The sequence below is a fragment of the Brassica napus genome, chromosome A7 (genome assembly GCF_020379485.1).
Source record: "Brassica napus cultivar Da-Ae chromosome A7, Da-Ae, whole genome shotgun sequence".
Taxonomy (NCBI): domain Eukaryota; kingdom Viridiplantae; phylum Streptophyta; class Magnoliopsida; order Brassicales; family Brassicaceae; genus Brassica; species Brassica napus.
In genome coordinates this window covers 26,840,715-26,977,390 of record NC_063440.1, presented here as the reverse complement: position 1 = coordinate 26,977,390, position 136,676 = coordinate 26,840,715, and the positions used below count along the sequence as shown (strand labels likewise).

Below are 136,676 nucleotides of genomic sequence, written 5' to 3'. Positions count from 1 at the left end.
TTATGCATTTTGGAAAATAGGTAAGAAAATAAGAGGGACGAGTTTTTCTTAGAGAAGACAAAATCAAAAGATGAATACAAAGTTGTTAAAGAAAGACGTATACAAGCCGCCTGGCCCCCGCGACGCATCGAAGTCCACGAACCCTTTGCAATGCTTTCACACCAAAATAAATAGAATTATTTTGTAAGATATTCCAATGTACAAAAGAAATAATCTTCTCAATAACTTGATAAAGAAAAGTCTGAATGAATTGACAAAACAAACAAGGTTCGAAATGGTTAAAGACGTTCAGTATCTAATGGTTTATTTATCTGAAACTGATTAATTACTACCATGCATCAGCTGTCCAGATGAATATCACTACAAAACAAACCTTTTAAAACAAAATTTGCTCAGGTAAGTATTTCCGCAATGGGGGGGGGGGGGTAGCCTTTACACTAGCTTTAACGATTCTTGTTCATTTTTTATATGAAAAAATCAATCAGGGGGAATGCTCTTTACTAACTTTTGCATGGGATTTTGTTTTAAAAGTCAATGATTTGTTTGGTAGGTTATTGAAAATCATGAGCGTAAAGTAGAAAGCAAACAAAGCGACTTGTTGAACGTACAGTACTTCTACCAAAAGATAAATGTAACTTCATAATTGTTAAGTTTAATTCTATTCTGCTAAGCAAAAAAAAGAGAGTTTAATGCTATTATGGATCCAAATTTAGTAACAAAAAAAAAATTTACCAACAAAAAGTTCAGTAAAAACCCGATTTCACAAAGGGAAAATCGTTTGCAGTTGCTGCAGTTCACAAATTTCCGATATACTTCCATTAACGTTAGTTATAGAACTCATGTGCTTTTCTTTTGAACCAAGTTGTTTTGAAGTAGACACAAGTGAGTACCGTGTTTCAATAACAATGCATAGCCTGTTTAAACCAAATTATCAATGACGGCGATTATATTAAGTTTGTTTGCTGTCAGTTTCTTTAGCATCAAAATTGTCAAAATTAGTTATATACTATAACTTTTGATGTTACAAAAAAAAAACTAACCAATAATCCTGAAATAGTCAGGTTTTTGAGAAAAAAAAAACTATATAGAATGTTTAGTTGTGGATTTGTCTAAATCCTAATCCAGCTGGTTACTTACCCATTTGATAAAAACCATTTACATTATATTATCCAAAAATGTGTTATTTTCTAGCGTTGACCAAGCTTTGGTATTAACTTATTTCCAAGTAGAAAACTGGCTATAAATTGAATTATCTTCCACCTTTTATATTTATTTATAAAATGCATGAACATTATATATAAGTTAGGATATAGTGTACTGTATATACTTTATATATATATCTTTCTCGTTGAGTTGTTTACATCATTTCAAAAGTACGAATATATCTTTCTCGAATGCAGTTAAAATTTTTAGCAGAACATTATAATTAATATATTTTGTCTTAATCTCAAACGTAATTAGAATACAAACTAATCTGAGCAATTACAAGAAACGCGTTATAAAAACGTGTGAAGCAAAAACCTAACCCTAAAACAAAACAGAAAAATAATCAAAGATTGACACCGGCACAAGAGAATGACGGACCACCTTCTCCTTCAATGTTCCTTCTTCATTCAACTCGGCCGCCTAACTTTAATCTTCAAGACTTTTACGCGGCTTCTAATTTTCTATATCCAGTAAAACATATGCAAATATTCCAACTAAAATATAGTGGATTTTGCATATCTTTCATATGACATGGCTTCAATACTCTAAAAGTTTACTGTTTTGAAGAAGTTTAAGTGTCATAATAGTTTGTGTGAGTATTATTTATGCGTTGGTACTCAGATTCAAACTTGTATAATCCATCCTTTTGGAAGATAGCATTTTAATAATAAATAAAAATAAAATAAGGTATTTTCATTTCCTGGTAAATAAACTCATACATAGTTACATTTACCACTCAGAATGTGTTATTCTTTACTTTCCATCTTTTTCTTACCAATGTCTAGCATAATGTCGGTCATTTTTTTTTGTGTGGCTCCTTTTATATTTCATGGAAAATTCTGTTAGCTTTAGATTCAATTTTCTCTATATTAATCATATATGATATGTTCAGAACATGCATGAACAAATCGATCAACGACGACTAAAATAATATAAGGTAAAAAAAAATCAATAATAAAGTTTGAGAGACCAACCTCATGATTTCTTTTCTTTGTATTACATAGTCAATTATTGTTGTTGTATTGCATATGACAAAAATGCATTTACCATCAGGGATTAAAAAAGTGAAATTGAAAAGCTATATAAAGGGTGATTAGGGGGAGAGAGTAAGAGCATCAAACACAAAGAAAAACACATAACAATATGGGGTCACCAATGGCCTCTTTGGCAGCAACTTTGCTTGTCTTAGCACTTTCTCTTGGTTTTGTATCTGAAACCACCGCAAATTACTACTACTCTTCTCCTCCTCCACCGGTCAAACACTACACTCCTCCAGTGTACAAGTCTCCTCCACCACCGGTAAAGCACTACTCTCCTCCGGTTTACAAATCCCCACCTCCACCAAAGAAGGACTACGAGTACAAATCACCTCCACCACCGGTTAAGCATTACTCTCCTCCTCCAGTTTACAAGTCTCCACCTCCTCCCAAGAAACATTACGAGTACAAATCACCTCCTCCACCGGTTTACAAATCTCCTCCTCCTCCGGTTTACCACTCTCCTCCACCACCTAAAAAACACTACGAGTACAAATCACCTCCTCCACCGGTTTACAAGTCTCCTCCCCCTCCGGTCTACCACTCTCCTCCACCACCTAAGAAACACTACGAGTACAAATCTCCTCCTCCACCGGTTTACAAGTCTCCTCCTCCTCCAGTCTACCACTCTCCTCCACCACCTAAGAAACACTACGAGTACAAATCTCCTCCTCCACCGGTTTACAAGTCTCCTCCTCCTCCAGTTTACCACTCTCCTCCGCCACCTAAGAAACACTACGAGTACAAATCTCCTCCTCCACCAGTTTACAAGTCTCCTCCTCCTCCGGTTTACCATTCTCCCCCACCACCTAAGAAACACTACGAGTACAAATCACCTCCTCCACCGGTTTACAAGTCTCCTCCTCCTCCAGTCTACCACTCTCCTCCACCACCTAAGAAACACTACGAGTACAAATCTCCTCCTCCACCGGTTTACAAGTCTCCTCCTCCTCCGGTTTACCACTCTCCTCCACCACCTAAGAAGCATTACGAGTACAAATCTCCTCCTCCTCCGGTTTACCAGTCTCCTCCCCCTCCGGTTTACCACTCTCCCCCACCACCAAAGAAACACTACGAATACAAATCGCCGCCACCTCCCGTCTATTCTCCTCCTCCACCGGTTCACTACTCACCTCCTCACCACCCCTACCTTTACAAATCTCCACCTCCTCCGTACCACTACTAGATAAACTGATCGTCAGACTCATGGTAATTATCACTTCTCATACTTACCAGTTACCAACAGCATGGTGCACCTCAGTTATAGTTTCTTATTTCATAGGTTTACATTTATTCTTGCAGGAGTTGACGACACTACACAAGAAAACAAATAACCTTTTGGTGATATAATAAAAGATACAAGATCATTAAGAGATAATATCGAAACGGATATATTTTCTAAGAGAAGTTTCCCATTTAATGTGTTTTTTTCTCCCATAAAATAAGTTGTTGTAATAAACTTCAAACATGTTTGATGAGTTGTCCCTTCATGCATGCAAATTGGTCATATGTTTGTAAGTTCAAGTCGTGTTTTCTAAATTCTTCAGTTTCAAAGTTTGATTGTTTACTTAAATAAAAGTATAAGTTCCTTTTCATTTCCCTTGCTCCACTAAGTATTATTCCTAGTTTTAGTTGGCTGCTATATCTTCTCAAATAAACCATTATACAAAATCCCCTAATGATTAATTAATATACTAAAATTTTCCTAATATACATGAAATGGCATATATATCAGACTATCTATTGGAACTGGTCAACAACACCTAACGTTCGTCTTATTTCTGAGCAATAAGCTCAAATGCAGCATTAACCGCCAGTAAATAAATATTACAGGATTGCCGTTAGCTTATACACGTCACATGCCTTTCTATTGCTTCTGATGAGAACTAAGGAAATGTCATTTTTGTTTGGTTCCACCAACCCTTCAGTCTTCAGATTAACCAACACCAAATACATTAATTATAAAATTACGCAAGTAAATGGATGCAGTGATTAAGTATATATTTTTCTTTAAAATGTTTATTTTCTGTAATTTGGTATATGGATTCAACATGTTTTTGCATTTAGATCCTTGTGTGCTTGGAAGATTTTTATATCAATTGTACATTTAACTCATAGAAATGCATAAACAGAGCCGGCCCATGGTATAAGGCTACAAGTAGGATAAGCGGTCGCTTTGAGCCCAACATGTTATGGGTCTTCGTTAACTATTAAAAAATATCTGATTTATTCTTTTCGTTTTAAGTTCAAATACTGAAACGGTTCCTTAGTTTTTATTTGTAATTTTGTACCGTTAAGGGTTTTCACAATTTGCTAAATCAATGTCGTCAGTGAAGATATCTGGATTTATTCCGTGATTAAGGTCTCGTCGTATATATTATAATCGATCAGGTCAACTATTTGTTCTTTGTTTTCTTTGTCGTTGTTCTTGATACGTAAATCCATCAGGTTTCACATCCGCTCCTCTATATTCCTTTCTACCGTTCACAACGAGATGCACGTTAACGTTACATACACAGACTTAAAGAACTTTATGTAGATATAAAAAATAATATGTAGAAAAAACATATATTGGCTTGATCACTACGAGAAAGTTCTTAACCTTGATAGATTATAATCTCTGAAGGCAAAATTTAAGAAGAGTTCATTTGAAGATTTAGGTTATATTTGTATTTTTTTCCTAAGTATGGCCTATATATGTTGGAATTATTAATTTATAATGGGATTTTAATGAAACAAACCCTTAACTTTGGGCCCATCCAGTTTTTAACCCTTAAGTATTTTGATAATGAAATAACTCCTTAACTTAAGTCTGTTAGAAAAAGTAACTCTCCGTCGTTAACAACGTTTAAACCCAAAAAGTTTTGTCTTTTATGTCCTATTAAATGAAGAAAACAACAAGACATATCACAGAAACGGTAAACTTTTTATGAATGCTTGGTTTGCATTAAACCACAATAAAACACATTGGTTTGGAGATCAAGAAAAATCTGATTTCATAAACCCTAAAATCTCAAAAGGTTCAACGACAAGTATGATAGAGATCTCAAAATTAGTGTGGTGGCTATAGAGGCAGAGTTTGTTAGTGCAATTTCATAAACGATTGCTCGTTACTCATCATTCTCCGTAGGCAAAAAAGGATTTTGGAAATCTCTACTTCATCTTGCTCCAAGATGATAAGGTAAATCAAATTCAGTTGCTGGTTTTTGTATTTCCACTTTTGTTTTGACAAATAGAGAATTAAAAAGGGAGAGAAAACAAAAATAATTGCAAACGTTATTTTGAGTTTGATTCCCACCGTCTTTTATTTGCACATTACGACCAACAAGGAGTTTAAAAGTATTAACTTTTGTCCTCTTTCATTTGACAAACTGAAACATGCTTGATGCTTTGTGTCTTTGTTTTTATACATGCATTGACGAATCAGTACGACACACACACTTATCCAAAAATTATTCTTGTTGATCTGATATTGATTTGTTCCTTTGTTCATTTTGATGTGTATATGCAGAACGAGTTTTTTTCGATTATATGTGGGTGGATATTGGACCTCCGATGGTTCGTATATTGGTGGTGATATAAGGCGGTGTAGGGTAGAGTTTGAAAATCCAAGTATATCAATGTTAGTAGATATGGTTCAGAATGAAGGTTTTGCAGATAATATGAGGAAGTTTTCATATTTCCCATCCAAAGAAGACTATAATCGGAAGGAATTGTCTACGGACATTGACGTTGCAGAAATGATTAATTGCATTCAGGAGTTGGAAAGTATGAATCTATATGTTGTTAGGGATGATGATCCATATTTGGAAGATGTGCTTGTTGGAGAAGAGGAAGAGGAAGATGAAGAAGAACCTGAAGATGAACCTATTGACTTTTATCGTGATGATTATGCTGAGACTGACGATTCAGATGATGATGGCCACCAAGTTTCTTTTTTTGTTGGTCAAGCGTTTCTCTCCAAAGAAAGTTGCAAGAAGGCTATTGAGAAGTATGCTATTAAAGAGAAGGTCAATATTCGTTTTCAAAAATCTGAAAGTAAGAAAGTAGCTGCAGTATGTGTACAAGATTGTTGTAGTTGGAGGATATATGCCTCAGTAAACAGCCGGCCTGCTAATATGGTTGTGCGGTCGTACAATTGCACTCACACTTGTTATCCAACTGGTGTAGTGAAATTATATAGTGCACCGAAGATAGCAGCTGATTTTTTGAATGAGTTTAGGACAAATCAAAATTTGAGTGCAGATCAGATGATGCAAAGGTTGCTAATCCAAGGTCTTCGTCCTGTGAATGGAATGGAGCTGTGGAAAACTCACACTAATGTTGTAGTTATGCCTCCTCCGGACAGAATCATGCCAGGGAGACCAAAGAACAATGATAGAATTCATGAGCCAACTGAAGCTCTGCCATCCCAAGTTCTTTCTGCACGTGAAAAAGTTCAAATGGTATTATCATTTACTATGTATTACATTGGGTAGTATCACTTGTCTTTTTATCATATCTTACTTTACTTTATTTGCATTTACAGACCTGCAGTAATTGTCAACAAGTCGGACATAATATACGGTCATGTAAGCGTGAAGCTGTGCCTAAACCACCTAAGAAACCTCAAGGAAGACCGAGAAAAAAACAGAAAATAATGACGGAAGAAGAGGTTACCAATCAACCAGCACAATCTCCTTAGTTTCTTAGAGGATGATACTCAATTTCTTTTATTAAGTTGTACTGTTTGGTGCTTTTTTGTTTTGGTGAAACTATGTTTCACTTTACGATGCTCTGTTTTTTCTCGTATACGGTGCTCTGTTTTATTTTTTTGGTATACTCTGTTTTTGTGGTAAAATCATGTTAGTCTGATATATTGTTGGCGAGACAAAGATAATGGTTCAAGATGTTTTTTTTAAATCAAAATTATTTAGTTTTAAAACTCATTTTCAGTGTATTCAGATTTTGAACTGTTATTTACTTTTAAAATTTCAAACTTTTATTCGTAGGAACCAGTGAACAACAATTATAATGCTTGTTCATGATGATGGTGATTGTCGCACAATTCCAATTGGTTTATGAAAGCGTCTTGTTTTTTTACGTATAGAATTTTGACAACATGCTTTGTCACAAAAAAAAAAAAAACAACAACACTTTCTTATGTTTTTAACAGTCAGTTCTTAAAGCTTCAGGGGTTAGACGTTCTTAAACAGTCAAGCCTAACTATACTAACAGACTTAAGTTAAGGAGTTATTTCATTATCAAAATACTTGAGGGTTAAAAAATGGATGGGCAGAGAATTAAGGGTTTGTTTCATTAAAATCCCATTTATAATCGATCATAGTTGCTAACTCAGTAGAAAATAAATCTTTTCATCGACTTTATATCGACGTGTTAGCAAACAAACATAATGATGGTTCATGACATATGCCCCCATACTGAACCTTGCGGTGCAATATTTTATGATCATCATAATGGTTAATTTTAATTATTAGTAGTTAATGTTTGGTTAGTTTATAAAATTATAGATAAAACAAGGGATTTTGACTAAATTTTGATGGAGTGTGTATTTCATATCTCTTTGGGTCTTAAATATTCGTACCGATCCAGATCCTCTACCTTCTTAAAAACTACATGTATTTTAATTTTATACCCGAAACAAACGATCTGGATCTAAAAAACTCTGAACTGAAACTGAAATTTTTTTATTACATAATTAGGTTCAAATGTATAAGATGCGAGAGATCCGAAGACCTGAAAAGAATTGACATGAAAATCTGAGTGCCCATGTGTCTAACTCATTACATGAGATATAAATCGATAGTTTACTTTTAATAAAAGGGTGCATATAGAATCAAACTTTTAGGAGAGCAACTTGCACTTTGTATGTGCGGCATTCAATTAATTGTTATTTACAGACAGAGAGCATACATGTACATAACTTGACCCCTTTTTTCTTGCATCGTACAGGACTTGACTTGTTGTCAGATTTAGTTTTCTCTTGAGACTGGCATGTTATATCATAGCTATCACGCAACAACATGTTCTTTTTTAGTCTCACCTCTATATATGCTTGATTGGAAACTTTCGAAGGCTTTGATGCATGCTCTCTTCAAAGTAGCGTTTTATTTAACTATTTAGGTATGTGGTTAAAGCATATCTCGAATCTAAATGGATACGCTGATCACATGTTGGTGACTAATACAACTGATATAGCTGCCACATCTGGAACGGCCTTTTGTGAGCTTAATGATCTCGTGTAGATTCACCATGTCATACTTGCAAATATGCAATTAATCAACAAACTTGGGATTTAAATAATATATAACGAACAAAAACTTAGGCTTTTAATAGGGTTGAACCGGTTACCGGATCAATTTTCTTATAAGTAGGATGCAACCAAAGTTTAAGAAGAAAACATATTTCGTGGGTTAAATATGCCTAAAACTTAGTGAAGTATCCATTATGTTTTGTATCTTAGTTTATGCACCCGAGTGACGCCCACGGTTCAACACTCGTGGATTCGTACATTCAATGTGATCTACCATCTTAGTCTTTTTCTTTTTTTTTTGAAACACTTCTACCATCTTAGTTAGTTAGATATATTTAAGCATTAAGGTTGTTGCATTAATAATCCAATGATACGAGTGATAAGAACGGTAGTGCTTGCTGACATCTATATGAAGTATATACTTTACATGTAATAGTCGAGGAAAGAAAATAAGAGACTTACACGTATAATACTGTCTGATGCGACATTTGATGTCATTCGAAATGAATACATATAATGATATAAATAATAAAGTAACCTACATCACATTATTTTCATTCGCTGTATTTTCAGTGGACCATATCCCAATAATTTACTTCCAGAAAAGAGGGCATATAAAATGACCTCATATACTTCTACTAATGGTGGGGGAGGGGGGGGGGACATTTTTACAGAGAAAATTATGGGAAAATAGATATTTTTAAAGGGAATAAAGATATTTTTAAAAAGGGAAAATAGATATTTTTAAAAAGGGAAATATATATTTTTCAAAGGGAAAATAGATAGTTTTTAAAAGGGAAAATAGATTAGTATATCCAAGCTATGCACATTGCATAAAAGACATAACATTTTTACAGAGAAAATGATGGGACAATAGATATTTTAAAGGGAAAATAGATATTTTTTAGGGAAAATAGAACAGTATATCCAAGCTATATGCACATTGCATAAAAGACATAAAGCCACTTCTTTAACCAACATAATTACTAGTTTTTCCATGAGCTAATGACATTAACAAACTATGAATATTTTCTTGAGCTGAAATTTGATAGAGACACCATAGATTTTCAAAGCAGGTTTGTTTACTTGCAAATGTCGAAACAAACTTAGCATTATTTTTATATAAGTCAAGTATTCAAGGGAAAAATCAATATATTTTGGTTTAAGTAATCAAATCAAGTAAGGGCTTCATACATCCCAATATATTTTCTAAAAAAATTATCTTGTTATGTAAAGAACTTTTAAAATGAATCGAACATAATTTAGAGAAGCACAAATCCAAAAGGAACAATAGGGAGAACTCCTACATGAGGTCTCACACGGTGTGCCATGTGATCAGCATCCCCAACTTTAACGTAAGTGCTTAAAACTGAAGGCATCAGAAATGAAAGGATGTGTGACATCACAAGAATGTATATGTAGACAACCGGCTATCTTAATCTTTTTCCTTTGCTAATATTTTTCTTTTCAAAACATGAGAATGAAAACGTTAAAAAGCCATACTTGGCCCAGTAAAAATGGTACTAAGCCATAGAAACCTGTCATTATTATTATTTTTTTTAAATTAAATTTATTCGCTTCGAAAACCTTTTTACAAACCTAATGCCATTTTGTGTAGAAAGATATAAACCTATATAGCAACATGTCATTTACCCCATTTACTAAACTTGATTTGTTACACTCATAGCCGTGCCTATTTGGTTAAAAAATAAACAATGGCTTACGGCATCAATTGATTTCAAATAAAATTTAGAGGCATGTTTACATATACATTTTTCATATGGTGTACGTAAATCAATGTTTCTTCTTACAAAATAAATCTTTCTTTCTCAATATTTATTCAGACACTTGTTTATATATAACTTCCACTACATTAGGTTATGCTTTAATTAAATTTCTACTTAATAGTTAATTTTTATTCCATCTGTTACTTTCTTATAATTTTATACTACATAAAATTTTATATGAATTACCACATTTGTATCATAAGTTTTGTTTTGCTGTATATTTCTAAACAGTTTTTTTACTCCAACAAACTGTTTATTAATTTTCTTTCAATTTTGTAGTTTCCTTATTATATATATTTAAAAACTTGGCTAATTTTTTTTATTTTGCATAGGGCATCAAAAACTCTTTGCACGGGTCACTTACACTAAAAATAAAATAAAATGAACTGACAAGCACCAAACAAAAATCAAATGAAGCAAATGAAAAAATTCAGTAAACAGGAAAAATGTAAATAAATGTTGTAGATAAAAATCAAATAAGTTTTGCATTTTTATTCTAGTTCCTAAAAGAATTTCCTAGTTTTAATATGACATGAACAAACTAATCAACCAAACTGAAACGAAGCTTTGAATTCCTAGACCTAGTTTAACGTGAGAGATATCAAAGTTGATGAAGGGCATATTAAGATTCTTTTTAAGTTTCGCGCTCATATATTCGATGAACAATCAACTTGCTAATGAATTAGTAATATGTCATATTGGAGTTGGAGAAATAATTATCATATACTTATATAGGATTAATCTAATTATTGTCTATTAATTGTCCAGGGACCAGGGAACAAAGTTATGTCGAGTGCAAAACTAAACGTTTCGTCTCTAATCGATGACATTTTTGAGCGATATAGTTTACTGATGCTATTATTGGGCTTCTTAGAAATAGATAAACAGAAGACGTGGAAGAGATTAGGGAAAGTTTGGTTCCCTCAGATACACATTACCTATACATAGTAGTACGTGCCTTCTTCAGCAACTACAAGAAAAAAAATGCACAATGCATATAGCATGGTTGACTGATGTATTTTAATCCCAAAAAGAAGTAAACAGAACCAAATATTATTGGCTAGCGAGTAGCAAGTTGGTGACATATTATTGGGAACATTGTAGCTTTTAATTTGAGTGGTGGATTTGGGATACAAGTATACAACATCACAACCAAGAGAAAAAAGGAAAAAATGAATAGGAAGACGATAACTCAAGAAGTGATGTACGTACGTCGAACCAGTTTTAGATTCTTGAAGATGACGAGACACGAACTGCAGTAATGATATTTTTCAGCGACTCGAATATGTTAACGCCATTCCCAAAACATTATAAATATAGAAATAGGAACATAGGGTTTACACGAAGAAAACAAAAACCAACATTTTGTTGAGATTTGAAATCAAAGATCATGTCATTAAGTCCGAGAGACCCTCTTATCGTAGGAAGAGTTGTAGGAGATGTTGTTGATCCTTTCATGAGACTGATTTCTCTTAATGTTACTTATGGCCAAAGACAGATAACTAATGGAATGGATCTAAGGTCTTCTCAAGTTCTGAACAAACCAACGGTTGAGATTGGAGGAGATGACCTCAGAAATTTCTACACTTTGGTTCGCTATTTGTCTTTTAATTTCGTTAACTAGATTTTGACCCGCGCAGGCGCGCGGGTGTACATTTTAAAAAATATGTTGATATTTGTTTTTCATGTAATTATTAAGGTTTTACAAAATGAATCCAAAGAACAGAACCGATACCGATCCGAAAATATAGTACCAAACCCGAACATAAATTGATTAAATATTCGAATTATTCAAAATTTTATTATTTAGAGAACCAAATCTGATCCGAACCGAAGTATTCGGGTACTCGAATTTATCTAAAAATAGATTTATATACTTATATATATATTAATTATTTTTAGATTTAACGTATATAAAACATTAAGAATGATACTTTTAAATTGGTTTAAATACTTGAAAATATATATATAGATAGTCAAAAGTAAATATCTGCAATAGTTAAAGTATACTCAAATCACCAAAAATACTTAAAATAATTATTGATTCCGTATCCAAAATTTTAAATCAAACCAATTGATATGTTAAGCTTAGGTATTCTGACATATGTTATTCAAATTTATAGGTAATATATTATTTTATTTATAGATTTTGAGAAATTTAAAATAGATAATGATTTAAAACTTTAAAAATAATTTAAATGGGTTATCCAAACGCGAACCAAACCCGCAAAGATCCGAATCAAACTCAAACCAAAATTTAGAAACATCCTAACATGGCTTAAATCTTTGACTCCGAAAACCCGAAACACAAACCGATCAGAACCAAACCCGTATGGGTGCCCGAAATCTCATCCCTATTCATTATTATATATCGTATACTGTCATCATATAATTAATTGTATTTTATATTTACCATCATATAAGTAATCATATAATTAATAGTATTTTATACGTACCATCATATAAATAATTATATATATTATATTTATAAAACTTAATAGGAAATATAAAAACGATAATTTGAGTTGGTATTTCAAATTGGGCTTTGTATTGTATTTTTATTATATATATTGACAACATTTTTGTATAATGGTTATTGAAAAATAGTTTAGTAAAAATCCATTTTTGAATATATGTATTAGTTTTTAATCAATTTTTGATATAAATCAACTTTAAATTATTATTTTGATTTGAAATATGTGTATAAAGTTTAAATTTTGTTTTATGGTTAGTTTAGAAAAGAAAAAGTTTTAGGCGATTAGATTGACCCGTTTTCGTATATTTTAAATCTCGCCCAGATAGATAGTTTTTTATAATATGATGGACTTTTAATTTTTCTTAAAAACATAAGCCCATTACTTTTTTTTCTTAATACTATTATCCTTGTTTCCAAACAAAATTAATTTTTTTTAAAAGACTACAATTTATGTTTCCAAACACTCTAAATTTTTTTAATAGTCCTATTCAAGTCTCCAAACACTCCAATTTTGTACTTGAGTTTTAATAAGATAGATTATTTACTTATTTATCTACGTGAAGCTTTTCATGCAATATTTTCATGCATAATTATTTGAATTTTTCGATTAAGAAAAAAATACTTTTGAATTTTTAGTAATTTTTGGGGAATTTCGGCGCCTCTGGTTAGTTAATTTTTTTCAACATTAATAAACTTTTTTTTTTGGGTAAAATACTAAGTTACAATAAACTTTCTATAAATAAAATAAAATTACTTTTAGTATGTAAAGATAGTAATCGTACACATGTATCTCTAAAAATGCATAGATAAATATCAAGCAATTGATACAGGTTCAATTCGGGTATGGGAATTGAATACATAGTTTGATATCTATGAATTAAAAACATAATTTGATATATGAATTGAATACATATTTGGACATCAGGACATGCAACTACTATATTTTTTATAACGTAATTTAACCCTTCAATATATTTATTTGAAATAGTTTCACCTTGTAATTATTTCCTGTGTTTTATATCATCGATCTGCATGTCAGATTCTAGAGAGAAACAAATACTCGTGTTATCTTGATCGCTTTTGATAATTCATCATCATCTTCTTACTCGGTTACTTTTAAAGGTTATGGTGGATCCAGATGTGCCAAGCCCAAGCAACCCGTACCTCCGAGAATACCTCCATTGGTTTGTATTTATTATTCTATATTATGCATAGGAGACATCGAAGTTAGACCTACACGAGACACCCAAAATTATGATAGTATTTCAATCTGTGTCCACTCCTATAGAACTAAAAGAGGATATAGAGAATAAACTTTTGAGAGAGCTACTTGTCATTAGATGAATTACAGAGAGATTCTGTTTAAGTACATGACAAGACTTGTAGTTAGGTTTAGTTTCCACTTATTAGTAGCATCAACATATGTTTTTTCAGGTATATGCAAATGATTGGAAACTTTGAAAGACGTTGATGCATATGCTTTGTTGACAAGTAGCTTTTATTTAATTATGCGGCTAAACAATAATCTAAATGGATACAGTCTCATTACAGGTTGGTGACAGATATACCTGCCACAACTGGAACAACTTTTGGTGAGTTTATTTTTATTTTATTTTTTTGCCAAACGGTGAGTTTATTTAATTAACTATATAGATTCACTAATAAGTACATATATATTCCTAGACAAAAGCCATATATGCAAATATGCAATTAATCAACTGTTTGCCATGAAGTGAACATTAGCCTGCATCATATGCAATATGTTTTATATGTCCGTTTCAACCATTCCAAGCGTTAATCGAATATATGTTTGATGACTTTTTGTCAAGGCAATGAGTTGGTGTACTACGAGAATCCATGTCCCACATCAGGAATTCACCGAGTCGCATTGATATTGTTCCGACAACTCGGAAGACAAACGGTTTATGCACCCCAGTGGCGCCAAAGGTTCAACACTCGTGAGTTCGCTGAGAACTACAATCTTGGTCTCCCCGTGGCTGCTGTTTACTTCAACTGTCAGAGAGAGAATGGCTGCGGAGGAAGAAGGACCTCGTAGATATATATGCCTCCATCTCAAGTAACCTAATTACATGATTATCTAGAGGTTCTTGTAATAAATATATTAAGAATCTGATGATATAAACAAAACGCAGGTGATGCATCATGCATGTTGACATCTATATAAAGTACTTTTATATGTAATAATTGAGAGGGAGGAATAAAAATGAAAGTGTTCTTACGTGTATGGCATGTGATGCGACATTTTACTTCATTGTAAATATTCTAAGCAACATTACATATGTTTTCATTGGCTCTTGGATCAATTCTTAATACTTGTCTTTCAGAAGAGAGTGAATAGTGAAGCTTGTTATGGCATTTGGAATTTACTATATTTTTGTAAACTAATCTACGTTTTACTTCATATATACGAAAGGGAAAAGACAAATACTTTTTTTTACTGAAGACAAATACTTTCATATATATAGAAAATGTTGAAAGAAAATCACTATCAGTTTGAAGTTAAGATATTAATTAGATCATATCAAGTACAAATATCTAAAATGTCTTCAAAAAGTTTAAAACTCTTGAAAATGTAAGATATTTTGAAAGACTTTTGCACAAATATGATATTATTATTTTAATATTTGACAAAGATTCCATCTATTTGTATAGTAGGTTCAGTCACTTCCTCACATAATATAGTTTTAAAATTACAAAGCCTGATATCTTATCTAGTGATTTGAGTTAGTGTTACAATCCTAATTCAAATTATTATTATGCATAAGTAAATTATTAATAGCATTTTTGAAAAAAAGGAAAATGAAACTTTTGGAAGAAAAAAAGTTCAAACATATCATAAAAGAAATCACAAACACAGACCAACAACAAAAAAACTCCTGGATGAGGGTCTCACTTCGTTGACTTAGTGCTTGCCATTGAAGACGAATAGTGAGTGTTTCAAAAAAAAAGATTAGGGATAACGCTATATGATATCAGTAGTTATTCTCGTTTTGCTTTTGACAATTATATGCAATACACCAAACTACAGATTTAAAAATTAAATTTAGACAAACTATCTTTTGATGCATTGATAAACAACATAAGCAGACCATAATATATAATCAAATAAAGATTCTTTGAAACAAATCTAACACTAAAGATTCTCAGGTGAAAATAAAAACACCACATGATGAGAATCTCCCTGAATCATACAAACCACATGTGATATATATATTACATACAAAGCTCTCTCTCTTTTCTAATTCATTCGCATGCGAGTTTGGTATCGAAACTGCTCAAACATATAGCAAATGCCTGAAACGCAGACAGCGGATACCTGAAGTCCATCGTGAACATGTCTTTCCCTACTTTCCCAAACTGCAACAAGATCTTGTCCGGACCATCACTCTGAGTCTGAGGCTGGTTTGCTGCTATAAGCTGAAAGTTCTTAACCGACGCAACCGTCACACGTCCCCTGAAGTTCAAACACCAGCACTGAAGCTGCTCGTGCCACCTCGGCGGCTTGTTCTTCAGCACAAGAGGCGGCGAGGAAACACGCTCTTTCCCTTCTTCCTCCTCCTCCTCTCCTAACGGACCAAGAATGTCTGAAAACCTAGCGCTGTTAAACTCGGCCGAGTAATCGCTAATAAACTTCCTCGAGGAGGAGGAGGATGTGATGGTGCGGAAAGACTCGTCGAGGATAGACCGGGGGACAATGATCTCAGGCTGTCCAGGCACGGTTCCACCTTCCGCAAGAGAAGAAGCGGGGATAGAGTCCATAGCGCAGTGCATTCTCCTCGGACCTCGAGTGCCAAGAACGTTTAGCTCGTAAGACACTTGAGCTATCTTGTAGCTACCGGTAGGGACTTTGGGAGAGACTCTCTTTGAGTAAAACCTGCGGCTAAGTCCTAAAGGTTGAACCGCTTGAGAGGGTTTGTTGTTGTTGTTGTATGGAGGTTGTGTGTCGTATATAATGAACTTTGTCCCTAGAAAGTTAGACCTGAGGGGAGAGAGGATCAACGATTAAGCCGAGGTTTAAACAATGTTTTATAAATAATTAAGAAAACTGTTTTTGGTTTTGTTACCTGATCTTGCCAATGTAGGTGTTGCTTGATCTTGAAATGGTGTCTGCGTGCATGGAGATGACGTACTCTGTGTAAGTGGTTCTTCTTATGCGTTTCGCCGAGAGAAGAAACTTTCCATTCTCGACCAACAAAGCTGAAAATGAGACAAAATGATGCAGGGCAAATTCAAGATATATTAAAATTATTATATTTATTAAGTAATTATCTTAGTTATTTTATATTAACATAATAATTTTTTAGATATGTTTTATCTGATTTTTAAGTATATCTCTTATTATTTGGTGTTTATCTAATCGTAGAATTCTTATTATTTTACCTTTAACTAATACATTTTTATTTGATTATGTTAACTAATGAGCTATAAGAATATAGGTAAAATTGAAAAACTAACAAATAAATGCATTGAAAACAAAAAACTGACACTTAAAATAAAACATATTTTAAACTCTAAAAACAAGTAATATGAAAGGTGGGTTCTAAGTTTCTAACAAGTGATTTCTATAAGAATATGGGTATAGAAGTATGGGTATTATTCGGTTGTTGATTAATAAAAAATGATTTCTAAAAATCTTTTAATAAAAAGCCAAGAAGAGAACAGTATTCTCAAACTCTATAAACTTACCCTACATCACAAAACATAACACAAACATTGAAAACTAAGAACAGAGGAAATGAAGCTGTACCAGGACTGAGACAAAGGTACAAATGGTAAGTCAAGTTAGACTTATCCCTCTTGATAAAGCATTGCATTGTTGCATCTCTTGGTCCAGGCTATATAATACATAACCAAACAAAAAACAAAATCATGATACTAACCAAAACAAACATTACTTAGGAAAAAAAAGAGAATCAAAGATCCTTTTTTACCTGTTTAAGCGAAACAGGAAACGTGATCTTCCCAGAAACCTCAGGCCTTTGAACAATCTCTTTGCACATATCTCTCCACGACCTGCAAACAGAAGCACAAGCCACCACGTGCTTCCTCGCAGGCCACGCGCTCTCGCTCTCTTCCAGCCTTTTGATCACATCCCTCAACAGCTCGGGAGGCAGATTCGCCCAAGGGGCTTCTTGAACCAGCAGTGCTAAAGGCTGTTGTTGTTGTTGTTGTTGTTCCTCGTGACAGTCTTGAACCGAACCGCGAGACTTACCACCTCCTTCTTTGTGAAGGCTGCTTAGCTTGAAGTCGAAGCTACGGCGAGATAGGTTGCCTATACTGTCTCTCACATCGCGTACTATGCTACGGAACGACATTGTTTTGGTGTGTTCTCTCTCAAACGTTCTGAAACAGAGAAAAGTTATTAGAGAGTTTGAGTTCAAATTATGAATTGAGACTTAATAAGAAAGCAAAGAGAAAAGAAGAGGAGAAAGTAAGGAACAATAGAAATAAAGACAGAACAATGTTAAAAAAAAAAAAAAAAGACAGAACATTGTTTAAAGCAGGAAACACCACAGGCTTTTGTAATAAAAAGAGAAGATAAACAAAAACTTCAAACTGAAAGAAAAGATGTTTTGGGGATGAAAACCTCGTTCAAAATGAAAGAATCTTCTGAATAAGTAATAAAGCAAAAGTGAACAAAGCAACAACAGTCTCTGTGCTTCTCCCAAGAACATAGTCTGATTATTAGTAACGGTCCCAAATAGTAGAGATCTGATTCAAAGTAGTATAACCCATCTGAAGGATTCAACTGAGAGGAAAAAAAAGATAAAGTCTTTACTACTTCAAGGATAAAAGAGGAAACTTTGGAGAGTTATTACAGATATATAGCAAGTTGGAAACAAAGACTATTGATTCAAGGATGTTTTATAATCACAGTTTTGGGTTTTCTTACCTAACAAACTAATTGTCTAAAGCTGAAACTTTTGCTTAAATTGGTTTATAAGAAAGTAAGATCCATGAATTTTCATAATCACTGTTTAAAGAAATTTAGCAGAGTGACATAGAGCAATAGATCTGTAACCATTAGCTGAAATAAATCTTGAATTTTTTTTTGTAAAGATTCCAATAATTTCAAAGGAAAGAAACTTACAGAGAACTAGAATCTCTTGTCTTCCTTCCTTGTTCTGTTTTACTCGCCTTCTCTGTTTCAACTGCTTGGGGTTTGCTTTCTCTCTCTATGTAGAAGTTATATGTCTCGTCCACCTCCTCGAGCACGCGGAAACAAACTACGTTATCTCCGCTACACGAACAACGAACACACCTCTTTTTTTTTCATTTGTTTTATAATAAAATATTTCAGGAAACTGTTTTTTACTCTCTCTGAGTAGATTACTCTCTGCTTGTGCTATAAATTAATTTTTTAATAAACATTTACTTTATAATAAAGCCAAAGAAATTGTCATGTAAAACAAATAGTATGTACAACTAAAATACGTCCACTGACCAGCAGAAATATATATATTCAGCAAGTTGATTTTTTAGCCGTTGACCTTATCTCTGCTTCTCATTTCTTGAAAAAAATATCAAGGAAATAATTTTTTTATAAAGATTATCACTGTAATTGTAAAATTAGTTTCTTACCTTACGGCCCACTTTAATGTTGTTATCATCTTGTATAATTTTCGAAAATAATTTCTTTGTATTTCTATATAAGTTAATATCTCAGAAATTATTATTTTTGAAATGCAAAAGAAAAACACTAATATATTAATGGGTGTCGCTAATTAAACCTTTTATCAATCGCTACTTACAAAATTTAGATGGTTCAGAAAAAAAAATCATTTTAGTGTTTATCTGCCCAAATATAAAGAGAGTATTCCATTGATGAATTTATTTCTAACACTTTTATTACAACCAAACTCTTATTACTGCAACTCAAGAGTGTTCTTGTTTGGCTGCGATCAATCAATTCAATTGGTGCAGATCAATGCTGAAACGACAAGTCTCATACTAAAAAAAAAGAAGAATTTTTAATCCTTTTGTAGCAAAAAGGATAATGATATCCCTTTGATTAGACTTCACTGTATTATTGAAATTCCACTATCATTGGTTATGGTCAATTTCTTCAACCTTCTCATTATTTGTCAACAATTTCCATTACCATAAAGAAAGTGCTAGTTTATATTCTCGATATAAAAAATAATATGCTAGTAGTATATATTTTTGATTTGAAGTTTGATTACGTGAGAATGAGTGATATGGATAAGGTAAAAAAGTGTTATATTTTGAACGGCTGAGATTGTTCAAGTCGTGATGAGATTAGTTGAGCGACACACTCTCGTCATAATGACAAACTTGTGCATGAAATGACTATTTCTACATATACCTAAACTATCCATGATGATATACTTCTTACTCACCCCTACTTCTGTTGCGGAGTCCTTTTTGCGTAGCAGCCACGGAGAATCTGAGAGATAGATTGCAAACATACGCAATACATTATCTAAATGTGTTGTTTGTCAACACTATTATATATGATTTTATTTGATTATAATCAACCAAGAAACATATACAATAAAAATATCAAGGTGAGATGCATAGGTGGAGAAAGAAATGTGTCCAATTTATTATGTTGTGTTATTAAATACTTATTGTTTGGAATCAATGCTGTGAATGATTTGCAAGCTAGGAACAACTAATTCATAATCGAGTTATAAGAAGACGACAAGAAGAATAAATTTCGTAGATACTGTTTTTATTTTGGAAAGCGATACGTCGTGGCAGGTAAGGCACCTCAAAGAGGTTGTCTTTGACCTCAAAAGCCTCGGCCTGAGATAGAGGCTTAATTTCATAAGAGAATTTAAGGAAAGTCATGGTTCAATCTAAGTATCTACTAAACACTAAAATGAAAACCTAGGAAATTACAATGTTCGACTATTAATTACACTATTACAGAATATCACACTGTTTAAAATGAAAGTTGGCATGAAAAATAAAGAATGTCTGAGAGCCATCACAAAAGCAAAAGTATCCATCTAGCCAATAGTATACAGAACAGGTTGAGTATTGTAATGTGAGTGAGACCTATTGATGAGGCGCTTCAACATGTCACACGCCAAGAGAATATAATAACGTCAATTTGGTACTAATTATTGATCATTTAACTTATTTAAATCTGCATATTCACACGCACAGACCTACACACACACATGACATATATATGTCTGATGTGATTAGAAGATTAGAGCATATAATCAAATGCCGCAAGCATGTTGCTAGTACAAAACATAATTTGGCAAATGTTTTTTTTTTGGTGTAAATGTTAAATTAATTTGGCAAATGTTAATAAACGTTCCCTATCTGCTTTGTCAATCTTATTTTGACAAAGAGAGCTTTTGTCAATTTTCATCTTGGTTTGTTTTTGGTGTAGAGTCTCCGACTCTGTACCTTTTGTGGAATATATAATATGGTGAATTACTAGACTAAATTATATAGTGCGATTTATGTGTATAATAAAAACGATGATTCAATTGTGTTTCTTTTAAAATAGATGTACGATTTCACTTCTGCTCTCTTATTTTCGTTCCTCTTAACAAATCTCTAATGATTATGACTTATGAGCTTGATAACTTGGCCACGATTTAATTATTTTCTTGTTCAAAATTTCCCAAGAAAGAAAAGACATCCATAGACCATGTTGAGTATAAACGTTTTACTTGTTACACTTTGTATTGTGTTATACTTCGCTTTTTGTTTTAGAAAAAAAGTAAAATACTAACTATCTTATATTGTCTTAACTAAAATTGATCCGATCTTCTTTCTTTCTTGCGATCTAAAGTTATATAATTGATTGAGAGGTAGTTGGCTCTTTCTGCCGTCCTATCTAACGCGTTAATGTTTTTTTCACAATTGTCTTTGTCATTTTCTTTCTTTACATTGTTTCAAAGTCGTTTTTGGTATCATTTTATTTGTAGTTGATGTTCTCGAGTCTGCTATTACAAGTGATGATGACATGTATCCACAGTTTCGTTGTTTGCCATTAAAGTATCATTTTTACTATTTGTTTTTTGTTCAATATATGTAAGTTATTCTAAATTATGTGAAAAGGTTACCAAAACCCATAAACAATAACTCGAACAATTCGAGTGGAACTAGCTTCAGTTTGTTTTTTAGCAAAAAAAAAAGAAAAAACTAGCTTCAGTTTGTTTTCGAAAACTCAAAAAAAAAAAAAAAAAAACCATAAAATTTAGGCAAAAAAAAAAAATCAAATCGAATAGCCCATCAGGCATCTATAAGGCCCTCATCTCACAATATTTCTAAAATTATAGGTTTATTTGAAACCATGATAACTGGAACTGGACGTAATGATTTAGGCCTATTCTCGAGGCCTTTTAATATGTGAAGACCCAAAACTTAAAAGCATTTTCCTGGAACAATGTTATACCCAGCAAACGTAGTGGGAAGATATGTACAAGCACAACTACAAGTGCCACGATGTTCAGGATAATTGACCCTAAACAGAGAATGTCATCGTAAATTTAAGTGCTATCTGTAAGAAAACCAATAAAAAATAATAATGGGTCCCTCTAATAAATATCTTTTTCTATTGTAGTTTACGTTTTTTTATTTGGATCAAGCCAAGCAAGGTTACGGTAAGATCAAAATATGTCAATTATTCCAATTATTATAGTTGACAATGATCTGGCCGATAACGATGGATGGTAACGAACTTGGCATGACAAATGAGGCTGACCATATCTTAATATCTTAATATATTTATAGAATTTCTATTTTACAAACTTCATAACTTGAGTACTCATAGTTAAAAAATATTTTCTTAGCAACTTATATATAAATGAAAAATGAAACCAAGTAGTTATTTTCTTTACCAGAATATATATCCAGTATATATGTAATTAATTGTCCACGAACCACGGAATTATTTTCTTGACGTGATATTATTGTCAAATGGAATAAAGTGGTTTCGCTATATTAAGGAATTTTTTTAATTTTTCTTTGTTTTGCTCTCACATGGTTTGTTGGAAAAAAAAAGTAATTTATTTCGGACAGAAGAAAAAGGCTTGAAAATTCCACGTAAGCGGAATAATAATCCTACGTGGTAAAAATCAGCATCGAAGCCGCGAGAAAATGTTACACGTACCGGCAAAATCAACCATTGTACGAGTTAGACAGATTGTACAGTCTCTAATTTGACACGTCACACTATTTTAACGGTTCATGATTTCCCGCGTAAGGTTGGTGTCGCCGCGCAACGTATCGCTTTTGGTTTGATCCTATAAATAAATTATAACATTGGATCTCTTTTAAAAACATTAATGGATCATTATACAAATACTTGGCCGTATAGAAATTAAAAGGTATATACAAAAATATAGCAGAAAATAGCAACATTTAATTTGTTATGTCAAATCGATTGTGCAAAAGGAGAGTACAGGTAGTCTTTATGGAGTGATTAGAACTTCGAACTATTGGTACGTACCATTGTTAGCAAAAAAAAAACTATCGGTACCATCCTCGCAAAATAGGAGGTGATCGGTGATATTTAATGAAAACAATTTTGTCTTATTCATCAGCCATTTCGGTGATATATAATGAATTTTATTAAATATTATACCATGAACGAAAGTTAACCCTAATATAAGCTTCTATTGTTACATGTATCTTTTTTTGTCAACTATTGTATCTTACTTACGTACGGCAAAAAAACGATCACATTATTATTTTTACTTTTTTTTAGAGAGGTCATAACGATCACATTATTCACTACTTGCGTTTGGTTATTTTCCTATTATGCATTGTATATACATGTTTAATGTACTCTCAATTATATATATTTTGTGTATATATAAAGTATAAGCGGCGTATTGTATACATACGTAGAAAGGGATCAAGTTGGGTCACTTTACAGAGCCATACGTAGTGGAAATACATCTGAATCCAGCTCATTGTAACCACTGCTTTTATTTTATTTATCCGCTTGTCGATTTTAAAGGAAATTAATAATTGGAATATAAAATATAATTTTCTGAAATAAAATCATTGTAGTATGAGTAATTAAAATGATTATTAACCAAATACGAAAAAGAGAGGAGAGAAATGCGGAATAAAGAGGGTGAGTTTGGTGTTTCAGACAACAAACAAACTGACAGTAAGATTGTCCATTCTCCTATTAATGTTTTGTTATACTTAAACAAGACATCTCCATAACTATAATGTGATTACTTTCCCAAATGTTTATACAGTTGTCTTTTTCATGGTTATACATAAAATTATACGGCCATAACTAGACAAATGCCAAAACTATGATATCACAATTATAAAGTAGAATTTCAGAAATTCTTTTTAACTATATTTTCTGATCATTAATTTTAAACATAAAGTAGATGGAACTATATATAGAAATAAATCAGATGAACTATCTCGAGCCCGTCAATAACTACAAATAATTAAATTATAGTTTTAGCAAGTTCATCGATTTTTTGCCAAAAATAGATTTAAAATTGCAGAAATAGTTCAAGAAAGAGTTCAAGATATTACGCTTTGTGTAAGTTCGTTGTTGTAAAAGAGTATAGTAGGCTTGATTGTTTTTACCATTTATGTTACCAGTTAAGATATATATATGTGACTACAAGCGGAAAACACGTTGATCTTCACTGATATGACATGAAAAATACAAGAAAAAATGAATTAAAAAGTGAAATTATAATTAGCGGTTGTGGAAGAAACAACAAAATATTTACGTAAAAAGATACATGATCAGTTATTAGGCACCGGAATATTTCAATACCATTAAATAAGGTAGGTCATAAGCTAACTAAATCATGTCTCTGCTTGCTTTTTCTCATAAATGCGTTGATATCCGCCTAATAACCATATACTATAACCTAGACATTTATCTAACTCCACGTCTAATTTAATACCGTAATTTGATGTTACATCAAAGCTTCCACATTTATTAATTACACCTACACCGCTTTTCTACCTCAAATCGTCAATAAAAATCATAAAAATGCAATGCTTCACCATTTCTATTTAAGAAAAATATCATAATAAATATAGACGGTGCACAATGACGTGGGGTTTATTGGTTACATAAACTAGTTGCATGATTAGATTAGAGAGGTCAACATTTGGGGGTAAAAAAGTAAATTACCGTCGGTGACGTGAATAATTTGCGGTTTGATCCAGCGGCGGTGAGAAGCTTATCTGGGTCCACGCGGGCCCACGCTAAACGAATATTATCCCTATCGTCTCTATCTGCAGCTGTTCTTGCTGATTACCTTTGATTATTTTTCCACTTATATATACAATAATTTAAACGGAAAGCATCCATTATGATATCAATCATTTAAAACACTAATGTAATAATATTCTTAGGCTTCTCCACAGCTCACAATCTTATAATATTATTTCAATGCGAATCATCATTTTGATTGTTTATTTAGCTATTTACCATGAATATACTCTACTTGCTTTGTAAGTTGTAACCAAATATAAAAACCTCTCTAAAATATGTGTAACAAAGAAAAAAAAAACTACATAATTCACAGGTCACAAGTGGCTAAGTGGGACAGTAATTTAATGCCGTCCAATTATCCATCAACGTTAAAATACGTTTTATATAATTATAATAAAAATATATGAATCGATAGTGAGAGGAATTGTTCCTAGTAGTATTGGATCATAATTTTGATGTTTGCGAAATTCAGTTTAGCAGTTCATATAATTCACTTCAAACTTTAAATTTTTTTTAACTAGTTTGGTACTAAAATCCATGACGAGAGTTTCTGAAAATTTTATTGTCGAAAAGTCTGACCAAGCAATCATTAATCAAATGTTACAATGAACCATACACCTTTATGAGATAAAATATACAAAATTTTTATTTTATACGAAATTATTTTTTGGTACCAAAATTTTCTAATAAGCAATGAGAAGATTCCCAAATTTAAAAAGACAGAAGGAAAGCGAAACAAGTTCTCTTTTTAAGTCCCACTCCTCTTTGTGTGAAATAGAAGAAAAATATATATACAAAATAAATATCACGTACAAACGATGTATTATATTTATAAAATTAGATAAATGGTCCATCCCACCCAATTAAATACCCCTATAATAAAACCACAATAGAAAAGAAGGAAAAAAAAACAGAAAATTCAACCACAAACTTCGTCTTTCTCTTCAAACTCTCCTAAAATATCCTTGAGGAGATCCAAACTAAAGTTTTAAGTATGTCTGGAAACTCTTCAGGACTGTTAGATAGCTCCGGTGGCGGTGTAGGCGGTTTGGGTGAGGAGGAGAAAGATATGAAGATGGAGGAAACCAACGAAGTAGGCGGTGGAGGAGGAGGAGGAGGAGGAAGCCGGTGGCCAAGACCGGAGACTTTAGCTCTCTTGAAGATACGTTCGGAGATGGATAAATCCTTTCGTGACTCTACTCTTAAAGCTCCTTTATGGGAAGAAATCTCCAGGTTTTTTTATATTTATGTTACATGCATATTTACTATTGAAAAACAAAATTAATTTTATGATCCTGTATATACGTTTTACATATTTATGGATACATATATGTCTATGTTACTATGATATCATATTTTCGGTAATTTAATTTGAATTTCCTATATGCCTAGCTAATTATATTTATATACTAATTACAAATTTACATGTAAATATCTTACAATAAATAAGATATTTTTTTTGTTTCTTACGTGTTTTATTGTTTGATAAATAAATAGGAAAATGATGGAGCTTGGTTACAAGAGAAGTTCAAAGAAGTGCAAGGAGAAGTTCGAGAACGTGTACAAGTACCACAAACGTACCAAAGAAGGTCGTACGGGTAAATCTGAAGGCAAAACTTACCGGTTCTTCGAAGAGTTAGAAGCTTTCGAGTCGCAACCCGCAAAATCTCCTGCAGCGACCACGACCACGACCGCAACCACTTCTTTGATACCCTGGATCAGCTCTAACCATCCATCAACCGAAAAGACTCTTTCACCGTTGAAACATCAACAACATCAGGTTAGTGTGAAACCCATCGCTACAAACCCTACCTTCCTAGCCAAGCAACCGCCTCCAACAACACCTTTCCCCTTTTATAGCAACAACCATGCAACTACACCTGATCATACTAGTTTTAAACCAACTTCGAATGACTTGCTAAACAATGTTTCGTCGCTGAATCTTTTCTCGAGCTCAACTTCTTCATCTACTGCATCTGACGAGGAAGAAGATCAAGAAAAGAGATCGAGAAAGAAGAGGAAATACTGGAAAGGATTGTTCACCAAGTTGACAAAAGAGTTGATGGAGAAACAAGAGAAGATGCAAAAAAAGTTTTTGGAAACTTTGGAGAATCGAGAAAGAGAGAGAATCTCAAGAGAAGAAGCTTGGAAGGTCCAAGAGGTAGCGAGGATCAATAAAGAACACGAAACACTAGTCCATGAAAGGTCTAATGCCGCAGCTAAAGACGCTGCCATCATATCCTTCTTACACAAAATCTCTGGAGGAGGAGGACAACAACAACAACAACAACCACAACAGCAACCGCAGCAGAATCAAAAATTACCTCAAAGGAAACAATATCAAAGTGAACAACATTCAATAACATTTGAGAGTAAAGAGCCAATGCCGGTTCCATTAGATGCAACAATGAAGATGGGGAACCATTCGCTATCTCCTAGCTCTTCAAGATGGCCTAAGACCGAGGTCGAAGCCCTAATAAGGATAAGGAAGAATCTTGAAGCCAACTATCAAGAAAACGGTACAAAGGGGCCATTATGGGAGGAGATATCAGCAGGGATGAGGAGATTGGGATACAATAGAAGCGCAAAACGATGCAAAGAGAAGTGGGAAAACATTAACAAGTACTTCAAGAAAGTCAAAGAGAGCAACAAGAAACGACCCCTTGATTCCAAGACTTGCCCTTATTTCCACCAGCTTGAAGCTTTGTACAATGAGAGGAACAAGAATGGAGCATTGCCAATGTTGCCTCTAATGGTGACCCCACAGAGACAGTTGCTTCTTCCACAAGAAACTCAAACTGAGTTTGAGACTGATGGGAGGGACAAAGTTGGTAACAAAGAAGGTGAGGAGGAAGGAGAGAGTGAAGAAGATGATTATGAAGATGAAGAAGAAGAAGGAGAAGGAGACAATGATACAAGTGAGTTCGAGATTGTGTTGAACAAAACATCTTCACCAATGGACATAAACAATAATCTTTTCACCTAAGTGATTTTTATAATCTTTACCTTTATATATACTTTTCTGTTAAATTTCACAATGGGTTGAAGAAAATAAAACATATACAACAAATGTAAGTAAATGGCTTGATTTTAGTTATATTGTTCCTTTTCGTGGTATTTAATATAATAAGCTTTTATATATACATATATTTCTAAATGTAGATATATATAGATTACCATGTGTATCTATCTTATTATATAGAGCCACAAGATTCAATGGTATCAACTGATGAATTTTGAATACTTATTGGCTCAATTGGTAGGGAGAAGCCAAGGGTAATCATACATCTATATCCATGGCTACCCTACAAAGCTAATAAAATTTTGGACCTACGAATTAAAATTGGGTCGTCGTTTTCATCATTCTACCTTCTTTGGAATATTATCTCGATTTTTACTTCGTATTTTTCTCCCATTATAATTTTCGAGTATGTGAATTACCTTAAATCATCTCAGCAAACGTATATTCCGTGTGCTAGATGGCGTTGGTGCGTTTCTTTCTGTAATATGTGCCTACATACCACGAGGTGGACCCAACAACACATTATATTCGAATTAGTACAGTGATTTTTTCTAAGAAAAGACTACATTATATTTGTAATATTTCGAGTAGAGTTAATAAGACTGTCCAATCAAAATGATAAGTTAAAAGGAAAATTACATAAAAAGTAAAAGACATTTTTTTTGAGAAAAAGAGTAAAAGACATGGAGGTAAATGAAGTGCATAAGTTTTCTGAATGGTATATATATATATTACTCAATAAGTACCTAAAACTTTTATATCTTAGAAAATTTGAAATATAGTATAATTATATTAATTAACAAAAAATTAGAGTATATCAGATGAATCTTTTTATAAGTTAATAATAAGGATATATTGTAAAATAATATTATGCCTTCCTCTTAATCTTATTTTTGTGTGTCAAAATCGATGATAAACAAAATTTTATTGTTTTATGAGATTTATACATTATTTGATTATTTTTCGATATTTTAAAATTGTTAACTGAAAATAAGCAATAAATGTAAATTTTGCAGCTGCGAAAATCTTAGGTTTAGTATGTTCCGTGCCATAATTCAAAGTCTTACACGATAGACTTTGGCTCCTCAACGCCATGAGAAATCATTTGCCTAAAAAGTGAAAAACTTCTTGTTGTCCTCCCACCAAATATTGACGTTTATTATGTCAAAACAAAAGTAAAAGCTAACTTTGATATTATGCTTTGCGCAAACTCATTTTCTCGAAAAACCATTTATAGCAAAAATATTCATTTTCCTTTTCAGATGTCACTTCTTTTAGGTTGATTACAGAAATATTTTTAATAATGTCTTGAATTGAAATTGGATTATAAGATAACTTTTTTTTTTGATCAAGTATTTATAAATTAGGATAAGACCACGTCCTATTGCATTTGAAAGGGTTTGGAAAATATGCTTAACATATCTATTATATATTTTTTCTTTGTTAAAATGTATATATAAATTATATAACATTTTTAACTGCCCTTTTATATATAAATATACATACCATCATTGTATAAGCTCCTCAAGAAAATAGATGCAAATGGAAACTATAAACATTTAGGGAAAAGAAAAAGAAGAAGATTCCGTTCCAAATAAGTAGCCACCATTCTTTTTCACATATCATTTTCTCTTTTACATGTCTACTTTGAATTATTCAAAATTCATTTTTTCGTATTTTTATTTCTTGTTATATAGTTTTTTGACAACTTATATTTTTGCAAACCTTTTTGCGAGTTGTTTCAACCACTGTTAGATGCGGTTCCATCAAAAATGGGTTTTGTCAAAACATCTACTATTAAAAAAAACGGTAAACCATTCCCCGATGAAAAAATGTTAAATCACCGGTGACCACGTGTTAGAAATATCTGAGTATAGTCGGATTCGAATTCAGCTCGCTTAGCGAAAAAATAAATATAAACTTAACATACATGAAATAAAAGAGAAAAGATAAATATAAATAAATGGAATATGTGATTAATATCAGCAAAAACTTCGTTTTTTTGACAAAAACCTGAATTGATAGCTAGAATAAAATCTTGAAAATTAATATAAAATGGTTTACAATTAGACCTTAAATTCATAGCCAAAAAGCAACAATATATTGTATCTACTGTAAAATTAAAATTTTGGGGTTAGATCCTAAAATGACTGCTGCATCAAACTATATATCTAGATTCTTTATTTTATCTTTTTCTAATGTATGAACATATATATTATTTTTATTTTCTAGTGCAAATCATTACTGATTTAATATAATGACTAAATCACATTTGTGGAACTAGAAAGTAAATAATACGGTGACATGAAACAGAAAATGGGGTGGAAAAAATGATTGGAGAACATTATTTTGAGATACAGCGATCAAATGCTGTCCACTTGTTGATTGCTTTTCATGGAGGTACTTACTCGGTGCCACAAATTGTTCGAATTCATTACATATCTATGGTCTAAAATCATCTTAATACGCATTACACAAATTTCCTGGTATATTCTTGCAATAATAATGACTCATCAGAACGAATAATCTTATATATTTGTATAATTGATTATAGAGTCATTATCTTATTGTACTTTACAAAAAAAAGTATCCTACAAATTTTAGTTTTTTTTTGAGAAAGTACAAATTTTAGTTTACGCAATGTATGTGGCTCTATCAGTGTGCTGAAGAAGCTTCCAAAGAAAATGGATCTAAACTAGTTTACATAATTTGGTGGATCTTTATCCAAAGAAACTATGATCAAGACTCAAAACTTCGTGGTATATAAAACTTCTTGGTAAACAAACTTTCTAAAATGTGTAACTCAACAAGGATAATTAATAGATAGGAGTATTACTAAATGCGTTAATACATTCCAATTTCCAAAAACATTTAAACTCCAGTTGTCAAAATGGAACCAAAATATTAAAAACTTCTAAATGGATATTTTGAGTAGCCAAAATAAATAAATACTCTCTCCGTTTTTTTATATAAGTCGTTGTACAGCTATGCACGTAGATTAAAAAAACCATTAATTTCTTATATATCTAAACAAAAACATCATTAATTATTTATCTAACTACAATTCAACCAATAGAAAAATAAAAGATATATTACCATTGGTCATACAATATTAATTATTAATAAATTTTACATAGAAAATCGAAAACGACATATAATTTGGAACAAAAAAGTTTTTCTACAACGACTTATATTAAAAAACGGAGGGAGTATTGAAAAACAAATTCCACTTTTTTTTTCTTTTTCTTATCACGCTTTGTAAATCTGTAACTAATATGTAAATGAAGCGGGACTAAGTCAAAATTACATCAGATCTCATTACAACTCTATGTAGACATTGATAGTGAGTAATAAGGTCGATATAACATCCAATAAACATATAGAAATTTCTGGACGTGCAAATATTTCATACATCAACTTTCAATATTAGTTTTCATTACTACTTCCTATGTTTCATATTATAAAATGTTTTATCCCAATACATAAATACTAATTAGAGAACTACATTTTATCAAAAGTATCAGTAAAATACATTTAAAACTAATTATTTAATTATAAAAAAATCAATTGACAAATTTTTAATAAAGTTTAAGTTATATATTTATGCAAACATTTTTTTATTGTGAAACAACCAAACTTCACAAAATATATGTATATTAAAACGGAAGGAGTACTAATTAGTAATTAAAGACATATATTTTCAACATATCCTTTTGTGTACTTTAAAATCTACTTACTGCATTGTTTAATCATTTTTTGAACTCCGACTTTCGATCTAATTTAATGAGATACTTTTATTTTAACGGTACAATTTAACTGAGACGTGCTTATGCGCTGAGAGAATGAGAAGATACTTTTACAGAAAAAGAAAACGTAGGCATAATAATTTGCATTTGTTATCCAATGTAAATAAACAATAACACATACCAAACAAATGAAAGGGGGCTCACACTAGTCATATAATGTAATGTTAGAGATGAACAATAAATTACAACTACAGTGAAATGGTAGTGTTCCTTTCTTCGAAGGTTGCAGGAGACTGTAGATTCGTGTCAAGGCTGTAAAGTGTCATAGACAAATGTAAGAAAAAAAAGTTGATAGTGTTTCAGTGTAAAGATCAAAATATTTATCCTTTAAAAACAGTTTGTTTTAAAGTAATTGTTGTTTTAGGGTTTTAATATTCAGTTCAATATTAAAAACTATAATTTAAATTTCAACTGATTTATATACAAATTGTCAAATGATTTCTTAAAGATATAATACAATTTTTAATGTATGTGAATTTATTTAAATATGTATAATGTAATAGAGAGAGAGAGTATTTAATAAAAACTAAGAATTAGTTGATTTTTATATGGTCATAAGATAATCTTGATATGTTTAAAATTTATATGAAATTAACCAACTTGTTGACAGATTTCTTCATGTCATTTGCAGGTTGCCTGGTTCGAACCCCTACAATGTAAGTTAAGATAAGGGCTAACTATGTTATCAACTTCTTGACAGATTTTTTAACTTGTTAATGCAAAGATTGGGAAGTTTATATTTTAGTTAATTAGTTATGGTTTGATATCTCTCAGTGCTATCGTAAACATTGCTAATGGCAGTAACGAACATTTTTTTTTTAATTAAAAAAAGTGAAGGTAAAAGTGATTACTGTAAATATGAAAAGTGGTACTATGAATGTGATATTTGTGGCAAAGTAACAAACATTTTACTTATTGAATTCAGTGATTATTCTGAATTAGTGATTAAAATGTGTAGTATAATAGAAAAAAATCAATTCATTTACAGCTAATATATGATATGAACTGGAGTAACCCATCATGATTAGTAGCAGCATCTTAGTTCTGTAATCTACAAGTAAATATACATTTATATTACTTAAACGTACAACCTAAGTAAAGATCTCATTGTTAACATGTGCAAAGTACTTTATAACATGTTGAATGTTCATTTACCGAACTCAACTCGATCATGTTATGAGTAATTAGTCAGATGATGACTCAAAAAAGTTTTAAACACCTATTTAACTCAATCAAAACCATAATGTGTTAATCCCTTAAGACTCCACGAGAGAGTGTTTGTGTACTTTAGTAAAGTATACACCACACATCACGAGTCACGATCATTTGGTAGATACATCAAGTTTTGGTTAATACAGATCTGGAAATGCAACCAAACATGTGTCATAGGACTTAAAAATTAATCATCGTCTCAAATAAGAGTGTGTCGTATAGACATCGTTGGATCTATCACATGTGTTCGAAACTAGAATTTACGAAAGTACCCTTACGGAAAGAGAGTCTTGCGTTTTAGGGCAACGAAGAGAAGAAGACAAGAGAAGGAGATGAAAGATTAATAAGATTCCTTTTTCCACGTGTACCCCAAACCCCACGCTCTCCCTCATTATGTGCATGTGAACTTGGCATCTTCTTTTTTATATATAGTTGTTTCTTTTAAATTATAATATAAAGTATTTTGTATTTATTTCACCAAGGAAACTGTCACTGAAAAAGGATTAGTAATTCTTGTCTCTAAATCCCACCTTATAATTACTCTTTTTCTTACTTATAGAACAAAACAATAACAATAACATGTAAAAAGACAAATACTACACATCATCATCATCTACAACAAGAACCATTCATTTAAAGGTTTTGAAAAAAATATTACAAAAGTCACAGTTATTTATTATTTGCTTATCAAAATCTCACCATGTCCCCATCTTTTAACATTATTTATTTTTCCTCAAAAAAAATAATAATCACATTTATTTATTTTTAAACTCACTCAATTTTTTTTTCTCAGTATAACTTAAAAATCAAAGATAATAAAAAAAGCACCCCCATCCAATATTTAAATTCTCATCTTCTGTATCAAAACTTAAAATAAAGATTACTAAATCTTTCACCACCAATCCTGTTCGAACTCCGAACCATTATCCTCATCACACATTATTCGTCGTCTTGTTATCATTGCTCGGCACTAGCTCAAACTCACCTCCTTCTTCTTCATTCTCCTCGTCCTCTTCCTCATCATCATAGTCTTCTTCATCTGTGCCTTCTTCATCATCAAAGCTCTGATCCAACGGCTGAGCAGGATGATGATCAGGTTGAGACACCGTTGCAGCAGGAGGCCATTGCTGCTCCGGTTGGACCATCAAGGGAACCGAATTATCCGGTTTAGTTGAGGAAGAAGAAGCTACATTGTTGTTGGTGGTGGTGGTTTGGAACTTGTTCCTCTCTCTATATAAAGCATCAAGCTGGTGGAAGTAAGGACAAGTCTTGGAGTCTTGAGGGCGCTTCTTGTTGCTCTCCTTCACTTTCTTGAAGTATTTGTTTATGTTCTCCCACTTCTCTTTGCATCTCTTTGAGTTCCTATTGAATCCTAGCCTCCTCATCCCCGCTGATATCTCTTCCCACAACGGTCCTTTTGGTCCGTTCTCTAGATACTTTGAATCGAGATTCGTCCTCAGCTTTATCAACGCCTCTATCTCCACTTTCGGCCACCGAGACGAGGAAGCAGACGCCGGAGTTGTCATGATCTGATCGCCATTGTCTGTTTTCGCAGTGTCTAAGGTCGGCTGCGGAAGCGGAGGAGGTGGCGGTTGGGGCGTTTGGGACGTTTGCTGATTGTTGTTGTTATTAACCTGCGGTTGCGGTTGCGGCTGCGGCTGACCTTGAGGATTCGGTTTCTCTGAGAACTTCTGGAGAAACGCCATGACTGCGGCGTCTTTCGCCGCGGACATGGAGCGTTCTTGAGCTAAGATCTCCCTTTCGCGGTTGATCCTCGCGATCTCTTGAGCTCTCCAAGACTCTTCTCTAGCCATTCTCTCGCGCTCACGCTTCTCAACAGCTTCCAAGAACTGACGCTGAAGCTCCTCTTGCTTGTCAACAACCTGTTTCATCAGCCTCTCGAAAAACTCCTTCCACTTCCTCTTCCTCTTCTTCTTATTCCTCCCTCCTCCGCCAATGTCCACGTCGGAGGAAGTGGAGTAAGAAGACGAAGAAGATGTCGAATTATCCGACATAAAGTCTCCGGAGATGTTTGGAAACGAAGGTGTAGTAGTCGGGGGGATAATAGTTGTTGTTACCGGAGGAGGAGTGGAGAACATGGAGCTGTTGTTGTTGTGAGGTCGTAGAGGCGGCGGTTGCGTTTGCGGTTGGTGATGAGTCTCGAGAGCTTCTAACTGATCAAAGAAGCGATAAGTTTTGCCTTCGGATTTGCCGGTACGACCTTCTTTGGTTCGTTTGTGGTATTTGTAAACGTTTTCGAATTTCTCTTTGCATTTCTTTGCGTTTCTTATGTAACCAAGTTCCCCCATTTTCCTGAAAATTAAAATAAAATCACAATTAACAATTTGAATTGTTCATGAAAAAGACACGAATTTTGCTTGTCTGAATAATAATAAATTCAGTAAAATGAGGATATATAGTTGAGAGAGTGGATCAATCATATCCGCATGAGTTTGAATTTGTGATAGACTCTTCCTTCTATCAATCTCATGAATAAAACATGACCCAACTTATTTTATCTAAACTAACACTTAAAATTAATTAAAATTAAAGTTTTGAAATTTTGATTAGACACACTTCAAAGAACTGTCGTGTCCGAATCTGAATCTCACATCGATAAATTTCAGAAATCTAATTGGACTATCGAAGAAGAAGAAAAGACTGAACCAAAACCGAATCTGGGGACAATTAAACTCTATAGAAAACCAGATCTTTAAACTCTTAAAAAAGACACAAGCTTTGTGTAATAAAAGAGACAAAATCGCGACTTGGAAACGCACCTTGAAACCTCTTCCCACAAGGGACCTTTAGCGCTAGCGTCTCGAAACGCTATTCCCATGTCAGATCGTATTTTGAGCAGCGCAACCGTTTCCTGCCGCGGCCACCGGTTTCCTCCGAATCCACCACGGTCGTTCATCTCCTCCGACACCTCGAACGCTCCAACCGTTGCTGCAGCTGCCGCAGCTTCTGTGGCGGCGGCCGCATCGTTCGATTGTGGCGGTGGCGGCGCCTCTGCGGGTGCGGATGTGGTTGTAGTAGTACCACCACCAAACTCCATCGTTAAGTTTTTTTAATTTATTCACTTCTTTTGTATTTTCCCCCTCTCTGTCTTTGACGAGAAGTTACAGAAATGAAAAAAATTAAAATTAAAAAAGGGAAAAATTAAAATTCATAGAAGAAAGGGAAAAGAATGGTACAGAGGGAGAGAGAGAGAGAGAGTTTACATGAGGAAGAAGAGTAGTGTAATCTCTAGGCGCAGGGTTTTATGGAGTTTAAGAGTTTTGTAAATACCTAAAGTTAATTTTTATATTTTTATTTTATTTTAATTTTTCTGGTGATGGGATCTGCTTGTAAATCTCAAGGAGCCATTCTATAAATATTTTTATATATTTCTTTCTCTTTTACCTATTTTATTTTATTTTTATCACCTTTTATTGATTCTTTTTCTTTATTTGAGCCAAAATGGAATCTTCAAAATTTCTCTTTCCTTTATATTCCCAGTTTTGGGTAAATTGGTATTTACTTACTACCGAAATAAAAATATTATACTGAAATGTGTGATTAAGATTGATATTTGGGCAATTTTAAACTTAATACTCACCAATAAGCAAATATCATATCATATGATCCTTTGGTATTTCTACAAAGTAATACATTAATGATTAGTATTAAGTTGAACCGTATCAATGTGAAAATATATAATAAATGAGATTTAGTAGCTTCTTTCAAGATCATGTAATAATATATATATATATATACAGAGGTAAATTAGCTGAAATATAGAAAAATATATTGCCAATCTTTTTTAGTTGACCAAAAAATCATCTTTTAATTTTACAGAAAGATTTATATTTAATATAGTTAATTATAATAAATTACTTACATACTTTTAAAAAGTATTATATTATATTTAATAAATATAGTCTGGAAAAGCGTTACGTTAAAACTAATAAATAGTATGGTTATAATTTGTAATATAGCGATTTGTATTATTGTTATCGTGTCATATACTAAATTTGAGTGTAATAAATATAGCATATAAAACTAATTTTAGATTAAATTTTGGATTTTAAAATGAGTAAATAAGGAAAAGAAAGAGAGCAGATGGGGGATGTGAAGTAAAAATCAAGAGTATCAATGTATCATTTTTTGTATGTGTAATGATGAAAAGTAAGCACAAAAAGGCATTTTTCAGTTTCGTAATAGATAATGTTTAAGAAAATATTTCTAATAATTTTTGTTTTAAAATTGATGATGTTTTGTTATATTTATATTATCTTTAATTTCATTGAAAATTATGTAATCAATCAGATTTTACAGTCATTTTTATAATTGGTTAAATAATTTTAAAATTTTAAAATTGTTTTTTAAGTACATCAAACTGAAATATCATGTATTTTGAAATATAATGAGTATATACGAAGGAAACTGGGGGACTACTTCTTAAACCAATTATATTCTTTTTTCTTTGAAGAAAGTTATTTATTACAGATATATATCTATAATAAAAATACAGACATCTATTGACAGCTGCGGATAAAGACGGTGGTGATTATTATTAGTTAGTTTTTGTCCGTCCAGCAAAAACGTATTTTGTTTTAGTTTCGAAGTTGTTTCATTTTATTATTACTCTCAAGTCTCAACGTACATTCATTCGTTGTTTCAGTACCATATAATCATATTAAAGCCATATGTATACAAGATTTGAAATCCAACTCGAACAATAAAACAAAATATTTGAAAGAAAAATATACAGTGTGTCTAAACAAACCTACATGTTTTAGACATCATCACAACTTATATTTAGTTTATGATATTTTTATATATCTTATTAATAATAGAGAGGTAAACCGTAAAAAAGATAGGTGGAGATGGGGATCAACTTTGCTTTTCGGAAGGTTAAATTTACATTATTGACCCTAACGTGGATCCCATTGACCTTTAATCATTGAGTGTTATTTACTTATTGTTTTCTTAGTTCAAACATTAAAATAATTCATTAATAAACTAATCCATCCTGATTACTGATCTGGATTTGTCCCCCTCACATTCACATACAAAGATTATTCTAATCGCCACAAGTATTGATCGCCTACAGTCTTCTATAAACACGGGCTTGATTTCAAATCAATCCGGATATATGATGTTTTTTGATAAAATCATAATAATAACCCAAACGAAAGCAATAAAAAAAATATAAATGACGAGGGATGTTAGAAGGGAAGTGGTTAGATGCAAGTCGCTTTCGGGATTGAAGTAAATGGTCACCATTTCCCGTTGAGGCCATACATAGCTTCCGTTATGGCGTTATATTATTATTTTGAAATATTTTTATTAATTTTTGTATCATATTGAACCGATTTGACGGCCGTCATTTAACTAATTAACTAAATCAATAATTTGATCACTTAAAACATGACGACCAACACAATCAATTTCAATAGTTAAGTTAATACCATGAATATACAACCTTGTGGAACAAATACATACCATGTCTTTTCAGAAAAAAAAAATACATACCATGTGAAACATTTTTGTATGTTTTCTATCTTTTTGTTTATAACAAATTATATTTACATTTTTTTCTATTTTATTACTGAAAAACAAATTGCTTTAGGTCAAGTCTAGTATATTTAAGGGGTCTATGTTTAATGACCCAACATATTAGAGTGTGACAACATATATAGCAAAAGGACATGCATTGCAGATATTTACAAGGAGAAAATATGTATACTGGTTGATTTTGATAGGAGGTGCAATTAGGGTTAACAATCGTGACCCTTTACTAATATGTAAGGGGAAAACGAACAAATCACACGAATAAAGCATCAATTAAAACAAAACTCTCGAACATAATTTTGAGATTAGCGAGGATCAGACTCTTTATCTCCTTTATAGCTTACAAATTACGTAGTAATTATAATCGTAGTATACCATTTTTTGTTGTTTACAGAAAACATTGTTTTTTAAACATTATTATTGTTGGTTTGCAACAACTGATTTTTAATAATAGTTGTTCAATTTATTATTCTTCGAATGGATCAAATACTTTTTCTCCAGACACTTGATTTTTTTTTTTAATTTTCCATAATATTAATTTACTAACACAATTGTAGTTTTGAAGTTAATACTAAAATGTAAATCATCAAAGAGAGCAAGAATTGTATCCAAACTAATTATGGTCGTCAGCCTATCTAGCACAGCGTACATGGTAAACGATTTGGATATTTAATGGATTACATGAATATGTATTGAAATGTTAAACCAGGGACCATCCTTTTGGTAGCTCCTAAAAGCATTGAATATGATTTTCTACGAAATGATATAATAGCCACTCGATTCTCGCATGGCTCTCGACTCTAAGAGCATCTGCATCAGTGAACCCCTCCCATGGGGTTCACAAAGTATTTTTTAATTATTTTTTTCTGTTTAACTTTTATTTAAAAAAAAATAATAATAATAATAATTAATCGGACCAGTCGCGGGCCGGCACGTGTCGTGGGACCCGCGCTACAGTGTTGAACTCGTTGGACAGAGGTTCAGTGGGAAGAACTGAAAAGAGATGGAGTTCAACACTATTCATTATTTTAATATTTTTTTTTTTGGAAATCTGTGTGAATCCCATGAAGGGTTCACTGATGCCCTAACGTTACAATTTTTATCTTATTCTACTTAATAATAAAAAGTATATTTATCTGTCGTGGGTCTTTCTCGTTAGTGCACTTCGGAGTTGAAAACAAACATTATAGGGGATGATTGGTTGGGGCTGTAGATGCTCTGGACAGCCAAAATTTAGTCTACAGCTATATATCTCAACCAATCGAGCTTTGCTTTCCTTAAAAAACTCACAGCAAAAAAATCTCTGCAAAATCAAAATATGGCTGTAGAGAGCTTTATTTCCAGAGCAAAAAATTAGTGCTTTAGAAATCTACAGCAAGGAAAGCTACAGCAAATAAATCTACAGATTAAATTCTACAGCAAAAAATATAAAGCTACAGTACTTACCAATCATCCCCATAATAGTCTCAGAAATAGTATTGGATTGCGTACCATTATATCCGCGTATATATGACTAGTAATTTTCAAAATTGCGAGTTTAAAACACCGTTGGGAATCTAGATTTTCAAATGATAGTTTAAGAACTTGGTAGCAAACTCAATAAATAAATAAAATTAACAGAAATAATGTACAAAGAGAATCTTTTTTTTTTTGTTCAAAGAGAACCAAAAAGCCTCAAAATTGTGTAAATTTAATTAGGAACGGGCCATAGTAAATTTTAAGTGGAAAAGAAAGAAGAAGAAGAAACATGCAAGTGGATTGAGTAAGAAACAATGGACCCATTTTAAAAGAAGAATTTACTACAGTAATTATACCCAATACGAAAGTGAAAAATGTTTGTAATTATATCTCACTTCCATCAATTTTTTACCCCCTATAAGATAATTGAGAAAGACTTTATTCTTTAGTAACTTTATATCCGTATATATGACTAGTAATTTTCAAAATGGCGAGTTTAAAACACTGTTGGGAATCTAGATTTTCAAATGACAGTTTAAGAACTCGGTAGCAAACTCAATAAATAAATAAAATTATTCGTAATTACACAAGAAGAATTTACTACAGTAATTACACCCAATACGAAAGTGAAAAATGTTTGTAATTATATCTCATTCCCATCAACTTTTTACCTCCTATAAGGTAATTGAGAAAGAAAAGAAAACTAGTTTAGTAGTATTAATTTAAAATCTACTCCCTCTGTTTTATTTTAAGTGTCGTTTTGGATCTGTGGACACAAATTAAAGAAATAATTGATTTTGTATATTTTTTTCATAAAAACACAATTACCTATACACTTAATCATATTTTCACCAATAAAAAATTGCTGAATAAAATTAATAACATTTATTTTGTAACGGAAAAATTTCTCTACAACAACATTTAATATAAAATGGTAGTATTAACTTAGATGACAATTATGTTCAGCTTTAGTTACCATGATTACTCGAACGGAAAATCACACGTAAACACACAAATATGCCTGTGCACGGAAAATCACCACAGTATGACTCACACACATGAACCTATGTGTCAGTGTGGTCCGAACTAATTATAATCTACTCACCTGTCTGAATTTCCAACATGGCACCAACATTTGCACATAAAAAATGCTAGCCAATAACGTCAAAGAGTCGTAAACAGTGAAATGTATCTGTAGACTAATAGACTCCCAAGTCCCAACATATATATTGGGTATTTTGATTTTCTTCATGCAAAATATCATATTAAAAACTATCATATGGTTGTAGTAGTATTACAAACTTAAAGTACATATACTCCAGCAGATATTTACATTTTATAGAAAGTCTAAGTTGAACTAGAATCGAATATTTATGCGGCTTACTTAACGAATACTTATACCACTAGCTAAACCTAGATACAATGTGAAAGTGGATGGATGGTTTGATAACTCGATCGTCGGGATGATTAACATGTCTACATCCCTCTATAAAAAGTGTTATTTGATCTACCTACATATATCATAGAGCAAAATGTATATAATAATTTGTACATAGCAGACAAAACTAATTCAGAAATGAAAGCAATATTTAAGGATTCATAAGTCATCCCAGAGAATAAACATATATTTGTATAAGTTAAAGAATAAAATAAATAAATAGATTCTGCTACTAAGAAGATTAACAATTATACGAGTGTAAGGCTAGCAATTAATTAAGGAAAATAGAGTTTGCCTACATATTAATTAAAAGATTTAAAGTTTTCAACAAAGGAGAAAAGGGTTGATGCTAGGTCCACATATAGGATTCATTAAGAAGTTGAAAAGGGTAAATATCTTGGTATTAACTTTTGTATATATATAAAAGCTGGTAGGTCCATTTTTAAATTACGAGCAATGGCACATGTATAAGAGAAACAAAAAACTTTTTAATCACAACCTTCATGAAGCTACTAGGCAAAGTAGAAATTAAATTTGACGATGACCATCCATATTGACCCATATATTGATGCTTCATGATATATGTAAACGTGAATTAGGTAAATAATGTACAGAAATAATAAAATAGGGTAAATAATAATAGTAAAGGCGAGTGGAGGGGGTGTAAGAAAATCGGGGTAAAAGACCAGTGGAGAGGAAAATAAGGGGTAGAAATGGAAATATAGAAAATCACATGGGAAGGGGAAGGCATGTGGATTGTGAGTTATCTACGCCACTTTGATCTTACCATGTAATTATGATGTGGAGTGTATATATCTGTTGAATTTATTTTTAAATCTGTAATTAACTCCAGATTTAATAAATACTAAAAATTTCTATTCGTTTTGTTTGTAAATTATGCTTATCAGAATTTTATTTAGATTAGATTGAAACAGAACAAATATTTTTTCCCAAAACCTAATTTTATAAGAAGCAGAAAAGTAAGATACGGTTCATTATTTATTTATGGACTTATTAAAAATGAATCAGGTTGTGTGTTGGAGTTGAGACATGGAAATTAAAGGGTAGATTAACGTCAAGTAAAAGATTATTTTTTCAAAAGTATAACTTAAGCAAACACTGTGGAAATGCTAATTAACAATCCTACCTTGAATTCATGTATAACATATGAAGGGCAATTATATTGCATGCCTCGTTTGTTAATTAGAACCTTTTTTGTAAATGATAAGATGCCGAAAGGAGATGAAAAGATGAAGAAAGGCAAAACAAATTGGAAGATAAAAGAGAGGAGAGGCTCTTGTGAATAAGGAAAGGGCAAAAGAGGTGAAAGACAGAAAAAACAAAGGCCATTTCACATTCTTCATTTGCCTTTCTTCCATCACATAAATCATACTTTTAACCTTTCTTCTTCCAATTTGTATATATTACTAAAGGCTTTTTGATCAAATTGTCATATGGAATTTGCTTTTTATCATTAATGTGGTGGGTATAGAAATCAGTAAACATATTAATGTCATGGCCTAATTTTGTTTTCTTACTAGCCAAAAAAAAAAAACTTTTTGGGCCAAGCTTGTAATTATTTTTTTGTATTTTCCTAGCACTGATCATAAATTTAGATTTTCCAAAGCCAAACAAGTTGCAAATTTTTTGTGTTGCTTTGTTTTCTTTCCCTAAAACCAAAAGGCAGATTCAAAAAGATACTTCAGTGACCTAAAATCTCATGGCCTCATCCCCTTAAGAGAGAATCAATTCCGCAAGGAAGAAAGCTAATTTAGAGCAGTCATAATCTTTGACAAGTAACTATCTGTTCTTGTCCCTTTCACTGACTCACTGACATAACCTAAGCATATAGAACCACTTTCTATATATGGAAACATATAATCATAAAATTGCAACAGAAATACGGAAACAAACAATACCTCTAGAATAAACAAATGCCTAATGTTATAAGCTAAGCAAACTGTTAAATACACTGATGTATAATTGTTACCACTTAGACTCAATCCACTGCCTCTGTATCGTCTAGCGACATTGGTCGATTCACATCAAGTCGTTGAGCATAAAATGGTCGTCCGGGCTCAAAGAGTTTATTTAACATATGGGCCTTAAATGGGCCTGGGCCCAAGCCTTTATAGGAAATGAAACGTTTAAGCTTCTACTGGGTTTGTAAAAAGCGGCCGTGCGATTCAGAGAGTGTGTTTCCGGCTGCGATTAATCGAAACCCTCGGAGAAGCTTTTTACACAATGTCCGGCGAGGAAGACGCCACCGTGAGGGAGCCACTAGATCTGATTCGCCTGAGTCTCGACGAGAGAATCTATGTCAAGCTCCGCTCTGACCGCGAACTCCGCGGCAAGCTTCACGTACGTTTTCTCTAGGGTTTTGCGCCTTTTTCGAAAGTTTCGATTTTTAGTAAAAGCTTTTCGATTTACGGCGATTAGATGTAATTGAGGGTTCTGGGTTGTAATGTTTTGATGGATTGAGCCTCAAAGTTGGTGACTTTAGGTTTCCCCGCTTATGTCTGATTTTGCTTTGTGTTTGTCGGGGGCAGGCGTTTGATCAGCATTTGAACATGATTCTGGGTGATGTTGAAGAAGTTATCACAACTGTAGAAATCGATGACGAGACCTACGAAGAGATCGTCAGGGTACGCTCTTTGTTAACACAATATGATTTGTGTTTGATGAATATTTGATGGGTTAATATCGCTCATGTTATAGAGAACAAGTGTCTCTTAGCTTTTATTTACACTCATATCTCCTATATATGCAAGTTTCAGCTCAATGAGTTTCTGTTTAGACTGTAGTGCATTTAAAGATGCTCTAGTTGAGACGCTTAGCAAAATTAAAGATTCTGATTAGCTGAATGGAGACAAAAATTGTGTTTCTAGTAGTGAAGTCTCTTTTCTTAGTTGCTCTTGCTCAGACTCTCCTCTAGTTGTGCTAGTTTTTTTGATATGACTAGGATAAGTTGGTTTTGTCTCTCCCCTGTAATATGTTTTGGTGTGTGTGATTGCAGACGATAAAGCGGAATATTCAGTATCTGTTTGTGAGAGGAGATGGAGTGATATTGGTGTCTCCACCTTTGAGGACAACCTGAGCTTAAAAAAAACTCAGATCTGAAGCCTAACATAAGGAAGACTCTTTTAAACAAAAATCTTTTGTGTCCTCTCTATGAAGAAGGCCTTTGTGACTAGTGGTGTGTCTTTTATTCAGTCGTGTGTTGTCTAAAAACTCAAAAAACATCAATGTTGCTTTGATTCCAGAAAAAACTCCTTTGGTTTTTCTACTTGTTATCGTGTGATATACTTACAACTCAAATGATCTGTGTTTATACAAATACAGGCAAGTTCTAAAGAAGTGCTACAAACAAATAAGAATTATGTTCACTTAAATGCAAAATGGAGATAGAAATTGCAATTGAAAATGCTTGTAAACCAATGTTGAAGTAGAAATGTTTAATGAAAAAACAACAATTTCATATAGAAAATACAAAAAAAAATAACGAATTAATATCCAGCTTTCAAGAAAAAAACTAACGAATTAATAATCATTTGCGAATAAAATCTATTAAAAACATCCATAATTCATATGTCTTTAACATCTAACACTTTTTTTTTATTCAAAAATTTATTCTGTAATTTTGTAATATCTTTGTATTTTTATAATTTGATAATAAAATTTTTAGCCGGTAAAAAGTGTTCTCTATATTTTGTTAGAAAATGTTTTTTTTTTGTGCACAATTTAGAAAATATTTCTTACTAACATTCTTGAGTAAAAAAAGAGAAAAACAAAAGTATGTTAGCTCAAAGCGAATTTTTATTTGGCTCAAAACCTAAGGGCATCCTCAAAGGGGGAGCAGTTTGGTGTGTGCTTAGAGTGAAAATAGTAGTATAATATTGTATTTAGGCTAGGAACATGGGACATCCTCAAAGGGAGATCACTTAATTAAGGGTGTGCTTAACCAAATAAAATTAATTAAATAATGTAACAAAAAAACTTATTTTAAAATTGATTCCAAAAAACAAAAAAACACAAAATACAATTGGAAATTTCTATGAAACAAACATATTATTTAATTAAACAAACAAACATTTTATTTAATTAATACAAAGTTTAATATCCAAATTTATTCCATATATTCTCAATCAAATCCTCTTTCAATTGGTGATGTGCTTGTCTATCACGAATTCTTGTGTGACCATCACCAAAACCCTCGAGATTTGAAGCCATACTTACTGAAAACGAACGACCCGGAGTAGTTCCGGTTCCATTTTCTTGTTCCAATTCTTGTTCGAGAGTGTATGAATCTCGTTCATCTTCAACAATCATATTATGGAGTATGAGACATGCTCGCATAATATATGCTATTTTACCTTTCGACCATAAAAGAGATGGATTTTTAATTATCGCGAATCTAGATTGGAGGACTCCGAATGCACGCTCAACATCTTTTCGCACACCTTCTTGATGTTCTGCAAACAAACGATGTTTCGGGTGTTGTGGTCGTGGGATGGATTTAACAAATGTCGCCCATTCGGGGTAAATGCCATCCGTCAGGTAGTAAGCCAAATTATACTCCCTTCCGTTGACATTGTACTTCAGTTCGGGAGCTCGACCGTAAATAATGTCATTAAATACTGGTGATTGGTCAAGTACATTTAAATCGTTACAAGTACCTGGCGCTCCAAAAAATGCGTGCCATATCCATAGATCTTCTGAAGCCACCGCCTCCAAAATATGGTCGAAAATATGGAACTTCTGCAGTGAGACGATTGACAATACGCAAGAACAATGATTTGTTCATTCGAAATCGTCTACGAAAAAACTTCTCCGGGTAAGTCGGATTATCACTAAAATAATCGTTCCATAACCGATTGTGACCTTCTTCCCGCTTTCTATCGATATAGATACGTTTATTCTTTGGGGCCGGCATTTCCTCTGCAGCAGCTTCTAATTCTTTATCAAATTGCTCTTGAAAAATTTGATCTAAACTATCATCATTTGCATCATAATGATAGTGAAATTTGTTGGAAGAAGATGCCATGAAAGCAAAATATTATTAAGATAGAGAAAGGAGTAAGTGAGAGAAGAGAATTGTATGTTCATTAGGAAAGAAGAGACTTGTATTTATAGGTATTATAGAAGCTCAATTATTTGGGACAAGTCGATGTGATTCTGATTCAAAGTGATTCTTCGTTTATAACTACATGCCAACTACATGTGATTCTGAAAATAGTTCCACACAACAATCCAAATGCATGTGATAGTTGCTACTATACTAGGTTCCAAAATACATGTCATTACATGACAATAGATCCGACATACAACACCAGTTCATACTACACGTGATAGTACATGTCGCAAAATACAAGTCACTACATCATCTCCTTACCGACAGTACATGATACACAAAATACAATAGATCATTTCACCTTCTTAAACTAAATACAATAGCGCCACAGCCATTGCTACCACAATGCAGCAAATACAATACGCCCACATCAATGGTTTCTTCTCACCAACAAGCCTCTCCAGGTTGACCAACCTCTGCTCTGAAACCCTCTCCAGGTGCACCACCCTCTGCTCTGCAAGGCTTTGCAGATCCCTGAGCTGCATCAGTTGTGTTTCGTAATCAGGTTCAGCTTGAGCCTCCTCTTCACAGCCAGTGTATCCAACCTCAGCAAGACCAAGTTGCAGAGCATAGTAACTGCTATCAGCCTCGTCTTCAGAACTATAGTCTAATGGGCTGTTTATTCCATAGTCGTAGATAGAGTCAAGTCCCATGTCTTCTTCAACCTGAAACCAAAAAACAGAGTTTGTTATTAGTTTTGAAGTTTACAATTGTGCAAGAATGAAACTAAAACATAATTCATCAAAACAAGAGAAGACAATACTGATTCATTAAAGCATATCCAGAAACCAAACTGGTTCATTACAAGACTCGTTTCCTAAATCATAAAACATATCAAAGACAGAGGCAAACAAACTTGCAACAGACAGTTCAAAGTTCCTTAAATAGTTGACGCATTAGGCTCTTTTTAATGACTTTCTCATCTTCATCAAGAGTGTCATTGCGGGCAATGAGGGTATCAAGAAGTGACATCTTTTGGAGTTCTTTCTTCACGTCCAAATCTATCTGTTTCATCTCCCATATCTGACTAATGTTCGAAGCTGGGGCATCCTTGTCTTTCCCTTTGTTCCTTAACCTTTTCATGGCCTTTATACCTGGAGGCCTGCTCTCATGCTCACCAACAACAGATTCTGTAGAATGTCCAAATCATTCATCCCACTTGCTTTCTCACCCTTTGCATCTGCATAGGTTCCACAGAACCTGCTCACTTCGCGAGAAATCTTTTGCCACCGTTGTCTACAATGCTCATGGTTTCCTGGCTCAACACCATCAAGTACATGAGTACTTGATGCATAATAATCGGCTATACGCTTCCAAAAGCACCCACCCCTTTGGTCATTGCCAACAATGGAATCCTTCGATGTGTTTAACCAGCCACTTATTAGGACTAAGTCATCTTGTGTGGACCATATCCTTCTCTCTCTACGCTCTTCTGGTGTCTCTTCTGCTTGACTAGGAGGTTGACTCGGCTGGGAACTCGGTTGTGAACTAAGAAAAGGGGTTTGGGTTTGAGAAGAGGAGAAGTTTACACTGGGAGAGAATCTATCATAAGGGAAGTTAAGAAGACTAAAGTATGATTGAGACTGACTAGGATTATTGTTTGAATCCATAGGAAACGATTTCATACAAAGAAGAAGATGATGAAGAGAGATTGAGTTCACAATCTCGGGTTTAAATGGTAGTAGTTGTAGTTAATTCTTAGCTAATAACCATTACCTACTTCCATCAACTCAGACACTTATTGCAGACATTAGAGTGTTTTGTTAAAGCTTACAATATCATTTAAGTCTAAGTTTTGTTGGTTAGCTTTCACATCTTCGTTTAGCTTTCATATCACTTTATAGTTTTGTGGGTTAAACCATGAAACTAGTTAACTCAAACCAAACAGATACACGAGAAGAGAAAGACCAAATCAAAAGCTAACTAAACTATTCAACTAACCGCTAACTAAACTATTCAACTCAATTCAAGCATTGGCTATTTGAAAACACATATGACTAACCTTTTACTTTCGATAAAGGCTTGTTTGTTGTTGCTTAGCCGGTTTAACTCTCGGCCTGACTATCCGCAACTTCAATCCTCAGAAACAAAACAAAAGAGAATCTTAAGCTTCCAATTTTCTGAAGAACCTAAACGAAGCCATAAACAAGATCGACTTCCTATTTTCTTAAGAATCTAACCGTAAACAATGTATATGATTGATTAAAACGCTTAACCCATACCAACAAACCTAAACCGATGAGAACGATAAACGAAGGAGACGAGGAGACGAGGAGAGAAAAGATCAGAGACAAAATTTTGTTAAGAATCTAACCGTAAACAATGGATAAGATCGATTAAAACGCTTGACCCATACCTACAAACCTAATCGATGAGAACGCTAAACGAAGGAGACGAGGAGACGAGGAGAGAAAATAGCAGAGACAAAACATCGGTCATACCTTCAAGGGTGATACAGAAGATCGGTGAGGAGGAGATAAAAGATCGATTCACGGTGTGCTTCGGTCGGAAATCGAACGGAACTGGCTTCTCCCCTTCGTCGCCGTTTCTGGATTCGAGAGACAGAGAGATAGATCGCAAACCCTACGAAATGGGGAAAAGAAAAACCCGTGTTCCCTTTCTTTTTTTCGACCAATAGAGACTTGCCACGTCGACCAGCACTTCCATTAAGCACAGCTCTTCGACAAGCCCTCCCAAACTGCTCTTAGCCCACTTTTGGATTAAATCCAAATATATTAAGCCCAAGCACACCCCATGTGCTCCCCCTTTGAAGATGGCCTAAGGAAGGAAGGAAGCTTCCTTTTGTTTACGGCACCAATATACAGTATATATATCTTTTGGGATGTATAAAAGCATGTGGAAACTGGAAAGCATGAATAGAGATAATATACATCAGATTTTATAAATTGTATACGACAACAATTGTAAAGTATCTCTCTTTTCTTACTTTATGAATGTTGTCAAGATCATTGATAAGTTATGATGCTATGAGTGATCGATCGATCTATTGAACTCTGGTCCATTGCTTTACTGTATCTAATATGAACCTTTATACTACTTGTTCTTTTCCAAGGATTTCTGTTTATATATCATCTAAACATTTAACAAATTAAAAAACTTAATGTATATTTTTCTTTAACTGCTCCAAGAAAGAAAAAAACAGCATATGGTATGATCCTACTATTTACCTAAAATTAATGTCTAAAATATATGATATGATCCAATACTATTTCATATCTTGTTAGGAGTGGCCACAACTTATATATGACCAAGAGATTAATACTTTTTATATTTAAACTTGTTAAATCATGTCAACTGTTTCTATTGGCATCTCTTATAGACAAACCACAACTTATTCTTCCATAAAATCACAAATTCACAATCATAGCTATATTATCAGCACAGAGACAAAAAAAAAAAAAGATTATATTATCAGCAAAACGATTATTGTTTCCGATTTAGCGTAAACGTTTGCATTATTACTACAGAAACTTCCTATCAAAGTTGCCGGAAATAAAACGAACCGCGCCATCGTAATAGTTTACAACATCCACTGGTCTCTCAAACACTATGATCATCAAATCTAAGTATTACATCTGTAATAAAACTAAAAACACACTGTCACGTTTCATGATCTCATCAATAGATTATTTACGAACCATTCAAAGTCCATATAACCCAATAAGCTTAGTTAACCCAAAGGTAACAGCCATAGCAAGCCACCCTCCAAACAAAACCCTAGCCGAAGACCTAACCGCTGGTGCCTTCCCTAGCGCCGCTCCTAACCACCCAAACCCCACAAGCGCCACGGTAACCGCAGTCACGACCGCTATGATCCTCACTCTATACTCCTTCACAAACGCAGCCGCCAAAAGCGGCACAATCGCACCCGCGGAAAACGCAAGCGCAGACGCAGCTGCTGCTTGTAGTGGACTAGGAAGCTTCTCCTTCTCCACTTCACCACTCTCTCTCTCCATCTGAGCTAGCTCTATGTCGTACTGAGAGTAAACGGAGACGAACTCTCCTATCGCCATGCTACAAGCTCCGGCCACCATTCCGGCGAAACCCGAGAGAATCATAGCCTTGACGTCATGCTTCACGGCGCCAACGCCCATCATCAACGACGCGGTGGAGACAAGACCGTCGTTGGCTCCCAGCACCGCGGCACGTAGCCATTGAGCGCGTTTGGAGTAGTCAAAGGTTGCTGTTGATTCCTTCTCTATGTCCATGTTACGACCTTGATCCATTTTTTTCAATATTCTTTTGGTGTTTTTTTTTTTTTTGAGCTAGAGAGTCGTGTAAGTGTGGAGAACACACGCCCAGGCTTATTCTATTTATGGAGGTTTTGGAGTATACTTTTTGCCTTGGTGGAGACAATATGTGGAGCATCACCACTAAATGTTTTTTTTTTGTTGTTGGTACTAATTTATGATATTGGAAAGAAAATAATGTACTAAACGGCACTAAGTTAGGGTTAATCAGATATAAAATTACAATCATGTTTATAGAAGAGCAGCAATTATAGACATGTTTTTTTGGGGTTGATGTAGTAATCTGAGACATTGATATTTTCTTCCTCTAATTATATTTCAATTTGATCGTGTATTCGTGTAGATTAGATACAATCATACATGATACATATACTATCGCTTCGTGTCTATATTAGAAAGAAAAAATGACATGATAGTATAATGACATAAACTAAATCAGTTTGCATGGATCTTCTAGTTAACTTTTGACCCTTCCTATGCTATGTATGATATATATATATATATAATATACTACGATAAGCGAAGTTATGAGCCCTAACTATGAACAATACGATAAGCGAATTAGCTGCAGTAGCATACGTTTTGATAATTTATTTAAAAAAAAATTAGACGATGGAATAACAATTTTTAATATAAATTCGCTCGATCGAATTCAAGAAGGTAAGTTGGTCGTCCGCGTACGAACAACAGAGAAAAAAAAAAGATAGCATTATCGTTGAAGAATTAAGTACAAAGGACAAAACATATAACTACAAATAAAATGAAATGGGAAGCCATAAAGAAAGGTGATGTGAAAGCCACATTCATGAATGTTTTCTCACCATTTTGCATAGTTAAGATAGAAATCCTAAGTGAGGCCAAAAGAGGCAGTTACATAAGAAGATGTTGTGTCATCTTCATAAGCAAAGGCATGCATGTCTTCTAGGGAAAAAGAAAAACATACTTAAATAAAGGAAAAAAGGAAATTTCAAGTTGATTATTTGCATTTGCTGTTCGCAATCTTTAACCCATTTATGTTGAGCATATTTATTCATCAACTTTTATCCATTACCTACTGATTTTTAAAAAAAATACTATTATCATATTTTCATATGGTAGTGGATTAGTACATCAACGAGATGAACCCATCAGCTAAGTATATGTTGAGATAATATAGGGATCATGAGAGTGTATGCAAACATATAGTAATTAAAGAGAGTCAACATATACAGATTATAGAATTTTCTCATCTTTATTATCATACTCATCAAATCAGTTTTTGGGGGTTAAAATTCTTTCTTTTTAGATTCTCATCATTTGTTTTTGGTAGTTTTGTATACCTTTTTATAAAGAAAGGAATCAAAAAGGAGAAAATAAGGGAAGATGTATACCTAAGCAGTCACACTGTTTCCATACAGTTTGATTTTAGTAATGTTTGACCAAAAGTTATCAATAATTGTAGATTTTTGTAGTAGTGTTTGACCAAAAGTTATTAAAAATTGAAAGGATTTATCAAAATATTATATATTGGCACAGAAATGGTTTATTCTTGGACTTTTTTATAGAAGTTTCAGAGTTGGAAACTAATGTATTTAAATTCAACCAAAATATACACGAAATACAGTTAATTTACTTTTGTTTTTGTTTTAACAAGTTACAATAGAAGCTTTAAGAAACTAACAAAATGAAAATCAGTATATAATACCACTACATAAACAAAGAAAAAATTGAGAGAATAACACCATTACGTATAGAACTAGCTAGCCCTTACTAGTGAAAATCCATATTAGATCGAACGAGGATATCGAATATAAAACAGTAAAATCCAACTATTAAATAATCAAATACGAATCAGATGTTTATTCACGGTACCAATTCTTAGAGCATCTCCAATGTAAAACTCTATTTTTTCTCTAAAATGGAGTAAAAGTGAATATAGATTAAAAATGTTTCAATCATACTCCATAATGGAGTGATGAATAAATAAAAAAATTAATTAATGGAGTAAATTCTATTGTAGAGTGATATGAAGTTTGAAGCATTCTTTACTTCATATTCACTTTTACTTTATATTAGAGGAAAAAATAGAGTGAGGATAAAAATGCCCTTAGATCCCTGAAGATCAAAATAAGCAATTATATCCGTTTGAAAGTGAAAACCCCTGTTAACAAATAGATAGTGAACATATGTAAGTAGGGTTTCGTTATATATAAAGCAATAAACGGAATGGATTGGTGAATTGGAAAGCATTGCGAAGATTAGAGTGAGATAAAATAGTGGAAAGAGGTTGATCAATAAAGAAAAGAGGAAGAGTGTGGTTTCCACACGAAGAGCACCATCCTTCACCATCATCACCCACGCATCACAACACTTGTACATACACCACCACTCGATTCATCTCATTTTAATGTTGTCTCTAACTAATTTAAAATTATATTATTAATTTAAAATTTTAGATGTACATATATATATATACTATATATATCACGCAATGAACATGTATACGTACTCGCCTACGTACATATAATCACGTTGTCACAACGACTGACATTGCTAAATAACTCGAATGTCGCGTGAAACACCGTAGACATATGAGATCCTACATTGTTTTCATACGAAGCACTTTTGTTTTTGTATATATATAAAAACTTTCTTTTCTATTGAGTAATAACTTGTTGTACACACATTTTACAGAATTGTTTAAGGCAAAAAAATTATGAAAGAACAAAACAGAACATGATAAGTAACAGGAGAACATAGCGATAGCAAACAATCTCAAATAGTCATGACTTATGAGTTCGTATTCGGGTTGACACTGATCCAACAATTTTTTTGTAACATAAGATATAGAATTGTTCGACGAGGGTATACAATCTTCGTTCTTTAAGCTAGCTAGGATTGTGTTTTTTCATCTTACCTATGAAATAGATCTTACTCTACTTTTTTTTTCATTCATGTTTCGTCTTCCCAAAAGTACCTTTACAACAACGCTGAAAATGTAAAAAGAAGAAAATGAAAGATGATACAAGATTTAGTGAAAGAAAAAATTCATGTGAAAATATTATATAGAAATGCATGCTGGTTTATATATATCAAATTGTTACAGTTAAATTATGTATATAAATTGAAAGAATGACGAATTTTGGATTGCTCACAAATAAAGTAGAGTTGTTATTGGTAAAGAAAAACGAGTGAATATCTATAGATATCAGGAAAACAGTTTTACAATGAATTTATAGCGTAGCTTTTAATTAAAAAATATATATCAAAGCGAGTACATATTCTCACATACTTGTGTGTGTGTGTTTTTTTTTTGTTCAACACATACTTGTGTGTTTATAATCATGATTTTATGAAATTATGTTTCCCTAATTATAAATATCAACTATATTTTTCTTTTGCAAATTTATTAAAATTAACTATATTGTTACCGTAATTAACTATATTGCAAATTTCGTTTTAAAAATCAATGTATCCATTCATTTAGTAGCCGTGGAAGCTTTGTATGTGTGTTAGTATACCATCTGATTGAGAAAAAAGTTTTAACTTTATTTTTCTTTCCAAATTATAACCAAATAATAGGAAGAAGAATTCGATATGGAACAAAACCTGTAGTGGAGGTTCAAGATTTGACGGTTCATGCTTTCCATTTCAAGGCTTTATACAATTATACTAATGTACCGAATACGTGTCTCGTTTTGTCTTCCAATATAACGAAAAAAAGAAAAATATTCTCCGTTTGATCAAAAAAAAAAAATTCTCTTATCTTTTGCATATTATTCAAATAAATAAAATAAGAAAAGGAAGAAAAAGCTTAACTAAAAGAAACTATTTATTTATATCTACTTCTGGAGGCCCAACATGATCAGAAGCTTGAAACACAAGAAGTTCAGCACAGCCTCTGATTTCTTGTCGTCTGAGCCAAGACGTTGTGGACTGTTTTTATGGGCCAATAAATCAGATAGAAACTGAATTATAATGGGTTTCAATACATAGGCTCATTTGCTCCAATTGGAAGATGTAAACTACTAGGCTCATTTTCTCCATTTGGAAGATGTAAACTATTCATTTATTCAAGATCGTCTTTATGTTAATTTGATGAGTTGTGTTCAAGTGCCACAATACGTTTTATCTAATTGTGTTGAATCAAAATGTTCTCATTTGGCTAGACACTGACCTAGTAGACCCATAGCTCGTTAGCTCATACATTTAAACACGTACGAAACTCAGGATTTATAGAAATCAGATATCAAAAAGCATTCTTTTTTTTTTTTGGAAACACAAAAACATTCAAAAGATATTTTATATTACCATGCTCTACTATTTAGAATCTTAGATATTTTAACCAAACAGTGAAAAAGAAACACTGGCTTAGATCTAGATCGGTTTATGCAGAAAAGAATTATGTTTGATTGGTGTATGTCTGGAAGGACAAATGTTTCTTTTATTAAGTTAATTTTCTTTTGAAACTATTATTATGTTTAAAGTTATTACACAAGAGTGTTATGTATATACTATGTATATTATATGTAAGATTTAAAAAAAAACGATCAGATAAAAGAAAAATGCCTCCGTATTTAGCTGTATACCAACACAATTTCCAAGATCATAAACAGATATTCAGATCTACATCCATTATAGTAATGTAATTAATTAGTGGATGCAGACTTGGCCCACGTCCATCTAATAGGTACGAATTTATAAGATTATCATCGCTGATTGATTAGCTGCTAACTTGTATTATTACATAATGTAAATATTTCGAAGATGTAAACTGGGGTTGTTCAACCACCCAAATCTTTGTTGTTCATTAACACAAAATTCAAATTTAAATATACGCTTTGGAAAAAATACCATATCAAATCTTTGTTGTACACCAATTAGAATAATGGAATTATTGGAGGCAGACTATAACTATTATAACGTAAATATTTTAAGATGTATTGTAATCTCTCTAAGCACCAGCGAATAGTGATTAGCTTTAATACACTTTACAACTTATGATACACCAGTGTAAGATATAATTATGGGTTTCAAGATTAGTCTAGGTTATGGGTTTGGGGCCTTTGACCTAAGATAAACCGGGTAATCAAAGGAGCTGATAATTACATTCTTACGTTTCTAAATATTTTGGATATAAACCAAAATTATCGTAACAACTAACATGTGTGCATAAATAGTAGAATGGAAAATAGTTTACAAGGCAAATGATCCCTGAACACGATCAAGATCATGACAATCTTGTGAAGAGATTCTAGTTCATAATAATAAAAGATAAATTAGTAGTTCATCAGAAGTCAGTGTCCACTGGATTTGGATCTATGCATGCTCACCTACCATTCTCCATATTTTTCCCCGTTTCCTCACATTTTTCACAATTTAAACCTTTTTAAGCAATTCCACCTAACAAATTTAGTAATTTGTGTAACTTAATAATTTCAGCCTATTCAACCAAATAATAATGCCAATTCAGCTTATTACATTATTTAGAATATCTTTTAAATTCAGCTTATTACATGTTTAACAAAAACTATTCAGCCAAAAGTTATGACCTTTTTTTTTGGTAAAAAACAAGGTTAACGACCATTGATAGCTCCTTGCTTATGTTTCTGCGTGTTTAACGTGGTTGCTTGCTTTGAGGAATATATTTTTTTAATCGACAGTCCCACCGTCACTTGGGGCCTGGTGTTTTGGAACGTCCTCGATCAGGGACGGCTCCAACAATTTACTACATTCATTTTTAAAAAGACCATTTAAATTAAAGGTATTTACATAAAATCTATATTAATTATTGAAGAAAAACAAAAAAATAGTGCGGACCACATGCCACACGTGAACTTCATCTGCGTCCCCCCCCCCCCCCCCCCACCTCAGTGATGTGATTGCCAACTATTTTAGGCTAATATTCAAAATAACTACTCTTCGGCCATCCATAGTGGACCGTCAAGCAAACAAAACAAGATAAATAATGCTTAATTTTTTTATGCATAAGAAGATCACCCCCTTCTCTTTTTTATTTTATGTTAGTTTTACATCAAAATAATTACAATTAAATTATCATAGACATCGATGATGAGGTTTAATCAATTATTCGCCTATAAAAGGAAGCACAAAGAGTCAAAGATGCATCCAGAGAAAACATATACTCTTCTCTTTCTTTTCATCTTAGAACACTAGCTTCACCGAGGAGAAAGCAAAATCAATAATGGGACACCTTTTAGACCCTAAAAGCATGAATGAGATTAATGGAGATGATGAGACCGAGCTTGGTTTGAGGGCAGTGAGGCTAGCCAATTACATTACCTTCCCCATGGTTTTCAAAGCCGCCATTGAGCTCGGTGTCATCGACGCTCTCTACTTAGCTGCTCGTGATGACGTCAATGGATCTGGATCGTTCCTCAAACCGTCCGAGATAGCTACTCGGCTTCCCACACCGCCTAGTAACCCTGAAGCACCAGTTTTGTTGGACCGTATGCTTCGTTTACTCGCCAGTTACTCAATGGTCAAGTGCCAGATAGTAGACGGTGAGAGGGTGTACAAAGCTGAGCCTATTTGTAAGTATTTCTTGAGATACAATATTGAAGAAATGGGGACACTTGCTTCTCAGTTCATCCTTGAACTTGATAGTGTCTTCCTCAACACATGGTAATAATTACTTTCTTGATTTATTTACAGTTTCTGTATATTCTCTTTATTTCATACTATAAGTTGTTGAAGGTTTTTTTTTCTAAATATAAGTTATTTTCACATTTCATGCAGTTTTTTATTTATTGGATATTGTATGACCAACCAAATTATGCTGTTTTTTATTTATTAAAATATATCTAGTCTATATCTTAAATTAAAAATTTAAAGTGTAATATAACTTTATTACATGTAAAATAATTTACGTTATGAAAACATAGGGAGTATAATTTACAAAAATGGTTTATTCTTTTACAGGGCACAGTTGAAAGATGTGGTGCTAGAAGGAGGAGATGCATTTGCTCGTGCCAATGGTGGGTTGAAGCTCTTTGACTACATGGGCACAGATGAAAGACTAAGCAAACTTTTTAACCGGACTGGATTCAGCGTTGGAGTTATGCAGAAGTTTCTTGAAGTTTATAAAGGCTTCGAAGGAATCAATGTGTTGGTTGATGTAGGAGGAGGAGTTGGAAACACACTAGGTTTCGTTACTTCAAAGTATCCAAACATTAAGGGTATTAATTTTGATCTAACTTGTGCTTTGGCACAAGCACCTTCTTATCCTAATGTGGAGCATGTGGCTGGAGATATGTTTGTAGAAATCCCAAGAGGAGATGCTATCATCTTGAAAGTAAGACACAGCCACAAACACTTACTCTTATCTAATATGTTAATACTTCTCAAGTTTTTTTATCCTTTATACTTACTTCATATGTTAATCCTGTCTAGTGTGCTAATACTTCTTAAGGTGTTTTATTATTTATACTTACTTCATATATTACTCTTGTCTAATATGTTAATACTTCTCAGGTGTTTTTTTTTCTTTATTCTTACTTCATATGTTACTCTTGTCTAATATGTTAATACTTCTCAGGTGTTTTATTCTTTGTATTTACTAACTTCATATATTTTACAGCGTATGCTTCATGATTGGAATGATGAAGACTGTGCAAAGATTCTCAAGAACTGCTGGAAGGCATTACCGGAGAATGGGAAAGTGATAATCATGGAGCTAGTTATTCCAGATGAGGCAGAGAGTAAAGATGTGCAGGCCAACATTGCATTTGATATGGATTTGTTGATGCTCACACAACTCTCTGGAGGAAAAGAGAGAACAAAAGCTGAATATGAAGCTATGGCTGCTAATTCAGGTTTTGCAAGTTGCAAATTTGTGTGCCCTGCATATCATTTATGGGTCATTGAGTTCTCTAAATAGGCTTAAAGGTTGTTAAGCTGCTTCCTCTCTTGTGTTCTAAATAGAGGCTGTAATGTCTCATGGTAATAAAATTTTTATGGATCTTGAGTTCACATTTCAATTGAATTTTTGAATAAATGAAAAAGATGATATTGCATGTGTTTTGGTAAGAACTTGTAACATCTATATAAGTGACATAAACAATGTTGATCTTCCTTGTTCCTCACGCTTCTCTTCACCTAAAAAACAAGAAGAACCCTAAACCTAAAGACCCCTAAGGAGTAGTCTCATTTTCTTTTGGATTGAATCAATTGAATAATGAAAACAATGATTGACATAAGCAGAGTAGATCCTGCAACACATGGAAAACACAACTTCTTTCTTTTCTTCCTTTTTGGTTTACTATCTTTCTCTTCGGTTTCTTCTCTATCTTCCTCATGATCCCTTGTTTCTTGTTCCTGCACTATCTCTTCTTCTTCCTCTTCCATCTTTGGCTCTTCTGCTTCTTCCTCAGGTTCTTTCTCCTCTTTGATTTCTTCTTCTAGCTCTGTTTTTTCCTCTGTTTTTTCCTCTGTTTTTTCCTCTGTTTTCTCTGCTTCTTCCACTTCCTCAATCTTCAAACCGGTTATTCCCTTAACTTTCTTGGGAAATGTAACTGTCAAAGTCCCGTCTTCTTCATCAAACCTAGCTTTGATCTTGTCAAGATTGACTATATCTGGAATCCGAAACACTTTCTTGAACTCCTTAATCTCACGTTCCTTTCTCCACTTCACCCACTTGACCAAAACCATTTCTTCAACTTGTTTCCTTCCTCTTATAGTAAGCATATCCCCTTCTTTGTTGATCTCAGTGTCAATACCTTCCTTCTTGAATCCTGCATTCAGTTTTCAGTTTTAATCTCTCTCAAAAAAATGTGCATGAAACTTTCAATATAGATTTATATGATGAGGAAACCTTTTAGGTGAAGAGTGAGGATGAATACAGAATCGGTTTCTCTAGAATGCCAGAGCTGACCAAAAGAATCTCTGGAAACCTTGAAATCTGTAGAGGAAGAGACATCGTTGTCTCTTGCCCTAGTGATCTTCAGACCTAATTCGAGCTCCATTTTCTTAACCTGTGCTGCTTCTTCTTTAGCAGCATCTGTTTTTTAATTAGGTTATTACATAAGTATCTTTGAAGAGCCCCCACACAAGAATATATTCGTTACTTCTTCTTCAGGAAACTAAAACAATGACCAATGCATATACCCTTACATTGCATTGTTGTTAAGAACACTTCCACGATAAGCGAAGACCATACATTGCATTGTGGTTGTAAGAGAAGCCAAGTCCTTCAGGTTTGTGTTCATACCACAAAATAAAATAAAAGAAATTCTATAGGATAACCATTTTTAAGTTTTTGTCACAAAAATAGCTTTCAATAAAAAAAATTACCAAAATAAGTTTTATTAAAGGGTAAAAATACATTTTTACTAACCTAGACTTAGGGTTTAGAGTTAAGGGATGAGATTTTGAAAATAAAATTTCAAAATTTTAAAAATAAAAATTAAATATTAAAAATTTCAAAATAAAAAATAGCTATTTTGATCTTTTTTTTTGGGTTATTTTTGTGACAAAAACTTAAAAATGGTTATTTGAGAGAATTTTCCAAGACTTTAGTCTATATCTTTTTTTTAAACTAATAATCCTGAATGTTAAATAAAAAATAATTATTAGCAAAATAGTTGATGAAAACAAATTTATAGAGATTTTTACAGTATGTGTATGTTACATGCATGTGATGACTGACGAGCAAGTTACCGTATATGAATTATTTAATTGGGTTTGGGTTGAGAGAAGATGTTCTATGCGTGTTTGTATTTATGTGGGCCATCAGGCCCAAAACAAATAATAAAATACAATAAATACACCGTGCACTCGACCGTAGTGGATCACCAACTCTTTCTACTACCTTCTGTGACTTTCCTTCACACATTCTTTGGACAAAACCCAAATAGCATTTCATACCTTCTCGAGATCGTTTCAATGGCGGCTACTTCTCTCTCACCATCTACAATCCTATCTCTGAATAGGAAAGGCTCGTCTACTGTTTCCGCTTTCACTCCGCGCTCTATCTCCGCCGTCAAATTCCAGTTCCCACTTCGCCGGATTCGAACCGGAGACTTAAACCTTTCCTCGCTATCTTCATCAACTCGATCCACTCCTCGCCCTGTAAACTACCTTCTTGTGTTTCTTAACCTTGTTTAAAACAGTTTAGGTTCTGTCTGAAAACTAAACTTAATTTTATTACATGAACTAGTTTATTGAAAGTACGTGTTAAGGGTTAGTCTATAAGGATGTGAATGGCCTTAAAGTTGATTCCTTTATGTACTTCTCGGTTTAGTTTCGAGCTAATTGACGAACCAATGTCGTGTTAAAACAGTTTAGGTTCTGTCTGTATGATGATCTTAGTGGAAACTGTACTTAAATTTACTACATGAACTAGTTTATTGAAGAATACGTGTTAAGGGTTAGTCTATAAGGCTTTGGATGTGCTTAAAGTTGATTCCTTTATCTACTTCTCGGTTTAGCTTTGAGCTCATTATGTCGTGTAATTACTATACAGATTGAAGCAAAGAAGCAGACGTACAACTCGTTTGATGATCTCCTTGTGAACTCTGACAAGCCTGTTCTTGTCGACTTCTACGCGACCTGGTGAGTTTTGTTTTCTCTGACTAGTGTTAGTTGTGGTTTGGGATGCAATGTAGCCTGTTTATTGTGGCAGGTGTGGTCCCTGTCAGTTCATGGTTCCGATTCTCAGTGAAGTGAGTGAAACATTGAAAGACAAGATCCAGGTGGTGAAGATTGATACTGAGAAGTATCCGAGTATTGCTAATAAATACAAGATCGAGGCGCTTCCTACGCTTATCTTATTCAAAGATGGGGAGCCTTGTGACCGATTTGTATGATGAGTTTCCTTCACTTCTTAAATGTCTTTTGTTTTTTTTCGTTTTTACTTAAAGCTCACAAGAAGCTTATGGCTTTTCAGGAGGGTGCTTTGGCGGCGAATCAACTTGTTCAATGGATTGAAGATTCTCTTGAAGTGAAGACTTAGTTATGGATCATGATCTCTTTCATTTGTTGGTATGTTGTTTTTTCTAATGTCCCTGACTTGCGCAGGGCTTAGGGGTTAGCCATGTTCTCGTGTAGTAGTTCATCGATTTGACAAGGATAAAAGATTGTCTGGATTTGAGAAAAAAATGAAATTTATGTATGCCAGATTTGAAAAACCTTGTTGTGAGTAAACGTATCCTTTATTCTCAAGCAATAGTAACAGAGGAGAGGAGCTATATCTCAGCGTCCCTCTCCAAGTGTAACCTGAATCATAGAGCAGTGTTGGAGCCGCATCAGCGAGGCCCAGCGGTAACCTGTTTCTTCATCAAGCCTGAGATGGTACACAAGGCTTATGGAAGGAGAAGGTGTGCACCCATGGTTGTTTCGTCACAGTGAATTGTGAAGTGAAGTGAATAATTATTAATAGCTGACCAGTCTTTAAAAACAGAATAGACTCTGGGATATGTTTTTATCTGACCTTTGTTTACAATATACAACTAATTATTTTTATTTTTTTTTGAAACACATACAACTAATTATTTTAATGGTAACTTTTGTTGCACAATAAATCAAAAGCCAGAGTGGTTTTTAATTATTTGAAAACACACAGGCAAATAAAACAAGTTTGAAAGGTTTACTAGACGTACATGTCACAAAGCAAATAAAGGAAGTTTGAGACAAACCATAAACGTGCATGAGTTATGCAAATTCTGTCTTTCTAGTTCTTACTCAAGTCTTGGAGCGGCTGTCTCTTCGATGTCCTTGGAGCTGTTACGTTAAGATTATCCACAATCTTTGAGTTTGGTGCATTCTCTTTCATGTCATGCCTTTTAGGCTTCGCTTGTGTTCTGTAAATCAAGACTTGTTCTCTTCTTACTTGCTTCTCAGATGATTCACCAATGTTTTCAGATGACTCATTAAAGGTCTCTGGAGTATCTTCTCTCTTCAGCATTTCATCATCTGCAGATATTTCTAAAAGATAACGAGGAAAATGATTCTAATGGTTAGTCATTGTTTTAGCTACTTAAGAGTGGCAAGATCTGTAGAAATCTAACCTTCTTGGTTCTTGTTTTTCTGAAGAGTGGATTCATCAGGAGCCAGAAAGATGTCTTTCTCTGTGAGATTGAATTGAATTAGTCAAGAGTATCCAAACATATTTAACACCTGGAAATTGCTTAGACGTTGAAACGAAATTTACCAAATGCAGTATCAACAGGATCAGCTACTTCAGAATTGTAACATAAGTACTCATCCTCTGTTACAGCTAAGACGCATGTCTTTCCAGAGACATCAGACCCACCTGAAGAGTCCATGTTCTTCATGTTCCTTGTTACTTTTGCTTCTATGAGGTCGTCTGCTTTGCTGTTGTCTATAAATGATTGGAAATAATTGAGCGATCTATAAATTATCAATGTCTCAAGAACAAATGAAAAAATGGGAGTGTTAAATGTGCTAACTACCTGTTACTGCTAGTTCCTCCTCCAGTGCGTCATTTATATGGTTCTGAATATCCATGAAAGGGGTAGATTTTTCTGCATTTCAAGGATGAGAAAGAGATAAATGTATTTTAACTCAACAGATAGAACTACATAAGTATACCAACTTAAAGAATAGGGAAACTTATGATTAGGCCACATGATCTCTACTTCATATTAAAAAATTGTAGAAGTTTCTCACCTGACACCATGGAGCAGGTTCCAGTAACTTCAGGTTGGCTGGAAATTTCACCAATTGTCTCGGAATCACTTTGAGTGTTCTTAGTTAACTTTGCATCTATGAGATCGTCAACATCATTATAGTCAACGAATGATTGGAAATATTTTAACTATCATGCACTTTTATGTGCCTCTAAAGTGTGTGATGCTGAAAAATAAGAGTGTTAATGTGGTAGTTACCTGTTACTGCCAGTTCCTCCACTGCATCATGTATCTGATTCTGAATGTCTGTGGAAGGGCCAGATTCTTCTGCATCGTAGGGAAAAAGAAAGAACATTCATGAGCATAATAGCTTTAGGCTATACTAAATCCATGAGAATTTAAAGAAAAGTTTTCTCACCAGACACCAACGAACAGGTTCCAGCAACTTCTATGTGGTTGGAAATTTCACCAATTGTCTCGGAATTACCTTCAGCTGGTAAGGAAAGAACGTAGGAGCTGAAGGAAACATTTCTTTCTGCATCTATGATAGTGTCAGCCCCCATAGTATGGCATGCGTCGACATGTGGAGAATTCCCTCTGCTTTGCTTTGATGACCCTTGTATGGCATCTAGACCTGCAACATTTTCTGCCTGAGAAGCTTTTGGCATAAACTCTGCACCTGCAGATACTTTCCCGGCACTGAACTCATGGCTATAAGAAACTTTGGATGCGATACTACCACTTGAAACAACAATAGTGTTTTCTCTGAAATCTGGAGCTGCAACTTGACATTCCCGAACCACACTGTCGTCCTTCAAAATAACTTTGGGAGAAGAAGCATGATGGCTTTGATACTTGGCTGAGCCAGACTTGCCATTATCAAGACGGTCCTGAGTAGACTCTCCCAAAAGTAAACGAGTCTCGAGCCTAGTGAAGAAGGCAGACTCGTCCTTGAACTCCACTTCCTTTCGTTCTTGCTTTCCAGCAGTGTGTGGTCCAGTGTTTCCTAGATGGTGTCGCCTCTCTGGAGAAATGAAAAAAGAAGACTCTTCGCAAGTGGCTGCTGTATTATGTTTTATCTTTCCATCTTGTCCAGACTCTTCGTTTGTGGAAATGTTAGATTCACCCAACAATTCCACATCCTTGTTTTCTTCTCCATCTGGCTCAAAGGCTCCCATAATAGAGTGGCTTTCAGGAGCAGTAAGAACATCGGACATATCATGAGACTTAGCATTTACGATGGCGGCAGTGAAGTTGTCACAGTCAGCTTGCGATTCCAAAGCATTGTTTTCTTCACTTTTTGCAGCTTCTTCCAGTTCAGACTCTTCCGGGAATGGATGTCTTTCTGGGATACTGGGAACAGCAGACTCATCACGAAACTCTGCAGGCGCCTTTTCTGCTTTCTTTTGTTCAGAGTCTCCATATAACAGTTGTCCCTCCAGGCTACCTGACTTGTCATCATTATTAATTCCTAGCCATCCTGCTTCGCCTAGTTCAGGGTCTGCTAAAGGTAGATCTTTGTGCATCTCAGTGGATAATCCAGCTTCCTCATAGAACTGTGCATCCATCTGGAGTTCATCTTCTCTAGCTTTATCTTTTCCAGAATCCCCAAAAAGCTCATGTCTCTCCTCCAGACCAGTGAAATCAACTGATTCTTCATATAACTCCATAGTTATGTTTCCTTCACTATTCTCTGCTCCATCATGTTTATCCGGTCCAGCGCAAGTGCCGGATTCAAAATGGAGCTCAACCGTCCTTTTTTCTTCATTCCTTTCGGTTCTTTCTTCTTTGAAGTCTCCTACCCTGGAATGTCTCAGTGGGCTTGCGGTAATGTTAGACTCGTCATGAAGCTCAACTACTATTCTTTCTCCTTCATTAAAAGCTTCATTTGCGCTGGTATTGAGAACATCAGATTCATCCGGAAAGTCTCTGGCTGTATGTTCCCCTTCCTTTCCCACATCATCTAGCCAAGAATCACCCAGCAGTAAAAGTTTTTCAGGAGTTGTGAAAACAACAGCATGAGACTCTACTGCTTCATCATTGTGCTGGGTCACTATATCAGCTTCACAGATCTTTCCACTTTCGCTGTGTTGCTCCATTAACATCAAGTTCCTCTCGGGAGTAGTGAATAGAGACGACCTCTCAAGTACGTTGCTAGCAGCCTTTTGTATTGGTATAGGTTGGGATAAAGCTTTCATTTCCTCTTCCTCCAAACACTCTGAAACGTTCTCTTCCTTATGTGAAAGGGAAGCAAAGTCAGTTGAAAACGATCCACTTAGCTCCAACGCATTTGGTTTACAACCTCTCGCACTAGAAATTGTTTGCACAGATTTCATTAGACTCTCATCCTCGTCGAGTGTCTCCCGGTGCACACAATGACCAGGGCTAATACGACCAACCTTACAGATGTCTGCTTGTTCTTCTGCATTGATATTCTCAGAGTTGTATTCAGAGAAGTTTCCATATAGCTTTGCTGATTGTTTTTCCTTCTCCAAGGAACCTCTACCATCATCTTTGCTTGAAAGACTCTTGCTCGAACATTCAGCTGAATTTTCCAGGACTGCTGTGATTAAGCGTCAGAAAGAAACCAGATTAGAATAAAGTTGACCATAAAAGCAAAAAAATTACAAAAAATGAAAAAGAGGACATACCATCTGTTTCTGCAAATTTAGCTACAAAGCTCTGCACAGATTTAGAAACCTCCTCGGTTTTAATAGCTTCCTCAGCAATAACTGCTGAAACAATATCCTTACCAAGGATATGTCCAGTAGGCACACTTAGCTCGGATTCAGGGTTGCTCACTGCTATCTGTACTAAAGAACGAGGAGGTGGAGTGGTTTCCACAAATAGCTCAGATGGTGATGATGCTTTCTTTTTCTCCTTCTCTGTCTCAGCCACCAGAACTATGTCTAGCTCTCGTTTCTCTTCACGTTCTTCATCCCTAAGTTCATGATTCAACTCTTGAGTGTTTCCCACTGGTGAAATATCAACTGAAAAATTCTCAGACATCATGAGAGTTTCTGCAGTTTTGGTCACGAATGTAGAAGGCGACTCCTCAGCCATTCCTTGTGGATTCTCTCTTAGGCATTCTGAACTCACTATCTTCATTTTCTTGGAAGAGCTTCTAATTTCCACATTAGGTCCCCCTGCTTCTTCTGGCACCAATTGAGTGTACGTATCCAAAAGTTTCTCTGGCGTCAGATTTGCACTCTTACAACCGTCCTTACTAATCTCCACTTCTTCTGAGCTGCTCTTCTCAGTGTTGCATTCAGAAAAGTTTACATGCAAATTTTCTGCTTGGACATCCTTCTCCAAGAAACCTTTCTCTTCCTCTTTGCAACCTTCAGCTGAGTTTCCCAGGATTGCTGTAAATAAATATCAGAAAGAGACGCATATTAGAAACGAATTAGATAGCAAAACTGTAATAGAACAATATAAATCAGATGAACTAAGAGTACATACCTTCTACTTTTGATATCTTAGCAACAGCGTTGCCCTCCTTAAGCTCAGATGTAGGGGTTAAAATAAGGGTTTCCTCCTCATTGCCAGTAGGCACGCCTAGATCGGCTTCCGGGTTGCTCATTGCTAATTGTACTGAAGCAGGAGACAAAGTAGCTTCCACAGATAGAGAACAGCTACTGATGCGGTTATCTAGGCAGGTTTTCACTTCTGAGCGCTCAGTAAGAAATTCAGAGAGTGATGATGTTTCCCCTTTGTCTTTCTTAGTCATTGCTTGCTCATGTTTCTCTCCACGTCCTTCTTCCAAAACTTCAGAATTCAACTCGTGACTGTTTCTCACCGCTGACGTCTCACCTGAAACTGTCCGTGTAGAATCCAAAACATTCTCAGAAATCACAGCAGGTTCTGTAGCTTTGGTTTCAGATGTAGAAGCTGAGTCCTCAGCCATTTCTTGTGGCTTATCTTTTACGAATTCTTGAATCACTATCTTCTTCACTTTCTGGGAAGAGCTTCTAGCTTCCACATTAGGCCGCTCTGCTTCTTCTGGCTCTAACTGAGAGTACTCACCCAAAAGTTTTTCTGGTATTAGATTTACACAGTGAGCAACACTCAGACCACCGATCTTACTAATCTCCATTTCTTCTTCTGCACTGCTACTCTCAGTATTGCATTCAGAAACGTTCCCATGCAAATTTTCTGCTTGTACATCATTCTCCAAGGAACCTTTCTCATCATCTTTGCCTGAGTGAATCTCTTTCCAACGTTCAGTTGAGTTTTCCAGACTTTCTGTGATTAAATTAAACATAAGAGGAAAGCACATATTAGAAAATGATTAGTTACCCATAAACGTGGAAAAAAATCATATCAAAACGTATATACCTTCAACGTTTGCTAACTTAGCTATACAGCTATTCTCCTTAAGCTCAGATTCAGGAGAGTAAATAAGGGTTTTGTCCTTTGTTTTGGTACTATCCTCTGCTATAACTGTTGAAGCAATATCCTGGACAATGATATGGCCAGTAGGGACGTGTAGCTTATCTTTTGGGCTGCTTAGAGAGCGTGGTGATACTTCCTCTTTGTCCTCCTCCATCACGGGCATAGAAACTGTCTCTCGCTCAAGTTTCTCTTCACATTCTCCTTCCACAGATTCACAATTTATCTCTCGATTGTTTGACCTTTGAGAACTATCAACTGATTTATCCAGTGTAGGATCGAGAACCTTCTCAACAGATTCTGCAGCTTTGGTTTTGGAGGAAGAAGGAGAGTCCTCAATTATTATTATTCCTTGAGGCTTATCCTCGATGCATTTTTGATTCTTGGAAGAGCCTCCAGCTTTAACATCAGCTCCACAAGCTTCTTCTTGCTCAAAGTGAGCGAACTCATTCAAAGTCTTCTTAGGCGTTAGATTGCTTTGGTTTGATGCAGCTCCACTGTCCACCTCTGGCTCTCCTGATCTGCCCCGTTTCATATTTCTAGTAACTCTTTTCGATTTGACAAGATTCTCATCCGTCTTCTTATCAACTAGATTCCCTTTAACTACTCTTGAAGCCTTAACTGAATCATTCTTTGCTTGACCTACTAATGTCTTCTCCACACTAGCTTGAAGTCTCACTGACCTTCTCTGATCCTGACCACTGGTCTGCTCATTCACAAACCGCATAGACCGCCTACGCACCATTTCAACTTTAGAATCACCACCCTTCCTATGTTGTTCTCCCGTTTCCCTTTCTTCTTCTTTGTTAGCCACGTCTACAAGCCCTTTTGACCGCTTAGCCGCAGGTAATAAAGTCACCGACTTTGACATCCCACCTTCCTCAGATGATTTCTCAGTTTTAGCAGCCAGTCGCCTGGACCGTCTCCCACCCTGGACATCTCTATCTTCAACCCGTTCTGGAGCATTCAAATCATTATCTTCACCCTCTTCTTGAGTACTACTACCACCAGAGCCACTTCGCTTTGACCGCTTAGCAGCAGGTAATAAAGCTACCGCCTTAGATGTCCCACCTTCCACGCATGCTTTCTCAATTCTAGCCGCCAGTCTCGTGGACCGTCTCTCATCCTGAATATCTCCATCTCCAGGTAATAAACTATCATCTTGAACACTACCAACAGAACTTATCGAGTTTGACACATCATCTCCATCATCACCTATCCCCTTAGACACACTTCGCTTCGACCGCCTTAGCTCTATACCTCCACCAAGCTGAGGAGCTTTACGCGTTCTAACACTCTTCTTCACAGAACGAGTGAATTCGAAAACTTGATTATCAGTCTCGGGACTGAATCTTACTTTCTTAGCTTTTCTACTAGCGACTACCTCCTCCTCCTCCTCCTCCTTCTATACATTAAATAAACACCCAAAACAAAATCAATCAACCTCTATATTGTTCGATCCTAACACAAATCACGAGAACCAATCAATTACTGTGGATCGGGTGCGATCACCTGGAAAATAAGAGAAGCGAGTCGATTAGCCATCTCGATGTTCTTGAGATTCGCAGGGATCCCATGCTTTTTACATAGGATTTGTAGATTTTTCCGATTCATTCCGTGAAAATCCATCTATGATGTGATGATTGCTTACACCATAATCTGATCAGAGAGAGTTGAGAGATTTGAAGCTAACAAGAGAAGCAAGCGTCTTTAGTATTTTTTTTTTTTTTTGTAGGTCATTAGCGTCTCTATAACACAACTGGTGTAGTGTGGCGGGATGAAAATGTTTTAAATTTGAATTTTGGGAAACCACGCTCCTTGAATAGTTAGATCCACGCGCTCTACTAGGTTGCGCGAGTAGGAGAAATAACTTACCCATGTAGGCTGCATTTGGGCCGCGAAATAAGGCCCATCTTAAGTTTTTACCGGTTCCTCTATATCATTCACAACTGTTTTTTTTTTTTTTTTACGATTTACATGTCAGGTTTTTATCGGTTGTTTTTAGTCAATGTTGTATACGATTAAAACAAAATAAATGAACATACATGAGTATGAGTAGTGAAATAATGTAGTGGATAAGGTAAAAGATGTGTATATAACATAAAGAACTAACAAGCATATGCATAATTCTTGTCTGAACGAAATAACATTTATCTTTTAAGAATTTATATAGATTATTATTCCTCAAAGATACAATGATCAGAGAAGAATATAGGTTGAATTAGATTAATCCATCACATTATTACGAAAACGAAAGACTGAAGATCTCAATTATCTTTTTGATAAGTGAAATTGTCATAATAATCACCAAGACTGCCAACAGCCCCATGATGAGGGCTAGCCCACAAATCTTGACATACTTATCCATGTTCACTTGTTCTTTCTTGTTACAATCTCTTTTGGTTTGTTTGGTGGTGTCTTGTGGGTTTGTGATTTCTTTTTAAAAGATGGTGGATGTATAAATAAGTAAATCTGGACATGTCTACTCTCGTACTATTTGATCAGATCATCGCATGTGTTTAGCATATATCTGATATTAAATAGATTGTGACTTGCGTTCCTATAAATCTTATAATCATAGTAAATAGATCTTTTACTTAAGGGTAAGTCTCTTTTAAATTTTATTTCCAAAATAACAATCTAAAGTCAAAGTTACCAAAATAAATTTACTAAAAAAGGTCAAATGATAATTATATCTTGATTTGTAATTTTAAATTATTTATTTATGTAATATATATAAAATATAAATATTAAAAATTTGAAAGTAATAAATAAATAATTCAGTTTCTTTGAAAGATAAATTCGTAATAGTTTTTTTTATGATACATTTTTTTAGAAAAAGGAAGACCTATGTGAATATATATATATATATATATATATAACCAGGGCAGATTCACGCAGGATTTTATACTTTATCATGTATACATGGGCAGATCGGCGCAGGATTTTATACTTTATCAAATATATACATGTTAAAGTTTGTTTGTAAGTTTATTAGGTTGCATTCTTGTTTGGTTGGGTCAATATTTCACATCATTCTTTTGGTATTGGTGTAATTGTAATTTGTTGTTGGAGATTGTTTGTAAGTCATCCATAATTCTTTACTTTTACGTAGGATGGTGGTGTGAGATTATTTTTTTTTTGTCTAAACCTGACAACTATTAACCTTTGGTTCCTAAGTTATAATCCATCATGAGAATATTTTAGCGCTCCTTAAGCAAAAAGTTCTAAAAATGATAACTAGCAAAACAAATGCAGAACAATTATTTTACTGGTCTAAACCCGACAACTATTAACCTTTAGTTCCCAAGTTCTAATCCAGCATGAGAATTTTTTTAACGCTGAATTGTATTATTAAGCCTTAAACAAAAAGTTCTAAAAATGAAAATTAGCAAAACAAATGTAAAAAAAAATACATCAATAAACTAACACACATCTATTTTTCATATGGATGACTAAATATTTTACATATAAAAACTCCATATTTGCTTCTGAATACCTAAATCTCAAGAAAAACAATCTTCGTACTAATCCAAAAACACCACTCTTCAAACTGAATTGAGAACGATTGTCACTCTTATTTTAAAATACATCAGTAGAAGCCATCGAGACAAAACAACTCTTTATATTGCTCTACTCTTAATAACAAATCAAAGAGATTCCCGTTTCATGGAATTTCATGATGTCTTTCGGAGTAACGATAATTTGCAGTAAGAACTCCAATTTCATGGTCTGTTTTTGTTACTGGCCATTGTACTGGTCTTCTCAGAATGACAATAAAATCTATAGCGAAACTAGAAAATCTTTTTCACCAACGAGAGGCTGCGCTATTTTTACAATTTATTGTTTTAATGTCGCCAAAAAGAGCCTGTCCACATATATTTTGTCTTCGTTTGGGTATAAGTTAGATTTATCCTTATTGACATGCTTTTAGCTTTAATTTGTCTTCGAGATTACAATTTTATATTATTCATAAACACAACTAGTTTCTATACAACTAACATGTTAGGGTTTCTGTCGGTTGTGTTTTTAGTTAATGTTATAAACGATTAAAACAAAAGAAGTGAATATGCATAATTTTGATTAGTGAATTATATAATGGATAAAGCAAAGATGTGTATAATATAAAGAACTAATAAGCATACATAATTCCTGTCTGCACAAAATAACATTTGTCTTTCAAGAACTAGTATTGAGTACTACTCTTAACATAGATAATGATGAAAGAAGAATATAAGTTGAATGAGCTTAATTTATTAAGATTCTCGTCCGATTAGCTTTTTGACGAGAAACCATACTCCAATAATCACCAAGAGACCGGCGACGCCTATCCCAAAAAAGATTCCAAAAAGCTTCAGGTAATGATCCATATCCACTTACTTATTCTTTCTTGTTACAAATTCTTTTAGTTTGTTTGGTTGTATCTGGTGGGTTTGCAATTTTGTTTGAAAAATGTTGGATGTATAAATAAGTAAATTTTGACATGTCTAATATTTGATAAGGTCATCACATGTGTTTAGCATATATCTGATATTAAATAGATATTGACTTGTGTTTGTATAAATCTCATAATTATAGAAATATATTTTTTACTTAAGGTAAATCTCTTTAAAGTGTTTAATAGTTTTTTCCTTCCCAAAATCAATTCAAAGTCAAAGTGACCAAAGTCAACTTACTAAAATGGTCAAATGGCATTATATTCTCATTTTTAATTATAATTATTTATTTATAAAATATATAATATAAATAAATATTAAAATTTTGAAAAGAATAAAATAAAGAATTTCAATTTAAAAAAAAAATCAGTTCGTATTATGATACGACTTTTCTTTAAAAAAAAAAAATTCTGAATATGTATGATATCTTTAAATTTAAATTGTAACAATGATTTCTGAATATTTTTGATATTTTCATGAATTTAAGATTTGTCTATGTAATATTTTTAGTCCTTTGTAATATTTTAATTAATCAGACATTAAAAAATAAAAGACATTTTTTGAGATTTGCACAAACACTAAAGTATATCAATCTATTTAAATTAAAAATAATTTATTTTATAAGTGAAAAAAGATATGTGAGTCGTATAATTTCCCCATTTTTGATTATTATAAAAGTATTAAAAATGGAAATGAAGTTTTTCTTCAACAATACCTCTTACTTTCACGCCGTGTGAAGTAAAAAAAAAAACGGAACAAAAAGTTTAACGCCGTCCTCTTCCTCGGTCGCTCGCCGTCTTCTCGATTCTACACGCAAGCTTCTTCCTTTTGCCAGAGATCGATAAACCCTAATTAGTCAGTGGCACGATTCGCACACTCTCTCTCTCCTTAACCGGCGAGAACCGGTTCTTCAATCTGGAAAAATAATGCAATTTTCTTGTGATCCTGTAAGTTCTCAGCTTACCTAATAAACGGTTGAGATTTCGATTTGGGTTTTCTCTAAATTCGAAATGTTTTTATTTTAAAAGGATCAAGAGGGAGACGAGGTGCCACAGTACGAACACATCTATCAAAATGACTTCTCTTATCGAAAGTAAGAACCTTTCTTTTCTAAAGGAGTATTCCCATTTTTAAAGTATACATTTTTTTTACTGACTCTATAGGCACAAGAAGCAGAAGGAAGAAGATATCTCTATCTGTGAATGCAAGTTTGATTTTGGAGACCCTGATAGTGCTTGTGGTGAGAGATGCCTCAATGTGATTACCAATACTGAGTGTACACCTGGTTACTGCCCTTGTGGTGTCTATTGCAAGAATCAGGTAAACACTGTGTTTGAATGTTTGCTTCTAAGGACCGGTCCTGGGCAAAGCCAAATGAAACATTATTGAAATCTTTACTAAACCGCCGTAAGCTTTTGATGATGTAAAGAGATTAGAATCTTTGTCTTAGAGCTTGGTAACGTTCTTAGAAGTTAGTGTGGGCTTATGAATAGTTTACTTAGTAGTTTTAAATGTTGGCTGGTTACAGAAGTTTCAGAAATGTGAATACGCTAAGACGAAGTTGATTAAGTCCGAAGGTCGTGGTTATGGACTGGTGGCTGTTGAAGACATAAAGGTTAAGTCATTTCTCAAAGTGAATATTCAATCAGGTATGAACAAATAAACTGATTGTGTGTTTGGTGTTTGTAATTCAGGAAGGACAGTTCATTATTGAGTACTGTGGAGAAGTAATCTCATGGAAAGAAGCAAAGCGTAGAGCTCAAACTTACGAAACTCATGGTGAGTACTGAGTAAAGAAAACTTTTACAGAGATTTTGAAGGATCTTCACAATGTTATACATGGGTGCAGGTGTAAAGGATGCTTACATAATATCTCTCAATGCGTCTGAGGCTATTGACGCTACTAAGAAAGGAAGCCTTGCTAGGTTTATAAATCATTCATGGTAAGTAAAGGGGTTTAGATAGAAACCTATAGCTAAAGAAGAACTGTTTCTTACTTGTTGTTTTGTTCCTGCAGTAAACCAAACTGCGAGACGAGGAAGTGGAATGTTTTGGGAGAAGTCAGAGTTGGGATCTTTGCCAAAGAGAGCATATCTCCAAGGACTGAGCTGGCTTATGACTACAACTTTGAGTGGTACGGAGGAACCAAAGTCCGTTGTCTCTGTGGTGCAGTGTCTTGCTCTGGCTTCCTTGGAGCCAAGTCTCGTGGCTTTCAGGAGGATACATATGTATGGGAGGACGGTGATGATCGGTACTCAGTTGATAAGATTCCAGTCTATGATTCTGCAGAAGACGAGCTTACATCTGAGCCTACTTCTAAGAATGTTGAGTCCAACACAAATGAGGAGAAAGATATTGTGAAAGAGGAGTCTACTGGTATGATTGTTGAGCAATCAGATTCAGCTCCTATGGAGGTAGATGCTGTCACAGAAACTGTTAAAACCGAAGAAGATATGAAGCTGACGACCTCACAAGATTCATCGCAGAAAACATCAGTTATATCTAAGTCTCTTCCGAGGAAAAGAGGAAGGCCGATTACAAAGAATGTTGTGAAGAAGCACGTTGACATAGCAAACGTGGTTCAGCTACTAGCAACCAAAGAAGCTCAAGATGAAGTTCTCAAATGCGAGGTAAAAGAGTTTTCTTCTGCTTACATCTAAAGTATTGATGTGAAACTGATGAGTTTTGGCAAAAATTGTTGTCAGGAGGTGAAGAAAGAAGCAGGGGTACGTCTCACGTCCTTGTACGATGAGATAAGACCAGCGATTGAAGAGCACGAGAGAGATAGCCAAGACAGTGTAGCGACAAGCGTGGCTGAGAAGTGGATACAAGCAAGCTGTTATAAGCTCAAGGCGGAGTTTGATCTTTACTCTTGTGTGATAAAGAACATCGCTTGCACTCCCATCAAACCACGTGACTCGACGAAGATTAAAGCTGCAGAAGCAGGAAGTGATAATAACCAGACTAAGCTCTCTGAAAGCTGAGAACGAGCTCCAAAGCTGCTCGTTGGCTCGGAAGGTTAATGATTAATACATTATTATTGTACTTTTGTCATTTGATTATTCATATCCAATGAGAAGGTGACGAAAAAACGCGTGGAGAATAATATAAAGTCCTTTTTTTTTTTGCCGATTCAAATTGAATTACAATTTCTTTTATTCTTTCTTGTTACAATTTCTTTTAGTTTGTTTGGTAGTAGTATCTTGTGGGTAGGGGTGGGCGTTCGGGTACCCGTTCGGGTATCCGTTCGGGTTCGGGTCGGGTATTTCGGATTTTCGGGTATTTCGGTATAGAGGTCTAGAACCCGTTCGGGTATTTCTGTACTTCGGGTCGGGTTCGGGTATTTTTAGTTCGGATTCGGTTATTTCGGATCGGGTTCGGATATTTAAATTTTGAAAAAAAAAATTAAAATTTTCATTTCTCAAGTTTATTGTATTTAAAAATATAACTTTTAGTTAACTAATTTTTTTTATTTTTAATAGATTGATGGTTAATAGATTTGGACATAACATTTTAAAACTAAAAAGGCATTAATTTAGTTATTTTTTTTAAATTTTGGATATAACTTTTTGTTAATTTTTGAAATAAAAAACTTGACATGCATTTTAAGTGAGTAGCAAATCATTTTTTCCGTAATTGTATGTATATCATATGAACTTAAATTATGTGAAGTATCAATATAAATATTTTATATAAAATGAGAGATATAAACTAAAAACATAAGGTTAATTATACATATGTTCGGTTATCTTCGGATATCCATTCGGGTTCGGGTATTATCCGTTCGGATTCGGGTATCCAATCTCTCCTTATTCAATACCCGTTCGGGTATTTTGCTACTTCGGTTCGGATTTCGGTTCGGTTTTTTCAGATCGGGTTCGGGTGTCACTTCAGATATCGGGTAAAGTGTCCACCCCTACTTGTGGGTTTGCAATCTTGTTTTTAAATTATGCATAATCACAACTAGTTTCTATACGACTAACATGTTAGGGTTTCTATCGGTTGTTTTTAGTTAATGTTATATACGATTAAAACAAAGAAGTGAATATGCATAATTTTGATTAGTGAATTATATAATGGATAAAGCAAAGATATGTATAATATAAAGAACTAATAAGCATACATAATTCTTGTCTGCACAAAATAATATTTGTCTTTCAAGAACTCGTATTGAGTACTACTTTTCAAATAGATAATGATCAAAGAAGAATATAAGTTGAATGAGCTTAATTTATTAAGATTCCCGACTGATCAGATTTAGCTTTTTGAGGAGAAACCATACTCCAGTAATCACCAAGGCTATTATCACCCAACCGGCAATGCCTATCCCAAAAACTATAAGAAAATAATTCATACCCATTTACTTGTTCTTTCTAGTTACAAATACTTTTAGTTTGCTTGGTTGTAACTTGTGGGTTTGCAATTTTGTTTAAAAAATGTTGGATGTATAAATAAGTAAATTCTAACATGTCTAATATTTGATAAGGTCATCACATGTGTTTAGCATATATCTGATATTAAATAGATTGTGACTTGTGCTAGTATAAATCTCATAATTATAGAAATATATTTTTTACTTAAGGGTAAATCTCTTTAAAGTTTTTAATAGTTTTTTTTCCAAAAAATAAGTTCAAAGTCAAAGTGACCAAAGTAAACTTACTAAAATGGTTAAATGACATTACATTCTCATTTTTAATTATAATTATTTATTTATAAAAGATATAATATAAATAAATAGTAAAATCTCGAAAAGAATAAAATAAATAATTTTAATTTTAAAAAAAAATCAGTTTGTTATGATACAACTTTTCTTAAAAAAGTTTTTATAAACTTTATGAATATGTATGATATCTTTAAATTTAACTTTTAACAATAATTTCTGAATATTTTTTGATATTTTCATGAATTTAAAGTTTGTCTATGTAATATATTTAGTCCTTCGTAATATTATAATTAATCAGACATTAAAAAATAAAAAGCATTTTTTGAGATTTGCACAAACACTAAAGCATATCAATCTATTTAAATTAAAAATGATTTATTTACAAGTGAAAAAGATATGTACGTCGTATCATTTCCCCATTTTTGATTATTATAGAAGTATTAAAAATGGAAATTAAGTTTTTCTTTCATAGAGAGAGCAACGTCGTCTTTTTGGTTACCGGATTCTCTTCCGGTCTTGTCGCAGAAAGTTATTCAAATAGAAAAGTAGAAAGTTATATCTAAGTCTCTTCCGAGGAAAAGAGGAAGGCCGATTACAAAGAATGTGGTGAAGAAGCACGTTGACATAGCAAACGTGGTTCAGCTACTAGCAAGCAAAGAAGCTCAAGATGAAGTTCTCAATTGCGAGGTAAAATAGTTTTTTTTCTGCTCACAGTACATATTGATATGAAACTTGATGAGTTTTGGCAAAAATTGTTGTCAGGAGGTGAAGAAGGAAGCAGGGGTACGTCTCACGTCCTTGTACGATGAGATAAGACCAGCGATTGAAGAGCACGAGAGAGATAGCCAAGACAGTGTAGCGACAAGCGTGGCGGAGAAGTGGATACAAGCAAGCTGTTATAAGCTCAAGGCGGAGTTTGATCTTTACTCTTGTGTGATAAAGAACATCGCTTGCACTCCTATCAAACCACGTGACTCGACGAAGATTAAAGCTGCAGAAGCAGGAAGTGATAATAACCAGACTAAGCTCTCTGAAAGCTGAGAACGAGCTCCAAACCTGCTAGTTGGCTCGGAAGGTTAATGATTAATACATTATTATTGTACTTTTGTCATTTGATTATTCATATCTAATGAGAAAGGTGACGAAAACCGCGTGGAGAATAATATAAAGTCTTTTTTTTTTTGCCGATTCAAATTGAATGACAATTTCTTTTATTCTTTCTTGTTACAATTTCTTTTAGTTTGTTTGGTACTTGGTAGTATCTTGTGGGTTTGCAATCTTGTTTTTAAATTATGCATAATCACAACTGGTTTCTATACGACTAACATTTTAGGGTTTCTATCGGTTGTTTTAAGTTATTGTTATATATGATTAAAACAAAGAAGTGAATATGCATAATTTTGATTAGTAAATTATATAATGGATAAAACAAAGATGTGTATAATATAAAGAACTAATAAGCATATACATAATTCTTGTCTGCACAAAATAACATTTGTCTTTCAAGAACTCGTATTGAGTACTACTCTTAAAATAGATAATGATCAAAGAAGAATATAAGTTGAATGAGCTTAATTTATTAAGATTCTCGCCTGATTAACTTTTTGAGGAGAAACCATATTCCAGTAATCACCAAGGCTATTATCACCCCACCGGCGATGCCTATCAGAAAATAATTCATATCCATTTACTTGTTCTTTCTGGTTACAAATACTTTTAGTTTGCTTGGTTGTATTTCATGGGTTTGCAATTTTGTTTAAAAAATGTTGGATATATAAATAAGTAAATTTTGACATGTCTAATATTTGAAGGTTATCACATGTGTTTAGCATATATCTGATATTAAATAGATTGTGACTTGTGTTAGTATAAATCTCATAATTATAGAAATATATTTTTTACTTAAGGGTAAATCTTTTTAAAGTTTTTAATACTTTTTTTTCCCAAAATTAATTCAAAGTCAAAATGACCAAAGTAAACTTACTAAAATGGTTAAATGACAATATATTCTCATTTTAATTATAATTATTTATTTATAAAAGATATAATATAAATAAATATTAAAATTTTGAAAAGAATAAAATAAATAATTTTTTTTAAAAAAAATCAGTTTGTTATGATACAACTCTTCTTAAAATTTTTTTTATAAAATTTCTGAATATGTATGATATCTTTAAATTTAATTTTTAACAATACTTTCTGAATATTTTTGATATTTTCATGAATTTAAGATTTGTCTATGTAATATTTTTAGTCCTTCGTAATATTATAATCAATCAGACATTAAAAAATAAAAGACATTTTTTGAGATTTGCACAAACACTAAAGCATATCAATCTATTTAAATTAAAAATGATATATTTACAAGTGAAAAAGATATGTACGTCGTATAATTTCTCCATTTTTGATTAGTATAGAAGTATTAGAAACGGAAATTAAGTTTTTCTTTCATCGAGAGAGCAACATCGTCTTTTTGGTTACCGGATTCTCTTCCGGTCTTGTCTTCCGTAAGTCGGGCTTCTGTTTCCGGAAAGAAGTGGCTCTCTTAGCACTGACTTTGCCGGCTGTTGACTCCGGGAAGCGGTGGCTCCCTTAGCTCTGACTTCGCCGGCTTTTGAACTAGTGGCTGTTGAAGACATAAAGGTTAAGTCATTTCTCAAGTGTACATTCAATCAGGTATGAACAAATGAACTGATTGTGTATTTGGTGTTTGCGTTCCAGTAAAGAAGCAAAGCGTAGAGCTCAAACTTACGAAACTCATGGTGAGTACTGATTACAGAGATGTTGAAGGATCTTCATAATGCTGAAACTGTGTGTTACACATGGGTGCAGGTGTAAAGGATGCTTACATAATATCTCTCAATGCCTCTGAGGCTATTGACGCCACTAAGAAAGGAAGCCTTGCTAGGTTTATAAATCATTCATGGTAAGTAAAAAAACAAACAACGGGGTTTAGATAGGAATCTATAGCTACAGAAGAACTGTTTCTTACTTGTTGTTTTGTTCCTGCAGTAAACCAAACTGTGAGACGAGGAAGTGGAATGTTCTTGGAGAAGTCAGAGTTGGGATCTTTGCCAAAGAGAGCATATCTCCAAGGACTGAGCTGGCTTATGACTATAACTTTGAGTGGTACGGTGGAACCAAAGTCCGTTGTCTCTGTGGTGCAGTCTCTTGCTCTGGCTTTCTTGGAGCCAAGTCTCGTGGCTTTCAGGAGGATACATATGTATGGGAGGACGGTGATGATCGGTACTCGGTTGATAAGATTCCGGTCTATGATTCTGCGGAAGACGAGCTTACATCTGAGCCTTGTAAGAATGTTGAGTCCAACACAAATGAAGAGAAAGATATTGTGAAGGAGGAGAATAAGCTCCAAACCTGCTGTGTGGTTCGGAAGGTTATGATTATGATTAGACTTTTGTGAGTTTCGCTGTAAGTGACATTTGTATCATTTTGATTATTCATAAATCCAATGAGAAGCTGACGAAAAACCGCGTGGATAATAATATAAAGTCCTTATTTTTTTTTTTTTTTTTTGCCGATTCAAATTGAAAGCCTTTAAGGAAAAGTAAAAGACTTTCCTCTTTGACTCGTCCATCTAAAGCGAACAAACAGAAAAAGGAAAGTGAAATTTGAAGAAGAGGAAACAAAGAAAGAAAGAAAGAAAGAAAGAAAAGAGGAAAGCTTTGATTTTGAAGTGCTTAATAGGAGAAGAGAAGTTGGTTTCTTGTGTTCTTGTGTCAAAGATTTGATCTTGAGTAAGTTAGTTAGATTCGGTTTGGATTAGATTAGATTAGATGGTGAAGGAAACAGAGTACTATGATGTGCTCGGCGTTAGCCCAACTGCTACAGAGTCTGAGATCAAGAAAGCTTACTACATCAAGGTTTTGAATTTTTTTATCTTTTTGATTTATGGGTTTCTGTTTTGGTGTTTTCTTGGTTCTCATACATCTGAGGAAAGAGACCTTTTTGTCTGTTATTTGAATTTTGGGAAGAGTTGAGGATAAAGTTTGAAGCTTGATGTGTACAAGTATAGTGATTGTTGGCTCCTTTTTGTTTAAATATCTTTACACAGGCACGCCAAGTTCATCCAGATAAGAACCCTAATGATCCTCAAGCTGCTCACAACTTCCAGGCAAGTTAATGTTTCAAAGAGAAACAATTTCAATTGTTAGAATCAGATTCTGCAAAAACTTGCTTGGTCATAACTGATGAGTTTGTGTGTTGTGTTACTTGAAATCATTAGTACCAAAGTTTAGGTTTTGTCTCATTGTTTGACATAAAAGTTTTTTTTTTTTTTTTTTAAATTAGGTGTTGGGAGAAGCCTATCAAGTGCTAAGTGATTCAGCACAACGCCAAGCTTATGATGCATTTGGGAAGTCTGGGATCTCAACGTTAGTCTCTTTTTCTTCTTGTGGAGTCTAGTGAAATAGATCTTCTTGTGTGCTAAAACCAATGTTTTAAAAATCGCTAGGCGGTGGTTAGGCGCTAGAGAATTATTGTTTAGGCGGGTGCCTAGACCGATATTTAAAACACTGGCTAAAACTATTTGGTTCTTACTGTATTTGTGTTCATCCTTTTCAGTGATGCAATTATAGATCCTGCGGAAATATTCGCAATGCTTTTCGGCAGCGAGCTTTTCGAAAGGTACATTGGACAGCTAGCTATGGCGTCAATGGCTTCACTCGATATCTTCACTGAAGGGGAAAATGACATGTTTGATACCAAAAAGATTCAAGAGAAAATGAGGGTGAGTTTTTTTTTTGCTCAAACTAAACTCTCAGGTCTCTTCCTTGTGTACACAATATTAATGTTGGATTGTGTGTTTTGCTGCTTTCAGACAGTTCAGAAAGAAAGAGAAGACAAGCTTGCTCAGATTCTCAAAGACCGCCTTAACGACTATGTAGTGAACAGAGACGAGTTTGTTGCTAACGCTGAAGGTGAAATGGTTAGGCTCTCCAAGGCAGCGTATGGTGTGGAGATGTTGAATACAATTGGATATATATATGTAAGACAAGCATCAAAGGAGCTTGGGAAGAAAGCTCTCCTTCTCGGAGTACCGTTCGTCGCTGAATGGGTTAGGAACAAAGGTCACTACATCAAATCACAGCTCACTGCTGCAACAGGCGCATTCGCGTTGTTCCAGCTGCAGGAGGAGATGAAGAAGCAGCTAAACGGTGAAGTGAATTACACGGATGAGGAGCTTGAGGAATACCTTCAGTCCCATAAAAGAGTGATGGTTGATTCTCTGTGGAAGCTCAACGTTGCTGATATCGAAGCTACTCTTTCCCGCGTTTGTCAGCTGGTTCTTCAAGATCCTGATGCCAAGAGGGAGGAGCTTCGTGCAAGAGCAAGAGGGCTAAAAACTCTGGGGAAGATCTTCCAGAGAGCGAAGACAGCTAGTGAGAGTGAACCTATAGCAAGAACTGAACCTGAAAAGCTAAACGAGGACGAAAGGGACTATGATGATGATGCATCTACATCTCCAAAGTCCAATGAAGCGTCTCACTCTACCTATGGTACTCAGGTATCTTCCTCACATAAACCTTTTTAAGTTCATCTCTCCATCTTCAACAATGGTCTCTTAAAAAAAATTCATTCAACTCTTCTTGAATGCATTTTTATAAACTGTTTACTACGTTTTGGCAACCGTTAGGAACAGAAGAGTCCCTACGTGGAGGAACCGAAGCTAGGAGATGAACAATTCAAACATTACTTCCCAAGACCCGCACCACCACCTGGCGTGGAGAAACACACTTCATCAACTGGCTATGACTGATTCACGTGAGAATCAGTAAGTGTCTCTTAGTATATATATATATTTACATACTCGTCTTAGTATAATATTATATTTGCAGTTGTGTGCTGCTGTGTAAAAGCTATTCTTTTTTTCCTTTTGTTTTCAATGATTTAATGTGATTTGCCTCTGTTATATTATAAGAGTGATGTTGGAAGTATATATGATAAAAGCTCTTTTGTGATAATGTGTTGTTATAATTGCGACAATGTGTTATTAGTACGTGATTCAAGAAACTGTTGATCCGGGTTTGCTAGATCAGTCCTTCATGAACTGGTCGATCAGATGACCATTACTCATTAGGCACCATGACTCGAGACTCCATCGAAGCCTGCATGCAACAACAAACGTTTTTCAAGAACTCATATGTTAATGTGTCTTGAATGAATATAGCTTCTTGACTGGGTCATCAATGCTTACCACAGCTTCCATAGGCGTTCCTTGCTGCGAGCCTAGAATCGTTGACTTTGACCACCGACAACAACATGGTGTCGATCATTTTTTACATTCTTTGTTTCTTTTACTCTTTCGACTTTGACCACCGACAACAACAAAATGTAGAGTTTCTGGAACATAGAACAATGACACCGTAAGAATGAATTCGTTTTTTCTTTTCCTTGCATGTTCTCTATAGAAGATTAACAAAACACAGTAAATATCACATAAATAGTCCAGGAAACTGTGTAGCACCACCTTGTTCAATGGTTTATGAACAGCTCCAACAATATTAAACTCCGAGACTTGTTGGCCTAAAATGTTTTTCTGGATGTTTCAAAGTAACTTGAGAGAAAGCTTGTGTATTGTGTAAGTTTGTAACATAGAGAGTAAAAAAAACCTGTTCCAGGTTGTACTAGATGTGTGCCATTCTGTGTACAGTTATGCTCTTTATTCTCTGGTTTTGAATAATATGATCAGTGTTCCAAAACCACATGAAAATGACTACACTTTTTGTAATAACGTGTTGATGTTGGAGATCATGTGTTCTCGTTTCTATTTGCGGTTTTGTCCACTTGTTAAAGGACTAGTAACAACTCAAAATACGAAATTGATTATTCGTTTTTGGAATTATTTATTTATTTATGAATGATACTTCAAGCAAGTAGATACATTTGGCTTTTAGTGTGAATGTGCCACCGTGAACAATGGTGGCAATTGAATGCGAAAACTACTTTTAATTTAGATCTGTAAATCATATGAGGCTTTGATAATGTAATAGCCGTTGATTGCTCTAAAATAATTTATATTAGTTGCCCATCACGGCACTTTACAATTAAATTAAATTATTCTGTTTTTAGTAATTTAAATCACTCGTTAAACGTCTGTTTTGATCAGTTCCCGTGTGGCTTAATTAAAGTTCTAACGAGTAACGCGTTGATTAAACAAATTCGGAAATTTATTACGTTCTATAAATAACATTGAAAGCGAAAAGACTAAACTAACCTTACATGGAAGTCTTCTGACAAAAAAACTAGTGGACCAGAAAAGAATAAGAAGAAGGTCAAATAAGGTAAACGACATGAATAAAACTATAATTAAATAAATGATTTTCCTTATTTATATATAAATTTCGAAATCTCAAAGCGCAAGGAGAGCATCAATGGTGAAAAGCTTGTGATTAGCCAACGACGACGAGGAACGAGTGTAGCAAACTCTACAATAAGTAGAGCAAAGCTACAAATCTCATTACTCTGCAAGCGAATCGAGATTCTGATCTTCCAAATCGAGATCTGATTCCAAAATGGAGAGCGAGAAGAAGCAGTCGTCGTCAGTCTCCGACGTCGGAGCATGGGGGATGAACATCGTCAGCTCCGTGGGGATCATCATGGCTAATAAACAGCTCATGTCTTCCTCTGGCTTCGGATTCAGCTTCGGTACGTTGTATGAATCTCTCCCTTTCTATTAGCCGGTTTAGTCTACGGTTCAATTGGTCATTTAGAAGTAAGTATATACTACTCCCTCTATTTCAAAATACATGAAATTTTAAGATTGTGCATAACTATTAAGAAATTTATTTTTTATCTTAAAAATATCATTAAAATATAAATTAAAAGTTATTCAACCAATTACAAAACAGACTACAAAATATCATTGGTTACACAGTTTTTGATAAAGTGAAAAAGTGCATTGATATATGAAAACATCATCTATTTTGAAACATCAAAAACTCCTTAAAACATCATTTATTTTGAAACGGAGGGAGTATATACTATGCTAAACCGAACTAAACCACCATAATTATATGTACAATTGAACCGTAGAATAAACCGGCTAAACCATCATAATCTCAAAAGCTTCATGGACATGAAGAAGATTAACGACGATCTATATTCGTGTCTTGTTTCAGCGACAACACTAACGGGATTCCACTTCGCGCTCACGGCGCTCGTTGGCATGGTGTCGAACGCGACGGGGCTCTCTGCGTCGAAGCACATTCCTCTTTGGGAGCTTCTTTGGTTCTCTATTGTAGCTAACGTCTCCATCGCTGCTATGAACTTCAGCCTCATGCTCAACTCTGTTGGCTTCTACCAGGTAAATTAAATAAACTAATAACCTCGTGCACAATAATAAGCCGTCCCGTGCACCTCAGACTGGCTTTCAGGTCACCGACCCTAATATCTCAAAGCTTTTTCCAGGTGCGTTTGGCGTTCCTCGAACCCAAGTCTTCATCCTTTAACAATACTCTCACAAAACGAGTTGTCACCAATTGATATGCATGTCAATTAGTGACAACTCGTCTTGTAAGAGTGAAGTTTTTGGTTCGATAAACGCCAAACGTACCAATAACCTGGAGAGTCAATAAGGACTCACAGGTGAATGGTTAGGGTCGAACATCTTAAGACCCACGGAACGGGTTGTTACAATTTTAGTTACGAGATATCTCAAAATGAGCCATTCTGTCAAAGGTTCCCAGTTCGAGCGACCGCTGACAAAAACTAATATTACATCAACCGGAAAGGATTGTAGCCATTGTGTCATGTCAGGAGTTCCGAGTCCTGAGACAAAACTAATATTATATACTGCGGGAAATTACGAGTTTCGGTCCTGAACCTCTTAGTATTCAAAGAGTATACCAAAAAAAAAATTATTCTGAATTGAAAGAAAGCCAATCGGCTGGATCTTTGATCATTTTCAAACAAATCCGCACACTAAGTTTTTTTTTTTTGTTTTGTTTATGTATTGGTTTTGAAACGAGTGTTTGTTCTTGATTCATCCGTTGTTTTGGTTATAATTTTTTTTGTGTGCGTAGATATCGAAGCTGAGTATGATTCCGGTTGTATGCGTGATGGAATGGATACTACATAGCAAGCATTACTCTAGAGAAGTGAAGGCGTCTGTTATGGTTGTGGTTGTTGGTGTTGGCATCTGTACTGTCACTGATGTCAAGGTTAATGCCAAAGGTTTCATTTGCGCTTGTACTGCCGTCTTCTCCACTTCCCTGCAGCAGATTGTAAGTACCAAAAGCTATGTTTGGTACCGACAACTATTCTCTGTGTGTGTCTGTCAATTGTTTGTCTTATAAATTTGCCTTTTTTGTTTATGTAAACAAGTCCATAGGCTCTCTGCAGAAGAAATACTCGGTAGGGTCTTTTGAGTTGCTGAGCAAAACAGCTCCTATCCAAGCACTTTCACTCCTCATCTTTGGCCCCTTTGTTGACTATTTCTTGAGCGGCAAGTTCATCACTACTTACCAGATGACTTATGGTGCCATTGTAAGTCAATTCTCTCTTACCTTTTAAGGGTTTGGATGTCACAAATCATTTACTCTTATCTCTATCTCTTTGCAGTTCTGTATTCTTCTTTCCTGCGCTTTAGCCGTTTTCTGTAACATAAGCCAATACCTCTGCATAGGAAGATTCTCTGCAACGTCATTTCAAGTTCTAGGCCACATGAAAACAGTCTGCGTCCTTACGCTTGGATGGCTTCTCTTTGATTCGGAGATGACGTTCAAGAACATCTCCGGTATGGTCGTAGCTGTTGTCGGGATGGTGATCTATAGCTGGGCGGTTGATCTAGAGAAACAGAGAAACGCAAAGTCGACTCCTCATGGGAAAAACAGTATGACAGAAGATGAGATTAAGCTACTCAAGGAAGGAATAGAGCATATCGATTTGAAAGATGTTGAGCTCGGTGAGACCACTAAAGTATAGATAGATAGATACAATGTGTGTGTGTGTGCTTTTTATCAAGTTTCAAATTACACGTCGAATACTTATTTTTTTGAAGACTATACAAGTACAAAAGTGTCTCCTTTACTACTACTAGTTTTCTTCTTTTCGACCTTTTAAGAACATATTGGGCCATTGTGAAGCCCATTATTCTTATTTGGTTAACAAGGCCCATCCCCCATAGTAAGTAACACAGAAATGTCAGCTGAACCAGCTGAGCCATCAAAGCTTTAACCACGACCAGTTTCCAAATGTTTCATTTTCGTAGAAATGACATGTAACTCAGGACATGTGATGTGTGTATTATAATACAAGAAAGTACATGTGATGTGGTCTATGAGTAATTACTAAACGAAAAGATAAGTTCTTATATTAAATGGAACTGGAAATGACTTGTGTTAACTAGTTGATCCATGGAAAGTTTAAGAAAGAGAACAAATTTTACTGGATTTGTTAGTGAAAAAAGTTTTACTGGGTTTAAGTAGAAGAATCAGGAGAAAAATAATGAGAAGGAAAGGTCCCATTAATATGAATGAATCCAGACCTCGAAAAAGATCCAAATCCTACAACAACTAGGTACCACCATACTATTACTAGGCCCTCTTTTCTGCTTTATTGGAAACCTCAAAACCTAGAGACAATTCATAAAGATGAAAACAAATATTTTAGGGAAAAGAATCACCTTTTTATTTTATTTTAATTATTTAATCCCTTAAATAATGTTATAGGACTTGCAGGGTATATTTATTTAGATGATGAAGTATGTCTGAAGTAAAGCCAATTTAAATACATCACTAATATATATACAGTCTTCTTATTTCTCATAATCCAAATTCAAAATGTATTTATTTGACCAATTATTTTTCATAACCTTATATGCTGCTTTCTTTGACCAATTTTTTGTTTTTTTTTTCAAAAACTAAAAAATTTCAACTATCAAAGCCAAAATAATCACAACAGGCTTTGTTTCAAAGTGTGTGCATTTAATAACTTCAATAGAGCCGCTTGACTCAGCAGTTACACTGATTTTGGACGTGTTTTAACCATTATTAGTAAACATCCTTCACGTGCTCAGGGAATCAACCATTTTAAGTGCTTAGATATCTAATTTAAGTATAATCTTTATATATAAAAGAGACTTTCAATCTCTCCTGGTGATGCCAACAAGGACGACACGTCATCAATTCGTTCAAGGAGAGCGCGACACCTGTCCTCATTAAACAAAACGCAGCGCTCCATCCTAATTCTCGCCTTTGTTCATGCGAGTCTGATTTCGGCGAGAATGACGATCGATAGTTCTCGCTGTCTGTAACGGAACTCGACTTTAATGGCATTAATACAGACGCAGTACGAGCCCTTCGATGCGTCGTTTCCGTCGGCGAGTCTCTGCTATAAATTTGCTCTAAGACTGCGATGTTTGGCCTCACCCTAACGCATTCAGAGAAGCTCAACTCTGTCAGCGACAATCTGTACCAATAGATCGGAGAAGTTGCGAATCCATATAAGAAGGTAATCTTTGTAATTGGCCAAACCTTGGCTCCTTTTGTTGAAGACAACTGCATCCCCTGTTTCGGGTTTGGCCGCTGTGAGTTTGTTTCCCTATAAAAATCTTATCTTCGATCTATACTACTCACTATGTTTTCTTCCATCATTATTCAGCAACGAACCATGACGAGAAAGTCTTCAGCTTCCACTGTGACATGTAAAGTTTAAAGCTTTTTAAAAGAAAGAAAAAACAGATTTTGGATACTTAATGTGAAGGTCACGTTCTGAATGTGAAGGTGACAAGAGGTTTGGCTATGACCTAGGAAGAATTCAGTCAACAAGAGAAATCAACTATGGAAGCCATTGTTGACGAGAGGTAAAAGAACGTGCAATATTTTCTTCTTAAATTCAGCAACTTTGTTTTTCCACAAGCTAATTTTCTGGAGTTCCTTTAACATTGCAGCTCATATGCTTTGTCGATTTGTTATAGTCAGTGTTGAAGACGTCCCATGGGCAGACATGAGGAAGTTCGATGACATGATCCCTAAGCGTGAATTCAATAACTTTCTTCTCCGATTTGAAGTCCGCCAAGAATTTTTTTTCCGATTTGAAGTCAGGTAACACCAGTTTTGGCTCCCAATACTGCAAAATTTTGTTCCTTTTCTAGAGTAACAGTCTTTTGATTCCCTTGGATTGCAGGCTAAACTTGCTTTAGAGGCTCTTGAATTTCCTGTGGGGGTATCTAATTTTTTTTACTTTTCTTTATCCCAGTTGCTCTTTCTCGATACTATTATCAATTAAATTATTATCTTTCTGTTTGTCTGGATCAGATGTGTCATTCTTGAGGAGGGTAACATCGTTGCTTCAGGGCTTAACCGAACTAATGAGACAGGCAATGTAATCTTTTATAAACTTTTACCTATTTCTCTGTATGAGTAACTCTGAAACATAAAACAATGCGATGACATAGAGTGTTTATTGATTGTCATGTTGGTTGCTTCGTCTATGCTACTTACTAAGTCGTTTGTTATAATTTTGTTCAGAGAGGCCACAAGACATGCAGAGATGAAGCAATCGATGAACTTATTGGACAATGGCAAAAAGATAGACTTTCACCTTCACAAGTCGCTGAGAAATTCTCGAAATGCGTTCTTTACGTAACATGTGAACCTTGCATAATGTGTGCATCGACCCTATCCTTCCTCGGTATGATTCCTTAACATGAACTTGAAATGTTTTTTCTGTTTGTTTGTTTGTTCCTGATATGATATTTTCTTTAATCGAAGGTATAAAGGAAGTATATTATGCATGCGGAAATGATAAATTTGGGGGTTGTGGTTCCATATTTTTGCTTCACTTAGAGAGTTCTTAGACATAAGATATCCTTTGTAGACCCTAAATATCACACTACAAACTTATTAGAAAAAAATCGGCCTTATTAATTGAAGTCTGTGATCTCTGTTTTTTTTATAGTGAAGAAGCTCAAAGAGGAAAAGTGCAGAGGAATAATGGCAGACGCAGCTGTATCTCTTTTCAACTCTGTTCTTTGATGAAACATCTTAAACACAGTTTTTTTTTTTTTTTGTAGTTTTAGCCCCAAAGCCACACCGCCCTGTAGTTCAAAGAGAGAGGACTTAGCCTCTTAGACGCGGACATGGTTTGAAAATTGGAGTTTCTGATTAAAATATGAAGAAGTTGAGGTGGAGGTTGTCAAATGATGATTCTATGTTTGTTTTTGCTACATTTGGCACATGAAACGTTATCAATTACATCCAAAACAATTGTATATCCGCCTAAGTTGGAGCTCTCAATCTCAAGCTACTAAGTTGGTTTTCTAACTTAAGGAATTAGTTGTATGTGACTGTAAAGTTTTATTTTTGTACGGGTAGATGATAGACATGACCATCACTAGAAGAATAAAAGATTAACTCAGTTTTTATTTTTTTCTTGGATCAAATCTCTGTTTCTATCTCTTTCCTTTAACCCTGACAAGCAACACTCTTAACATACTTATTTTTTCTACCCATATGGGTTGGTTTTATGGTTAATTTGTCAAGTAAACATACAAGTGTTTAAAAGGCATGTATAGTTGATATTTATAACGAAAAGAAAGATGGCAAGTTAAATAAAGGTGTGTAGAGAAGCTGAACTATGCGCTGCTGCTGAGTGAAATGCAACTTGGACAGGAAACAAAGGTGGGAGAATACATATTGAAGCCAAAGACAATTGAAAGAGAGAAGACTTTCGTTATTCTGGACATCCCGCAATGTTTTTTTAAAAAATGCTTCATAATGTAAATTTATATAAAATAACTTTTTTTTTCTAACTTCCCGCCCGTAGGGCGGGCCGACCCTAGTTAACCATATAATGACCGACTTAACTACATTTGACAAAACCTTAATAACTTCTCCCAAAAATGAGTAGAAGAAGGAATTAACTTTTTGAGGAAAGGAGTGTGTGAACCGAAGAGATTTAACATTAATTAACATAGATTTTTCTTTTTTCTTTCCCTTTTACTCCTTTTCTCTTTTTTTTTTTATCTTTTTTTATCTTTTTAATCTTTACTCCTTTTTCTTTTTGTGTGTCTGTGTTTTTTTGTTTTCTGGTGAGGTCACATTCTGATTAAAAATAAGAAAAATGCTTTTCCTTTGGTAATAAGGATCATCATCTCTTTTCATGCCGTTTGCAGCAGTGCAGATTTGTCTTAAAAAAGTTTCCCTTAAAATCTCTCCCACTCCAGTGAAAAACTTATCTACTTTGTCTTCACCAAACCTTTTAATCTTTTTCTTTAGCTTTTTTTTTACTGTCTGGATCCTATCAATAAGCTGGAAGAAACTCTGATACCTCAGATGATTACATCTTTGCCCTGAAACCCTCTACTCATATACAAAAAAAGGAGTGATTTTTGACTAACAGACACATACCTAATGGGCTCAGAGCAGCATAGGTTTCTTCAGCAGCAGGAACAGGTTCCTCTCTTAAATTCCTTTACTTTAAATTCCAGTTCTTGGAGGGTTTTACTTAAGCTCAGTCTCTCAAATCTAAGCTCTTCAGATTCGGAACCTGTCTTCTCTTGCTTATTAGATCTGACTATTCAAACTCTGTTCACACACTAATCTAGTTAACAGAGCAAAATGTTCATCAGGGCTTATGTTAAAGTCTCCACCTTTGATCCCTCTGTTCTTGTCTTTTCACTAATAGTGTTAATCATTGAGAATTGAACATAAAGTTTACATCTTTACTTGCAAAACTAATAAAAATCAAACCTTTATACGGTTCTTGATCTTAAGCTTGTAATAAAATTTAAACCTTTTTAGGTTTTGTAAGCTCATTTTTAGTTAATGGAGCAAAATGTTCATCAGGGTCTATGTTAAAGTCTCCACCTTTGACCCTCTGTTCTTGTCTTTTCACTAAACTAAGTGATCATTGAGAATTGAACACAAAGTTGACACCTTTCCTTGCAAACCAATCACCCAAACTAATATAAATCAAAACCTTTATAGGGTTCTTGATCTTTTAAGCTTCTAAGCTTGTAATAAAAATCAAACATTTATAGGTTTTGTAACCTCATTGGCCTTGGAACTTACACTTAAGTGTGTCTTTGTGCAGAGGAAACGCTGGGGAGGCTGTTTAAGAGTCTTCTCTTGCTTCAAGTCCCAAAAGGGAGGAAAAAGAATTGTACCAGCCTCTCGCATTCCCGAAGGAGGCAATCTCTCAGCCTCACAGCCCAACGGACCTCACCAACCTGGTGGTGTCTTAACCAACCAAGCAAATTTATCTTACTTAGCTCCACCATCCTCTCCCGCTTCCTTCACAAACTCTGCTCTCCCTTCAACAGCTCAGTCCCCAAACAACTCCTACTTGTCCCTCGCCGCAAACTCATCACCCTCCGGTCCTTCCTCCAGCATGTACGCCACAGGACCGTACGCTCACGAGACTCAGCTAGTCTCCCCTCCTCCTGTGTTCTCCACCTTCACCACCGAGCCATCCACAGCTCCTTTCACTCCTCCTCCGGAGCTTGCTCATCTCACCACCCCTTCCTCCCCTGACGTGCCTTACGCTCGTTTCTTGACTTCCAATGGGAAAGGCAATCATTATAATGATCTTCACTCTACGTACTCTCTCTACCCCGGGAGTCCAGCCAGCGCGGTCTCCCGGGCTTCTGGAGTCTCCACGCCTCTCCAGGAGTCTAACTTCTTCTGTCCCGAGACTTTCGCCAAGTTTTACCAGGATCATGATCCTCAGAACGGTGGGAGGCTGAGCGTGTCCAAGGACTCGGATGTGTATCCTAGTGGGAACGTGAACAGGCAGACGAGGCAGGACATGGAGGAGCTGGAAGCTTACAGGGCTTCCTTTGGGTTTAGTGCTGATGAGGTTGTTACGACTAGTCACTATGTAGAGATCAATGATGTGATGGATGAGTCTTTGCTTAAACCGGCTGCTTACTCGCCAAGCGAGGGTCAAAAGCTGCTTAGAAGAGAAGCGAGTTTGCTAACGAGTACCAAATCAGAAACTGGTGAGTATTGTGTATTAATCTCAATATGTTATTATGAGCTGGCTGCATTGTGTGTTGAGTGTTTTATTTTGTGTTGGCTTTTAGATCACAAACCAAGAAATGGTATTCATGCGGATGAAGAGGCTTTGTTATCTAGAGTGGGATCTGTGAAAGGAAGCAGAAGCTATCCAACTGGCTTCTCAAGCTCTGATGCAGAGGTGGAATACAGGAGAGGAAGAAGCTTAAGAGAAGGCAGAGAGAACAGGCACAGGAGATAAGACTGATCAGCTATGTTCCTTCTAAGTTGCAATGCTAACTCTTTGAGATAAGAATCTAGTTTCTTTAAGTATATAATAAAATAATATGAATATATATGTTACAGATGGTTTGTAGTAGAAAATGATGTGTTATATAAGCAAAGCAAGGGTGAGAGAGTAGTGAATGTTTTTTATTTTTAAGTTTGTGATGCCTTTTTTGTAAGAACTATCTTTCATCTAATTGCAGCAATCTGTTTGGGAGGTTTTTAATGCATTTGTTAAGAACTGTGTTGACACTTGACTTGTACACACAAACACGGTTGCTTCAAAAACACTCAAAAAGACATGGATTTGTAATGAGTTATTTCTTCTGTTGTTTCTAGAATATTGCTGGACCGGGTCAATAATAATGGGCCACATTTAGATCTTGTACATCTTGTTTTTGTTCTTATTAAACTAAGGGATGTGATCTATTACTTCAACTAGCTCTATTGGTACACGTCTGAACATTATTATTATATTTTTAACTATAGAATTGTAAAAGATGAAATATATTAACCAACATGTATTATATAATTACTGTTATATTTTTATTTTTATAAATATTGGAATCTAACAATTCAATATTTAAAAAAAAACTAATTCATTTCATATTTAGTCATCCAATATCCATCTGATCCAGTTTAATAGTATTGATTTTCTGTTTATATTGGATTTTTTTTTAATATTTAGTTATTAGATTTCAACGTTTAACAGAAGAACATAATTATAACATTAACGAAGCATGTGTTAATTGATATATAGTTTTACATTGCTCAAATAGTTTACATAGTAATATATTAATACTATATATAGATGTATGGCTTATATGATGTCCTTGATATTTCCATCGAAAAAAATCTTAAAAGATAAAAACAAAAGAGAGAGATGATAAGAAAGAACAGAGAAGTGAAGCTTCCAAGCGCCCACCGATAAATTTCGTGTTGATCCAAGTGTCGAAAACAAGTGGCTGCTGGTCTACAAAATTATCATTTACTAATCCAATTAAAATGGAAGAAAAAAAAAAAGCAACCGTGTTTTATAAACAGAAACTTTAGACCAAATAATACCCATAAATAACGCCAACACACCTAAAAAAATTAAATCTCCCACGTCTTTATACAACTTGACACACTTGGCACACGTCACACGCCTATCTATATATAGAAACCCTTTCGCCCACAGTTATCTCATTCAGTCTCTCCGATTCAAACAAACAAAACAAACAAACAAATATATTTTCTTTTGATTATATCATGATGAAGAATACTCAAGAACCTCAATCATCTTCGTCTTTCGTGAAGTTCTGTCGGAAACTGTCACCTAAGAGAAAAGATTCACCAGCAGAAAGTACACAACATAACATCAATGATGATCAGGACAAGAACAAAGACTTAGAGGCTGTCTTTGCTTACATGGACGAAAACAAAGACGGTAGAATATCTCCGCATGAGCTTCAAAAGAGTTTCATGACATTAGGAGAGCAACTATCGGACGAAGAAGCCGAAGCTGCGGTTAGATTGTCTGATACAGACGGAGACGGGATGTTGGATTTTCAAGAGTTTGCTCAGTTAATCAAAGGAGATGATGATCAGGACGAGAAGAAGACTGAGCTCAAGGAAGCTTTTAGAATGTATATAGCAGAAGGGGAAGAGTGTATTACTCCGAGAAGCTTGAAGACGATGCTAAAGAAGCTGGGTGAGTCAAGAACCACTGATGATTGTAGAGTTATGATTCGTGCTTTTGATCTCAATGCTGATGGAGTATTGAGCTTTGATGAGTTTGCTCTTATGATGCGTTAAAGAGTTTATTATAGTCACTTGTAGCTTCTCTTTTTTCATTGATGTATATATACATACGGCTTGTGACGCAATAAACAAGATTGTTATTTGATTAAAATCAATATTTAGACCTTTGTTATACTTACATGAGATCATAGAATGATGCAGCGAATTTTAAAGAAAGTTTCAATCTCGAGAGAGTTGGTTTAGCTGTGTCATATTGAGTTTCTACAATATAGATTCATCTACTAAATTTATGTAGATGTCATGTTATTATTCCATGAAGCACACATTTGAAGAAAAAAGTTGAGCATGTGCAGTCAATAATACGACAACTTGATTCAAATCGAGCCTAGTCGTCAGACGTCTTTACATAACGGCACAAATAGTTCTCTGTAAGAACTCATTGCTACTAATAAACCTCAAACCGTTACTAGTATTAGATTGACAATATTCATACCAGCCATGCATTCATATGAGAGTCAATATCACATTTTTATGAATTTTCGACTCAAAACTCATCGACAATGAAATGATGAGTTTATATCAACTGAATGCTATTTTAGGTCTCATCTAATTATGTATGATTCATATGCTTATTATTCTGAATCAATGAAGTTGGAAACATTATAGGAGCTATCAAAAAGTTTTAGGCACTACGGAAAGCAAGAGTATGAAGCTTTTGGCTCTCAATAAATTGAGAAAGAAAAGCAGTGATTCGTAGATGAAGGAAACATCTAACATACCATTATTCGAAATTCCTTTATTTTTTCTGTAACAGACTGTTCTAGGTTTAACAAACTTCTTTCTGCTGTAAACATTCCAAAGAAGTTGATTTCACTAAAGTTAGAGAAAGGCTATACTCCATAGAGAGATCAATTAACCACAAAAAGAACATTGAGAAATGAGAAACCAGCCAAACTAAGACATCATTCAGGCTCATTGTTCTCACTGATTGATTAGTGAAGAAAAAAACAAAAATACTTTCATATTCAATTATTCACTGAAAAAAAACGTGTGGCAGTCTTCAAATTTGTGATAATAGTTCCTAAACTAAGAAAACAGAAGAAGAAAAACGTGTTTCAAACATGGAGATGAGAGCTGTAATTAATATACTATTCTTTACTAACAGATCTGAAGACTATAATACGTTTTCATAGATCTAAAGACTAATAATACTTGTTTTCTTCTAGATCCAACGACTGTTTCTAAATCTTCCACGTTTGATACGTTTCACTTTCTTATTTTTTTTTTTTAATTTATATTCTCGAAACTTGAAACATTTATATATATAGAGAAACCATTTAGACCGTCTTCTCATCAAACTGTTAAATAGTTAACAAAAGAAGAAGAGAACTTGTCATGATGAAGAACACTCAACGTCAGTTATCTTCATCTTTCATTAAACTCTGCGAGCGACTCTCCTCAGACATCAACGGTGAGGACAAGAACAAAGACTTGGCGGCTGTCTTTGCATACATGGATGCAAACCGAGACGGTAGAATCTCGGCAGAGGAGCTTAAGAAGAGTTTCAAGACACTGGGAGAGCAACTCTCTGATGAAGAAGCCGAAGCCGCGGTTAAACTCTCTGATTTAGACGGAGATGGGATGCTGGATTTTGAGGAGTTTGCTCAGTTACTCAAAGGGGGTGATGAGTTTACAGAGGAAGAGCAGAAGAGCAAGATAATGGAAGCGTTTAGAATGTACATTGCTGAGGGAGAAGATTGCATTACTCCAAGAAGCTTGAAGATGATGCTGATGAAGCTTGGTGAGTCTAGAACCACTGATGATTGTGTAGTCATGATCAAAGCTTTTGATCTTAATGCTGATGGAGTTTTGAGCTTTGATGAGTTTGTGCTTATGATGATGCGTTGAGGTATCAGCCCATCCAATGTTGTTTGTGGCTTTGTTTCTTTCTTTGTTTGATTGCTGAAAGCAGTTGGCTGTAAATATATATATGGCTTTCCAAGTAATAAACTCAATTGTTCAAAAATTCGATTAGGCGGACACCTAAACCGATTTTTTAAGCACAAAGATCAAATTTTGTTAAAAAAAATTGTTTTGAAAAAATCATTTGTTTAGATCCGATTTATCGACTAAACCGATTTTTAGAACACTGCTCATGTTATAAAGAAGAAGAAACTGCATGAATCCTATTCAGTGTGTTTCTCATTCACAAAACACTAAATGTCAAAGCATCTGCAACAGGAAAAAAAATATAACAGAACTGTTCTGCTCTTCACTGTTCTGGTTCTTAGCTAATGGGATATTGAACAAGCTTATCCAAGACGTTCCAGTATCTCATACAAGAAGGGTTAGTGTGAATCGCCCTAAGCACCCATTTCTCAGGGGTTTGACAGTTTTCAATCCCTGAAGTGTCTTCTGATTCTCTTGCAAGTATATGCATCCGGAAGTAAACCTCTGCGGGTCTCATCTCTGTCCAAAAATAAAATAAAAACATGTTCAGTTGTGTCGAAAGTCAGAATGAAGAAAACAGTCTTTCATTCAGTAGTACCTGGTGGCCAGCAGAACCATTCAAGACGAAGATTCTTCTTCCATTTCTCTTTAGAGCCAAGACTCCCATGTGCTTGAGCCAATAAAGCATACACAATAGGCAAAGGAGTTAAGGAACTCGCTTGAACTTTGCTTAGACTCGTCACAGCTAGCGAGAGGAAATGCGAGTCGTTAGACTGTCTAGCCAGCTCCATGCAGACAGCACCATGGCAGAGAAGTAGACAACTCTCTTTATCACCCAACGAGCAAGCTTGCGCAAGAAACTCCTCTGCTGAGGTAAAGTCTTTTTTCCCGGAAGAAACTAAGCCAAGAGCTAGACTGTAAACAGCCATCCACTCTTTCCATGAATGATTCTTCTGGTTCGGGCTTTCTTGTAGGCTCATCATCTCTAAGAGGTTAGCGTCAGCCTCCAGATCAAACTGAGATTCTATGAGCTTCAAGCAGATCCAACCAATGTTTGAGTCAGTCTTGAGCTCCAGACACGCTCTGTACTCCTCTTGCATGTCTCTGGTGCTTCCCTTTGATGCATAGACACGGCAAAGCTGCAAATGTGATAGAAACAGGTAGCTACGTGGAAGGGAAAGGGAAGAAGCCTTTCGAGCATAGTCAATAGACTCTGCTGTGTTTCCCTTTTGCATACTGATCTCAGAGGCACAAAGCAGAAGCTGGAACTTTTGATATTCAGACGCCTCATCAGAGAGTGCCACAGAGATTAAACGCTCAATAGCATTACAAAGCTGTCTAGGGAACCTCTGCTCACGAGCCTTCTGAGTGAGATTGAGAATCAGCAAGTATCTCACATCGCTGTTCCAAGGCTCTTGATGCAAGAATCTGCAATGAGATTGGATCAGTTCACAAAATCTTGAAAACGCTAAAATGATTGTAGAAAGATTCTCAAAATACCTTTGGAGTTCCACAACGACAACAGGAGCGTTCAGACTCTGACAATGGCACGTTGGAAAAGAGAACCTCGGAGCAGTGTTGCCGATTACATTGCAAGCAACCGATCCTCCACCAAGGACCTCCAACGCGGACTTCAGACCTTCCTTGTTTCCACACTCGGAGACGTTTATGATACAGCATCTACTAGCAGCGCAGACTTCTTTGGTTCCTTCACCAGCTAACAAAATATATCCAAGCAGGTTCCTAATAACATATCATTACACAATTAAAACATAGAGTGATTGATCAGCGGTCATGTAACCCTCTTGGTACTGATTAAACACCCACCTTAACAAATTACTATGAGGATACATATGCAGAGCTTTCCTGAGGTGGGCAATCCCCTTCTCAAATCCGAGGAACTCTCCTTCTCCAGTTTTCAGCTGTAATATCCACAGTGGCGTCAATATAAAAGCATTCCAAAACGAACCAAGATCAAAAAGGCTCACCAGTTTGCTGAGTGCTATCAAATAGTGCATCGCAGCTATCTCTTCTTGCGAAGTTATATAGCTACGAGTGCTTGCAACAATCGACTGAAGTCTATCGCTTTGATCAAGAGCATGGATGGCAGATACTATGAAGCTGATTTTCGAACTCTGGAAGAAATCTTTGGGCATTTTCTGGATGCTGGTGATGGCAGAATCCAGTCCAGATATGCAGTAAAGCAGACTACAGATGAAGCTGATTGGGAAAGCTATTGAGGTTTTTTCCATTGTGGAGATCCTACCAGCCAGCTCCCGAACCACTGAGAGAGCCGAATCATTCTCACCAATCTTCCACAGAGAAAAGGCGTAGATTTGCAAGGCTCCAGCATCAAGCAAACCTTTTGACTTCAGATTTGCGCATTCCTTGACAGATTCTTTGAATCGTCCTGCCTGCAAAACACACATACTTTGAATGAGTATTAAGCAGCATTTCTATTGATTGTTGAATTGTAGGTGGATCTCACCTTGCTGAGTGACCTGACCAAGTTGATAGATATTTTTCCTGCATGAGATTTCACTGAACTGTCTGGGCAAACACTCATTGCAGCGAGTGCTAGTCTGTATGAAGCAATGGCAGTATGATAGTTATGTCTTGCCTCGCAGACTAGCCCGTGGAGGTTATGGGATTCAGGGTAGTCAGGGGTCCGCTGCACCGCCTGGTCAATGCAAGCAAAAATCTGCAACACAGTTTCAAGAGAGTCTGTTACTTAAAAGCTCATTCAGATGAAAACAATAGCGTGTTCATACCTGCGGAGATGAAATACTTCCTTGTAGCAAAGCAAGCCATGCCAAACCAACCTGGTACTCCGCAAGCTGGACAGAAGATCTCACACCTTAGTTAAAGCCATCATCACACTAACAAGAACTTTAAAATGACAGTTAAAGCACCACTACTTACAGGTGATATCTGCGCAGCTCGTAAACAACTCTCAAAAGCCTCATCTGATGTTGACTCCCTGAGGTGTTTAATTAGTCTACGGAGGAAAATTTTTAGCTAAAATGGATTATTTGTCACATAAAAAAGATCTACCTAGCATAAGTATCAGCTGAGCCGGCCCAAGGTAGAGCTAGTGTAGGATCAATGCTTCTAGCACAATCAAAAGCCTGCTTTGCCAGTTTCATTTCATCTGATTCCCTGAAAATCTGTTTAATGCAACTAAGATTATGTAATCATGAACATAGGTGAAACAAGAAAGACAAAGATGTTAAGGAACAATACCTGGCCCATAAAAGCCCAAGCAACGGCTAAAGATACATCCAAATGCAACGCCCGGATCAAAGCATGTAGTTTCAAAGCACTGTTATCAGACATACAACCCAAAGCAACCCAAAACTCCGAGTTGTCGCATTCAAGTAATAACGCTCCCAGAGCCATCTTTTCTGGTAGCTTCCTGATAGAATTGTAGACTGTTATTACAAGGGCGTCCACATCAAAAAAACTAAGACTAACGTTTAGAACAATCTTACCAAGAACTTGAAGCTTCAGAAACATCGGTTAAGCTTGAAACGAGATCACAAGTTATGGCTATGTCAGTATAGAGATTGGGTTGCCAAGGGGCTAAGTGTAGAGCTCGCTGGTAAGAAGATTTGGCTGACAGTGCAGCCGAGTAACAAGCGCTTCTCCAAGAAAGGATTGAATCATTAAATGTCTTCAAAGTGATTTCTGAGTTTTCAGTTCCACCAGACCACGGAAAGCATCTTGCATACGTAAGCTGCTCAAGAAACAAAACAAACATTCAAAACCAACAAGCTGATGCGTAAAAGACAAGACAGGCCTCAGTACCTGGATATCTCCATGCAATTTCCATATAGAAGACATGTTGCTGGCCAGTTCAGTGCTTTCCTTTGCAGCTTTACGAGCATCCTACAGTGGATTTACAATAATTGTTATCGCAGAGAGAATGACATAATCAGAAGAGGTTTGTATTATTATTAACCTCCAATAACGAAGCAGCCCATCCAAATGCGCCCAAATCTATGCATTCCTTTGACCAACTAAGCAATCCAGAAGCAAGACCATAGAGCACAGAAATATTCTGAGGTGAAATCTTCAGCGCTTGCTCAAAGAGCTCCACACCCTATACAAATACTATATCAGACTTTGAGAGCCACACAAAAAAAAACTCTCTAATGAAGTCAGTATGAAGAGAGGTAGCTACCTTTCTATATGAACCAAGCATCAAAAAGATGTTTGCACTCTCCACTAATGCAAAAATCTTGGTCTCATCTAATTCAATGGCACGCCCATACGCCTGTTGTATACATTGACAGCTAAGGTCACAACAGAACTAACCATAAAAGTCCAAAATGGAAGCAGCTTGTTCTTACCTTGATAGCAGCAGTAAACATTCCAAGTCGCTGGTAAGCAAGCCCCAGAGCCTGCAACAACAGACACAAGAGAAAAAAAGATTCTTGTCAAAAACAGATTTTAAGTAACTAAACTCAGGAGATAGAGCAAAGGACTATTACTTCCCATAGGTCAGACACTGTAGGATAACCTCTAATAGCATGTTGAAGACTCTGAACAGCTTCAGACCACTTCTTCTGATGAAGCTGCCAACACAACACAATCCAAACCCATAGATTCAGCAATTCAAGAAATCAAAAGTTCAAAACTTTCACAAACCTGAATGTAACCCAATCTACAAAAAGCCCAGAAAGCCTTGGGAGACTTCTCAGAAGCGTCACGACAAACCGCAACTTCCAAAATCTCTTTCCCTTGCCCATCCAACAAATCACACAAAGCCTCTCCAGACTCAGAGTCATTAACGTTCAGCAGCACTGCTCTCTGGTAACACTTGGCAGCTCGGTTGTGATCAAGCGTCACACGAGAGTAGTAATGCCCTAAGTACTTGAAGGCATCCGCATTGTCCGGGTTTAGCTTCGCCGACAGAACAAAATGCTCCGCCGCTTTCTCCGAGTCTCCGCCGTGTTCCCACAGATACAAACCCTGTTTCAATTCAAATAAAGTTCCAAACTTTCTTGTTCATGAGCACATTATCAACCAAACCCATATCAATAATCGAAAAGAAACAAAGTTACAAGTTCGAATTGCAGAGAAGGGTCGTCTGGGTTCGTCTCCACGGACTTCTCCAGCTGCTCCAATTCCATCTTCGCCGTCGTCTTGATCACTGATTTAGAGTGAAGTAATCGAAAGTTTCTTCCTTGTTTGTTTTGCTCTGTCTCTACTCAACCATTAAAAAACCTAACTTTTTTCCTCTCTCGCCGGAGAACTATCATCGGCGTTCAGAGAGAGACCATGAAAGCAACTTTTTTAACTAGAGACCCTTATATTATTACTAAACTTGAAATAAGGTCATGTATTGTGTTTCGTTAACATTAAGCCCTAAATGTGGAATGATTTAGTAGGCCCATAACCCATGTATGGATGGCTACAGGCCCAACTAATGAATTTGAGTGAATTTTTTTTTTTTTTAAAGTCTGGATTAAAAATATTAAAATTTAAATTTAATAATGGAAATCCAAATTATTAAGTATTAATTAATATATATATTAAATTTTAAATTTTCTTGATTTATAAATTTTGTATAAATTTGTAAATTAATTAAAAATAAATAAACCAGTAACACACTCTAATTTTCGATTTATTGTACTGTACTATAGGATCATATAAACAAACTCTACTCTACAATTTTTTCACTTGAAAAACTCTTTGCTTTACACCAGTCTGAAATACAAAAATATGAAATCAAACACTAAAGGTAATTTAAATTATTTAATCACATCTTGAGGCCAAACACACACAAAACTTCTATGAATAAAAAAGTAATAAGACCATCCATCATGAGGTCTTGTTTCTTCCTCCGACCAATTCTCCGGCAATGACATACCGGAAACTCAAGTTTTCAGGTAACCATTCAAAACTCTTGCTCTTCTTCTCCTTCAAACACTTCTCAGCGATCCTCCTTGCATCCTCTGGTAAACACTGAGCTGTTGCTTCCATGAGCTTAGACACATCCATTGACATGTCTTTAACATAATGCTGAAAGATCTTTGGCAACAATATCTTTGTCCCTTTGTGAACACGAACATTGCTTCGGATAAACTCTTTCTTAGCTTGTCTTAGGTCCCTGAAGATTCTATCCGCGGTGTAAACTCGAACCTAACAATATTGGTTTCAGTTTACTGTTAGAGTAAACTGTACACATTTGGAGTTGAGTTGGTTTCAGTTTTTTTTACCGTGGGATCTGTGAATGCTCCTGAGGATATAGCGAAATGAGCTAAAGCCTCGGGGTACTCCAACGCGTAAACGTGTCGCACACTGCATGTTTTGGACTTTCTTGAGGGTGAAAACAATGTTTGGAGTAACTGCAAAATGTAGAGTTGGTCGTTTACTATGAAGTGGTGAAAAGGTTACAGTGAAAGTAAAAAAAAAATGGAATGGTATATACAGGTGATGGTGATGAGTAATGAGGTCTGATTCCTAAGATTGAGCTTTGTATGATGAAAGGGTTTATGCGATAGCCTCCAACATCATAAGCTGCCTGTTTTTTTTATAAAGAGAATTTTCTTAGAAAAATAACATAACAAATGTTAATCATATATCTAATTAAGATTTAAACCTTCAAAACAGAGGTGTTTCGTGCACGGTTGTGAGTTTGAGTTCCATAAGCTAAATAAGCCTGCAAAGAAGAATATTATAATATGAAAAAGATCATTAACAAGGAAATATAAAGAAACAAATAAAGGTGTACTTGCATGCATCACAAGAGAATTGTGAATGTAATTTGAAAGAAAAAAAAAGAAGTTTACTTACATGCATCACAAGAGCATTGTGAATGTTGATCCAAAACGCAAGCTTCTCTTCACGTTTCATTCTACTCGGATCAACTTTCTCAAGATTCTGAACTAATGATCTGCACACCAGTAATGTTAAATAATAAAAGGTTTTGTAACCAAAAATCTAATATAATCCAAAAATTGTTACCTGAATTTTTGAAGCATAAGAGCAGCATAACTGAAACTACTATCATCCAAGTGTACTTTAAGAGCATCTATTACAAGAGCACCACAAGGCAAAACATTGCCTTGATCTTGACTATGATCCTCACTAGCGCAATGCAGACTCCATTTCTCGGATTTTGAAGAGAAAATGGTTGATGAATTCGACAATGATGAAAGAGGAGAAGCAGAGAAACAAGCTGAGGAGTCTCTTCTTGTTGATGAGCATCTTGAAAGTGTACAGTACACAGAAGATATGCATCTCATGATATCTTCAGAGAGTTTATTCGGGTTTATTAAGTTGTTGTGATCATCAACTATAAGAGATGATCCAAGAAGCTCTCCAAGACTCTGCCTAACAGATACTTCTCTAGTCCCTTCCTGAAAAACACACACACATAAACAAGTCAGTTTTGCACACTATTGATTTGCTACAATTGTTCCCAAAAAAATATTGATTTGTTACAAATACTCAAGGTTTAAGGTTACCCTTAAAGATAAGGCTTTCAAGCTAGTGTTGAAACTCCGAGGATACGAGATCGGTTTCTCGTAAGACTGGTAGTTATTTGAGAGAGTTAATGATGATGGTGAAGTAGTCACTGAACGTTTTAACGTTTTTGCAGAGAGATTAGACAAGGACGAAACTTGTTGTTCGAAAGACTTTCTGTAGAGTGACAATAGATAACGTTCCATGTGTAGAATCTCTAACTCGATTGAAGCAATCTCCTTCTTCAATTCTTCTGAAGACTGTTTTGAAAAATATATTAAAGATTATCATTACATAGCAAAACAAGAAAGCATATATTAAAAATGAATTATAAACAAAACCTTTGGGATGAGACAGAGATTGGAGCTTTTGTGAGTAATTATATTCTTATCAATCTGCAATTAAATAGAAAATAAAAACACATTCATTAGAATCACATCAAACCATATAAACCCTGAAGAAAATTGCATTATTTAAAAAAAAAAATACTTTTTAGGAAAAAAAAAACAAAAAAGGAATATAAAAATCAAGATGATTTTGAAACAGTACAAGTTTTGTGTCTGAAGAGAAACTTGGAGATGACACATCAACACCACTCTGCACAACCATGTTTTCTCTGTTCCTACAACCAAAGAACATATATGAACTTTCATGTAACTTTAACATATACAAAGTTACAATCTCTTGCGCAATTGAAATCATTTTTACCTTGGAGAACATGAAGAAGAAGAAGTGGGAGAGGAAGAGGAAGACGAAGACGAAGAGGATGAGAAAGATGAAGAAGCACAATTCATTAGAGCCAACATTTTCTCACACTTTTTGAGAGCTCTTTGTATTAGAATTATCTTTATCAGAAAGTCAAGATCATGCTTCAAGAATACAAAAATAGCTAAAGCTCCAGCCCTTTTTGTGCTTCTACTTTTGTGTTTCTGTGACTTGACTTCAGAACCTGAAAAAGGAATGCCTTTGTAACTTTCCGGGAAATTGAGTGAGAGAGTTATGAAGTGAAACCGACATTTTTTTTCCCGGGAGTTCTGACGCAAATGAAGTGAGTTTTACTCTACACTCTTTAATTGTTAAGATCTCAATATTTTAATTATTATTAAAATACATCTATTTTAATTTATTCATCAAAGATTTTATTAAAACATTATTCAATTGGATCTGCTATGTCCTCTGTTTTCATATTTATGGCATTTCTTTTTTGCAGTGTGTGTGATTACAGTCGTTCATAGTGTCCCTATAAGACTACAACCATATAGTATATTTCATTCATAAATCAGACCTACGCAAATATATAAATGCAATAAATATATCAAGTCATTCTATTAAAAATGTACCAACAATTAAGATATATGCATGCAACTAAGAAGATCATTAAACCTAAGTACACTTTTATGTGCTATATAATGTTAAGTATATGAATACACAAGTTTTCTACCATTTTGTCATATGAAAAGATGATTAGAACAATATGAAAGCAAGCACACAAAGCTTAAGAAAACTAGAATATATTTATACATTTATAGTGTTGATATGTAATCTACTGTACTGATAACCAATACTAACAGAACAGTGATACAATTTCCCTGCAAAATCATATTGATTAGCAGATGCTGTTAATTAGTGTTTCCTGCATAACTATGTATAATAAAATCATACTACATAGTAGAAAGAGTTTGGAAACGAGGCAGTTAATGCATTTGAGTTAATAAACAACTAAAACTTAATTAAGTGGGGACAAATTACCTACATAAGAGTTGACATGGGGTCGTGAGGTAAGATACCAATAAATATGTTCCGATCACTCCCATACGAGAAACTGACAATATCTTTGAAATACGTAAAATAACTGTCGACCTAAAATACTTATTTTGTCAGCAGGTGATTAAAACCCTTTTATAATGCGAAAATTCGAAGTTCACAGAAAATAAATACTAATAACTAAACCAGATCTAGTTGAATATGATATAATGTATTTAAATAATGATAGAACATTTTAAGATGTATTTTATTGAATATAAGTAATTTTAAAGAAGAATCTAACAAGTATATATGACTAAAATATGCATGCATCCGTGCCCTTGCATGTTAGTGGTCATAAATGCATAGCCACGAGAGCTGTCCCCATAAATTATTATGACACCCTGTCCAATTTTTATATTTCATATTTATAAATTTATTTATGAGATCTCTTTATTTATATGTGTGTATCTATTAATTACTGCTATTAATACGTGTTAGATACTTTAGGACTTTATAGTGCAATTCATACGGGCAAAGTCATATCAATGTTCATTCTCTTATAAGTTGGTTTCGTACTCGAAACGGTTGTAGGAGTAAACATAAATGTATGGAAAAACAATTCGCTAAGAGGTTACTATGAGATGAATTTGAATAGAGTTTATGAATTTAAAAGTCGATAAATTTAAAAAAAACTATGTGGATTATAAAAATTTATATACATTGACTTATGAAATATGATCATAAAATTTTAAGATTAGTATAGATTTTCATAAATTCATATTACTTCTTTTTACCATTTCTTTTGTAAAGTAAATATATAATTTATTTATTTAAATAACATAGCATGATTATTTACTTTTTCTTTCAAATTAAATAATAATAATAGTGATACATACAAAATTGGACAATTCTCTTAAATAGTTTTTTATAAGTTTTGTTACAAAAACATCACTCAAAGAGAAAAATGACTAAAATAAGTTTCATTAAAAATGCAAAATACTATTTTAACGATATATAAATAATAAAATAATTAAAAAAAGTTTTTTTTTAAAAAAAATCGAGTCAAACTTTTTATAATATTTTTAATAAATTATTCTATTTTTTCAAAAAAAAAATTCAAATTTTCTTTTTAAAATTCAAAAATGTTTTTGAAACTATTTAAAAAAAAATATTTTTATTTTTTAATATATAAATATAATTATGTATTCAAAACCGATAAAACAATATAAAAATAATTATATATTCAAAAATGTAAAAATATATAAAATGTAATAAATTATAATTTTGGACATATAATTTGGATTTAAAGTGCAGTATATATTTGGTAAATATAACTATTTTGTTTTCTAGTTTTTTATCATATGGATTTTGAAAATCACATGGATACATATAATATTTTGAAAGTTGAATTTTATGAGTAAAAATGGATAGAATTCATCTCCCAATAACACTAGATTTAGTTAGAATTATAGAATTAATGATAACTAAATTTTTTGAATAACAAAGAATTTGAATGAATTTTGAAAAATTTTAAACCAATAACAATGGATTCTAATCAAAAACTAATAACAATAGAATCTTAAAATTTTCAAAGTTCATGAGTGTTCACTTACCAATAACCCTCTAAGTATTTTCTTGGTTTCACACATCTCATGAAATTAGGTTTTATATTCGCTTTGTTGTTCTGTAAGTTTGTGTAGTACATCATGCATCTAGCTCAAAATTAAAACCCATACTATAACTTTAACAAATTTAATTTGATAAAAACATTAACAAATTTAATTCGATAAAAGCATTAACAATTTTAACACCATAAATGTCAATATGTACTTCTTTTCAAACGGGTCATGTGCGACTAATATTTCAAAACTTATATATATATTCGATAAGTGTGATATTCTATTTGAAATTTTTCAGGGGAGACGGTCCTAAGATTTTGGGGACATGTGGTTATCTTTATGTAAAAAAAAATTTTAAAACAATTTGGAAGCCTAAACTTTTTCTTTTTGGAAACTTATTTGTATATATTTTTTTCAAAAATTTTGAAGATTTATAGTAAATGTTCCTAGACGAGGGATATGAATGTACTGTACATAGGTGTATGTGTGTATACAATACGCCATCTGACTGAAGACAGTTATAGAAGCACGACTGAATACTTTAATAATTGGAAAACATGATTTGAGTAATATATTGATCCTTTATTTCATAAAATGAATATAGAGGTGGACCGACTTTCACTTTCAAGCTAAAATATGATTTGGGACTTCTCTTAGCACCGACTTCTATGCTAACACAATGAAGAAGAAAAAATATTGACAAAGAAACTCAGGCACGTTGGGGGTGACCCTTTTCATTTGTTTAGCTACCCCATCTCTAGATCCATATACATATTTATTAAATATCAAATTAAATGAACATCTGTATACAAATCGATAACAAGTCACTTGTTATACCGTCCATGCTACTATATATTTAACTCATTAATTAAATGTCAGGTTACAATAACTTGTTTCATTTATAATCAGTGAGCTCAGAAAACTATTGATGATAGTGTTTTGTACCTTACAAAGTAGTAGCTCACTGGTTACTCGTGTACCCCATCTTCCTAATCAATTACTCCAGTAATATATATCTCCGGAAAAAACGTGCAAGTAAAAGAAAACTTCACAAGTCTTGGAAAAAAGTAGAGAGAGAGAGAGTAGATCCGCTTTTGGCTCCGGCGGACGGTCGGCGCGTGAGCGCGCGTGCCGTAGCCGGAGACCTCGTCCTTCCGTTTAAGTTTATTCTTTCTGCTCCTCCGTCGTCTCCTCTCTCAAATCGTCTTGTCTGAGCCCTGGTCCAGGTCATCTATCATCGTTCATCTCCGGGAGATTACGATCTCAACGGTGGCTCTGTTACTGGTGTTAAGGCGCGGTCGTGTGGAGAGGATGGTGTGGTGATGTCGTCCGGTAGTTTCAGTTTCGTTTCCGGGAGACAGAGGCTCAATAAGCTCTGTCGCCGCCGGCTCTTGCTTCCGGGAGGAGGAGGCTTCCTCAGATCCTCGTTCTCCGACTTTGTTTCCGGGGCGCCAAGGCTTCTATAGCTCGGCGTCGTCGGCTCTCGGTGTTCTATGTCCGTCGTAGACTACGGTTTGTGGCCCGATTTTGGGTCGGGTTTGGTTTTTAGGTTATGAGGTTCGTGGCTTTGATCTCTTGGAGGAGCTCTTGAATAGATCGAGAAGGCTATCCATGGTGAAGATAAAGCGTGGTTAAAAAGAGATGGTTCGGTGGAGGCTTGCTGGTGAATCGAGCTCCGGCGTAACTAAGGTTGGATGGAGGGTGCTGGCGGCGCATAGGCGAGCACGCGGTCAGGTCGAGGCGGATGGGACGCGTGTCGTTCCCGAGAAAGAAGTTCTCATCACTTGTTGGGCCTCCTTGATGCGGGCCTGCTTAAGTCGTCCGGGCCTCTTTCTAGTTGTTTGGGGCGTAGGCCCGTGTAGTTGGAAGTAGTTGGCCATGTGTTGTTGGGCCTTAAGTGTTTTATCGTTTGGGCTTTGGCCAGTGTAGTTGCTGGGTTTGGTCCTTTGTTTTCTTAATAATAAAATCTTGACGGAAAAAAAAAAAAAAAAAAACTTCACATTTGACCAAATAAAAAACTTCACCATTTTCTAATAATACCATTTTCACTATTTAGGCGTTTGACTTAGTTAATTAGCAGAAAATCATTAACCTATTCACGCAATTTAACTTTTGTTCGAAAACTATAACGAATTACGTTATACTTCTTAGCAAAAAGAAAAAAACGTTATACTCCAAATATAAGCTTGCCAACTTTACTAGTGAAATTATGTAATAATATAATCTTGCATGATTGTAGCGATTCTGCGTGACACGTGCTACCTGAAATTCAGTGATTAACATCAACTTTTGTTGTTTTTAATAATATTATTCTTGTCAACTGTTTGAATAATCAATATTGTAATACTTAATTTTTGCGACATTAATCAATATTTTATATATTCTGCACGCGATAGGTAACATAGCTTAATTGAGGAATCTTGGAAAAAATTAATTTAGCTGTGTAAAAATTAATTATGTTGCAGAAAATTTTAAAATCTGCTGAACAAAAATTGTGGAATAGTTTTCTGAACAATTAGATAAACTTTACGAAAAAACAAAGTATAAATTATTTAATCATTTAAAAAATATATATATTATTTAATCTATTGAAAATTAATAGCATGAATAACTAAATAGTACTATAATAAAAATAAGTTAATAATATATTTGTGACAAAAAAAGTTAATAATATATTATCATGTACATTAAAAATGAAGTTATAGATTAATATTATTTATTCCATATTATTTAGAATTATCTAATATTTAGTTAATATTTTAAAATATTATTTTTTAAATAAATAAACAATATGAAAATTTGATTCCACAAATAATCTATTAAAATCTAATTTTCACCTAATTATGTTTTTTTGTATTTTTTTTTAGCAAAAACGTAAAATCTATGTTTTTACGTTTTATGTCATATATTCCACAAATTTTTTTGATTGAAATTTTTTGCGTTTTTGCCTTTTAGACGCATGTTACCAATCAGGCTAATGAGTCCGTAACAAACATAAAGAGTTTACTATAATCATTGTAGTAACGTTTTTCATCTTTTGGCTTTTTCTTAACAGATAAAGACAATAAGAGCATCTCCAATGGTGTTACTACCATTGGAGTCCTTAAGTATATTTTATTATTATTTTTTTTTTTTAAGAGTTAAGGATTCTAATGAAATTTGTATATCCAATGGTGTTACTACCATTGGAGTCCTTAAGAATAAAAAATTTATAAATTTTTAAGAAGTTTAAAAAAGATATAAAAATTTATTTATTACATGATTAAACATATAAAATTACAATAACTATTAATTTTCATCCCCAAATTTGTTCCAAATATTTTCAATTAAATCATTCTTCAATTGGTGATGTGTTTCCGTCTCGCGAACCTGAAACCGAATGGCACGCATTTCATTGATGCTTGGAGGGATGTCTGTACCACGAGACTTATGCACTCGTGAACTGCTGGCTACATCTCCTTCTTCAAATTCAGATGTATCGTACTGAGTGTTGTATCCATCTCGTTCATTTTCGACTATCATATTGTGCAATATGATACATGCTCTCATAGTCTTCCCTATCTGTTCCTGGTCCCATGAAAGTGCCGGGTTTTTCACAATCGCAAATCGAGCTTGTAAAACTCCAAAAGCCCGCTCCACATCTTTTCGGGTTGATTCTTGAACTTTAGCAAATAACTCTGCTTTAGGACCTTGAGGGAGTGAGATAGATTGGATAAATGTTGACCAGTTTGGATAAATACCGTCTGTGAGGTAGTACGCCAAATTATACATGTGTCCGTTGACCATGTACTCTACCCTCGGAGCCCGACCTTGAATAATGTCATCAAAAACAGGAGACCGATCGAGGACATTAATATCGTTTAAGGTACCTGGAAGACCGAAGAAAGCGTGCCATATCCAAAGATCTTGTGAAGCTACCGCCTCTAACACAATTGACGGTTTTGTTGATCCCCGGGTATACTGTCCTTTCCAAGCCGTTGGGCAATTTTTCCACCTCCAATGCATACAGTCGATGCTTCCTACCATCCCAGGAAACCCGCGTATCTCTCCAATATGGAGTAGTCGCTGAAGATCCTCTTCTGTCGGTCTTCGTAGATACTCAGGACCAAATAACCGAATTATTCCTTCATTAAAATGCTTTAAACACGAAATTGCCGTGCTTTCACCAACTCTGAGATATTCATCAACCGCGTCAGCTGCAGAACCATAAGCTAGGAGACGAATAGCAGCCGTACATTTTTGTAGTGGAGAAAGACCAAACCTCCCCGTTGCATCTCTTCTTTGTTGAAAGAATGGAACGTGTTCTGAGAGGCGATGGACAATACGCAAGAATAATTCTTTGTTCATACGGAAACGGCGTCTGAATAAATATGGCGGGAATGTCGCATCTTCGCTGAAGTAATCATTCCATAATTGGTTGTGTCCTATTTCGCGGTCTCGTTCTATATAAGCGCGTGTCCTCGGCTTAGAGGGTTGGCCTTCCACAATGTTGATGTAGGTTTCGTCTATGATATCGTCGATAATTTCGTCCAATCTTTCTTCAACTTCATCGGACGACGATGATGACATTTTATTTGTAGTAGCTCCTGCAGAAAAAATTTCCGGTTGGATTTAAAAAAATGGATAACGATTTTAAAATTATAAATATAATGGAAACTAAGCTTATTTTTTTAATTATAATTCTAACTATTTAAAAAAAAAATTTCCACGAGTTAGCAAGATTATATATAATAAACTGTGCATGATATTTTAAATTTAAGCTACTTTCTTAATCAAAATTCCGGTTGGTGTGAAAGTTTAGTTTGAATTTAAGCTACTTTCTTATTCAAGAGTTGGCAAGATTATATATAATAAACATGAACCTGCGACCTTGAACCTGTCGGTTTTTCAGTTTTACAAGATGTCGGTTTGTGTTCGCTTTGCCTTCTCCTTCCTTGTACCTGTCGGTTTTTCAGTTTAAGGAGATGATTTGTGTTTGATTTGAAGTATGCAAAGTTAATAGAGAAGAGTCTGTTTGATTGAAAGAGAAGCAAGTTGTTTAGAGATCAAATCCGACATTACAAGTACCATACATTAACTAGGGAGAGAATACAGTTGCATAGGAGAAAGAAAACTAAGGAAACAAAGGAGATACATAGCTAAAACGACTAAACAGCTTCACTTATAGAAGTGAAACTTCACACCCGTGACTTCCTTCAGACCCGTGAATGGGAAAACAGCAAAACAGACCCGTGACTTCCTTTCACACCCGTGACCTTGTACTACCTGCAACAACCAAAAAAAAAATTCCAAGAGTTAGCAAGAGTTACCAAGAGTTAACAAAGTGTACTAACTACTCAACACAACATGAAAACCTTAACTAGTCCGTGACTTCCTTTAACTAAACATCACAGCATTTCAGACAGTAGTTTCATTTTTAAAGATGTTTCCATCTCAGATAGTGGACCAGTTTTGGCAATTAAACGCTCAAGCACTTTGCGTTTAGATATCTTCTCTTTCATTTCCATAATGCCTTGAATCTTCTCCAACTCATCATCTCTTCCACTTTTCTTCCGCTTGATAGAAGCTTTAGCAGCCTTGACACCTATAGGTCTAGCCTCTCCTGCTGCCACCGCGTCTTCTCCATCAACCTCTACCGGTTGTTTACGCTTGTCCTTAGAGAGAAAGGCGGAGCACCATTTCTTCTCATGCCTCAGCTCCCTCCACGCATGTTCGAGTGCGAACTTGCTGGAGTAGTTATTGAAGAAGATATCGAGGGCAGCTTTCATCACGTCATCATCATTTTGCCCGCTTCTCTGCTCCCTCAAGGCCGCTTCATAGCTCCCAACAAACTTGCAAACCTGATCGTTAATCCGAGCCCACCTTTGCTTGCACTGACCAAGCTCTCTCGGTATTGTCCCGACCAGCTGAGGGCTTGAGTTGTAGTACTCTACAATCCTCCTCCAGAAATGAGTCGCCTTCTGCTCATTACCGACCACAGAGTCTTTACTCGTGTTAAGCCAAGCGCTTATGAGGATTATATCCTCTTTGACACACCATTTCCTCCTCTCCTTGCTTGAAGACTGCTCAGAAACAGGGGGTGTATCCATGGGTATGGACTGCTCTGTACTAAACCAAACTGGTTCGGGTGAATCAAGGCTAAAAGGCGCCTGGTTATTGAGAAGGTTAACAAAACCAGGGGTGGCATCCATGGTTATTTTAAGCTCTGTGTCACTCTACTAGCATCACAGAGCTTTAAGTATGCGATATCTACCTAAGATACATTTAAAAGCAATCAAGTCAGCCAGAGTTAGGAAGGTAAAAAGCAGTACGGGTACATTTAAACCCATCAACTCAGAGGAGTTAGGAAGGTAAAAGCATTTATCAGCTTCGGACTTTAATTCTAAATACATTTATCAGAGGAGTTAGGAAGGTAAAAGCATTTATCAGCTAGTTTACCGCTTAGTTTATTATATTACCATTATTATCCAGATTCAATGAAAAATACTATACACTTTGATTACTCAATGAAAAGAGAGCTGGAAGTTGTTTGTAGATTACCTTCTAAAGGTCAGACAGTCGCATTTTCATCCTCTGAAGCTCTTCCTGAAGCTCTTCCTGAACAGACATAAGATAAAAGAGTCATGTTTTTCAAGAAAATATGGAAAAAAAATTATAAGCAGAAGGAATGAAACTAACCATGCTCTCTGTTAACACGTTCTCCTTCTCTGCAACCCACTTGAACATGATCACCATACATAGTAGAAATACTACACTAAGCAACACACATACAAGCAATGGATAGCCATTTGCAATCCCTGTTTTCTTCTTAACTAACTGCTCCACAGTCTGCTCGACCTTAACCAGCTTCTCGTCACTCTCATTAGCTTGATCCTTTACCTCCCTAAGTTGTCTCTGATAATCACGCAACTCCTCCATGACCGCCACATCCCACCATTTCCACACATGGCAGTCTCCATCATCCGCATTCCCGCAAGTGAAGTACCTTCTCCCTGGATCTTTGCTTGTGTAAGAAGTTTCAACAACTGCCTCACCACCACAGTAGCAGGTCTTGGGGATTCCGTCATCACACTCAGGTTGAGGAACGTACTCAACGGCCTCAGCTATGTTGTCCCTACTGTCAGCTTCGTCAGCGTAGAGATCAGCTTCCGCTTGAAGAAGCGAAGTTATATCTATATCATACTCCTCTGATGATGAAGGCTGGCTGTAGCTATATCGTCCCATGTTTCCTTAACCTGAAATCATAGCAACAGAGGCGTTAAAACAATTCATATAATCAAACAACTTTTGGACTACATTTCTATAAGCTCAATAGAGTCAGAACACATAGGATAAGAGGATTAGAAATCTGTATAAAAGACTAATCTTTTTGAAACAGTTACTACAATCGCAAAAATCCCCCAATTGATTGAAAAATTAGATTCAAAATAGATTCAGAAACAAATCGTTATCAAACGCTAACTGATCTCCAAAAATTATATAAATCCATTGAAATCCCAAATCCGAACCCTAATTTGAGAAGAAACCAAAATGAAACCTAGCGTAAATCCCTAAATCAACAAGAGGATCCTTCGATTTACCTTCGCTACCGTCGAGAACCCTTCGAGTATCCTCTTTAGTGACGACAACCCTTCGATTTCTCTTCTCAGCGGTCGAGAGAAAGATCGTCTTAATCGCCGTCTCTGATTTTTTTTTTTCGTGTTGCGTCCAAATGAAATGAAGTCGCGAAACCCTACACGAGTTCGACCCAATTGCTCCTGCCACGTCATTTAGGACCAACACATTTTAATCCTTAGCTTAGGACTTATCCTTAGCTTTTCTCCCATAAATATTAGTATTATAATCCTAATAGTTAAGGATTAACTACTAAGGATTGTGTTAAAACCACCGTTGCGGATGGTCTAACTAGCTGTGTGACTGACTAAGAGACAAAGCAAAATAAACATCGATATCTAATATGGCAACAGAAAAGGGCCCCAATAGTTTTAACCCTATACCTTATATGCCCATTATTAAATTGGGCTTTTGATCAATTAGACAGTCTTTCTTAGCATCATAAACAATCCTTGCAATTTGCAAGTAATTTGCTTCCCGTAAAGTTATAACCGTAACCGCAAAGAATATTTTAGGGGAAACGTAAGAGTATATGCTTTCTTATTGATCTTTAACTTATGTAACCAATGAATTCACTAAAATCCTACCGTAATGTAACCAAATGTGTAGAGTAGTAATAAGTATTCGTTATAAATCAAACAAGATCTAAACGTTTTCACATCATTTTGATCGTATATAGAAGAAACAAATTAATCCTTACGTTTGCGTATATCAGTATATTAGAAACAAAAACTATTTATTAAATTTTGTTATCATCTTTTTATAAGTAATTGATTGATTTTCGGATTGAGACTGTTCTTTTTTGGATATAGATAGGAAACCAGTTTTTTTTCTTTCAATAATTCAAACAATTTTTACATCAGATTAAAATTCTTCAGATGATACAACAACAATAATAACATAAAATACTAAGTTACAAATCTTAGTCAAATTATATTATTGTTAGTTGATCTATTACAAAGTAGTTTTCTGGTTTTGAAATTATGTGTCCCAATTAGACTAGTCCCAATCAAAAAGGTGATAGCCTTCGTCCCCGCGATTATAATACATCAGAGGTTTATCGCCATATCCACCATCACCGTAGACCTGCCAAACACATTCACTACATTTGTCTCTCCCACGTTTGAATACAGTAAACCAATGATCTCCACCTCCACGCCATGTAACATGGCAACGAAATTTTGTAGTGCCTTTCCAGTTTACCCTAAAATGGAAAATATAATCCTGAAAATAAGGGATATGCTTTAACCCCAAATCACTTTCCGTAGAGCTGCAATGTATATTCATAACTTCTTTGTTAATTGCAGAATTTCTTATCACAATAGTTTTCTTTTGAAGAGGTAACAAACTTCTTGCGATGGGTTTCTTCATTGTAGCATCTGTAGAGGCTGATAATGATATTGACAGATAAAAAACAATAGCATAAAACATGAGTTTTGTGCATGGATGATAGTTGGCGAAAGCCATGATTCTGAATATTTAAGAATGAGATTTGATGAAAACAACATATAGATATTTATAGTTTTTAAAATTAGCAATAAGAGATATATGCAAATATTTATAGTAAACTATTTTAGCTATTCATAGTATTTTCTAAAAGATTATTACCTTTCTTTTTATAAGCGATCAGAATATCACCGCCAAAACAAGCACTTTCTTCTTTTATAGACAAAATCTTGACTAATCTAATCAATTTTAGTTCAGTTAAATATTGTTCAACTCTTTAAAGAGCAAGATAAATATAAATAGTTAGTCATTTTCTTTTCCATTTTAACGCACAATCCAACTTGCACAATGCACATTATGTTCAGTCCGCATCAAATCCATACATTCATCTGAGATTCTGAATCGCTTACAAATATTTGATTAATTAGCAGATAATATATACAGTGACTTAGTGGACTTGCAAGAGATTTTTCTCTAAAAAAAAATTCTGATGTCTAAATTAAACTTAGATGTATTTGAAAAGTATATAAATTTTAAATGAAGATATTTGTTTTAGTAAATCAAAATTTTGATGTACAAGAAACTTTTGTATGAACAAAAAATTAAGCTAGCCATGGTTTTATTACACTATCTAAATACATACTATAGCTAGGGTTCATCAATTCAAACATCATGTATTGCATTTTTTTTTAATGAATGTTAAATTTATTCAGATAAAAAAAGGCTTTTGTACAAACTAAAGCAACTAAGATGTAGTTTGTGTAATTTTTAAAACCAAAAAAGAGCCAAAAGACTATTCTCTAGCTTCAAACCAAACTGCTAAAGCTTGGGAGATAGTTCCTCCTCCTCGTCCTTGCAATGAGATGATCCTGTTCCGTATCTGCTTATCAATGGACTTGATAAGTATAAGAGTAGCCTATATATGAGCTATTTTACTAGTTGTCTCTAAGTTTTGAGTTTAAACCTCATGATGTTGAGTTTGTTAAAAATGCGTAGAAGTTTAACGAATTGCCACACACACATAAAGTGACATTATACATATGTTACAAAGTTTTCCCTGAAACAATTACCATACATTACTCTCTTTTTTTTTTTCAAAAATTTCCTTGACACTTTTCATACATAACTTTTAGAAAATAAACAATTACCATACATTTTAATGGAAAAAAGAATGATATATAGTCAAAAGTTAATTACGATGTAAAATAAATAAATATATGTATTCACTATAAAATACATGAGTGTCAACTTTTTAATTATCAACTAGGTTTTGACCCGCACGCCCGTGCGGGTGTATTTTTTTAAAGAAAATATGATGCTATTTGATTTTTATGTCACTATTTAGGATTGGGCAAAAAAGCTCGAATTCGAAAAATTGAACCGATCCCAATCCGAATAAGTAGTACTAAATCCGAACCGAAATTGATTAAATATCCGAATTATTCAAAATTTTGGTATTTGAAGAACTGAAATCTAATCCGATCCGAACCGAAGTATTTTGGATATTCAAAATATATTTATATACTTATATATATTAATTATTTTTAGATTTTATATATATAAAAACATCCAGAATATATATGATACTTTTAAGTTTGCTTAAATGCTTGAAAATATATACAAATAATCAAACTAAATATCTTAAATAGTTAAAATATACTCAAAACTCTAAAAATACTTAAATAATTATTAATTCTCTACCAAATATTTAAACCAAACCTATTTAAATTGATTATCCAAATCCGAACCAAATCCTCAAAGATCTGAAATGAACACGAAATCCCAAAAAGACCCGAAAACGAACCCGAACGCCCACCCCTAATCACGATTATATATATATATATATATATATATATATATATATATATATCCTATATGTGTCATCATACGTTACAAAATATGCGTTATCATATAATTAATCATATTTTATACGTACCATCAAATAAGTTTTCTTATAATTAATAATATTTTATACGTACAATCATATAAATAATCACATAAATTATATTTTTAAATTTAATGTGAAATATAAAACCATAATTTAAGTTGGTGTTTGAAGTTGGGCTTTGTATTGTATTTTTCTTATATATACTGAAAACATTATTATAATAGTTATTGAAAAATATGTTAGTAAAAATCAAATTTTGAATATATATTTATTTTTGAATGAATTTTTGATATAAATCAATTTTAAATTATTATTTTGATTTGAATATGTATATTATCAAGTAACATAGACTCATTACTTTTTAATATAATATATTTTTAGTAACATAAGCCCATTATTTTTTTTCTAACTTACTACTATCTATTTTTCCAAACACTACTATTTTTTAACTACAATTCATGTTGCCAAACAATCTCAATGTGTACTTCAACTTTAATAATATAGATACAAACTTGGTTTTCTGTTTTACAATCCTTTATTGGACGATATTGCAATAGTTTTTTTTCTGAAAAGGTAACAAGGCAACTCTTGATTTCTGAGATGGTGCCTGGAGGATTTCGAATAGTAGACACCCGCTGCAATGTCTGCTTCGGAATTGTCTCCCTTTTCAACCTCTAAATGTTAACTCTGATGAACATGATTATTATGAGTGGAAGCTTACGCCAACTGACTCTGTCACAGGCTTCTCTTCCGTAAAAACATGGCTAAACCTTAACCCTCCTCCTCCACCAGTTCCTTGGTTTTCGGTGGTTTGGTTCAAAGAAAAAGCTCCCAAGTACCCCTTATCACTTGGCTCCTACTGCGAGAGAGATTAGCAACAAGAGACAGACTGAGACATTGGGGAATTACTTGATATTTTTATATAGAATCTGTTTACTAGGAACTAGATAAGAAATAAGTATTTTTTTTCTCTTTCAACAACTCATATTTTACATCGTATTTAAATTTAGAAGATAGGAAAACATTTATAGTAAATTGTTGCCATTTATTTATAAAATTCTTCCAAAAGAATATACTCCCTATATTTATTTTTGTATGATATTTTAGCATAAACACATAAACTAAGAAAAAGTTTATTTTTATTAAAAGTACTTGATTACAACAAAAAAGTAAATAAAATAATTAATCATTTTGCTATTTTGAACAAATAAGACAAAACCACACATTAACTCTTATTATTTTAACTAGAGCCGGTGTCCGCGCTTCGCGCGGATTACATGTGTAATTAAAGTAATGTTTTATTAAAATTTGGAGTTTTAGTTTCTGAAAGTGTGAGTTAAGTTTTGTTTTTTTATGTGAAGACGTAGAAACAAAATAGTTTGACAGTAGAAATAAGTAATTGTCCAAAGGGAATAGAATCTGGTAGATAACGAAAAAGAATTAAAATAAGATAAGACGTAGACGATGTCTGCGAGGTATATTGTGAATAGTCTTGTAGAGCGGCCACTTTTTTTCGCCATGATTAGGGTATAGAGCTAACGATCTGAGGTAAGAGAGATAAGGGTATGATATGAGATAAGAGAGATAAGAGTATAAATAGGGATCTAGATATAAAGCGGAAGGGGATGTGGAAGGTCCGTAGGGATCTTGAATGGAGGCTTTAAGGGAGAACATTGAAGTTCCAGCCCTTTCATCGGAGGTGTTTTGCGGAAAGATTTGGGGGAGACGAAGATAATCGCCATGCGGGAAGAAAAATGGGGGAGACGACAATTAGGGTTACTGAGAGGATGAGAAAGCTTTAGCTTTAGTTTTACCAATACGACGATTAGGGTTAATGGGCTGGGCTGCGAGAAAGTTATTTATCTGGCCCACCGGCAAGTGTTGTGCACATCTAAACTATTATTTGCGAAGTAAATTTTTAGAATCGAGGTCTCACGTTAAAAGTTTGAGTGGTTAATAACGTTTATACCCTTAATGAATAAAATGTGTAAATAAATTAAAAAATAAAAACAAAATTTTAATTAATTTGATTAGATTATTGATTAATAATAATAATAGTAAGAATTATCCAAAATCTGAAAATAAAATTTAAGAAAGTGATAATTTATGTATATATTGTATTGTTATCTGAAAAAACTCTTTTAGTAAAAAAGTAAAAACATAAATTATATAAATAAATATTAATAAAATAAAATTATTAATTATATAATTAAAAATAGAATATTGAATTATCCAAAATCTAAAAATATAATTAAAAAAAGATAATTTATATATATATTGTATTGTTATCTGAAAAAGTATTTTAGTAAAACGTTAAAAACATAAATTATATAATTAAATATTAATCAAATAAAATAAATTTTTGGAATCGAGCTCTCACGTTCAAAGTTAGAGTGGTTAATATTGTTTATACCCTTAATGAATAAAATATATAAATAAATTAAAAATAATATAAACAAAATTTTAATTGATTTGATTAGATAATTGATTAATATTAATAACAGTAAGAATTATCCAAAATCTGAAAATATAATTTAAAAGGGAGATAATTTATGTATATATTGTATTGTTATCTGAAAAAGTCTTTTAGTAAGAAGTTAAAAACATAAATTATACAACTAAATAATAATTAAATAAAATTATTAATTATATAATTAAAAATATAATATTGAATTAACTGAAATCTAAAAATATAATTAAAAAAGAAGATAATTTCTATATATATACTGTATTGTTATCTGAAAAAGTATTTTAGTAAAGCGTTCAAAACATAAATTATATAACTAAATATTAATCAAATAAAATTTTTTAATTATATAATTAAAAATATAATATTGAGTTATTTTAAAATTTATTTTAGTAATGAATATGGTATACAAAGAATGTTTTCAAAATTTTATGAAAATATTTAAGCCCGCGTCGCTGGCAAAACATCTAGCTACAAATCGAATAAATATTTAGTAATTAAATTCTTCATTACAGAACACAAGCGTGTAATCCAACACCTTGAATCTAACCATGCTATATTGCTTCAATCGTACAATATTGTTCTATAATTTTTAAGTACAATACTTTATCATCAAAATAACAGTTTATAAATTGTGTAATCGTACTCTTTCCTTTCTTGGGACATGGGTGGTGCCAACAACGTGTCGTCGCCCCCTCTACAACTTGTCAGATTTTAGCTTCTTCTTTTTTTTACTTTTGATTCAATAGTTAAAAACTGCCTAGGGACAGCCTACGGGTAAGAGTACGATACACCTGATGTTTATGGGCCCCACATAAGCTGCTGTGTACAAAGCCCGAACGTTTTATTGTAAACGAAGCCTGAACATTTTAATTTTAATTGGAAGCCCAATACTAGTGACATGGCAATATGATTGGTGGGGATTATTTTGTCTATGTGGCATCTCTCTTTAGCCTTTAAATTAGCTGCTATTATATAGTAGGATTAATTACTTTATTAGTTTTAGACAAAAAAGTTTCAAAATATCATATAATTAAATTGAAACAAATATATCATTTAAAACATCATAAAAAAAAGAAACAGAGGGAGAATCTATTTTTAATATGATAAGAATATCACTTTGACAAAAATACTCTACTTCTTTACATTAAGAAAAATATCATAGGATATCACTAGCACATATTTTATTTCAAAAATAGAACACAAGAAAAAAAAATCAAATAATTTATTTCAAAGTCTTACAAATATTTATGTTATATTTAGATTTGAATATAGTGAGTAACGTTTATAGCACTTTAGTATTTGGCATTTATGAGGTATGATTATAATCAAGAAATACCTCATAAATACCAAATTACATTGTATTTAAATTTACAAGATGATACAACAACAATAATAACATAAAATACTAAGTTACAAATCTTAGTCAAATTATATTATTTAGTTGATCTATTATAGAGTAGTTTTCTGGTTTTGAAATTATGTGTCCCAATTAGGTTAGTCCCAATCAAAAAGGTGATAGCCTTCGTCCCCGCGATTATAATACATCAGAGGTTTATCACCATATCCACCTTCACCGTAGACCTGCCAAACACATTCACTACATTTGTCTCTCCCACGTTCGAATACAGTAAACCAATGATCTCCACCTCCACGCCATGTAACATGGCAACGGAATTTTGTGGTGCCTTTCCAATTTACCCTAAAATGGAAAGTATAATCCTGAAAATAAGGGATATGCTTTAACCCCAAATCACTTTCTGTAGAGCTGCAATGTATATTCATAACTTCTTTGTTAATTGCAGAATTTCTTATCACAATAGTTTTCTTTTGAAGAGGTAACAAACTTCTTGCGATGGGTTTTTTCATTGTAGCATCTGTAGAGGCTGATAACGATATTGACAGATAAAAAACAAGAGCATAAAACATGAGTTTTGTGCATGGATGATAGTTGGCGAAAGCCATGATTCTGAAGATTTAAGAATGAGATTTGATGAAAACAACATGTAGATATTTATAGTTTTTAAAATTAGCAAAAAGAGATATATGCAAATATTTATAGTAAACTATTTTAGCTATTCATAGTATTTTCTAAAAGAATATTACGTTTCTTTTTATAAGCGATCAGAATATCTCTTCTCCAAAAACAAGCACCTTCTGTCTTTTATAGACAAAATTTTGACTACTCTAATCAATTTTAGTTTGTCAAATATTGTTCAACTCTTTAAAGAGCAAGATAAATATAAATGGTTAGTAATTTTCTTTTCCATTTTAACGCACAATCCAACTTGCACAATGCACGTTATGTTCCGTCCGCATCAAATCTATGCATTCATCTGAATCGTTAACAAATCTTTGATTAATTAGTAAATATACAGTGACTTAGTGGACTTGCAAGAGATTTTTCTCTAAAAAAAATTCTGATGTCTAAATTAAACTCAGATGTATTTGAAAAGAATAAAAATTTTAAATGAAGAGATTTATTAGTGAATCAAAATTTTGTTGTACAAGAAACTTTTGTATGAACAAAGAATTAAGCTAGCCATGGTTTTATTACACTATCTAAATACATACTATAGCTAGGGTCCATCAGTTCAAACATCATGTATTGCATTCATATAAGGGTAGCCTATATATGAGCTATTTTACGAGTTGTCTCTTTGTTTTGAGTTTAAACCTCATGATGTTGAATTTGTTAAAAATGAGTAGAAGTTTAAGAATTGCCACACACACATAAAGTGACATTATACGTATGCTACAAAGTTTTCCCTGAAACAATTACCATACATTACTGTTAAAAAATAAACATTGACTATACATTTTAATGGAAAAAAGAATGATGTATAGTCTAAAGTTAATTACGATGTAAAATAAATAAATATATGTATTCACTATACAATACATGAGTGTCAACTTTTTAATTATCAATACAAACTTGGTTTTCTGTTTTACAATCCCTTATTGGACGATATTGCAATAGTTTTTTTCTGAAGAGGTAACAAGGCAACTCTTGATTTCTGAGATGGTGCCTGGAGGATTTCGAATAGTAGACACCCGCTGCTATGTCTGCTTCGGAATTGTCTCCCTTTCCAACCTCCAAATGTTAACTCTGATGAACATGATTATTATGAGTGGAAGCTTACGCCAACTGACTCTGTCACAGGCTTCTCTTCCGCAAAACATAGTTTTTGGTGGTTTGGTTCAAAGAAAAAGTTCCCAAGTACTCCTTCATCACTTGGCTCCTACTGTGAGAGAGATTAGCAACAAGAGACAGACTGAGAGATTGGGGAATAGCGGTTCCGTCTGCGTGTTTGCTATGCGGGGTGAGAGTGACTGATGAGAGTATGCAGGATGTGTTTTTCAATTGTTGTTATTCATCTGAATTATGGAGAGCAGCATTCGAGAATAGTGGATTCAATCCCCCTTCAAATTTCTCAGACTTTGTGGGTTGGATTATACCGGCATCTTTCACCAGATTATTTAACCAGTCATCCAAGCCTTCTCAAATGTTACTAAAAGAAATTCATCTTCAACTTCGAGCAAGACTTTTGGTTTTGGACATGGAACCTCTAGGCAACCAACGATCCAGCCTTACTATACCCGTAAGGAACTCATCGGGAGAGAGCACCACCTATTTGTCTCATTGGTTTTCGCAGTTTCAAGACTGATGCATCAAACTTCACATGCGTTAAATGGGCGGATGCAGATTTTTTTTTTGTTGGGGAATTTCTCAATGAATTATAAATATATTTGCTAAATACAATGGGGTATATTAAACTTATTCAATGTTTACATGAAAATTTTGAAATTTTATTGGGGGCAGATGCCCCCCTCTCACCCAACGTGGCTCCGCCTTGCGTTTCTTTTATTACCGTAGTAAAAGGATTTAGCCTTCTTTATTTCATTTTTTTTATGTCCAGCACCAATGGTAAAGGATGCTCCTTTTGGTAAGTGAAATAGAAGAAATAATATTTAAAGAAAACTCTTGATTAGTTCTTCGTACTTAGCAGAAAGCTAAAAGGGCTACACTACTTATTCTTAGGTTTATCCACTAGATTGAACTTCTGGATTCATAACTAATAAAATTATGTTATTTTATATTTGATATTTTTTTTATAAAAAAAATAAAATATTATTAATTTATATTATATTTAAAAAATAATAATAATAATTACAAAAAAAATATTTTTTAATCCGCAAAATACTAACTTTAAATCTTAATCTTTAAATTCTAAATCCTAAACTCTAAACTTTTTAATAAACCCTAAACCCTTAGATAAATCATGGTACAACAACAAGAATAACATAAAATACTAAGTTACAAATCTTAGTCAAATTATATTATTGTTAGTTGATCTATTACAAAGTAGCATTTCTGGTTTTGAAATTATGTGTCCCAATCATAAAAGCGATAGCCATTTCCTCCGTTGCAATCTAAAAGCATAAGAGGTTTATCAAGTGCACCATAACCGTAGATCTGCCAGACAACTTTACTGCATTGGCCTCTCCCGCGATTGAATACAGTAAACCAATGATCTCCACCTCCACGCCATGTAACATGGCAACATAATTTTGTAGTGCCTTTCCAATTTACTTTAAACTTGAAACTATACCTCTGAAAAATAAGGGATATGTTTTAAGTTTTAACCCTAAATCATCTTCTGAAGAGCTACAATGTAGATTAATAACTTCTTTGTTTAATGCAAAATTGATTATCTCAACAGTTTTCTTTTGAAGAGGTAACAACCTCTTGCGACTTTCATTTATTATATATTTAGTTGTCTTAGAAGTGTAAACAAGAGAACCACTTCGTTTTCCTCTGGAAATCTCTTTTTCTGTAATGCACAAAAGGTATATTTACTATTTTATTGTGACAATAACACACATGTCTTCACAAACAGGTCTTTACAGATAAAACTATATAAAAACATATTTCAATCCCTTGAGCACTACAAACATATCCCCTATATTATATAAACAAAGGGAACAGCGCTGTATATGATTTTGCTTATATTATCTAATTCTATAAAGAAAAACAATACTAACAACCATTTACAATACTATGACCGCATCTTGTAATATGTATGGGAACATTTTCTATATGGTTAGTTACGTTTTGGTTAAGTTCAGAACGGAGCACGGTGTGGTACGCCCTTCCGTCTGCTTGAGTTCCGGTGATTATATATAGGTGGTGTCCCCGGAGAAAGATTAAAACCGCTTTCATCACCGGAGCTTGAAGACCATTGATCTCCTGAAAAGTAATCTGATTTAGCGGTGGAGATGGAGAGACCATTCATTAGACGGTTGAAAGCACATGTCTTGCGTATCTTAGTTGGTGTGGTCGCCTCATCAGAGTCCTCCCCAGCTTGATACTCCCTCCCATGCTTCCCTTTCAAAGAGAAGGTTAGACTTTGATTTCCTCTTTTCATCCCTCCAAGCTGAATCACCCAAAACAAGATCAACATGGTCAGTGACATATCAAATTATTCGTATGCTCTATTTTAGAAAAATATTAACCGACATTTAAAAAATATATATATAGTTTAAAAAATTAGTAGTTTCAACTTTTCTTTTGAAATGGCGAATTTTAAATTTAAGATTACAATAAAAATTTAAAATTTAGACAATAATTATACGTTTATTTAAATCAAAAACAAAAAAAGAGGAAGATATCTTCCTTGAAGTGGAATGAGAAAAGAGATTTGTATTTACTTTGCAACCAAGAGAGCAAAAACGGAAAGAATCAAGGAGACTTCTGCAACATATCTCGCATGTATTGGTAACGCCTTTGCCGATTCTTGGCTGAGGACGTTCGTTCAAGAACACGATCCTTGCGCTGTTGATTATATATGTCTGAACACAAGAGATGTCTATGTACTTCTGAATCTCATTCACCCTCACAACGTTGTGGTACGATGATCTTCGTATCTAAGGATAAACATTCGATTTTATTATTATGTTTTTTTTGTGAATTTAAGAGAAAAACAAATTGAGATATGGTGAAGAACAAACCTGAAGGACACGATGGTTTTTGTGATTGGTCAAACAGTAAGAACAAAAGGAACTAGAAGTGCAGTCAAGACAGAACATGTTGCATTCGCTTTTGTTGGAATCAGCGTGGATCGAACATGGGACGAAGTAGTTTGCTCTTAGCAATGGGATTAGCCATGGTGGTGGACTTTCTTCTTCTGCTCTCATCATTGGTCCCTGGAGAGTTTTAAGACCAATTCAAACGGTAGCAAATATAAAGAATCTGCATAGAATATTTTAAAGAGGAAAATAGATAATAAGAAGAAGAGATAAGTCACCATGAGTTTCTTTCTAGCGTGCTTACTGGTTTCAAAGTTCTTGTGGTTTTGATTGAAAAGACTAAGAAGAGAAGAGATGATTTTAAGTTAGTGGCTGCTACAGCTGAAAACGATAGAAATTAAGGGTTACTTGTGTTTTGAGTTTGAAGTCGGTCACGAGGATTTGAGGTTTATAATAACTCACATGAAAATCATTTAATATCCTCTTTTAATTTTTGTAGTTATCTTTAAGTGATTAATACTTTTCTTGGCTGTATTATCTATTTGACAAATCAGTGTATCTAATTGCTTCTTTTGTTCCATTAGAGGCACACGTATAAGTTAAGGTGCACATGTGTGTGTCTGCAGAGACCCTAGAAGTAAAGGAGCTTAAGAAAAGTAGTATTATTAGAGTTGAACAATTGAATCATTGCTTGCAAATAATTTTGTTCGGCACAAATTTTATTTTGTCGTTTGCGCTTTAAAAAGATCAAGCCGACTATATTCTTCGGTCCTACATCACTTCCCAATGTTGGATATTTTTCCTATCGAAATTTATCATAGTTTACATTACTCATAATGTTAAGTTTATGTTGAGTTTTTGATAAGTGCACTCTGTTTATATAAATGTGTTTTCAAACCACTTTTATATGTGGAAGCACCGTAGCCTATTGGTTAAGATTTAAAGGTTTCTACACCCAGATCTGAGGTTTAAATCCCAGACTATGCAATTTATTGCAGATTATAGGAAATCCAGGTTTCAAGTCCCGGAGAAAGCGGTTTATTAAACAATTATGCCAGATTACAGAGGAAAAGCTTACAAGAGATCTTCAACATTGTGCAAGTAAATCTGGTCAGGCGTGGATCTTCATAGGACGGCTCAGGTGATCATAATAAATCAGCGTTAAAAAAAAAACAATTTTTATATTTGATTCTAAATGTTATTATAGAAGAGTTTATTTCCTAATCCACTTTTATTTTTAAATATATTTTTATTTGAAAAAAGAGAGAACATTCTTCTACATTTTTATAAAAATATAAAATTTATATTTAAGAATAGTTACATTACAAATATTAGTTTCTATTGTAGAGATGATCTTACATGTAGATAACAACCTATTATAACTTGAAAGTTCAACTGAATTGACTGACTTTGGATGAATTAGTAAATAAATAGTAGCATAACAGACAGTAAAATAAATAATTAGTCAAATAAGAATTCTGTCTAAAAAATTACGTGGCTAAAGGTGAAGAGGCAGTAAGATCAACGGGCACGGAGGAGACAGAACCGAACTGGAGATTGGTGTAGATTCTGGTCTGAGCCGTTGGATTTTGAAAAAGCTCTTCTCGGACAAATCTTTCTAGGTGACGTTGCACACACTTTTGTCTTTTACTGGTTTACCCACATGACAAATCTTAGACCGTAGGATTCAGAGCCACCACTTATAATCTAATCGTAGGGTCAGCGAGCGTTTTCTACGTGATCCAAAACATTGATAATGTAAAATAAAAGCTACAGAAATGAGTTTTTATCATCTAGTGAGTGGTTTTTTGTGAAGTACAATCTATTCTAAACTGTTGGATTCTACTTTGTCCAGAATCTAGTAATAGCTGTACGGCTCATGATTTTCTTATATAGTCTGAAACTATTAGGAACTTATCACATTGGTGTAGACATTATAATAATTTTACATTCTTATGTTATAGTAAAATTTCATGCATATACTTCCAAGCTAGTGGAGTAGTTCAACTTTATACCTTTTTCAATTTCTACTTCTGACCCGAAGTTTAAATACATGATAGCTTCGTTTAAGCTGGTAGAACATACGGATAGATAAGATAACATCTATGTCTCGATGGAAAACAGTATGCCAATCAATTGAGATTGCGTGAGTTAACGAAACTCTAAGATGAACATAATTATCTAAGTCCCTACACTTGAAAATAGTGCAATTTATATGCTAATTTTCTTCTTCTGGATATATAATGAATGTCTGCTATCTTCTACTTATCTAATAGACTAGCGAGATTGAAAGTAACAAGCCTTCAAAAAGTATTCTCAAGTAAATTATCTAAAATGTTTCTTCTTTTTCTCTCTAATTTTAAAATGTTTCATAGGTTTTAATTTTCTTTTGTTGTCCAATATAGAAATAATGGGGAAGCAATTAGAAAAACAAGTACACATTTTAATATAATACACAGATGACTATGAGTAACACATTTTAATATAATATACAGATGACTATAAGTAAGACATCCACAAATGTAATGTACTATAGTACTCGTGACAGATACTAAATCAATAAACTATATAACATGGAATATGGTTAAGAGATGATGATAATAATAACAAGAGAAGTGTGATCCACGTAATCAAGTTAGTAGCTATCAATTGAAAACTAAACATAACCACTAATTGTTCAAAATGTTGGGAGAAAAGTTGACGAATCCTCTTCTTTTTCTCTTCGATCTTATCTCTTTCCAACTCCACATAAAGAAAACTAGTTTTTGTTTTTTTTTGTTTATATTCAAAAAGTGAAGGACACTTGTGGGAAGAAGGTGAACAAAAGGTGCAGAACACTGTTGACCGACCTGAACTATAGTCAATACCACGTGGTCGAAGTAAATAAAGGAAGGTGATAACACTATTTATACATATAGCATTCATTAGAAGAAAGGATGTTACATTACAATCTTATTAGCCACACCTTCTGTGTTGTTAAGAGAAACAAAAGAACAGAACTAGAAGTGTAACTAAACAGATTCAAGAATACAAACATAATTAGCCAAAATATATATTTAAAAAAAAAACACACACAGGTATTGAGAAGCTATGTCTACTCTTTGACCCCATCTTCTCTGTACTCTCTTTGCAATAATCAACACTTAATTATACAAAGCCTCTTTTTTTTTTAGACTGAGCCATAATCAAGACCTCCCCAGCTGAAGTGTGACCCTTGTCTGACGATAGGGAAAGCATGCATAAACACGCAAACGCAGACACAGACCGTAGCAACAGCAACCATTGAGTGAATGATCCGAGTTGGAAACAAGCGCCGTGTGCCTGAGACTTTCTTCTGATACTTTAGAGCTACACTAGCACAAGTGTTGCAAGATCTCTTGAGCTCTGTGCTTAGCCTCTTGCTCACACCGATCTGGTCGATCCCGTTCTCGATGTTTAAAGATATCTGACCGTTTCTCTTGTCTGCAAGCTTGCGAGACACCAAGGTGTTGTAACCGTGGTTGTTCCTCATTGCAGCGTAGCTAAACGGAGTCTGTCCACTTGCATCTATTAAGGTGTTCCAAGAGGACAATCCAATCTGAAGAAAAAAAACAGTAACAAAAGTGAGAGACTCTCACCAAGAGAGTATTCTAAGAGTAGAAACTATTATTACCTCTTGTGGATCATTAGTGAGGACATCAATCATATCCTCCGAGCCAGAAGTAGAAGCAGCCAGATGCAGAGGCGTGATACCACCAGGTCCCTTGACGCTAGGCAAGAAGATAAACCTTTTAGCACTGTAATGAATCAGCGTTTCAGCCATCTTTGTGTTCTTCCTTTTGACAGCGCGGCTCAGGAGCTGAATCTCAGCCAACATATCTAAAGACTCTTTGCTCATCAAACCGTCTCTCTCCACCATCATATCCAGGATGGTTCTCACGAGAGAAGAGTAGTCTCTTTCGACAGAGCACACGAGCAGAAACTTGAAGCGAGGGAGGGAGAAGTCGGATTCGGATCTACATTTCTTCTGAAACAGCCAACCTAGCTCGTTCAAGAAACAAAGAACTTCTTCTCTTGAACTTGGACAATCTTCAAGGCGATTCAGCTCTTTGCAAATGGTGGCGTTGGCGATTATCAAAGGGAAACTATCGCTCCTGAATCCATTCTCCACCTGTGTGTTGGACACAATAGCTTAGTGTTAAAACTAACATCTTCAAAAATTATGTTAGTTCGGTTATTTCGAAGTTTTACCTCAACAAAACAACGCCCCATAGAGCCAGGGCCCTTGACTTTGAACCTATTTACATTTAACTCGTCAAATTTGGTGCTTCTATGCGCTGTTCCAGTTACTTCCATTGAGGTATAGTTACCCATATGAGCGCAACGAAAGCTGCATCATAATAACCTTAAAGGTTAGAACAAAAAAGAAACATAAACATGAGAAGAAATGGCTAAATCCTTGTACCTGATTCCATCATTAGTCAAGCTTCTTCCTCTTACTACCAAAGTAGTTTCTTCACCGGCAACAACAGCAACAGGTGACACCGTGATCAGCTCTGGTGAACTCAATGTTCTCCAAGATTTGCTCAGACGAATTTTACCTGTAACATTGCATAGAGATGACTAAATTATTATCTTGCAGACTATAAACACCAACGGAGAGAGAAGTAGCAGCTCATGAGCGACTCACCATGTTTGTATGACGCGAGCTGTCTGCCTGTGTTGACTAAAAACCTTGTGTTGCTCCAAAACTCTGAATCTTGAACCAAAGAACTAACCCGCTGCACCAAGTTTTCTTCAAGCTAAAGGAAGAAGACATAAAACTCATCAGCTCCAGCTCCTTAGGATGCTTACTTGTTTAAGAGCAAATTCGAATACTGTTGACAAACGATTCAAGCAAATAAACTCACTTGTTCCCAAGCAGAAGCTGACATTGCCACATAGACAGATAGAATAACACAGCCAGGCCTGATGTAACTCTCCATTTCTGATGGAATGCTAGAAAGCCAGCTAGAGATCTGTAATTTAAGAGTTGACTGTTAAGATCTTATGACTTAATAAGGGAGAGGAGTCAATAATTCTATTACCTCGGTTCTCAATGTCCCAGGGAGCTGACTAGGATCTTTCCCAAGCAGTTTGAAAACTATCTTCCCAGTGCGGTCCTGTTTAAAACACACATGAAAGTAGACATTAGACCTGCTCTGGTAAGACGTTTACAATGTACATGTGGTAAACTGCATACCTGAGAATCAGAGTTTAAGCTGGGAGGTGAATAATCCGAACCAGACGAAGCATAACTAGGATTTGCAGCAGCAGCAGCAGCTCCTCTATTAGATCCACCAAAAAGCTCTAAAGGTAAACAACTATTCCTCGGACTAGGACTAGAGTTTTTGCAATTGTTAGATCTCATGGTTTCAGGAGACGTCTGCATTGGGAACAGCTCCTGCATGACCGGAGACGATGATGGAGATCTATCTTCCACCGGGTTGCTGCTCGCAGAGGAATAGTACTTCCCTGAAGATGCAACCGTTGGTTGTTGCCTCTCATCCTCTGGTGAAGAGGTGAATAGCTGTAGAGACAAGCTAGAAGATCTAGTCTCCTGAGAAGGAGACGGGTTGTTGCTGCTGCTTGTTCTCTCCCCTCCCACAAAGGGAGGAAACTCCAAAGTCCTCTTTTCAGGTGAAGTTAGCTTAGTCTTATCATTGCTCTCCTTGTTATCAAACCCTCCTTTAGATAAGAAAGCGATGGCCTCAGGTGCAGACGAGCCTAGAGTTGAAGAGAGGACAGCAAGCAAGTCCATTGTAGAAGGAGAAGAGTCCCCCCCATTCACATCATTTCTTGGGTTCATAGGTTGATCAAGATTTTTCCTAGCTAAAACTCCGATACTGTTCAACTTAGAGACAAGATCCATAGGGAGGGGCAACGCATTGATCTTGTTGAGTATCTGAAGAAGCTGCTCTCTTTGTGGCACTGCAGGAGATCCATTGGGTTGAGAGCCGTTCCTACCTGCAAACACACAAACCAGAGAATGAGGTTTTGTTCCCAGTGTTACCGAATCACCATAGAGGAGAAAGATGTTAACCTTGTGCACAAGCTAAAGCTGTTAACAAAGCCATAACATCCATATTAGCTTTGTTTTTATCAGAAGCTGCTACAGCCCCACCAGATGTAACCTCCTCCGGCTGAGTTTTCCTTCTCCTCCTGTTATGTCCAGCTAATCTCCGCCTACAGCTTCTCTTCCCCTCATCAAACTCGGAAAGAAGATGAAACCTAGAAGCCAAAAGATCTAAATTAAGACTTATAAATCATATTTTAAGAAAATAAAACAAAGGTTATAGATTCTTTCAACCTGCTACACTGTTGGCAAAACCTCTGCATCTGATTCCCAACAAGAGCTTTAGTAGCTTTACTGTGAACCTCACAGACCTTATGTCTTCTGTGATAGTCCTTTGCAACTGATAGATCTTCGTTACAGTTATCGACCTGGCACTTGGGGTAGTTCCTCCCCGGAGATCCAGACTTAACCTTCTTGTTAGGTCTCGTGGTCTCTTCCATAACACCGCTGCTCAGATTCAAATCAAGACCTCTTCTTTCTTCTCCCTCGTAACTCAAACCACCGTTGTTGTTGTTGTTGTTATCATCTTCACTGTTACTCCTGGCATTGAGATCAAACTGCGTGCTGCAGTTCCCAACTTCTGCCTCAACAGGTTTAGCTTCGAATCTCTGACTGTCCCATTCCCACATCTTAGGGTTCCAATCATTCTGTGGCTGAGACGGGACAAGCCAGTAGGGCTGACGATTCGACATCTGGTAATAAAGATCTCGTTTTCTCCCTATGGGGTGGTGAATTGAGACCGGACCAGCCACTTGAGGACCCACCTCATCCATCTCTAACGACCTGAATCACTCAAAAAAGCTCAGTGATTTGAATTGAAACAGACAAGCACAAAGTCTTTCTCTTTTGGGAAAGTTTAATTGTCTGAAACTAAACTAGAAGAGACTTTTGTAATAGAACGAATCGACGTGTACCTTCAGAGAACAAAAACCCTTTTCTCGGATCCAACGAAATCGAACAATTAAGAGGCTTCCCTTCAGAGACTCCAAAAAAAATCGAATCTTGGCTTCCAAAAATTTTCCGACTTGTGGAAATGATTAAGGAACGAGAGGGAATCGAAAGTTTAGTTCTTTTTTTTCTGGGGAAGCTTCGTCTCTGATCTCTTTCTCTCTCTCTTCGTTGTGTTTCTTCTCTGTGTTTCGTCGTCTTCGACTTTCTTAGCTTTTACTACAAAACCTTTTCTTATGTTTGTTCGGTGATGGCACAAACTGTAAATTCGGGAAAACTGAAGGGTGTTTCTGTAATAATCTCTTCTTTTTGTTAATAATCCAAAGATTCGTATTATTATTGTTTGTTTGCATTTTATTTTATTTTGTATTCACCATTGAATTGAATTCCTTATTTTCCTATCAACCATTGACGACATACATTAATTTTTTATTCAACAATAATGATATATCATGTGGTGAATTAAGAAAAAAAATGTAGAAACGTAACGTACAGAAAAACCAAAAAAAATTAAAAAAAATCAAACGAGAAAAGAGGTTTTGTTATAAATTAAAAAGCCTCTAATATTGATAAAGAATACAAATGTACTGTATTGACTTTCCCTATCGTTAACTACTTTTAACCAAAGTTGAAAGCGACAATAATCGTATTTAATTTATTTTTAGAAGAGACTTTCCCTCAGTTTACTTCATATGTTCCGTTGAATTTTTAAATTTTTGGTGCTTAAGAGCAAAAGGGTTCAGCAATATAATTTCATAACAGTTTGATTTGACCACAGAGATATGAAACTGATAGAAACAATTTTATAGAAACAAATAATATAGTAAATAAACAGAGAATGTGTGGCTATTGATGTTGACAAATTATATGTAATCGAAATGTTAATGGAATACAAACCAAAGTGACAGTTAGATACATATACTACTTACTGACTATCTATATCAGTCAAAACCGCAAATTGCGTTAATATCATGAACTTATTATACCTTTAAACATAAATTCCTTGTTTTTTTTAAGATAGGTTTTCATATCCTTAAACCTCAATACCTGATTCACTATGTATTTCTTTTCTTCATTACGTATTTTGTCATTCAAATGAGATTTTTTTACTTATAAATCCTAGTGAATAGATCACGAGTGATTTGTTAAAAAAAAAATCATGAATGATAAAACGGAATATATAACACACAACATTTAGTTTGAAAGAAAACAAAAGCAAAAAAAAACCTCTTAAGTTCATAATAAAAACATTAATCTCATAAACCATAAAGCGCGTCCGGGTTTGGAGGAAGTCGTCGTCATAACAGGAAGGTAACGCCTAAACAGTAAAAAGCAGTCCACCCAATATCTTGTTGATATGCAAAAGACACTATAGCCCCTTCTGTAAAGTGTAAACTAAACGAGAGAGAGAGAGGAGCCACATCTCACACCTCCAAGAAACGAATATTCGATCATTTTTAATACTATACTCTTTAGCCATACATACACGATGTTGTAGAAACTTAACTGCGTGTGTGTACTTTTGATGGGAAGTATCCACAATATTGTTTGTATGTAAAGTAATGAGTTATACAAAAAAAAAATTGAGAGTGAAAAATGGGTTTCAATGAGGAACAGCTGTAATTAGTACGAAAGTAGACGGCATTAGATTGGCGCAGGATACTGACAACTATTCATAGCGACTTCATGCTTTGTACTTACTCTTTTTCATTTCTTGTACTACATCTCTTTCATATTTTTTTAATTTCCCTTTTCAATTTTTTTTGTTTATACTACACTTAAAAGGTTTTTAAAATATTATTTGTACTAAAAGCATTATCGCAAATTATTCCATCATTCGGAAAAACTACAATTACTTTCTAAGCACGGCTCACGTGCATTTGTTCAGGAGAGTTTGTATCAAGTTGAAGCATAAAACGCATTTTACATTAACTGGACATGAGACATAAGTGTAAATTCAACGTTATTATCATTCACAAATCGTTTTTCTTGTATTATTTTCCTATTTCGTTATAATGGAATTGAATTATACTATTCACCGCAAGTTGCGATATTCGATTGAAAATTTTGGAAACGTTGATTGGAGAACATGCACGTTAATAATAGGTTCTTGATAATAATGATGATAAATTAATAATTACAAGAATCATAAACACAATATGGAAATCTTAATCAATTTTTTTGATGATCGATGGAATATTTTCGGTTTTGTATTGCCAAAAGAAGCTCTTTTCGTGACTAGTTTTTTTCTAAAAAAAACCGGTTTTAGTGTCTGCTTACATTACATAACGTGGAGAAGTTTTGTTCTGTTCCTTACGTAATAATATTATAATTACACAACCTTTTTGTTTGCAATTTGCAAAACACCTAATTACCTCTTAATTATAATTTGAAACCCCTAATAATTCTGATGTGATATAGTTTAAGTGTTAGCTAACGAGCGTTTTTAGTTTGTCGGCCGAC

The 136,676-nt window shown here is 34.3% G+C and overlaps 23 protein-coding genes and 1 long non-coding RNA gene across 35 annotated transcripts; 14 read left to right on the top strand and 10 right to left on the bottom strand.

Annotated features, from left to right (window-relative positions):
• The first annotated feature begins 2,319 nt into the window (after positions 1-2,319).
• Positions 2,320-3,452, top strand: LOC106354642 (extensin-3). Its single transcript, XM_013794632.3, has one exon. The coding sequence runs from the start codon at positions 2,350-2,352 to the stop codon at positions 3,427-3,429; it is 1,080 nt and encodes a 359-aa protein (XP_013650086.2). The 5' UTR covers positions 2,320-2,349; the 3' UTR covers positions 3,430-3,452.
• Positions 3,453-5,189: 1,737 nt separating this feature from the next.
• On the top strand, positions 5,190-7,117 carry LOC106423966. Of its 2 annotated transcripts, XM_013864713.3 has the most exons (3): positions 5,190-5,424; positions 5,755-6,688; positions 6,772-7,117. In XM_013864713.3, the coding sequence occupies exons 1-3, from the start codon at positions 5,417-5,419 to the stop codon at positions 6,925-6,927; spliced, it is 1,098 nt and encodes a 365-aa protein (XP_013720167.1). In that variant the 5' UTR covers positions 5,190-5,416; the 3' UTR covers positions 6,928-7,117. The 2 variants fall into 2 exon arrangements, with proteins under 2 accessions (XP_013720167.1, XP_022544980.1); XM_022689259.2 differs by lacking the exon at positions 5,190-5,424 and having other exon boundaries at positions 5,741-6,688.
• A 4,545-nt stretch (positions 7,118-11,662) lies between these two features.
• On the top strand, positions 11,663-15,687 carry LOC106357361 (protein FLOWERING LOCUS T-like). The gene is made up of 4 exons (XM_013797039.3): positions 11,663-11,874; positions 13,882-13,943; positions 14,311-14,351; positions 14,589-15,687. Exons 1-4 carry the CDS (start codon positions 11,674-11,676, stop codon positions 14,813-14,815), a joined length of 531 nt encoding a protein of 176 aa, XP_013652493.1. The 5' UTR covers positions 11,663-11,673; the 3' UTR covers positions 14,816-15,687.
• Positions 15,688-15,851: 164 nt separating this feature from the next.
• On the bottom strand, positions 15,852-19,199 carry LOC111213240 (tubby-like F-box protein 1). Of its 2 annotated transcripts, none has more exons than XM_048736324.1 (5): positions 18,872-19,199; positions 17,712-18,123; positions 17,528-17,615; positions 16,845-16,977; positions 15,852-16,759 (listed from the first exon to the last, which is right to left on the bottom strand). In XM_048736324.1, exons 2-5 carry the CDS (start codon positions 18,093-18,095, stop codon positions 16,024-16,026), a joined length of 1,341 nt encoding a protein of 446 aa, XP_048592281.1. In that variant the 5' UTR covers positions 18,096-18,123; positions 18,872-19,199; the 3' UTR covers positions 15,852-16,023. The 2 variants fall into 2 exon arrangements, with proteins under 2 accessions (XP_048592281.1, XP_048592282.1); XM_048736325.1 differs by lacking the exon at positions 18,872-19,199 and adding an exon at positions 18,368-18,811.
• A 6,507-nt stretch (positions 19,200-25,706) lies between these two features.
• On the top strand, positions 25,707-28,122 carry LOC106354645 (trihelix transcription factor GT-2). Its single transcript, XM_013794635.3, has 2 exons — positions 25,707-26,212; positions 26,477-28,122. The coding sequence occupies exons 1-2, from the start codon at positions 25,974-25,976 to the stop codon at positions 27,963-27,965; spliced, it is 1,728 nt and encodes a 575-aa protein (XP_013650089.2). The 5' UTR covers positions 25,707-25,973; the 3' UTR covers positions 27,966-28,122.
• Positions 28,123-33,756: 5,634 nt separating this feature from the next.
• LOC106354646 (trihelix transcription factor DF1-like) lies at positions 33,757-36,272 on the bottom strand. Its single transcript, XM_013794637.3, has 2 exons — positions 35,800-36,272; positions 33,757-35,332 (listed from the first exon to the last, which is right to left on the bottom strand). Exons 1-2 carry the CDS (start codon positions 36,075-36,077, stop codon positions 33,952-33,954), a joined length of 1,659 nt encoding a protein of 552 aa, XP_013650091.2. The 5' UTR covers positions 36,078-36,272; the 3' UTR covers positions 33,757-33,951.
• A 7,348-nt stretch (positions 36,273-43,620) lies between these two features.
• Positions 43,621-44,760, top strand: LOC106354647 (sm-like protein LSM3B). The gene is made up of 3 exons (XM_013794638.3): positions 43,621-43,835; positions 44,024-44,119; positions 44,491-44,760. Exons 1-3 carry the CDS (start codon positions 43,719-43,721, stop codon positions 44,569-44,571), a joined length of 294 nt encoding a protein of 97 aa, XP_013650092.1. The 5' UTR covers positions 43,621-43,718; the 3' UTR covers positions 44,572-44,760.
• Positions 44,761-50,017: 5,257 nt separating this feature from the next.
• LOC125576380 (vacuolar iron transporter homolog 2-like) lies at positions 50,018-51,191 on the bottom strand. Its single transcript, XM_048736323.1, has one exon. The coding sequence runs from the start codon at positions 50,850-50,852 to the stop codon at positions 50,268-50,270; it is 585 nt and encodes a 194-aa protein (XP_048592280.1). The 5' UTR covers positions 50,853-51,191; the 3' UTR covers positions 50,018-50,267.
• Positions 51,192-56,849: 5,658 nt separating this feature from the next.
• Positions 56,850-58,847, top strand: LOC106421646 (indole glucosinolate O-methyltransferase 5). Its single transcript, XM_048736321.1, has 3 exons — positions 56,850-57,500; positions 57,798-58,170; positions 58,456-58,847. The coding sequence occupies exons 1-3, from the start codon at positions 57,061-57,063 to the stop codon at positions 58,753-58,755; spliced, it is 1,113 nt and encodes a 370-aa protein (XP_048592278.1). The 5' UTR covers positions 56,850-57,060; the 3' UTR covers positions 58,756-58,847.
• A 162-nt stretch (positions 58,848-59,009) lies between these two features.
• LOC106354649 (glutamic acid-rich protein-like) lies at positions 59,010-59,956 on the bottom strand. The gene is made up of 2 exons (XM_048736322.1): positions 59,689-59,956; positions 59,010-59,608 (listed from the first exon to the last, which is right to left on the bottom strand). The coding sequence occupies exons 1-2, from the start codon at positions 59,837-59,839 to the stop codon at positions 59,022-59,024; spliced, it is 738 nt and encodes a 245-aa protein (XP_048592279.1). The 5' UTR covers positions 59,840-59,956; the 3' UTR covers positions 59,010-59,021.
• Positions 59,957-60,666: 710 nt separating this feature from the next.
• On the top strand, positions 60,667-62,036 carry LOC106354653 (thioredoxin Y1, chloroplastic-like). Its single transcript, XM_013794648.3, has 4 exons — positions 60,667-60,944; positions 61,339-61,427; positions 61,498-61,675; positions 61,762-62,036. Exons 1-4 carry the CDS (start codon positions 60,759-60,761, stop codon positions 61,825-61,827), a joined length of 519 nt encoding a protein of 172 aa, XP_013650102.2. The 5' UTR covers positions 60,667-60,758; the 3' UTR covers positions 61,828-62,036.
• A 334-nt stretch (positions 62,037-62,370) lies between these two features.
• Positions 62,371-69,800, bottom strand: LOC106354651. 4 transcript variants are annotated; one of them, XM_048736320.1, is made up of 11 exons: positions 69,368-69,800; positions 67,802-69,260; positions 66,926-67,708; positions 66,115-66,828; positions 63,882-66,026; positions 63,722-63,787; positions 63,504-63,599; positions 63,287-63,358; positions 63,025-63,195; positions 62,882-62,941; positions 62,371-62,798 (listed from the first exon to the last, which is right to left on the bottom strand). In XM_048736320.1, exons 1-11 carry the CDS (start codon positions 69,482-69,484, stop codon positions 62,545-62,547), a joined length of 5,937 nt encoding a protein of 1,978 aa, XP_048592277.1. In that variant the 5' UTR covers positions 69,485-69,800; the 3' UTR covers positions 62,371-62,544. The 4 variants fall into 4 exon arrangements, with proteins under 4 accessions (XP_048592277.1, XP_048592276.1, XP_048592275.1 ...); XM_048736319.1 differs by having other exon boundaries at positions 63,722-63,790; positions 67,802-69,257; XM_048736318.1 differs by having other exon boundaries at positions 63,722-63,790; positions 63,882-66,023; positions 69,368-69,799.
• Positions 69,801-73,010: 3,210 nt separating this feature from the next.
• LOC106421523 (histone-lysine N-methyltransferase ASHH1-like) lies at positions 73,011-78,279 on the top strand. 2 transcript variants are annotated; one of them, XM_048736316.1, is made up of 9 exons: positions 73,011-73,238; positions 73,320-73,384; positions 73,455-73,611; positions 73,820-73,906; positions 73,986-74,070; positions 74,141-74,234; positions 74,309-74,809; positions 77,530-77,641; positions 77,717-78,279. In XM_048736316.1, the coding sequence occupies exons 1-9, from the start codon at positions 73,218-73,220 to the stop codon at positions 77,993-77,995; spliced, it is 1,401 nt and encodes a 466-aa protein (XP_048592273.1). In that variant the 5' UTR covers positions 73,011-73,217; the 3' UTR covers positions 77,996-78,279. The 2 variants fall into 2 exon arrangements, with proteins under 2 accessions (XP_048592273.1, XP_048592272.1); XM_048736315.1 differs by lacking the exons at positions 77,530-77,641; positions 77,717-78,279 and adding an exon at positions 74,997-75,423 and having other exon boundaries at positions 74,309-74,921.
• Positions 78,280-79,425: 1,146 nt separating this feature from the next.
• LOC106421524 lies at positions 79,426-80,112 on the top strand. The gene is made up of 4 exons (XR_001284201.3): positions 79,426-79,597; positions 79,676-79,716; positions 79,787-79,880; positions 79,967-80,112. It is a non-coding gene; the product is annotated as an uncharacterized LOC106421524 (long non-coding RNA).
• Positions 80,113-80,421: 309 nt separating this feature from the next.
• On the top strand, positions 80,422-82,935 carry LOC106421514 (chaperone protein dnaJ 10). Its single transcript, XM_013862349.3, has 6 exons — positions 80,422-80,835; positions 81,027-81,086; positions 81,263-81,345; positions 81,536-81,701; positions 81,792-82,478; positions 82,608-82,935. Exons 1-6 carry the CDS (start codon positions 80,749-80,751, stop codon positions 82,728-82,730), a joined length of 1,206 nt encoding a protein of 401 aa, XP_013717803.2. The 5' UTR covers positions 80,422-80,748; the 3' UTR covers positions 82,731-82,935.
• Positions 82,936-84,288: 1,353 nt separating this feature from the next.
• Positions 84,289-87,007, top strand: LOC106421677 (UDP-rhamnose/UDP-galactose transporter 1). Its single transcript, XM_013862519.3, has 5 exons — positions 84,289-84,619; positions 85,093-85,277; positions 85,996-86,196; positions 86,297-86,458; positions 86,534-87,007. The coding sequence occupies exons 1-5, from the start codon at positions 84,487-84,489 to the stop codon at positions 86,894-86,896; spliced, it is 1,044 nt and encodes a 347-aa protein (XP_013717973.1). The 5' UTR covers positions 84,289-84,486; the 3' UTR covers positions 86,897-87,007.
• A 3,981-nt stretch (positions 87,008-90,988) lies between these two features.
• Positions 90,989-93,425, top strand: LOC106421531 (uncharacterized protein At1g76660-like). 2 transcript variants are annotated; one of them, XM_013862364.3, is made up of 3 exons: positions 91,010-91,368; positions 92,009-92,915; positions 93,000-93,425. In XM_013862364.3, exons 1-3 carry the CDS (start codon positions 91,327-91,329, stop codon positions 93,170-93,172), a joined length of 1,122 nt encoding a protein of 373 aa, XP_013717818.2. In that variant the 5' UTR covers positions 91,010-91,326; the 3' UTR covers positions 93,173-93,425. The 2 variants fall into 2 exon arrangements, with proteins under 2 accessions (XP_013717817.2, XP_013717818.2); XM_013862363.3 differs by having other exon boundaries at positions 90,989-91,368; positions 92,009-93,425.
• Positions 93,426-94,369: 944 nt separating this feature from the next.
• On the top strand, positions 94,370-95,116 carry LOC106421576 (calcium-binding protein CML38). Its single transcript, XM_013862405.3, has one exon. It carries the CDS (start codon positions 94,447-94,449, stop codon positions 94,990-94,992), a length of 546 nt encoding a protein of 181 aa, XP_013717859.1. The 5' UTR covers positions 94,370-94,446; the 3' UTR covers positions 94,993-95,116.
• A 138-nt stretch (positions 95,117-95,254) lies between these two features.
• On the top strand, positions 95,255-97,081 carry LOC106421597 (calcium-binding protein CML39-like). Its single transcript, XM_013862425.3, has one exon. The coding sequence runs from the start codon at positions 96,334-96,336 to the stop codon at positions 96,844-96,846; it is 513 nt and encodes a 170-aa protein (XP_013717879.1). The 5' UTR covers positions 95,255-96,333; the 3' UTR covers positions 96,847-97,081.
• A 33-nt stretch (positions 97,082-97,114) lies between these two features.
• On the bottom strand, positions 97,115-102,212 carry LOC106421669 (tetratricopeptide repeat protein SKI3). Its single transcript, XM_048736314.1, has 18 exons — positions 101,955-102,212; positions 101,539-101,862; positions 101,382-101,465; positions 101,241-101,291; positions 101,072-101,164; positions 100,850-100,990; positions 100,696-100,776; positions 100,380-100,624; positions 100,132-100,303; positions 99,943-100,055; positions 99,811-99,868; positions 99,660-99,725; positions 99,377-99,589; positions 98,877-99,302; positions 98,716-98,810; positions 98,389-98,631; positions 97,487-98,316; positions 97,115-97,407 (listed from the first exon to the last, which is right to left on the bottom strand). The coding sequence occupies exons 1-18, from the start codon at positions 102,021-102,023 to the stop codon at positions 97,226-97,228; spliced, it is 3,486 nt and encodes a 1,161-aa protein (XP_048592271.1). The 5' UTR covers positions 102,024-102,212; the 3' UTR covers positions 97,115-97,225.
• Positions 102,213-102,543: 331 nt separating this feature from the next.
• BNAA07G32940D lies at positions 102,544-105,523 on the bottom strand. 2 transcript variants are annotated; one of them, XM_022689249.2, is made up of 10 exons: positions 105,070-105,523; positions 104,911-104,977; positions 104,703-104,756; positions 104,364-104,621; positions 103,861-104,255; positions 103,690-103,789; positions 103,496-103,555; positions 103,325-103,417; positions 103,113-103,241; positions 102,544-103,035 (listed from the first exon to the last, which is right to left on the bottom strand). In XM_022689249.2, exons 1-10 carry the CDS (start codon positions 105,165-105,167, stop codon positions 102,715-102,717), a joined length of 1,575 nt encoding a protein of 524 aa, XP_022544970.1. In that variant the 5' UTR covers positions 105,168-105,523; the 3' UTR covers positions 102,544-102,714. The 2 variants fall into 2 exon arrangements, with proteins under 2 accessions (XP_022544970.1, XP_013717819.1); XM_013862365.3 differs by having other exon boundaries at positions 104,911-104,983; positions 105,070-105,520.
• Positions 105,524-110,838: 5,315 nt separating this feature from the next.
• On the bottom strand, positions 110,839-117,164 carry LOC111198569 (glutathione S-transferase T3-like). 3 transcript variants are annotated; one of them, XM_022687221.2, is made up of 4 exons: positions 115,307-117,164; positions 114,405-114,961; positions 114,267-114,323; positions 110,839-112,991 (listed from the first exon to the last, which is right to left on the bottom strand). In XM_022687221.2, the coding sequence occupies exon 4, from the start codon at positions 112,293-112,295 to the stop codon at positions 111,015-111,017; it is 1,281 nt and encodes a 426-aa protein (XP_022542942.2). In that variant the 5' UTR covers positions 112,296-112,991; positions 114,267-114,323; positions 114,405-114,961; positions 115,307-117,164; the 3' UTR covers positions 110,839-111,014. The 3 variants fall into 3 exon arrangements, with proteins under 3 accessions (XP_022542942.2, XP_048592270.1, XP_048592269.1); XM_048736313.1 differs by having other exon boundaries at positions 115,307-117,082; XM_048736312.1 differs by lacking the exon at positions 110,839-112,991 and having other exon boundaries at positions 113,006-114,323; positions 115,307-117,150.
• Positions 117,165-126,031: 8,867 nt separating this feature from the next.
• On the bottom strand, positions 126,032-127,620 carry LOC106421515 (protein RGF1 INDUCIBLE TRANSCRIPTION FACTOR 1). 2 transcript variants are annotated; one of them, XM_013862350.3, is made up of 4 exons: positions 127,450-127,620; positions 127,154-127,348; positions 126,854-127,069; positions 126,032-126,579 (listed from the first exon to the last, which is right to left on the bottom strand). In XM_013862350.3, the coding sequence occupies exons 1-4, from the start codon at positions 127,450-127,452 to the stop codon at positions 126,268-126,270; spliced, it is 726 nt and encodes a 241-aa protein (XP_013717804.2). In that variant the 5' UTR covers positions 127,453-127,620; the 3' UTR covers positions 126,032-126,267. The 2 variants fall into 2 exon arrangements, with proteins under 2 accessions (XP_013717804.2, XP_022544969.2); XM_022689248.2 differs by having other exon boundaries at positions 127,476-127,599.
• A 2,440-nt stretch (positions 127,621-130,060) lies between these two features.
• On the bottom strand, positions 130,061-134,435 carry LOC106421643 (squamosa promoter-binding-like protein 16). The gene is made up of 11 exons (XM_013862468.3): positions 134,180-134,435; positions 133,500-134,048; positions 133,233-133,420; positions 132,393-133,156; positions 132,238-132,312; positions 132,061-132,168; positions 131,841-131,952; positions 131,616-131,751; positions 131,402-131,540; positions 130,824-131,321; positions 130,061-130,748 (listed from the first exon to the last, which is right to left on the bottom strand). The coding sequence occupies exons 2-11, from the start codon at positions 134,036-134,038 to the stop codon at positions 130,341-130,343; spliced, it is 2,967 nt and encodes a 988-aa protein (XP_013717922.1). The 5' UTR covers positions 134,039-134,048; positions 134,180-134,435; the 3' UTR covers positions 130,061-130,340.
• Positions 134,436-136,676: the final 2,241 nt, after the last annotated feature.

Excerpts from the sequence above, each read along its gene's own strand:
- LOC106354642 (XM_013794632.3), top strand. The coding sequence starts at position 2,350 with ATGGGGTCACCAATGGCCTCTTTGGCAGCAACTTTGCTTGTCTTAGCA.
- LOC106423966 (XM_022689259.2), top strand. The coding sequence starts at position 5,741 with ATGTGTATATGCAGAACGAGTTTTTTTCGATTATATGTGGGTGGATAT. Across the intron at positions 6,689-6,771 it reads CACGTGAAAAAGTTCAAATG|ACCTGCAGTAATTGTCAACA; the intron begins GTATTATCATTT and ends TTGCATTTACAG.
- LOC106357361 (XM_013797039.3), top strand. The coding sequence starts at position 11,674 with ATGTCATTAAGTCCGAGAGACCCTCTTATCGTAGGAAGAGTTGTAGGA. Across the intron at positions 13,944-14,310 it reads CTCCGAGAATACCTCCATTG|GTTGGTGACAGATATACCTG; the intron begins GTTTGTATTTAT and ends GTCTCATTACAG. Across the intron at positions 14,352-14,588 it reads CACAACTGGAACAACTTTTG|GCAATGAGTTGGTGTACTAC; the intron begins GTGAGTTTATTT and ends CTTTTTGTCAAG.
- LOC111213240 (XM_048736324.1), bottom strand. The coding sequence starts at position 18,095 with ATGTCGTTCCGTAGCATAGTACGCGATGTGAGAGACAGTATAGGCAAC. Across the intron at positions 16,978-17,527 it reads GTACCTTTGTCTCAGTCCTG|CTTTGTTGGTCGAGAATGGA; the intron begins GTACAGCTTCAT and ends TCTCATTTTCAG. Across the intron at positions 16,760-16,844 it reads ACCTACATTGGCAAGATCAG|GTCTAACTTTCTAGGGACAA; the intron begins GTAACAAAACCA and ends CTCTCCCCTCAG.
- LOC106354645 (XM_013794635.3), top strand. The coding sequence starts at position 25,974 with ATGTCTGGAAACTCTTCAGGACTGTTAGATAGCTCCGGTGGCGGTGTA. Across the intron at positions 26,213-26,476 it reads TTATGGGAAGAAATCTCCAG|GAAAATGATGGAGCTTGGTT; the intron begins GTTTTTTTATAT and ends ATAAATAAATAG.
- LOC106354646 (XM_013794637.3), bottom strand. The coding sequence starts at position 36,077 with ATGGAGTTTGGTGGTGGTACTACTACAACCACATCCGCACCCGCAGAG. Across the intron at positions 35,333-35,799 it reads TTGTGGGAAGAGGTTTCAAG|GAAAATGGGGGAACTTGGTT; the intron begins GTGCGTTTCCAA and ends TTTAATTTTCAG.
- LOC106354647 (XM_013794638.3), top strand. The coding sequence starts at position 43,719 with ATGTCCGGCGAGGAAGACGCCACCGTGAGGGAGCCACTAGATCTGATT. Across the intron at positions 43,836-44,023 it reads AACTCCGCGGCAAGCTTCAC|GCGTTTGATCAGCATTTGAA; the intron begins GTACGTTTTCTC and ends TGTCGGGGGCAG. Across the intron at positions 44,120-44,490 it reads CCTACGAAGAGATCGTCAGG|ACGATAAAGCGGAATATTCA; the intron begins GTACGCTCTTTG and ends GTGTGATTGCAG.
- LOC125576380 (XM_048736323.1), bottom strand. The coding sequence starts at position 50,852 with ATGGATCAAGGTCGTAACATGGACATAGAGAAGGAATCAACAGCAACC.
- LOC106421646 (XM_048736321.1), top strand. The coding sequence starts at position 57,061 with ATGGGACACCTTTTAGACCCTAAAAGCATGAATGAGATTAATGGAGAT. Across the intron at positions 57,501-57,797 it reads AGTGTCTTCCTCAACACATG|GGCACAGTTGAAAGATGTGG; the intron begins GTAATAATTACT and ends ATTCTTTTACAG. Across the intron at positions 58,171-58,455 it reads GAGATGCTATCATCTTGAAA|CGTATGCTTCATGATTGGAA; the intron begins GTAAGACACAGC and ends TATATTTTACAG.
- LOC106354649 (XM_048736322.1), bottom strand. The coding sequence starts at position 59,839 with ATGGAGCTCGAATTAGGTCTGAAGATCACTAGGGCAAGAGACAACGAT. Across the intron at positions 59,609-59,688 it reads CCTCACTCTTCACCTAAAAG|GATTCAAGAAGGAAGGTATT; the intron begins GTTTCCTCATCA and ends AACTGAATGCAG.
- LOC106354653 (XM_013794648.3), top strand. The coding sequence starts at position 60,759 with ATGGCGGCTACTTCTCTCTCACCATCTACAATCCTATCTCTGAATAGG. Across the intron at positions 60,945-61,338 it reads CTCGATCCACTCCTCGCCCT|ATTGAAGCAAAGAAGCAGAC; the intron begins GTAAACTACCTT and ends ATTACTATACAG. Across the intron at positions 61,676-61,761 it reads GGGAGCCTTGTGACCGATTT|GAGGGTGCTTTGGCGGCGAA; the intron begins GTATGATGAGTT and ends ATGGCTTTTCAG.
- LOC106354651 (XM_048736317.1), bottom strand. The coding sequence starts at position 69,484 with ATGGATTTTCACGGAATGAATCGGAAAAATCTACAAATCCTATGTAAA. Across the intron at positions 63,791-63,881 it reads AACCTGTTCGTTGGTGTCTG|AAGAATCTGGCCCTTCCACA; the intron begins GTGAGAAAACTT and ends CCTACGATGCAG. Across the intron at positions 63,600-63,721 it reads GGAGGAACTGGCAGTAACAG|ATGCAAAGTTAACTAAGAAC; the intron begins GTAACTACCACA and ends ACGATCTCATAG.
- LOC106421523 (XM_048736316.1), top strand. The coding sequence starts at position 73,218 with ATGCAATTTTCTTGTGATCCT. Across the intron at positions 73,907-73,985 it reads TGGCTGTTGAAGACATAAAG|GAAGGACAGTTCATTATTGA; the intron begins GTTAAGTCATTT and ends TTTGTAATTCAG. Across the intron at positions 74,810-77,529 it reads ATATCTAAGTCTCTTCCGAG|GAAAAGAGGAAGGCCGATTA; the intron begins GAAAAGAGGAAG and ends GTCTCTTCCGAG.
- LOC106421514 (XM_013862349.3), top strand. The coding sequence starts at position 80,749 with ATGGTGAAGGAAACAGAGTACTATGATGTGCTCGGCGTTAGCCCAACT. Across the intron at positions 81,087-81,262 it reads AAGCTGCTCACAACTTCCAG|GTGTTGGGAGAAGCCTATCA; the intron begins GCAAGTTAATGT and ends TTTTTAAATTAG. Across the intron at positions 81,702-81,791 it reads AGATTCAAGAGAAAATGAGG|ACAGTTCAGAAAGAAAGAGA; the intron begins GTGAGTTTTTTT and ends TGCTGCTTTCAG.
- LOC106421677 (XM_013862519.3), top strand. The coding sequence starts at position 84,487 with ATGGAGAGCGAGAAGAAGCAGTCGTCGTCAGTCTCCGACGTCGGAGCA. Across the intron at positions 85,278-85,995 it reads ACTCTGTTGGCTTCTACCAG|ATATCGAAGCTGAGTATGAT; the intron begins GTAAATTAAATA and ends TTGTGTGCGTAG. Across the intron at positions 86,197-86,296 it reads CCACTTCCCTGCAGCAGATT|TCCATAGGCTCTCTGCAGAA; the intron begins GTAAGTACCAAA and ends TATGTAAACAAG.
- LOC106421531 (XM_013862363.3), top strand. The coding sequence starts at position 91,327 with ATGGGCTCAGAGCAGCATAGGTTTCTTCAGCAGCAGGAACAG. Across the intron at positions 91,369-92,008 it reads TTCTTCAGCAGCAGGAACAG|AGGAAACGCTGGGGAGGCTG; the intron begins GTTCCTCTCTTA and ends GTCTTTGTGCAG.
- LOC106421576 (XM_013862405.3), top strand. The coding sequence starts at position 94,447 with ATGATGAAGAATACTCAAGAACCTCAATCATCTTCGTCTTTCGTGAAG.
- LOC106421597 (XM_013862425.3), top strand. The coding sequence starts at position 96,334 with ATGATGAAGAACACTCAACGTCAGTTATCTTCATCTTTCATTAAACTC.
- LOC106421669 (XM_048736314.1), bottom strand. The coding sequence starts at position 102,023 with ATGGAATTGGAGCAGCTGGAGAAGTCCGTGGAGACGAACCCAGACGAC. Across the intron at positions 101,466-101,538 it reads GTAGATTGGGTTACATTCAG|CTTCATCAGAAGAAGTGGTC; the intron begins GTTTGTGAAAGT and ends TTGTGTTGGCAG. Across the intron at positions 100,625-100,695 it reads AATTGCATGGAGATATCCAG|CTTACGTATGCAAGATGCTT; the intron begins GTACTGAGGCCT and ends TTTCTTGAGCAG.
- BNAA07G32940D (XM_013862365.3), bottom strand. The coding sequence starts at position 105,167 with ATGTTGGCTCTAATGAATTGTGCTTCTTCATCTTTCTCATCCTCTTCG. Across the intron at positions 104,757-104,910 it reads TCTCTTCAGACACAAAACTT|ATTGATAAGAATATAATTAC; the intron begins GTACTGTTTCAA and ends ATTTAATTGCAG. Across the intron at positions 104,622-104,702 it reads ATCTCTGTCTCATCCCAAAG|TCTTCAGAAGAATTGAAGAA; the intron begins GTTTTGTTTATA and ends TTTTCAAAACAG.
- LOC111198569 (XM_022687221.2), bottom strand. The coding sequence starts at position 112,295 with ATGTCATCATCGTCGTCCGATGAAGTTGAAGAAAGATTGGACGAAATT.
- LOC106421515 (XM_013862350.3), bottom strand. Across the intron at positions 127,070-127,153 it reads AAAACCATCGTGTCCTTCAG|ATACGAAGATCATCGTACCA; the intron begins GTTTGTTCTTCA and ends GTTTATCCTTAG. Across the intron at positions 126,580-126,853 it reads TTTGCTCTCTTGGTTGCAAA|CTTGGAGGGATGAAAAGAGG; the intron begins GTAAATACAAAT and ends TGGGTGATTCAG.
- LOC106421643 (XM_013862468.3), bottom strand. The coding sequence starts at position 134,038 with ATGGATGAGGTGGGTCCTCAAGTGGCTGGTCCGGTCTCAATTCACCAC. Across the intron at positions 133,421-133,499 it reads TTTTGCCAACAGTGTAGCAG|GTTTCATCTTCTTTCCGAGT; the intron begins GTTGAAAGAATC and ends TTTGGCTTCTAG. Across the intron at positions 132,313-132,392 it reads GCTTAAACTCTGATTCTCAG|GACCGCACTGGGAAGATAGT; the intron begins GTATGCAGTTTA and ends TGTTTTAAACAG.